General features: G+C 42.7%; 1 protein-coding gene across 1 annotated transcript; it reads right to left on the reverse strand.

Moving 5' to 3' along the window:
- Positions 1-1388: 1388 nt before the first annotated feature.
- Positions 1389-85088, reverse strand: tnc (tenascin C). Its single transcript, XM_039804414.1, is given in 24 exon segments — positions 1389-1507; positions 2965-3106; positions 3108-3126; positions 3788-3949; positions 4262-4358; positions 4991-5142; positions 6237-6369; positions 6464-6594; positions 6874-7017; positions 8673-8792; positions 9017-9160; positions 10347-10469; positions 11612-11884; positions 14961-15236; positions 21026-21289; positions 21788-21877; positions 23781-23966; positions 25395-25664; positions 30415-30568; positions 31089-31204; positions 31288-31551; positions 32652-33875; positions 34680-35249; positions 84966-85088. Coding segments are annotated over 23 exon segments (5082 nt in total). The 5' UTR covers positions 35167-35249; positions 84966-85088; the 3' UTR covers positions 1389-1396.
- Positions 85089-126804: the final 41716 nt, after the last annotated feature.

Raw genomic sequence — 126804 nt, forward strand, 5'->3', positions numbered from 1 at the left:
CCATGACTTCTTGTCAATGACAACTGAGCAAACGCTATACTGCGAGGAAGACCATGAGATGTGATTGAAAGTGGACCTTGAGTAGAAAATAAAAGGCCTGGACATGTTCCTTTGAAACAAAGTGTTTTATTGTAACACAGTTCACAGAGAAACACCGGTTGTTCACCCAGTTATAACAAACAAAGCATAAAAACAAACTTAATTTACACAGGCATTCTGCACAGGGTCAGTGGTTAGTGTGCTGCTGTGGCAGGGCTGGGGGGGCAGCAACTACTTCTCTAGTCTTGGCCTGTTCAAACACTATCGGCATCAACATAAGCATCGAAACCTTACTATGTCCAACAGAAACTCAACATTTTTTGACAACAATACTGAGCCTTGTCCTGTTCCACACATATGAACTGTTTTCACATTTTGCAAAAAGAAAGAAAATATCATCACCGCATATCATTATATACTGAGGAACAGGTCCTGCCTCGGATTCACAGCAGAAACCAAACACATGGAAACACACCAGCTTTTCTTTTCTCTGTTCTTTGTGCATGATGCCTTCAGGGGCTGACGTAATGAATGGAAACATTGCCATCCATGTGGACATGGGATGTGGCGGGGTAAAATACTTTTCCATATATTTTTTTTCTCTTTTCATTTCCATCTCTATCACATGAGATGTTGCGTGAGATGAGGGAACCTGGGGAGGATAAAGTGACACTGAGACAAGTTAAGCACAAACACAAACACAAACAAATGGCAAGTTAGACGGAGATATCTGACATCTGAGCAATGCCATCTGAGGAATATCCCTTTCCAAATCTTTCATTTAGATGAATACGTGTACAGTACTGTACAAGGAATAGACTGTAAGATGATCCAGTTGAATTGCTGAATCACTGTATTATCGGTTTTAGCAAAGAGGCCCTGAACCTAAACAAGACCACATTGTACTACTGCATAAACAGCCTGTCCTTTCTGTGATACCCCAAACGTGAAATAGGAACTGTATTAATTACTGTACACAACATAATGCCAAAGCCCCCCCACAAATGCTGCAACACCGGAGGATGGATCAGAATCAGGGGACATGGAGTTGTTTTTGCTATCTTTGGTGCGTGAGTAGAATCTGTGTGGGCTTGATTTAAGTCCAGTTTGTAACATGCACATTGATTTCCGCACTGGCAGCATTTCCACAACCGTGTCATCGGAGGGGGGGGGGGGTGTCATCTCATGGAGTCCATGCTGATCATGAGCAAATGAGGGGAGGGGAGGTGGAGGCAGCAGGGATCTCGGCAGTGGCTTTGGTTGCTGCAGGGTGTGTGGGTGTGGGAGTCCAGGTGGTCAATGGGGAGTCCAGACAGAGTCGTAGCAGTGTTGGTGGTGGTGGTGGTGGTGAGGGGGTTTATGATCGTTTCCTTCTTCCTTCCAGGTTCCTGAAGTTGGATGGCCTGATCTTCATCTCAGCAAACTCGATGGAGTGCTCGTGGCCTTTCCAGTGGAACCAGTTGACACCCTAGATAGGAGAGATGGACACATGAAACATCAGTACTGGACACTTCTGGGAACCCTAGATTACGTCCAATGCCAACACTTCTGAATCCTAACTTTCTGATAACTATGGTATGAATAAGGTAAGGAGAACATTTTGCCTTTCTGCAAATAAACTACGTTTAACTTGTGGTTAAGCAGGATTAATGAGGAGCTAATGGCAGAACCACTTTAGACACCCATAGCAGAGGTTTTGATTTGTAGTTCAGCCTCTCATTAATCAGATCGAAGTAAATCCTGGGAGAATAATAGTTTCTCTTTGGGGATATTTCAAAAATTAAATAAAACCAGTGGATCATTTTATTCTATAGTTCGTAGCTGACTTGCCCAGTGGACTTCTGTATTGGCTGGTGAAACAGGTGACAACCCTTACAATTTGTTTTGGGGCATTTTAGGCCTTTAATTCCACAGGACAGATGAAGACATGAAAGGGGAGACAGAGGGGGGAATGACATGCAGCAAAGGGCCGCAGGTCGGAGTCAAACCCGCGGCTGCTGCGTCGAGGAGTAAACCTCTATATATGTGCTCCTGCTCTACCAACTGAGCTAACCCGGCCACTCCATTACGTTCTTAAACCAGCCTCTGGAGACTCCACCAGCTGAGTTGCAGCGACGCCATCAGCTGGTTTTGAGTCGAGCTGAGACGGGCCGGTTCAGACCGCTGAAACTTTTCTCTGTGACGTTCTAAAACAAATCTTTGGTCTAAACTGGGCTTAATAGAACTCTATCAAGGACTCTCTAAACCAGTGGTTCCCAACCTTTTTTCCTTGGCACCCCCCCACTCATGTCTAGGAAAAGCTGAGCTCCCCCCCTCCGAAACCGAAGTTGAGGTAACTCTCGAGATAGAGCCTTACTTTCTTTTTTGATACAAAGGAGTTATCAGCGCTTGTTTTATGAATGTTTCATTCATAAAATAGTGATGCCGTGGCGGCAGGAAAAACGAGGATGATAGCAGCTAGCAGCTGACCTGATGACAGCAAGGCTCCCAGGTTAAGAGGTCCCAGAGGTTTGGCCTACTAATAGCCTGCCTACAATTTTAAGCGAGAACAAAAATGTATAGTTTTTATACAGACTTTTGTACACATTATATATTCTAGTGTATTATCATAATTTGTTTAACGTGCAAATATTTTTTTTTTTACCTCAACCTCAAACCAGATAAAGACTTGCGCACCCCCTGTGATCTTTGCCGCCCCCCTGAGGAGTGAATGGACCCCAGGTTGGGAACCACTGCTCTAAACCCTCCGAAAGGCTGACCCATGAACCCATTAAGGACCCCTAGGACCCCTTCCAAACCAGCTGTACCCTCTTGAGGAGTCCTAGAATACCCTCATATCTATCATCAAGACTAATGGAACACCATCAGGGAGAACTTCTTTAGGAACCACTGTTCATAGGGCAAACGGTAACCGAGATACTGCACCTTGCTGTGACTGTTGTCTCCATATCGTCCCATGAGGTTGACGCGGTGGCAGTTCTTATACCAGAACGCTCCCTTATAGGACAGGGCACAGTTGGTGACAGCGATGTCGTTGTCGTGGTCGTAAGTGGAGAATGGACGCCCGATGGTATGTCATAGAGTCACCTGCAAAGACACACAGCAGAGGGGCCGGATAAACGCTGGTACACTTTCTCTTACATTTATGTCACAGATGAGCACGTCACATGGCCAATACACGCACAGACAAGTCTGTTCAAGTCTGTTGGAATATATTGTGATTCAGATTGTATTATATATAAATAGAGAAGAAATTCAACGTAAATAAAAGAGTAACCCTAACCAAGAAGTGTCCCCACAAATGTATTAAATCTATATCATAACAAATTCAAAGTAAATTTGATACAAATGATGTAAAAATGGACAAATCACACCTCTTCACAGAACAATCATAGGAAAAAGAATGTATTAGCTAAGATAACAGTAGACCACATATACATACATACATACTTTACTCAGTTTACCATTTCATTTTGGCACACACACATTGCACCATGACATCCAACCCTACAGAACAAATCTTATGTACAGTCCCTGATGAACCCAGAAATATCACCGGGTGGTCAGGGGTCAGCCGGGAGCACAGGGAAAAAAACCAAATGTGGATTAATCTGTCGCTGAAAGTAATCACAAACAAAGTCACAATTTCCTCCTGTTTGAGTAACTTTTGATAAAAACTACAGCGAGCAGCTGTTTTAGGAAATGACTAGGCACCAATGGGTCTGCAGGCTGCAGAAGTCAGCGCTACCTGCTGTTCCACTGTATCCTCCTACGTGGACTTTGTAGCGGGTCCGGGGTTCAGAGATGGAGAACTTGTCATACTGGGCGTAGGCTGTTTCTCCCTTATCTCTCAGGTCCACTCGCAGCTCGTACTGACCTCCAGCTGTGATCTTATGCAGGTTGGAAAGACCTGAGTGACAGAGGACATTCTATATAAGCTGGACGGACAGCAATGACAACGATCCACTGATGGCTTTGATGAGATATTATTATTATCAGATAATACATTCTTTTACATGTTTCAAGGTTTATTTATTTCATTCCATTATTCAATATGTTTCATTCAAATTATAACATAACAATTATTATAATTAAGTGGATCACTGAACCAGAACTAGTCCGGTCCAAATCAAGCCATGGAATGCAATGCCACTGAAAACATTGGATACTGAACATGTTGATGTACTATATGTCCATATCCTTGCTCTGATGATTAAATTACCCAGCCAGAATTCATCGTTCATGTCACCAAAGCCAGCTGTGTAATTCTTCCAGTTGCGGAAAAACTCCAGTTTACCACTCTGTCGTCGAAGGAACACCTGAAAGAGAAAGAAAATAGGTCACCACATCAAGTGAGCTGTATGTGAAATATATCTGACATTATGTTACACTGTTATATATAGGTTCAAAACAAAATGAGAATGTCTAAGCCAAACAAGCTTAAAAATATCATGGATATTTGTTTGACAAAAATGCTTATACATCCAAACTGAAGGGAACACAGAGGCACAGCAGAGCATAGACTCAAACAGCAGCAGAGAAATGAATCACAATTGCTGTGGACGAAGTCCACACGGAGATATACTGGTAAGAGCCAATGAGGTTTAACCATGAATCAACTAATTTAAATAGCTCACGTTACTGTATTGTGTCAACAGTTAACTTCATTTATTACATATTGTATTTGGCGTCTTCTTTATTATTATGCGGGGTGAAAATGTTCCACCAAAACAAGTTCCTTCCTGAGACTATTTAGCAGAGCCACCGTCGCTGCGTCTGGAGCTTAGCGCCGCCCAAGACCGTTGGGATTGGTTTAAAGAAATGCAACAAAAAACAACCCAGAGCGGGTTTTTTTCTCCTATCTCCCAGAATGCATCTGTGGTGTAGCAAGACCTTACTCCACAGCACTGTGGAGATAGAGCTGGCTATGCAAGTATAGCCAGTGACTTACGATCCATCCACCTCCATCAGTGCTCATGTCGCAGTAGACCTGGAGGGGCTGGCTCTCATCCCCACCCAGATAGATGGTGTACAGGTCTGATGAGGTGTCTCCATTCAGAAGGGCCTGGGAGCAGTCCTTGGGGTGTCTGTACAGTACACCAGCTACAAACACAAGCACACAACACAGGATATGATGGAATAATCAACACAGTGGACTACACACGATCTGTAACGAGGGAGAGGGGATGGGGCTGCAAAATGATCCTCATACCGTAGTCTGACTGCCCTGTGTGCAGGGTGCACAGGGATTGGCGGATCACTTTGGCTACTGTTAAAGCTGCAGGCACAGACTCACCTGGGGCCACCCAGCATGCTTTGGGGGAGAGGCAGGGTACACCCTGGACACCAGTCCATCACAAGGATAACATCATAGATAAATGAACACAAATGTCTAAATCTCAAGTCTAAATGTCAATCTACAGCATACATCCAGGACATGGTCAAACCATATACCCCAACCCGCCCACTTCGCTCTGCATCAGCCAAACTGCTTGCTGCCCCCTCACAGCGAGGGAGAACTAATCACTCAACGAAATGTTCACTGTCCTGGCTCCCAAATGCTGGAACGAGCTCCCCATCGACATCAGGATGGCCGAAAGCCTACACATCTTCCTCCGAAGGCTAAAAACACATCTCTTCTGACAAAAAAACCCTGCACTTTCATGTCTCTTTGTAGCTTTGCTTATTTAAGCTAATGTACTGGCACTTCCTACTTGTTGTCTGGAGTTTGAACCTTCACAGTTGAAAGCACTTAATTGTAAGTCGCTTTGGATAAAAGCATCAGCTAAATGACATGTAATGTAATAATGTCTTTGGACTGTGGGAGGAAAGTGAACCACCACGAACCTCCCCAGCACTAACCCAGCACATACCCAGGATCTACCCAGCACCTAACCAGGATCTACCCAGCACCTAACCAGGATCTACCCAGCACCCACCCAGGACCTACCCAGCACCCACCCAGGATCTACCCAGCACCCACCCAGGATCTACCCAGGTCAGTTACTAAAATACTAAACTCAGATAAATGCCATTAGGTTTTTTTTGTCATAGTTCAGGAGTTATGAATTTGCCCTCCCACTGCATTGTTAATAGTATTAAAAATACAGCTACTGAAATATATTTGACATATGTTGTAAGAGACTCAGAGCCCAGCAGGGCTGAGACCTGTCCAGTGTGTTTCTGAGTCCACTCACTGGTGGTGAAGACAGTAGTGATGACTCGGCTTCTCTTGGGACCAGCGATGGCCTGCAGCTTGACTGAATACTCTGTGGAGGCGCTCAGCTGAGCCATGTTATAGGAGACAGCGTTGGGACTCAGGACCACCTCCTGAAGGAGGAAACATGGTCAGAAATTGGGTTCCTAAACACATTGTAAAGATTGAATGCATTCCTAAATGTGTGGAGGTCTGGTGTCCACTCACACGGACAACGCCGTCTGCCGACTCAAAGCTGAGGATGTATCCAGTGATGTCAGCGCGAGGTGGCTTCCATGTCAGCATACCGTTCTCTGTCTGAATGTTACTGGCTGCCAGGTCCTGGGGAGCGTCCACGTCTAAAAACACAACAGCCGTTTAAATCTGTTCATATTTTACCAACATCAGTTTCTCTATCAGCTGTTTCAGCGCCTCTTTGTGATGTCATTCATGATTTAATTAAGCTGTCATTCACATATTTCTACATGACATCACTTTGGCATCATGTACTTTTGGTTCAGATTAAAATACACCTTGTAGTTACAATAACAAAAAAGCCCACTGGACTGCTTTGGTTGTATTTTTGATTTGGTTTGAATCAGTGAAGCTCAAATCAACTTCTTAGCAGGAATTCTCACCAGTGGTGAACTCAGTGGTGGTGGCTGCACTCTTGGCCAGGTCCCTCACAGCATAGACCTTCACAGTGTAGTGCGTGGCAGGCGTCAGAGAGCTCATCTCAAACTCCACTACGTTTCCTGACACGCGCTCCATCACTGGAGCCACTGCAACGACACAGAGCGCGGAGAAGCCGACTGTTAGGGAGGGAGCCGCCTGGATTGGACTGATGTCTCTGACAGATAGCACTCTTTTATTTCAGTCTGCTCATTGGTCATGTTGTCTCACTCAGATATAAGGTAATCAACATTCCTTCCTTCTCATTAGATCTTCACTGAAAGGCAGTAAAGATCATCTAATGATCATTATTTTAGCATCTCCATCATGAATCCACATTTTTTTCAACTAGTACAGTGCCTGTTCAAAATATGCCAGTTTGGAACAGGCCGATTGCTCTGCCTGTGGTATTGCTGCTTGAAGCTTTCTCCAGAACCATAGTACCCCAAAATAGAAGAACCCCAAAGCACTTAGCAACCACACTATATATCCTACTACTGACTTACTGTGTACTCCTACTTCAGAGTTAAACTTTGTACTACCACATTTACCTGACAGACGTGGCAGATTCTGAATTTATTCACAAAATATCACAATTAAAATGTGGAGTAATCGCAGACATTTGCCTCATGGACTGATGGCAGTGCACCATGTGCCACCCAATCCGGCCCGTTATGAGAGCCAATCAGATCCAATATCTACGTTAATCAACCAAGTTGTTGTGTTTGTGTGTGTGTGTGTGTGTGTGTGTGTGTGTGTGTGTCTGTCTTTGAAATATCTCATGAACCGTCCATCCAATCTACTTCACACTTGGTTCCCTGGGTACCCATCAGTTTGGAATTTGGGGCAGTTTGGACAGCGTTTTAGTGTTGTCTTTTTCATCAACGACATCGCATGTTGATATCACCACAGTCAGCGTTTAATGAGGGCAGGTCTGTCTCGTCATATAGCCTATCGTTAACGAATTTAACACTTCAACAGAGGTGTTCATTTCCAAACAGGCTTAGTGGCTTGAACTTGAACAACCGGACCCAGGGTGAGCATAGAGGGTGAGTCTGCATGAGAAGAAAAAATGCCTTTTGATTGAGTTTCCTCTAAGCGAGTGAATTTAAACAGGGCTTTTATTGTGAAGGGTAGAACATGTTTGTTTTTTTTGTTATAATTTCTTTTGGGCATTGTAGGCCTTTATTTCCACAGGACAGCTGAAGACATGAAAGGGGAGAGAGGGGGAATGACATGCAGCAAAGGGACGTCGGTCGGAATCAAACCCGCGACCGCTGCGTCGAGGAGTAAACCTCTATATATGGGTACCTGCTCTACCAACTGAGCTAACCCCGCCACAGAACGTGTGTTTTATTGAGTTTCCTCTTAGTGAAATGCTGAGTGAATTTAAGATGGACCTTTATTGTGAAGGGTAGACACTGAAGAGCCAGTGTTATGGCAGCGTTTTTTCCTCAACCTTTTGTCCGCGATCTTTTAGTTTTATTCACAGTTTAATATCCAACACTGTTCAAACTGCTCCAAATCCCCAAGTTCATTGGGTACCCAGGAAACCAAGTGTGAAGTAGATTGGATGAACGGTTCATGAGATATTTCAAAGACAGACACACACACACACACACATACACACACACACACATACAGAGGCTTCCCGATTTATTAGAGAGATAAAATTGATTTTTTATGTACGTGTGTGTGTTTATACATATATCTATAAGTATTATCTGTGTTTGATGGTGTGTTCGCGTATGTGTGCACTACATACCTGAGTCTGCACTGTAAGTGATGACGTAGCCGTCTACAGTGGCGATGGCGGGCTGCCAGAGCAGCAGAGCCTCAGTGTCTGTGATATTGACTGCAGTCAGACCACGGGGTTTATCCAGAGCTGTGACACACACACACACACACACACGCACACACACACACACATTAATCCAGTATCACAAAACTGACAAATCTAGGCAAATATTCATGTTTGTATGGAGCTTTAAGAAGATGAATGAGTGTGTGCGTGTGTGTGTGTGTGTGTGTGTGTGTGTGTGTGTGTGTGTGTGTGTGTGTGTGTGTGTGTGTTTTTGTGTGTGTGTGTGTTTTCCACATCAGTCCTACCGGTGGTGACACTGTCTGATCCAGGCTCACTCTCCCGTTGACCCTTGACAGCGACCACGGTAACCTCATAGGTGACCCCGGGGGTCAGGTTGGGCAGCACAGTCTGAGACTCCGAGCCGTCCACTGTCAGAGTCTTAGCATTACCTGGAAGTCCAAACAACAACAAGTCAAGATATCAGACGTTTGGCTGGACTTTTTTTTTTACAGTGTACCCTGATGACCACCCCACAGAATCTTGGCAGAATCTTAACTTATTTTTGTGTTATATTCATGAGTAGGCCTACAACAAATGTTGAGTCATTTTAGCAGTTGGTCTCTATTTTTGTATTTTACAGGTTTACATGTATTTTTAAGGCCAGTTAGGGCTCACAGTCTATTTTGGTCACCATCAGGTTTATAGGTCAGGTTTATAGCTGTATATTCTAAAAGTAAAATATGATGGAATGTACTTGATAGATCAAGTATTAATATCATCTTAAATGATTACCTGTTATATAAGAAACGTTTTATAACTGAAAGGATTGTGTTAACTTCATAAACCATCAGATTAATGTTGAGCCAGCTGCCTTCTCATGGAACTGTGCTCGCCACATCTGCTAATGTACTTTTATTATGATGACTCCAGGATCTTCAGAGAGTGAGGTCTGCGTGGATATAAATTGATATTTAAAAGGTGAAAACAATTCTTCATCAACTTCCTGTTCCATCTGTGTGCCAGGCTTTTGAACTTTTGTGTCATATCTTTCTCTGTTACTTAGCAACTTATAAGGGAACTTGTCATGTATGGATTAAATAGAATAGTTCAATTCAAATCGTAGAACGGTAGGCTGCATTTTCATTCCAATGGATGCTGAAGTGAAGGGGCTGAATGACATCATTTGGAGATATCCATATATAGATAAGATAATGGTAGTCATAAACTTCAAATAAAAAAAATAACATTATATTTAATTTTCTTTGTTTGCATGATGTTCTAATGATTACTTTCATTTGCTCTCACGCCTCATTCAGAAGAAGTACCTTTAACCCGTCACTAGGGGGCAGAAGCAGTCCATCGTTGGAGAAAAGAGTTTGTCCTGCAGATGATGGAGGACTGAACTGATTGATAGTCATTGATCAGCAATAATACAGCAGGGGGAATGTCCATACTGGCGATGAAGTCATTCATAAACTGGAATATACTTCCCTGGTTGGAAGATAAAACTAATAGTGCTACAGGCTAAATCTTTATGTTGTAAATGCTTAGTTTCTTGACTTGTTTTACAGTTCTGTTCAGTCTTGTTAATCAAGTGACAGTGGCCAGATGGTCCCTGTTTTGCAGGACACTGACCTCCATGAGCAGGCACATAGGTGACCCTGTAGCTGTCCACCCGAGCTCTGGGAACCACCCAGTGAACGGTGGCCGACGTGTCGGTGACATCAGAGAAGCGGAAACCCTTGGGTGGACCCACATCTGGCACAAATAAGACAGACACAGCAAGGAAGGGGCAAACACAGAGAAAGTATAACTTTAGTTGATATGTTATGTGCTTTTTAAGACTGGCGAGGACAGGGAAACAGAACATACGGTATGTCTGTCACCTCGGCCAATACATTTACATTTATTAGTGGCTCTGCTTCAGAATTAACAGAAGACAAGAAAAGACACACATGAATAACATGTTATTGTAGCCAAGGCAGATCCACCACTGAAAGGCACGCGTTAAGAAGTGAAAGAGAGTATGTAAGAGAGAGCGAGGTAGACAGACAAAAGGGGCCTGGGGAGGCCCGGCTCACGGTGGGACCCTTCCTGGCTAACAGCGAGCCACAGTATCTCGCGTGACAGACCTGAGGAGATTAACTTGCCCCCATTTCATGGCAACACAAAAGTGAAACATGCGCCACGCAACCCAAGAGTAAAGCCTTACCCCCAGGGAGTACAGGGGACACACACCCGTTCTATGTGACACAGACAATCCCCACCCCCCCCAAAGCACACTTTACAAAGAGCGACCCGGACACATGGGGCCAGGCAGTCAAGGACAACATTTGGGAGGACAACCGGACAGAGACAACACAATCAAAGAAGCGGAGTAAAGAGCTTAAAGAGCTGAGTACATTTCCTTGAAATATGACATTTCAAAGCCTTTCTGATAGTTTTGGGTTGAAGCTGTTTGGCTCATATGTGCAGATATTCAGCATCTTTAAATTAGACCTTGTTATTTATCCACAATTATATTAATTTAAGGTTGGGTTAACATTCAGACCATCATGGGATACTTATGTGATCTCTGATATTGCTGTAAACCAATCAGAGTATCAAGGCTAATTCAAGGCATAACACGCTAACTATCATCATTAAAACGGCTTATTTTTAAATAAAACCCCTTTTTTTCAGCTTTAAGCTTGTTCTTAGAAATCAGAAAATACCACTGTTAACAGGTTAGTAGCCAAAACGTCAGAGCACAGGTGTTAATGATCATGTTTTCATGCTGTTACCATAGAAGACAAAAGTGACAAGATACGACATCACTACACATTGACCACGCTGACAAGACCAGTGCAGAGTTTCAGTTCACAGCTCTGATTTCTCTTTTCCCTCCCTTCACCGTGTACCTGTTCTCACCCACTCCATTACAGACTTGGAGCTTCTTCCCAAAATGAGCCCAAAGATTTCGATTTTGTACTCGGTGTCCTCGGTGAGATCTGTGATAGCTGTGCTCCGCTCCTCGCCACCCAGAACCAGCTCTCTTGGTTGGCCTGGGCCATCGGCCTGGCTGACCATTATGACAAAGGTGTCGAAGGCTTCCTCTTCAGCCGTCCAGGCCAGGCTAAAGCTCTCAGGGGTGAGGTCAGAGACGAGGAGAGCCTCCATCTCCGGTTCGGCCTCTGAGTGACAGGGGAAAGTCAGTGTGCTTTGACATTTGAGGAATATGGCAGCGAAAAAGAGTGTATCAGTGTAAATGCCAGTGTTGGTTACATAAAAAGCTCAGCATCAGAACTGGAGTTTGCACAGTGGAAAAAGAAGAGTTTTACAGCAATCTGGTGAAAAACACACAAGGGAGAAAAACTTCAGGTTGTTGAGCCTCAACTGGCCTTTCAAAGCCACGATGGTTAGTAAGATGGAAAACTGATAGAGATAAAATTGTTGTTAAACAATGCATTAGTGACCTAGGGCTGCCACTTTTTATTCCAAATTTAAACTACTGTTTGAACATGGGAAAAATATTCCCCATCCAATTTTTAACAGTCTCCTTGAATGAAAAGATCAGAGTGTTTAAGACAAGAAGGCTGAAGCTTGGACTCCAGCAGGGGCGTTCCTATGTCTGTCTAACTCAGCCCAGTGAACTGAGCTATTATTGTCCTCTACTCTAACTGTTCTTTATGGATAATCACCAAACCATCTGAGAAGTAACGTGAGCATTGAAGCATGAAATTGTAAGGCAGTGGAGGCACCACTGATAACGGTAACAACTTTAAAGGCACTGCGAAATAAATAGGTGTGTCTCTGCAAAATATTTTGTTCTAAAAGATCAACTACTACTATCACTCACCTTCTTCAAATTCATTCAAACTTAATTTTTTTGAAATAGTAACAGCCCTGGTCTGATGAATCTTATTCTAAGTAAAAAGGCTTTGTCAAACTACAGCTGCTTCTCTTAGAAAAGTGCAGTGCAGTAGCCTACAGTGCAAAAGCTAGTAGTTAAGTAGTCATTAACAGCAGCTAATAATGGCAGTGATAGGAAGAGAGGTTGCGAGACAACAGGAGTCTACAGCTGCTGGTGAAAAAGCTGTGTCTCTGCAGATCATGAGTCGGCCGAAGCTAATTAGCTGGAGAAACTTCCGGTAGCAGCACAGATGGATCCACGGACCAGACAGAGCTTTTAAAAGCAGCCGGGATGGAAGCAGATATAAGTGAGCTCAGGAAAGCCGCGATAAAGCCCAGCACCACTGATCATTAAAACACTAGACCAAATGCGAGGGTCTCAGGGGTCCTTGAACTAGCCTGAAACCCCTTTTTATTGTGAGGAAAAAGGCATGAGGCATTTGTTGCGAGAAGAAGTGGTGGAAATGAGAAGCAGAGCAGACAAATCCCAGGGAGCTGTCACTCTTCATTAGCCGCCGGGCGGCTTCAGCTGGTCAGTGGAAGAGAGGGAGGGCCACATCCATCAGCTAACATGTGCTAGCTTGCTACTGTTTTCCCCCTCGCACCACCACCCCTTCTACCCCTCAACTCCATATCCCTTCACACCCTCAAGACCTGAGGGAACACAATCCCCGCTCACAAAAGGCAGCCTGTTATTGGAGGAGGTCTGCGCCGGCGCCAGCTAACCTGCTGAAAAGGGGGTCTGCAAGCGAAAGCCCAGAGCTGGTTCCAGTCTCGCCTGATAACTTTACAAGAGCAGCTTGTGGTGTTACGAATCACAACCGAGCGGAGCTTGTTCTGGGAGCCTTCCACATCTCTTTGTGGTTCCATCAATCATTTGTTGTATAAAACCCAAGTTTCCTCACTCCCTTTTCAGAGGACTTTATTTCCCCCACAACGTCTACCTCCAGTCGACCAACGATGACCACCGTGCATCACATAATCAAATTAGTCAGCGCTTGTATTCACTAGTTGGAATGTTTTATGGATTAAGAGATGCTAATGAAAAATGTTAAGATGGTTTCACCAGCCATTAGCATGCAGACAATGGGCCGTGTTGAGCGCATGCCATATTCTGCGTGGCCCCAGAAGCCCCTGGCACCCTAGCACCAGAGCCCAGGGGCAGTGGCAGCATGAGAATGAAGACTTGAGGGAACTGGGGATGCATACAGAAGAGAGGCCTCACACAAAGTGACAAAAGCGCCTCAGGGTTTTTTTTGTCCTCTGTCAGTCCTCCCATCTTTCTTCCACTTGACTGATCCTCGTCAGTGAAATGCTGAAGGATATTGTCGGAATAGATGCCGACATAAAAAAAAAAGAAGCTTATTTTTGACATCTAAATAGTTTTATAGGGTGACGGTAAGGGTGTTTTGCTTTATTTGTGAAGGTGCTCAGAGGCCATTACAAGGCGTCATTAGCAGATTTTGGTTTCACTGTTTACAGCCCACTCTTTAGGCACATACTGTAATCCACAGCATGTTAACCATGGGTAATGACTGTGATTGGTGTGGTGGGTGGGGAACTAGAGCACCTGTTGTGCCCCAGTTTCACAGCACTCTGACCTTTTTTATAAGTTCCTGCCTGTTCACATGACAGACCAGGTGCTGCTGTAGGCTGGACTCGTCCCAACAGGCAGACTGACAGCTTAAAGGTGGGTCAAAAACGTATCTGCAGCTGGGCTCATATAGACTGAATGGGTTTTGTGTTGTTGAGTGTTAGCCCATTTTCCTGCATCAAAGGAAGGGATACGTGCATGATGGATGGCTGATGAGGCGGTGTTGTTAGGGGATTTGGATTGTGAACTTGGCTGAATGGATGTTAACCCAGTGAAGAATATCTTCCACCACAAAAACTGGAAGATTCTCTTTATACAAACAAAATTGGAGCAGAGTTAGATGGACAAAACCAGCCTCCATCCCTACAAGTGCACAAAGATTTGTCAAATTTAGATCTCTGGGATCACAAAAAAATGGCTCAGTTAATCCTTTTGCTTCCTGTTATTTCGCTGCATCACTTTTTCGAGAATATTCTTGAAATCATTTAATATCTGTTATAGCCAATGAAAGTCATTAAGACATGAAAATTGATAGCGCTAATTGAAGTCTGACAGTGTACAACCAAACATCAACAAGTGTTTCTGTAACACCTATTAGAGTCAATGTAATGTCAAAGAGAACCACACCAGAGCTGAATAGACAAACATCTTCAACGGCAAGTATCTGCTCCTTAGAAAGTCCACATGGAAAAACAGTGGTTAATGCACTGTTGGCAGAAGAAGAAGAAGGAAGCAAAGGAAAGAGCGAGCCCCAGCGTTGATACCTGTGATGGTGTCTGCAAAGACCGGGTCTAAGAGGGCCCCCCTGAACACCCCGTACAGACTGGCCCTGTACCAGGTGGTGGAGGAGAGGCCAGAGATGGCCAGGCTGCGAGCATCGGCGGGCACCGTGTGGTTTTGCCACTCAGCGCCCGTCTCTGCATCGGTAACCTCGATCAGAAAGGCCTCCAATGCCCCGTCCTCAGCAGACCAGGACAGGAGGAAGCTGTCCCACGATACGTCGCTGACGGTGACGTTGGTCACCACAGGCTTCTCCTCCTCTGGGTGATGACAAACACATCAACATAGAGTTACAGGACTGGGACAGACATACAGAATGAGGACAAAAGGTTAGACCAACACAGGTTTGTCACAGCCAATCCTGGACTGTTTTGGACTGAAACTATATTTAAACAGCAGATTTTAAATGTTCAAAAATCCAGAATTGGCTCCATATGTCGGTCTAACCTTACAACACACAAAGATACACATTCTTGTGTTCCATTTCTTGGTGACAGCAGTGTACTAACAAACAAGGACAGTGGATGAGCCCTCCTTGACAATATCAGCTGCAAAAAAGGGTCAGACATTGATGAAGAGCTCTCATTTGTATTTCAATCAATTAATTTTGCTGTCAAGACAAAAGGCCTTCACTTTGTCTGTAGTGGAAATAAGGGAAGGCCAGAGGGAAAACCCAGCCTCATTACCAGTGGCTGCCTATACCCATCTCCTCTGTATTACCATATAATGGGAAGACTTAAAGATAGAAAGCAGCAGGCAGACATGCTGATGCAGCTTGTTTGCATTAATGGCTGTGAATGAGCCATTAACATTTGAAGGTGCAGCGTAGCCCGACCGGTATGGCAGAAGCACGTGGCCCACGCACTACTACGTTACTGGGGCAAAGCACGGGGCGGCCAGCGCCCGCCTCTGGAAGGGGAGGGTGCAATCGCTCAGAGAGGAGAGTGGAAAGAGATGGTGCAGGTAAACATAAAGGCTGCCATTATCCTCTCCTCACTGTGTGGCAGAGTGTAGACAATAGTAGTGTGATGGGGGGATGGGGGGATGGGGGAGGGTGGGTTATAAGAGCTCATATGGAGAATGAGGTGCATTTACTGTGTGATAGTCTGATGAGTTCCTGGCCCTATAGTGTGGGGAGGATTTGAGTCAGCGTTGTGTTCACGGCTGCAGTAAAAAGACAGTGCTGTACAGCAACACTATAAACAATATATACACATGCGATACATGCTTTATAACACGCTATCATGTAGTTGTAAGCACATATAAGTGCATATGTATTTGTCACCTCATGTGCACACCCATAAGTGAAGGCTGCTGCAAAGACATAATCAACGACAATATAGGAAAACATTGTCTGCATATGAGAAGGTATATTTGCTCGCACATACTGTAAATTAATAAAGACTTAAAAACAACTACATTATACTGTGTTATAAACCATGTATTCATGTTTTTTACATATAAATGCTAAATAGGGTCTTTAGCCTTAAGACAAAAAACTATTTGGCTAAAAGGATTTTAAGAAGTTCTGAGCTACACATTGGGGAAAGTAAAGGGAGACATTCTTGTTAAAGAAGCTAGCTGAAATAATTTTAGCTAGCTAAAAGCAAGCAAAAGTTCCTTTTAGCTAGCTTTCCAATGCCTATATCAAGGCAGTATATCCTATTAATAGGAAACGCCGGAGGGGTCTGGGAGATAGGGCTAAAAAACGGGAGGAACCCGGGAAAAACGGGAGTGTTGGCAGGTATGAGCTAACCTGGCTGCCCTGTGGAAATCTGCCTACGAACACCTCTAAATCTGTTTAACTTGTAAATAAAGAGTACAAAAGTGGAGTAAACAGGTTGGTAGTACTGAATGAGCTCAGCAGTGAGCAGCACATAGAGCTGCAGTCCACCCTGAGTTGGTTAGTCAGTCACCATCTGGACTGATTCAAACACGCTAATGTTAGTCCTACAGTAGTCAAGTCCATTTCTAACACTGTTTAAGGTTTTAAAGCAACACTATGGCTGTGTCACAGATAACGCAAAAGTCAGTGCACTGAGAGTACCCGGATGACCCCAAAAACGGTCAAAAGTTCAGTGTGGAACGATGGGGCACTAAACGGGCGCATCTTGACTTTGCAGCGGAAAGGGGAGGGACCAGGGACGCCGACTGGCAGCTGATTGTGATGAACACGTCACATGGGTCTGGCTTCTCCCGGATTTCACAACAGAGCATAATGGCGACTCGTTCAGAATACGATCTCGTATTTTATGAAAATAGTTAACCGAAACGTGTTTCTGAAAACATTTTAAGCGAGAAATAGGCCGTGCAGTTGTTGAATCTGTCTTCATTTCAGATCAACAAAGGTCAGTTTAAGAGATTTTCGTCAGATTGTGAGAGGCAGCGGGGCAAGCCGACCGCTCGTCATTTCCAGAGTAAAGGGCCTGTCTTCTGTTTCTGGAAAGAGACGCTGCTGTTTGCATTTTTCAGTGCTGTGCAGCACCACAAACTAAATGTGATCCTTCTCCATTTGACTGAGCTGTGGCTTGACATCACCAAGGCTCATTTCAGAGTTTTGAGTAAACCAACCCTTAAAGCCCAACTTCACATGCAGATGAAGATGTGTGTAATGACTATATCAAATGTTCTCCTGAGATATCGCATTCTCATGCTGATATCTGCCATTTGATACACACTCATTCATATCATATATCACATACAGCACTACTAGTGTGTTTGTCTTCTCTAACCCAGGCGAAGTCGGTGCTGCACAGATCACGTCAGGGCATGCAGGACAATGATCTGGCTTTTTACATGCTCTATCATCTCTGTTTTTCTCCGCAGAGAATCAGCTGTCAATGCATTTTATAAAGTAAGACATCCCAACATAATTCCAAAAATGATGGCAATAGGTGTATAAATCGTCCGGCACTGGTGATCAAACATACAACATATCAAAGACTCTCTGCACAGCTGATAGCAGTTTAAGTACAACAGCAGTCAAGCATGTTAGTTCAATTTCTTCATTGGCACAAATATGGGCACTGGATGTTAGGACTACTGCTGAAGTCGTTATCATGTCCACGTCTGTTGTTCCCCGAGCTCAACTCTTCAGTCGGCTGATTACTGTACATTATGATTATCCTGGTTTTTGTCTCTTGATTAAAGAATTTGAATTACATCAGTTTGTTTCCTTTTTTCATTGAGTATCTTCATGTTTAGAAGCACATTTTGGCTTGGTATTGATTCTCAGCAGGTCACTTAACAGCTCTTCTTTCTGTGATTGGCAGGCACAACCCAAACCCCTCCCCTCTCCTTCACTCCCTCCTGTAAAGCGAGTACGATCAGTGTTTGTGCTACGTGTCTTGAGACGATAAAGGCTGCAGATCGGCCGGGCTGTGGATTAGAGGACTGCTGATTTTGGAGACAATGTTTTAACAGCATGTGGCCTTTTATCTGAGAGAGCCGCAGTTCATCGTGGTCAAATAGCACGAACCAGAGGGGAGCGGGGCTCACGCCAACAATTATCACATGAATGAACATTGTGCGGGCTGCACATATGTCCACACACACACACACACACACACACACACACACACACACACACACACACACACACACACACACACACACACACACACACACACACACACACACACACACACACACACACAGGTCTGTATTCTGTTGTTCTTGGCAGTGTGCAATCCAAAAAAATGCAAAAAAAGAGAGTTATTCTGAAGCTCACCAACTTTTCCCTTATGCCATATCGATTTTTGCCCGTGGCCGTGCATTTAATGGGCACTTGTTGCACAACTGGAAGATTTACTTTTGAAATGTTTGGCTTGGAGGCAGCCTGACCGCAGCACGAGAAATATGCCACTATCCCCTCATTTGTCTTTTCTTGTTTTGGTTTTTAAAAAAACATGGAAAAAAGAAAAATAATCCCACATGCTATATAACTAAGCCTGAGGGGGCAGGGGGGGCGGGAATTACATTGAGATGCTAACAATGAATTCAATTCATCGCCTCAGTTTGGCTGTAGTAATGAAGAATGAAAAAAATGCACCTATGGTTATTCTCTAAGCTCATGGAAACAGAGGAGCCTCTGTCTGTCTGTGGATACTAAATATCTCAGCAAAGCTACTTCTTCAGTCAAAGGCTCTGCTTGGTTTTCAGAGGTCAGCTCAGCCAAAGGATACTAAAATGCTCCCTTTCTTCCTTGTGGTTTTTGGCTATGCAGATCATTTAGTTTTTATCTGCCCAGATTTTGAGATATTTTTACATGACTGTCAGGATTGCAAAGAGTTGTGGAAGAGGCTTGGCCGAGATAAGCGACTCCAGGGTACAGGAGTGATGTTGTCTGAGTGCAGGCTCTGACCATGTCTTGGAGGAAGGAAAGAACAGGAGAGAGGCAGAATTCCATACTAGCTCAAACATCACATACGTTTGATTTTTGATAGCTGTATATATGTATTTGATACGACGCGTCAGCCAACATATCCAACAGACAGGAAGCAGCATGAATTCATTCAGAGTTTCTGAAAAGCTGACAAACATTAAGTCCAATATTCATTCTCCTGCTAGCTCTGTGCTGGTCAACCAGCTGGCTCTTTAGCTGTTGTCTGACTGTGTGCTGTTTGGTGCTGGACAGGTAGAGAACATTAGGTTTATCATCGCTTATCGCTGAAAAAACTAGCTGCTGTGGCTGGAAACAAGACGGAGCAGTGAGACTGAAACAACTAACAGTAACGGTGTTGGCTGTAGAACTGAAACAATTTAGCAGCAAGGTATTAAACTAGAGCTGGGAGGAGAACTGATCATTCTCAATGGGTTCGTCACTCTGAGTGACCCTGTCCATTATACATAGTCATTTGTTCCATATACTGTACTAAACATACTGGGGGTGGCAGTAGCTCAGTCTGTAGGGAGTTGGGTCCCCATCGAACCAAAGCATGGTGGTGGACTGGTAGCTGGAGAGGTGCCAGTTCACCTTAGGGGCACTGCCAAGATGCCCTTGAGCAAGGCACCAAACCCCCAACTGCTCGGAACGCCTTTCCATGAGCAGCTCACTCACTCTGAAATCTCTCCTTTAGTGCATGTATAGGTTCTGAGCATGTGCGTGTAATTCAGACGTGTGTAATAACAACATTGGAAATTCCCCTTGCGGGATTAATAAAGTATAAATTATTATTATTATTAAAGACATTAGTGCAGCATGCGGTCAAGCCAACGGCCTGCCCTGAGACGCCCCAATTACAACCATTTATCTAAAATGGGGCATGTTTGAGCGAAGACCTTACAGAAGAATGCCAATGAGGCGTTTTCGAAAACAACCAAGATGGCTACGGCTGATGAAGCCGCTAACCGGTCAGTAGTGAGCAAACTGGGCGGAACAAACAGCTGCACTTCAAGCTTTTATGGACCAGAAAGACGTGTTTGTCGTACTTCTGACAGGATTTGGCAAAGGGTTAATTTACCAACTGATGCCAGCTCATCTCTGCAGCTGTACTCTGTTAACATTTGTCCACCCGCTTTGTGCTGAGTCCTTCCCCCCTAATGTGCTGTGATTGGCTGGTACCACTGTGCTGTGATTGGCGGACCTGGTCACTGGTTGCTCAGTGCTACGTCACATGGTGATAATCCGTTGATAATGCTGCCTGGAAATGGAAAATAAAGTGAGAGGTTCCAGACCAACTGGTTTAACTGTTCTTGGTCTGACATGCTACAGGACAGTGTTTCTGGAAAGCCAAAACTATCTGTGGGGCTACCACTTGAGGTGCATGTAAAAATATGTGTTTTTTAGTTGGGATTAATCAATTCTTTAAAATTGTGCATAAATGTAGCCATTGTTAGAAATGGTGTCTGGGTAATGATACAGAGTAAAAAGTATCTGAAATGTCAGCGTATTCACGTTGGAATAACTGCCAAAGATCAACCTCCAGACATCTGGGTCAGAAAAACCTCCCCTGCCTCCCACTGTTTCCTCTCACACATGTCAGACACTGTAAGGTCAACCACTAGCGCTGAGTCAGGAGTCAGGAGGTGTGTTTCTGGCAGTGCTGACCTGTTGGTGCTGAGATGGTGCTGGGTGCACTGGTCCTGCGGCCCCTCTCGGCAATGATGCTGATGGTGTATAGCATGCCAGGTGTGAGGCCCCTAAGAGTGTGGGACTCCGAGCTGCCTGGGACCACCTCCTCAGCTCGGTGGCCGTCAGCAGACACGTAAACCAGTCTGAAGGAGTCCAGTTTGGCCAGCGGGCGTTTCCACTCCAGCATAATGGTGGTCTCCGTCACTTCTGCAACACGCAGGTCTTTGGGAGCATCCAGGGCTGGTCAAGGAAGCAGAGGACAGGTTGTCAAGGAAGTGTTAAGATTTGAGACTATAGAGCAATGGGTCTAGGACTAAACTTGACATTATGTTCAGATGAGTCTTATGAAGTACATTGCTGCGATGATTTGATGTGTGACTGTATTTTCGGGCACAATGTGCATTATTGCAGTTAGAAAGATGCAAATTTGCCCAAGGTGGCACAAACTTACACAAAGATGCGGCCGCCCCAGTTTAGAATTATTCAGCTTGAGCAAAAAATTTGTGTGAGTTTTATGAGCTTTATGAATTTACTTCATAAACTGATAAACACAAACACAGACGGCTAACGTGTGCACAGCTACAGTACACAATCAACACAAATGGTTGAGAGAATGACATACTGTCTGAACAAACATGAGCACACAATAAACTGAAGGAAAATGAAATAATAATTATCATTAGCATATAATATTGAAAGACAAGAGAAAAAAGCAGAACAGTAGTGAAAGCATGTTACCAGTCACTGCGTTGGTGGTCGTCGGCAGACTCTCCCGCTCATCTGTCACTGCCGTCACACCCATCCCATACTCGGTGCCCGGTCTCAGGCCTGCACAAAAGGGCAAAGTCAAAGCACTGGGATCCACAAATTAAAAGCAATGTCATGTTTTGTTTGTACAAATCCACTGAGGTGTCACCAAATAAACTATTGGGGAGGCTCTGTAGTCAAGTGGCCAGCTGTTTTGGCTAATGGCTCCAGTGCCTATGGCAAACACAAAACGCTCTCATGTGGCTTGGTTGAACAATAGATTGCAGCCTAATTGCATTTCACGGTAAGCCTGTGCTCACATCAGTGTTGTATTTGCATTGATGGATCTATAGGGCCCTTGTCGCGGAGCAGAAACACTACTTGCTATGATACAGCGGGCTCTGGAGGCCCTTTGGTCCCTACAATTAAGTCCCCTCTCGGCCTGATCGCCTCTTATTCCTTTATTAACTCCCACAGAGGTCATCGCACACAGTCTTGCAGCATGAAATTACACCTAATGGCCAGGAAACTCATTACCAATAAAATCACGAGCGTGAAGGCAATTACAGATAATAACTGTGTGAAAGAAGTGAGAGGCTGAGGTGTGTGTGGAGCGGAGTGGGACGTCGGCTGAATGGACACAGTGCTTTATTTCCATGGGATGGGCCTCCCAAGGACAAAGAATTGGGCCAGACAAAGACACTATTAGCCCCTTTTTGGAAGCTTTTTTTGTTTCTCATGGTGTCTAATCCTGCCATGCTGCAGCACACAGTGCAGAAACAAACACATCCACCTCAAAGCATGGCTTTCTACTGTCAGCGGTACAGACAGATGAAAACGCACCCGCTTCTCTTGTTTGAGCAAGATCTCACAGTGAAACAAGCGGCAGTGTTATTCCATTTACAGTCTGAATGCCAAACCCCCCTGGGTGCTTTTCTAATAAAGTGAGCCTTTTGTATGCAGGCAAACATTTCACCCATCTTTGAAATGAGCAGGCTAAATATAACATTGACCAATAAACAGGGAGCACCACAAACACTTGTTTAGGAACATAAACAAATCATTTCTTTTCCATGAGGCTTTTCAGCTGGGTCATTTAGAGGCAAAGTGGTAATGGGCTAACAGCAGACACAGGAATGAGAACAGTGAATATGCTTTCAACGCGCAGGACTTTTCACTGTAGCTGCCATCATCAGAAATATCATAAACAAATCAAACTCCTCCAACCCCTGAACTCTAGAACATGTCTGCCCACTGCCACTGCTTCTGTGTCTCATGCTAATGAAATGTGATGAGATCATATCAAATGTCGTCTGAATAGAGATTCAGTTCTTTAGTCTGCATTATAGACATTAGCATCGCCACAACCTGGCAACCCAGAAGTTGTCAAGTATTTTGTTACCAAGTCAAATATGCAAAGTTTTAGGCTAACTATATGTCTGTAAGTTAGGCTAACACACGTAACGTCGGACATATTTGAGTCGGCTTATAAAAACTGAAGCTCTGGGTTCTTAACATGGTTGGTAGTGAATAAATGCACACAGCAGCTTTTAGGGCTTTTTCTGTTGTTTGTTAGCAGACAGAATAAAGAGGAGGAAACCTTCACATAATACAAGTCAACGGAGAGAGGAGAGACGTTTCCCCCCTGGTGGGGGTGGGACTTAAACGTGCTCTGTCTCAGTATACACTCGGCAGCCACTTTATTAGGTACACCTGTACAACACCATAGATCTCTCTTCAATGACATGTTTACTGAGCTGAAAGTTAAAGGAGCTGTTGGACTATTCTACTACTAACCTTTTTAGTTTTCATACAAAATATTAGAAACACCTCTCAATATAACGCAGTCCAGTACAACACCATCACTAACTACGATCTCAATGCTAAACCTTCTTGACAGGGTTAACAAAAACAGACACCATAAATGTAAGTGTGTGTGTGTGTGTGTGTGTGTGTGTGTGTGTGTGTGTCTGGGCTCCAGTACCGGTGATCTTGGCCCGGGTAGTGTCCTTGGGTCCCGGGGGGAAGAGCAGCTCTCCGTGCTCCCCCCCTGACAGAGGTCCATACTTGATGCGGTAGTTGTCCACCGGAGCCTGGCTGTTCTTCCACTCCAGAGTGATGCTCTCGTCAGTCAGCTCCACTGTCTGCAGGTCTCTGGGGGCGTCCAGGTCTTCAACACAGAAAGGGACTTTAGAATGATGTAACCAAAAAATAAATAAAAACTATATTTCCTATTGTTGCCCACCCTTTCAACAGTTCCCTTTAAAGTGCTCATATTATGCTCATTTTCAGGTTAATAATTGTATTTTGAGGTTATATCAGAATAGGTTTACATGGTTTAATTTTCAAAAAACACCATATTTTTGTTGTACTGCACATTGCTGCAGCTCCTTTTTTCACCCTGTGTGTTGAGCTCTCTGTTTTAGCTACAGAGTGAGACATCTCACTTCTGTTCCATCTTTGTTGGGAGTCGCACATGCTCAGTACCTAGGTAAGGACTACTAGCCAGTCAGAAGCAGAGTATGAGGGCGTGCCCTGACAGTACCTAGGTAAGGACTACTAGCCAGTCAGAAGCAGAGTATGAGGGCGTGCCCTGACAGTACCTAGGTAAGGACTACTAGCCAGTCAGAAGCAGAGTATGAGGGCGTGCACTGACAGTACCTAGGTAAGGACTACTAGCCAGTCAGAAGCAGAGTATGAGGGCGTGCACTGACAGTACCTAGGTAAGGACTACTAGCCAGTCAGAATCAGAGTATGAGGGCGTGCCCTGACAGTACCTAGGTAAGGACTACTAGCCAGTCAGAAGCAGAGTATGAGGGCGTGCCCTGACAGTACCTAGGTAAGGACTACTAGCCAGTCAGAAGCAGAGTATGAGGGCGTGCCATGACAGTACCTCGGTAAGGACTACTAGCCAGTCAGAAGCAGAGTATGAGGGCGTGCACTGACAGTACCTAGGTAAGGACTACTAGCCAGTCAGAATCAGAGTATGAAGGCGTGCCACGCTAGTAGCTAGGCGAGCATTATAACGTGTGTTCCAAAGTGACCCACGTCTGTCTCTGAAGTAAAGGCTGGACTACAACAGAGCTGTTTGGAGCAGTTTGTGAACAGTGTTTTCTGTTGGAGATGGTAAGTCCCTTTGGGGTGGACTTTGGGCTTTTTCACTTTGTAAACCTCTAACGTGCACAAAAAGATATATAACACAATAGAGGAAAGGGAAAAAACCGACCGTCGGCAGAAAAGGCAGTCGGACTGATCCGCCGTCTCCCCTGCGCATGCGCAAGACATAATACGTCTCCATAACAGCAGGCGGCGCTAATCTGTATTGTTGCCCAAAAAATGAAAACCGGAAATGACGGAAGACTGACTGATGGCCGATAATCGTCAGGGCCTTTAGAAGCCAAGACATCGGGTCGTCTTCATTATGCTATACTTGGGAGGACATTTCTCCCTCTAGGCAGACACCCCAGCAGGATCTCCTCCCTCGTAAACATTCAACCATCAATGTGTGTGGTCCAACCCCCCAGGGAACAGCTGAAGGTAGCAGGTTCAGGAATCCATCTTGGTGTGTAAACACATAACAGTGTTATTTCAGCCTCACCTGTGAGGAAAGACTCGTAGACGGGAGCGCTGGTCCGTTCTCCCCTCCGAGCCGACAGCGACACCTCGTACTGGGTGTCGGGGGTGAGGCCCCCCAGGTGGTACTGGGTGTCAGTGGAGGACAGCTCCACCAGCTTGCGATCAGCGGGGTTGGAGCTGGGCCCGTAGGAGACGCTGACCCCGTCCACCTCCGCCACGGGTTGGAACCAGGTCACCAGCGCTGTGGTGTCTGTCACGTCACGCACGTCCACCTGGCTGGGGGCATCAATCACTGGAGGGGGGGTACAGAAATGTTGTTAAAATGTAATCTTTGGCATACATAATGCACAACAACAGGACTTTTGGATGTCTCTTTTCATTTGCTGTTTTCTTTTACTGTTACATAAAGCACTCTGAACTGCTTCTGTATAATATGGTGCCATACACATACATCTGAATCCAATTAAATTTTGTCTCCCACAGTGCATCAGGAGGAGATCTTTAAAGGGCTCTTTACTGTGGGAAGGTCTGAGGTCCTTTGACGAGGGAGCTTTGTATTTACACCCATGTGTCCTGTTAAGGGAAATCTTTTAAGTTCCACATATTTAATTGAATCATATTTCATTAACTCTCAGCCCACATTTACATGAACTTCATCGTTATAATATTACATTGTTAAAAAGAAAGAGAAAGGGAATAAACATTTATACCAAGTCCAACCATTAAGTCCTGCTTAGGTTTACACAGTGCACGTCTGTGCAATGCCGAGCAGATTTAAAAAAACATTTCCTACAGAACTCATACCATTTATATGACTCGTACACTATGTTGCACAATATTGAAGCTACATTGAAGATACACCAAGTGAAGCCGACTTAATAGCAGTATGTGGTTGCAGGGTTGTTAACAAAGCTCTACGTTACTGAAAAGAAGCAGAATCCCAGAGACTCTGAATGCTCTCCTCATGTAATGTCCCAGATGATATGTCTTCTAAATATGCATTGTTCCTTATCGTCAGTATTCAAACACAAATTGACCAACGTGTCATTGTTGTTTGTTTTATTACAATTCTATACAGAACTTTATTTATGGTTACATTTATGCCTGGATAAATATAAAGCCATACAATCCCAGAGGAACCCTCCTAACCATGGCAGTGTGGCTGCTTTGGTCTAACTACACTCTCTACAGACTTTACCTGACTATGTCCCTGTTGATTTTAAATGCATCTTTAAATTAATAAGCAGTCTGCTAACAGAATGTGGGTTGAGATTTGAGGACAGCAGTGTGTGCATGCATAAAGAAGGCAAATGACAAAGAACGTTAATTAACGCATAACTGCATGGAGGCGAATAGAGCCACTGGGTGGTTTTTGTTTTTGATTTTTCCGCTAGATGTGTTTGAGCAGAAGTAGACATTGTTCATCATGTTATATTGGGGTGCCGGAGCCTTGCTGTAACCATTGATTAATTGAAGCCTGACCATAGACCATGAAGCTACTGCAGGAAAAACACATGGATGGTTGGTGTGGGGAGGACTGATATGTGCACGGATACAGTCATTTCAGCAATGCAGGTGCTGTAATGAGACGGCCCGCTTGCATTTATGAGGTTATTCAGCCTATTTACAGATGAAATCCCTGCACCATGAAGGGCGCTGAAATTGATTTGTCACACGTAAGCAACTTTAGGAAAGTCAACCTTCTGCGCAGGGCTGATAAAGTGAAGAATCTGCATTTGAGCTTAACACAGATTTGTCTTCTGAGGAGGCTGCGAGTGTGTCGTTCGGGTGTCACGATACCATTCTCCTGGGAGGCCGCCATCCCTCTGAGCCTGACTGCTTGACTGACTGGTGCCTCCCACTCATGGTGGGTTGGGTGGGAGGGGCAGGGGGAGGGGGAGGGAGGGGAGACCGGAGCGACTCGCTTCACACAATTAGCCCCTCAGCATGCAAATCCCACAGTATACGCACCCGCAAGCTGGTGTAATGGGAGACATTAAGAGAGCCTGAGTGACACAGAGAACTCTGAACCTCATAATCCAAGTAGTGCTGACACGTGCACACACACACACACACACACACATGTGTGCGCCAGTGCACACATAAACAGTGTTATCAGAAACACTCATCCCCTTTGACTTTTTTTTGCATTACGAGGTTTGTTCAAAATCCATCAATGTCGATGTGGAAAAAATGTCCAAATCCTTTTTCACAAACACACAATGGCACACAGATTTTACACCACCTTATTGCTGCCACCATGACTAAAAAGATTAGCTTTTTATTTTTTTATGTCAGAATTTCATATTTATTGATTTCCTTTCCACGTTATTACAAGAGTTTTCATGTTATGACATTTTTCTTTCTATTACGAAATGATTTGGTTTTTCACATTTCTTGTTCCCATCTCACTTCATCTAGCTATCAGAAAACGTTCTCGTTATTACCCCAAATCAACATGTAAACAGAAAAAGACGAATCATCAACAATTGGAAGGTAGTTCTAACACTATGGTGGACGAGAGACACCTCCATGGAGACATGCTGCCAACGGTTTGACATTTTGGCATAATACACTTTTTCTCTTTGTTGCTCAGAGTTAAATCAAACCATATCATATCTGTCTGTTCGATTTGAAGCTGAAGACAGGAGGTGGTTAGCTTAGCTTAGCACAAAGACAGGAAACAGTGAAACAGCTAGCCTGGATTAAAACCCACAACCAGCACCTCGGAAGCTAATTTACATGTTTTGTTTTGTTCATTTATAGTTCTTTATTTGTGCGTATAAAAACTAAAGAAATACACAATAACATAATAGGTGGGATGAAAACCCCTGAGGGCTTGTAAATGGAACCTATCTAACAATAATATTAAAGAAAGCGGCACATGCTGCCAATTTATAATACAAGAAATACTACGGATGAAAAAGAAATAAAAAGGGGTAGGATTAAATAAGTTTGTACTTCATGCTACTCCTTTTCAGGCATGTCTATGCTGGATCCTGCATTGTATGTTATGGATAATGCTTTTCATTTCATTTTGCTTAGTTGCGAACTAATTTATACATTTTTGTGTTTTTGTTTTGTTTATTTCATTTCTTCAATAATTAATCTTCCAGGTTTTATTTATTATTTATTGTTTTATTATTTTTGATTTAAATCCATATAGAGCGAAGCACAGTGTGTGCTACTTCTAAGAATAAGGGAGCTGAACTACAGAGCAGGCATTATCAATGCACTTCCTTTTCTCTGGTTCCACTGTCGATCACACTGTAGAAAAAACACCTGAATGTGCTCTCGCTGTAATTTACCAGCCCAGCTCTTACTGCTGAGTGTACATATGCAAGGCTTATGATAGGCCTCTAATGGTCTTTCCATGCATACTTCTGTTTATCCTGGCACCGCGCAGACCATTTTCACACCATAAATAAGCAAAGAAGTGGCCTGACACACTGCTAGATGGAGCTGTCATTTATTGCACTCAGTGCTGAATATGGTGAACATTGCTGCGCCTGTTGAATCTGCTTTGTTGAAACAGAAGTCTCCCAGGGGTAACAGCCACTATGACTTGCTTTTAAAGAAAATACAAAATTCCCTGTTTTAACCCACCCCCAAGTCAACACCTACAAGAGCTAAATATAGCCTGGTGGTTGGTGGTTGATCTGGCAGGTGAAGTCACAAATGTACTGTAACCCTGTGTTCTCTTTTTATATTGATCCCCAGCTCTGAGTTCATCAGACTGTTACAAGCCACTGAGCTTTATAGCCTCATGAAACAATGGAGATATCTCACAAATTGGCAATAGAACTGGAAATCCATATCAGTTTTTACTACCCCCCTAAATTGCAACAATACAATGAAATCTAATGAGCTGATCACAGGGGGGTTGACATGTCGGGCTGTTTTTAATACTCTGTTGGGGGCTGCAAGATGGATTACCTAGATATAGAACCCAATGAACCTACGACAACCTGTTTTTGTATTTTACTTTGACAGCTCTAAGTGACAATTTATTCCACAATAACCTCTATTTCTGGAAAATCGAAGCTCCGCAATCTGCAGCACTGGGTCAGAGTTTAGGCGTATTATCCTGCAAATGTGTTTTAAATACAATGGTTAGGATTAATACAAAGAAATTAAGATTAAAAGTATTTGATGTAGCCTGTACCTTTAATTTTTAGTATTGGTATTCCATTTTTACTTGTCTTTATCAATCCACTCTATGAATGTTTCTGTGTTATTAGTGTCATGAAGGGCAAATGCATCAGCACTGATATTAATTCACAGTGTCCTGAAGATTTCCCCTACAAACTATGTCATATAACAGAACTAAACTCTCTACTATAATGGACATGAAGTCGTTTTTAACTTAATAAATATTAGATTTTTTTATGTGATAGCTGATGACATGTCTCTAAAGTGGTTATAATGTGGTTTCATTAGAGTACGACACATTTACTTACATATTTCACATCTTTAAGTAAAGCTACCATGTGCATAAATCTCATATTGGGTTCATTCATTAACGGTTTAAAGACATGTTTTATTTTTTACATTATCACATCTGGTTAGGTCAGACTATAAAAAATAATGGACGTAGCAGCAGTGTCGTCAACCATTGGTTTGTGTACTGACTTTTGAAGCCTTGAGTTTGCATTTTGGCTTTCGCCATCTTGTTGCATGTTTTTTTTAGTTGTTTTTTTTATACATACATTTTTCAATAATAAGCCAAGTACAAAAACTTGTTGTGATTTTTCAACTTCTTGAATTTCCTTCATTTCCCACTGTTTTACTGCGCAAACTCAAAATAGAATAGGTGGATGAAAAACCACTAATATGGGAGTAAAGAATAGAAGAGAATAACATTCAGCCATACAAATATACAGTATGTATTTCTTATGTGATGCCAATCTCCTTTTCATGAATGAAGGCCTGATAGTAGGTTAGAGAAGCCATTGCAAACCAAGTAACTCCTGCTGGAATGAAAGCATTCCAGTAAGTCTAAAACAAAGGACTGATAAGCCAGTGTGAATGTGTACACTCACTTGTAACGACGTTCTGGGAGGCAGGCGGTCCACGCTTGTTGTTCTTCACCACCTCCAGCTTGACCTCGTACTCCTGGCCGGGGCCCAGGCCCGACTGCTCAAAGGTGGTCTCTGGACGGCCGAGGGAGTTGAGAATCTCACCATCTTCCTCTTTCTGCCAGCACCAAAAAAAAAAAAAAGTCATCAACCACTACAAAGACTAGTCCTGGCATAATGTGTGGAGTGGGAGGAAAAAAACCAAATCATACATAATGGCGCTCTGGGTGGCGTTTGGACTCAAGAGTTGACAGGGGACTCAGTTTAATAGAGTGTGGCTTTGAGTTGATCCCAGTAGTTCTGCTTGGGAAAGTTTCTATGAGCACTCAAAAAAGGAAATAAGTAACGTTGGCTCTGTGCTCTTTGGTCATCGGAGCTGTCAGGAAATACTAACAATTTTAACTGCTGAGTTTTTGCATGCTGGCTCGGCTCCATATTCCACAGGATACCCATCATGATCCTCATGTATGCACTTTAGGCAATTACTGAATTTGAAGTTGGGGTCTGCAGTGGTTCTTATATGGTTTCTACCAGAGGAAAATGTGCATAATGATAGAGGCTGTGGTAAAGTAGGATCTAGAGTTCAACCACCTCCTAGAATACAGAAGGTCCTTTAACATATTGGGTAGCAGACTCACTGTGTTTCTGAAGATGAGGTTCCAGCCATCGAAAGAAATGTCCAACGGGTCCCACTGCACCTCCACTGACGTCTCCCGCACGGACTTGAACTTAAGTCCCTCAGGCTCTGGCAGATCTGGGAGGCATAGAACAAAACTCTAACTACATTTCATCTAGATTTATACACTTCATTTTGTGCCACAGAGGAGATTGACGTACGTGTAGCCACCCTGGCACTGACAGGAAGACTCCTCTTGTTGTTGAGCACAGCAAAGACGCTGATCAGGTACTCCACGCCAGGCTCAAGCTCCCGAATAGTAGTCGTCTTCTGGTCCCCAGGCACCCGCATGTCCATCTCCAGACCTCCAGGGGCCGTTGGCACGTAGGTGATCAGGTACTCGGTCACACGCATCTCATTCTCCCAGGACACGTCCACCGTCTCTGGGGTGACCTCCACCACTGTCAGGTCCTTGGGAGGTGAGACTTTGGAGAGACACTGGAAATCACTGATCTGTAGGGTTGTTAACTGTTTGGAACATGTCTGTCTGTCAATGTCTGTGTATAATTGCAAGCAGTGTGAATGTTTTGGAGTTATGATATGCTGCACTAATCAATATTTTGACGTGAGCAGCTCTGTGTAATTCGAAAGGAGTCACTCATAGTCACAGACCGACAGAGAATCCTGCAGTGACCCTCCGCTCTACAGAATGTTGTTTTTGCCTCTTTTAGCTAATTGTTCACTCCTACCACTCTCGCAAACCCTGTTGTAGCCGCAGCAGGCCGCCGTTTTCAGCAAAATAGAAAACTTTAAAAGAGACTGTACACTACCTGCCAGCAGCAAACAGCAGACAGACACAGTTGGAGAGCAGCTGGAGAACATAGTGGAGCGTTTAGCAGCTGAACACATCCCCTCCACCCCTCAGAGCGATGAATAAACCTGGCCCAAGAAAGAGATCTACAAGGGTTCTTTTATCCCAAAATGCAATTAAACTACAGTAAAATATGAAGGTGTAGGCTGTACAACATGGTTATGAATGCAATGTCTGTTGTACAGTTAAAAGATCTTTGTTCAATAATGTTATGTTTTTGTGTGTTATGTTGATATTTTCCTTGGTAAGATAAAAGACAATTTTCCTGCCTTGGCTGAACAATGAAGTTTATTCTATTTTATTCTAAAGAGGCTGATATATTTCCCTCAGGAGTTGGTGGAGACCAAAAAAGAGCTAAAACCGAGAAAGAATATTGGACTGGTACATTGAGGTCACCAGGCGCTAGACTCCAATTAGTCTCCTGACAATGTTGCTCCATGTTTGGTGGATGTGTAAACAGGTAATATTTTGCCAACACATCAGTTATATTAACGTTAAAGGGTGAGAATATGTCAAGCACATGCCATTTTAAGCTTGTTGTAATGTTGTGACCCCAATTGGCCAAAAGAAAGGATTCATTTGTAGAATAAAAAATGTATCTGACTTTTGCGGCACCCACTGCTAGTATAATGAACTAGACTGTGGACTGTGTGGTCTAAATAGCACAATGAACTTGTGGAAAGCTGTACAGCATGAATGCATGGTCTATCTTACCCCCAGAGCAGTCCTCCCCAATGAAGCCCTCGTCGCAAACACACACTCCGTTCTCACAGTGCCCCTGGTTTTGGCAGTCTTCTGGGCAGGTCAGCATTGAGCAGTCGGGCCCGGTGAAACCTTCATAACACATGCAGTTGCCATCGACGCAGTAACCTCTATCAAGACAGTTCTTGGGACACGTCTTCTCACTGCAGTCCTCACCAGTGAAACCCTTGTGACAAACACATTGTCCGTTCACACAGTGACCACGGTCCAGGCAGTCATTAGGGCAGGTCAGCTGGCCGCAGTCTTTCCCAGTGAAGCCGACAAAGCACACGCACTTGCCATCCACGCAATCTCCTCGTCCCATGCAGTCTTTTGGACAGGTCTTGATGCTGCAGTCCTCCCCAGCATAACCTTTGTTACACACGCACTGTCCGTTAACGCAGCGGCCACGGTCCTGGCAATTGTTAAGGCAGGAGAGCTCGCTACAGTCTTCGCCCTGGTATCCTATGTCACATACACATTCTCCGTTAATGCACTGGCCCCTGTTGCTACAGTTCTCAGGGCATGAGAGGATAGAGCAATCTTCACCCTCAAATCCTGGATCACAGATGCACTTCCCATTAAAGCAATGGCCTCTCTCGTTGCAGTTCTGGGGACAGGTGAGCTTCGAGCAATCCTCTCCAATGTAGCCGGTCTGGCACACACACTGGCCATTCACACACATGCCACGGTTGTTACAGTTGCCAGGACAAGTGAGCTCACTGCAGTCTTCTCCAGTGTATCCCTGTTCACAGTAGCAGGTGCCATTGATGCAGCGTCCACGGTCATAGCAGTCGTTTGGACAGATGAGTTCGGAGCAGTCGAAGCCCGTCCACGGCTCGTCGCAAACGCACTCATCATCTTCGCAGCGTCCACGGCCCAGGCAGTTGTTGAGGCAGTTGGTCTGGGTGCAGTCCTGACCAATGAAGCCCTCTTCACAGAGGCAGGACCCATCTACACAGTGGCCATAGTCACCGCAGTCCAGCAGGCAGAGCTCTATACCGCAGTCGTCCCCACCAAAGCCCTCAAAGCACTCACATTTGCCATCCACACAGCGGCCCTGGTCCTGGCAGTCGTTGGGGCACTCAGGTTCGGTGCAGTTGGGACCCTTCCATCCAGGCTCACATATGCAGCTGCAGGTGTCAGTGCTCCAATTCCCATGCCCATTACAGTAGGGCTTTGTGGACACTTCACCTGCTGGAAGGCAAAAAAGGAAAAGGAAGTATTGTAAAGCTATGTGATTCAAATCGTTCAGTAAAACATGTGCAATACATCCCCTAACCCCAGCCGCTACTGTATAAGGCAACTTGTCCTATTATTAATACATAGCATTTAATGGATATGAGGCTCTAGCTGCATTCCATATATGTTGTCTATGTATGTTGATATACCACCATTTTTCAGAAGTATAACATAGGTTTTTGACTGCATTCTCACTTCCAGGTGACCATTGGTTTCAGTCCATTTTAACAAACTGAAAATGTATTTACAGAGACTTGAAATGTTTTTAATAGATTGAATGTTTTCAAATGCATGCAAGGATGCTCTGACAACACATAACTGTCAGTCCGCTGCTAAGAACCTTTGCATTGACAATTCAAGTCATGACAGAAGACAATCAAAAGGCTAACTTAAAATGTTTGCTGGTCAATGTTGGAATGCAGAAACAGAGATTTTTCAAAAAGGTCTATGCTCACAACTCCAAATTTATGTATTTATGCATTCTTTAGAAGTGGGATGCCAATAATGTTAAATACAGCCAATGTGTGGTAAATGGGCTAAGAAGTGCAAAGCCTATGCTTAGGTTTTTGTTTAGAAAAAAGTTCAGCTTTTGAAATTGTGTGCTGCATTTCTTATTTTAAATCTATATTCATGACCTTTCTGCTCTCAAACACAATTTGCTGGAAGCACTTTAGAAATAGATTTAACTTGAGTTGACTTCATACATAGTTAGAAACACAGAACACAGATGAAATACAGTATAAGGTATGTAGAACCTACCGGTAACCTGAGCTCCACAGCAGCCTGCCCCACTGCTGCACTGCTCTCTCAGACTAGACAGCTCGGACTCCAGCATCTCCAGCCGGTTCAGGATGTCCTTTATATCGGGCACCTGGTTGTCACAGCCGCATGCCTGCTTGGGGATATTGATGCGATGGGTGAAAACGATCTGATTGTCACCGTCCACTGTGTGCTCCATGTGCTCGCTGTTCTGCATGTCCATCGGGACACTCTTGTGTTTGAGTTCAGTGTCACCGGGCGAGTCCAGGTCCACAGAGCAGAGAGACGTAGAGGGGACATTGATGTTGTAGACGTGGTTGAACACCACCGGCTGGTCGGGGTGGGGCACGGTCACATTCTCCTGGGTTTTCTTGGGCATCAGGGCCTCTCTACGGTGGCGGATGACCTTCTTGACCAGGCCGGCGGTGGAGAGCTGGAGGAGCAGGGCCACGGTCAGGCAGCGTAAGAGGAAGCCTTTCATTCCCATGATGACACCGTGAAACTGCGGCTTCTCAGAAAGTAGCAGCGGAGTGCAGACTAGAGTCTGTTCAGGTATCACGTGTTCTTGTCCTGAGTCAAAGAAGGACAGAAAGAAGGGAAAAATGAACAGGACTGCTTCTTCCAGACACTTGTCACATAGTTCTTCTTTATGTCTTTATTCTCAACACATACAACTCAGAGCAATCCTCACAGAGTTCTGTTTGTAGCTACCTTTATGGTTTGCCCTTTCCATTCAGGATAGAATCATTAACAAAGTCACACACACACACACACACACACACACACACACACACACACAAAGACGGCCATAGCCAGACTGAAATATTATAGTATCCCACTGAAAAGCAATTAACCTTCTTCTATTGCCCCTAACAAAAGTCCTATCCTGTTGCTGCATCTGACCCAATTTGGCCCCCCTTCTCTCAGAGGAGGAGACACACACTTAGCAGATGACATCGGGGCATTCTTCTTGCAATTCCTCCAAGGAGCTACTGCAGGGGTGGAATGTGACCGTGGCGATTCAAAGCTTTCTTTTTCTGACCACGTTGAGAAAGGTTGCCAGCAACACTTGCATGGTGGGGAGCCTCCTGTTTTCTCTGCAGTCCAGACCACTAGCCAAGCTGACAGATTAATACTGGTGTATCGTTGGACCATCTGTGGGCTTCCTGTAAAGCACAGAGGTCTGCACAAACTTCCCTGCTACCTGCAAACAGTCAGGTCAGCATTCCCGTACTCTCTGACGGCCACTGGGTTTTCTTTTATTTCTGTAACATGATTCTTTTTTGCTTTCACCAAATGCTTCGGAGACACGATGCTTTTAAAAGGTCTGCTGGAGAAATGTGATGCGATTGTGGCATTGAAGCCAACCTTAAAACCTGATGTTTTTTCTTGCAGTTTGATCTTAGCGTTAAATTAAATATACAGGTTGGTTAAAAGTATGTACTTGTTGCATACAAGTCTGGGTCTGTTACACCTAACCTTTGCTGTTATGTATGAAAACGAGGACTGACTAAAAGCATTTTGTTTCTCTAATAATCACTCTAGTTATTTACAACTCAACGATGATGAGAGTAATAAAATGAAATACTTGGCCTGTTCGTACTAGTACCAAAAGGGAGAACAAATTATGAAAACAGATTTCATCTGTTTCAAAGTGTGTTTGGCTCAACCTGAGTTTATATAATACACTTTTTACCTTATCAGCGAGATGCTGACACCAATCATTACCTACCTCTAATAATACCAATGTGTGCCTTGGCTGCTCTAAAGGTTAATAACAGCTGTTAGCAGCTAACATGAAAATGTCTGGATAAGCATAGAGCATATTCCAAGCCTGTGGTGGAATATGTATGAAGGGGTTTTATTTTGTGGATGCAGTCAAAGCACAGGGCGTCTTTGCTGATCATCGTCATGTGGAACAGTCAGCAGGTAATATTCCATGAAGAGGTGCTCGTTCTCCTCATCCCAGGCTGACGTGTGATTAGGCAAGCTGACAGATCAGCTTGGAGGGATCCCACGGTTTCAGCCCCCCCACACTCCCTGCACCCTCCCCAGTCCCATGATTAGACAGACAGGGATGAGCGCCTCCATGATGGGCAGACTGTAAAAGTGCTAATGTGGCTTGCTGATGGGAGCGCTGAGGATCTGGGCCCTCAGGGGTGTCCCCCCTCCCTCCCTACCCTCCGTCTCACCCTAACACACTATGTCACACATGCACATCCACACGCACGCCAATACAGTCACGCCGCTGTGCCCAAGCATCACAAACTAGGGATTAAATCAACAAAATAGCCAGAAAATTGCTTTGAGTCGCTGCTAAGGTTTTAGTTCTGGGCGGATGGTTGGCTTTCTCACTTTGAAGGCTGGCTGCTCTCCACATGGACCTCTGAGCAGGGCAACCCTGAGAGACCAAAGCGCACTTTGTTTAAGAATCTCTGGCTCTGGCAAAACTCTTTAGCTTTATTCAGAAATAGATGAAGAGTAGAAACTTCCAAAGACTCAGGGAAGAAATCTGATTTTAACCTTTCCCCTCTTAGCTGCAGTCTACCACTCTTTAATATGAAGCAGAACAATCACAATAAGAGAATCTGAGTGTGACCCTGAGAAACACAGAGCTGATCCTTCAGTTTGGACTTCCTTCATGAGCACCCTGTGGCCCTGGCATTATGCTAATGCAGCTGGTTGCTGGCACTGTAGACACAGACTTGATACAATCTGACTGCTGCTGCTTTCTTATTCCCCTACTTGGTTTTGCTGTATAGTTAGCTTCTCAAACAGCAACAAAGCTTGTTGCCTGCCTTGTGGTCGAATGTGAGGCAAATTTCTTCCAGGGGAAACCTGTTGGCACGCACACACACACACTTGGTTGTGAATGAGGGAAACACATGAAGTGTTATACCTCACACAGTGGAGATCTGGAAATGCTTTATAGATCCAGTTGGCATCCATTTCAAAAGTGATTATGTCTCTCGCTGTCAGGAATGTTAATTTCATTTTATAGTAATTTGTTTGGGATTAAAGTGACGGGGTGCGCCAATCAAAGAGCCAACCTAAAACCGTGACCTGGCCCTAAATGTAACCCACCCCTACCGTGAAAAAACTATGCATCCTTATCACAACCAAGTTCATTAAACATTTAACATTTAATTAACAAACTCACCATCTTTATTGTTAGACCAACGTGTTCCGGCATCTATGTACACGCGTGCAACATGCATGTCGGTGGTATGCACAACCCTTCCAACAAAAGTCGATACTCGTCAGCATTGAAACAGAGGTGAGTGGTTACATCCCTGATTTTCCCATCAATGTAATGTCAAAAACATTGCATCTCTAACCAGCTGAGGCAGCAGTAACTCCCTCCTTCCTCACAGGAACAAGTGTTTTCCAGCATGTCCCTTTTTTAATGCGTTATGCAAGTCTAAAACCTTGAACCCTGGCACATCAAGAGAATGCATTTATTTCACACAAAGAAGAACCAAGGAGATTGAGATGAGAGTAAAACCATGGCAGTCCAGTCAGCACAAATCCCCAGAAGGTACTGAATACCCCCAGTCTTAATGCAGTGCTCTACCACTTAGCCTTGATCTTGTTTGCATTTGAACAGTAGGGTTCGAATGGAAATAAATCAATCCTCGGTGGATGATTACTTTACCAGTGTTATTCTTTTCTCCTTTCAGACACAAGTTTTACTTTCAGTTGGTTGAGAGATTGATGAGCAGACTTTCTGTCTGGGGATGGTTGCAGACATCATAAGTTTCTTTCAAACTCAGCCAGAGCCCCATGCTGAATAACGTAGGTGGTTTTATAGTTCACCTTTGCAGAGACTGCCATACGGCAGGTCCAAGATCAATGAAAAAGAAAACTGTTACTCTGCAGGCAGCGGCTATCTGTACAGCCGCTCTGATGAGAAAATGCTATTTGTTTGGCACCACAGAAAGGCAAGTGTTATTAGCAGCCATGTGTGGTAGTCATTTAAAGCACATCAACGTGCAGTCAGTGCTTTAATGACAGGAAAAGAAAGATTTGCTAACCATCAGTAGATAATGGCAGCTGTGAGTGTGAACAGACAATGCAGCCGCTGTCTGATAACTCAACAACAAACAAACTGAATAATGAAGCGCCGTGCCCCCCTTGGTGTGTTAAAGCTGTAAATATTCAATGACTACCACTACAACGCAAGTCCCAGGACTGTATGTTAAACAGCTCTGATAGGATGCACACGCTTTCTTTTCATTTCTGAAGAATTTATCAAGCTTGCCTAGTTTTGTAGGTCACCCATGACAAAAATGCAGCTTGCCTTCTTTGGTACAGTATCCAAATGTGGGTCGTTGGTGTGAGGACTGAATGAAGGGTTATTGTCAGGGGCTCTTTTTACCTTGCGATACTGTCACACTGTAACAAGGGAAAGTAACCAGCAAATGGGCCTCTGTCACGGACACTCACTGCCATGGCCAGAATCATCAAATCCCACTTTTAAGAGCTCATATGCCAAAGAAGTGCAAATCTACAAGAATTGCAATGTGCTGATGAACATATTTATTGCAATCAACTTGCCTTCAAGGTGAAAGAAACCTCCCACAAAAGTCCTGAGCGAGAGCAGGTGAATATTGATTCGGAGCCTGTATTTGCACCAAGGTCAGCCACAGAGATAGAGAGTTGCTGAGGATAGCACTCTGGTTCTGAGTTATAATCATCAAACACAGAAATGAATTTCCAGGAAGAGACATAGCTTGAGGTGACTGCTCGACGCCCGATCGATGGACCGTTGTTGCTGCTTCTCAGAAAAGGTTTTTCAGATTTTATCACCTCACGCTCTGGAAGACACACACCGTCTTTCACTCTCAACCTTTTATAACCGACGTTATAAAAAAAAAACTGAACTGCTGTCCTTGTTGTGCTGAACTACATAAAACCCCGAAAGGCAGAATAAAGAAGTGAACTGCTCGCTCAATGGTTGAGGAGATGCAGTGTTAGAAAACAAGACTAAGAGGCAATCAGTTTTGACTCATTTTATGTGAGGGAAATGAGTCAGCAGGTAAGACAAGTGCAGGACTCGTTCAGATACGGCACTGATGTGGTCAGGCCATGGCACTGGGACACAGCTGATTGGGTGAAGACGAGCCTCCCCTCAAGTCTGCTGCTCGGGAAAATCCTCCAGCTTCGCTCCCGTGTGACTGATGCAGTTTTCCAAATCAAGTAAGGTTCAGCAGGTGAGACCAACATGAACGCCCATCACAAACATTACCTGAGCTCAAACATCTGTCATCTCTAAGGTCATGGAATACAATTCATACATAAAAGAATATCTTTTAAGTATTAAGCTTCATTGCAAAATATGTCTCATCAAATTTCTTTGTCTTCAATTGTGACTTTCACAGCATCATATTTTTATGTTTACAAAAATGACTGTGTGTAATGTGAAATGGGTCTTTGTTTGCTTCAGTCTCTGCTGTTGTTTAGTACCAGAGCGCACCTATGACATGCTAACGCTTCAGTTGTGGCTCAGGTTATGTAACCAATGGAAGTCTACATTATATTAGTCAACTCTTACTATAAAATGAAAGTCTGTTTTGCTGCCTTGTCAACTTTACTAGTTAACAGTTAGCTATAGCTTGATAAAAAAATAAATAAATTGAATTCACTGTGCTGCTCAAAGGCTACTGGCAACTTTTAAGGTGAGAGTTTTTCTTGGATGTTAACAAGGTCGCCGCTGTCGTAGACAAACATGTCATTCACAACACTTCATATGTCTTATTTAATATCTCCAGATCAATACAGTGTAACAGTTAGAGACTTACTTTTTTTTTGTTTGGAAGCAGAGAAAAGCGCCGTTTCATCAAGGTCCTCTGACAATTGTAGCCCATCCAGAAGCTTTTTTTTAATCCATCATGGAATTACAGTATTTTATAGTGTCTTTGTAACATAAATAAATGATTATGAATCAACTTGCACGTATGTTCCGTTTGTTTCGGACCGATCGTCTCACCGTAGCGCTACCTGAATGGCTGAGAGCTAGCCCTTTCCAGAGACCTCATCTGTGTCTTCATAGCCCTTCCAGAAGCTTAGAAAGTAAATTTGTGGAGGACAGTCTGAAGATGAAGTTGCCCAAATTTGGTTTCAATTGAAAAATGTGGGAGGAGATAGGTTTAAGAAGTTTTGCAGTTTTTGCAAAAAGTAGTGATGGACTTCAAAATTGCTACAAGATAACAGCAGAACAAAGTATTTGTCTATTGGGGCTACAGTTTTGCATAAGTTGCGACATTGTAGCATGTACTGCTGATTTGTTATGAATTTTTAAAGTTTAGTATTTAAGATGGCTGTTGTAGCGCCACCATCAGGACAATTAGTTTTGCTGCTCGGCCCTAATTATATTCAACTTCTAACAAAGCTTCTTTGCCTTTAAAAATAAAATATTTGTTATTTCCTCTCACGCCTAACAAATCTGACTGAAGGCACTAACGTGAAATCAATAAAGCATATCAATATTTTCACTACAACATTCATATCATTATGTCCCAGATGGTACAACATAAATAATAATTTGACTTGTTAAACAGATATGAAATGGGGAATACTCTCTTTTCGATGGATGAAAAGAAAGCTGTGCTGATTGGCTCTCCTCTGTGACCCCATTGGATCTGATGACACAGATAGCGGGGGATTGGGGGGGGTTAGTGTGTTCATGGCTGATAAGGCAGATGGGGAGGCTGGATCTGAGATACCGGCAGAAACACTTATCTGGAGACTCGGAGAGAGCGCCGTGCCAAGGCTGAGTCCTATCGCACTCACAGAACCGCCACAGTGCTTTGGAGCCAGAGCTGACATGTCTGATTGATACCGCCCCAAAAAAGTCTATTTCTTCGACCAAAACCAATTTCCGACTTTGACACTAAGATACGGAGAAAACTAATGTGGAGTGAACAAGAGTGCTCACTGGGTCAATCGCACAGCAGACAGTCAAATCTCAATTTGTTTTTTACTGCATTGTGATTTGACTCGCGGCTCGCCCTGAGGCCCATCCATATTCTTTATGGCTCTTTCCCTGCGGCGCTTCCGTCTAGTGCTGCTGTTCTCGCTGGGTCCAGATGGAGAGGTTGGAAGCTAGTCATTGTTCATGAGCTTTTGAACATGCTGGGTGCTGGTGACCCACTGTTTATTAGCTAACCCCTGTGTGGTGTGGAGACTTGGCAGCCTCATGTGCAGCCTTTACAGCACATCCACCTGCTGTTTTTCTCCAGGCACTTGTAATTGTGTAGCCCTCCGTTCTACCTATTTTCTCCCCTCAGCTTTCACACAAGACTGCAATTACTACAAAAATCTGGCTGGTACCGGGCTGCTGCCTGTGTCGTAATGCTACACAGAGGTATTGATGTCGACTTCTAGGACTCGTCTAAGCTTACCATGTAACAAACACCTTCCTCTCAGGTAATCAGCTGCAAGGAGAGAGCACCATCTCAAGAGAGTGTTTGGCTTGCTTATACAGTATAGCATGACTGTCACTTTTTGTGAACTTACTACTAACAAACAGTATTTGCTTTTTTGTACCAAACAAAACTATTTTCAATCATCTGGAGAACAGAAAATCCCCTTTTCCTATGTGAAATATTTTTGTAATTTGAGTCGTACAATGACTAGAATGGTAAATCCAGACATTGGAGGAAGAGATTTCCAAGAAAGTGCAAGGAAGGCTGAGTAAACGTGTAAGAGGACTTTGCAAGGCCTTCCACATACTGCATATTTCAGCACTTTACACTGGAGGTTTATTGGTTGATTCCATTCAAGCAGGATGGAAAGGAGTTTTTTCTCTCCACTATAAATGGAAGCGAGTATGTTGGCGGTGGTACCCGGACATCTGTTTGTCCTTGTTTGTGATGAAAGCCTGAAGCGTGTTGCATGTCCAAATTGGGAATGCCTTTCATTCAGACACTTGTATGAGCCTAATGACCCCGGTCCCCGGGGTCGGCTCTTCATTGGCTTCCCCGTTCTTTTACTATTTTCCCCAATTTAAATTGTCTGCCCCTCTCTAAAGGGCCTCCATCTTGTTCCAACAACATTATGGCTCATGCATTCCAATGTGGGAGGTCACTGGTGGAGGCAAAGTGTCAGAGCGAAGTGTCTACCACATGTGTTCATCTATTCGATGCCTCCAATGAAGGGGCGGCCAATACAAATGCTTTCTTTTTTTTTTTTTTTTTTTTTTTTTTTTTTTTTTAATAAAATATTTTTTTTTTTTTTTTAATTTTTTTTTTTTTTTTTTTTTTTTTTTCTCTTCATTTCATAATTTTTTTTCTCTTTTTTTCTTTTTTTTTTTTTTTTAAAATTTTTTGTGGTTTTTTTTAAAAAGGGGTTTTTTTTGGGGGGTTTTTTGCTAAGGGGAAAGGGGGGGGTTGTGTGATTGAGTAGTCAGACTAGGCCTGAGTGGGACACAGGGAAAGACTATGGTGACTGTTGTGGGGATATTGCCATAATTAGTGCCTGACAAACGTGTTTGAACAATATTGTGTGGAGAAAGAATCCTTCAAGTTCAACCAATAATCTCAGAATTTGAATCTTCCTTGATCAGATTTTCCTAAAATGTACGTCATGTAAAAAACGTGACACCTACTACACAACTATAGCTGAAGCTGATGGGAATGTCAGTAGTTTTATGGGTATTTGGTTTCAAAACAAAATCTTGAGTCTGAGCTGCTGGTGGCACTAGAGGAAAAGTCAGAAGGATTCATCCTCTGGGAACCATGAATCTCTGTAGAAAAATGCTTTTATTTTCTATACTTCAGGCAGTGATTTGTGTTTTACTGTTTGACTGTCCTCTCTTAACATTAGACCTTCAGTTTCACTGTGCTGAATGTGTCGTTTGGTTCACTAGATTCAAGGTATTGAGAACCATCTGGGCCACAGGTGGTCATAGAAACTGGGCAGCAAAGTCCAGGTGAAAACATCCAACGATGTACTCAAAAGTTATATAAAATCTGGCTAAATTGAATTGAACATCGCAATATCTAAAGATGGACTATCTAAAGATGGACTATCTAAACATTCCATCAGAAACCAGTGACAATGTTGAAGAAGAGAGACAGAGGGAAGGGCAGGAGAGGAGGTGACAATGTTCATTTAGTCCAACCAAAACATATCTGCATCCCTCCTGAGTCTAGTGTGGCTCATCTGAAAATACCCTCAATGAGCTAAGTGGGGTTAAAGACAGTCACCCTCTCAGAGCGCTTTGTGGGGCATGGAGCGTTGGGAACTAACAGCTGTCCAAACAAAGGCTTGTTTCCCACTCATCGTTATACCGAGTGTCACTGTCAGTGGCTACTCTTATGCATAACCAAAGCTTCATGAAACATTAATGCACCAAGCCTGCGCTGCCACCAACAATCAGACAGCAGATATGCATAAATAATCAGTATGTCAGCCGAATCTCATGTTCGATTATCCTTGAAATAAATCACAATAAGACAAGAGATATGTCCGATGGACTGAGTGAACCAGTGAACCTGAAGTGTTAGCTGCTGACACTCAGCCAGGCTCCTTCATTGTGTCCGCATCTCCGCATCAGACACAATCACCATCCAGCAGACGCTGCCCTGGTATCCTCTGGGTCTCCTCCATCACAGCCCACCACACACACCCACTGACCCCCCACCCTCCCCCCCATTAACTCTCTCTCTCGCTAAGATATACTTATGAGTTCCAACATCAGGCACCATGAGGATACAATTTTCCACAAATAGCTACAGGGGTATACAGTGTAAATCTGTGAACCCTGCAATAAATCCTGCCTTAGAGACCTGCTAACTTAGCTAAAGAATCCCATTAGCTTCCAGTGGAGAATCCCACTGTGGGCTGGATACAGATTTGGAGACTTGCTCACTCTGGCAAGATTAAGATTTGACGCTAAAAACTCTGACTGAATGTATAAATGAATGTAGAGACCATGTAAATATTGTAAGCAGAAACAGCCCATCCGTTCTCATAAAAATGAAAAGTTGAAATCATAAGCAGTAAAATGCACCCTTCTCAATGCAACACACTCCGGGGATGGTCTGGTATGACCAGGAGCTTATTGTGGCTAATGTTAGGAAACCTTATCCAGACATGGCTGTGTAACTGATACTCAGAAACATTACTAATGACTCTTCTTTACTTGTGCTGCTGTTACACTAAATTTTAGTATTTAGCCTTAACCCGTAATTGACACATATGGTCACAGAGGACGCTGTTAGGCAAAAGTTACATCAGCTCGTTTGAATCCTTACAATTTCTTTAACACAATTGATGGACGGTAAACATTGTGAGCACTTGACAGCATGCCAGAAAAGATATATTTACTGTCAAACAACCATATCAGTGAATACCATCTTATTTACTAATCCATCAAACATCCTTTATTTCATATTGTCTGTTTCTCTTTCTGCAATCTCAACTGACAAACACATGAAGCTGACCTAAAGATATGAGACTGGGAAGCACATGGAGAAAATGTGTCTGTGTGTGTGTGTGTGTGTGTGGTGTTGGAGATCTGGGAGAGGAACCAACCAGCAGCATCTAATACAGAGCAGCTGTCTGTCTCCTGGGTTACACAAGCCTACTGTCTGCTGGCAACCATAAAGTGTACAGCTGGAGCTACTCCGGCAAGCAACACACACATGCACACACACACACACACACACACATGGACAGGGGCACACACACACACACACACACACACACACACACACACACACACACACACACACTAACCCTACCCAGTTCTTCTCTGCTATCCTATCAGCATCAGCCCTAATGCCAGCAGAAGAATTAATCTGATCATCACAGACTTCCATCTCTGAACACATTACTCCTTTAACTGTAACTGCTCTGCTAATAAATAGGAAATAGCCAGCGAGAAGAAAACTTTGACAGTAAAAGATAATTGGCACCCAGGTGCAGTCAGTAAAGAGCCAAATGAAGCCGGTCTCTGAATTCCTCGCTTGTAAAACATGATGAATTACAGAAGATGCTTTGATGGATGGAAATAATGTTTTTTTTATTGCTAACATCACCCACATTCTTAACTGGCAATAATATTGATAATCAATTAATGGTCAATCATTTATCAAGCAAACATGTCAAATGTTTATTGCTTTTAGTTTTTCGAATGGGAGGATTTTATATAATTTTAAACTTAATTAATTAACTTCATTTTGGGCTATTGGACAAAAGTAATTTGAAAATGTTACAGCATTTTTTATTTTACTGTTTTAACGTTTTGTAAATTAAACAATTATAATCAACAGAAGAATCGCAAATATTCTCAGCCCCACAGGGCATTTCATCAAAATGACTAAAACAGAAAATAATTACTCCAGAAAGTTTAAATATCAACTTATATAAAAGTAGAAATAATCTGGGAGAATGTAGTTGAAGTTGTAAAGTTGCAAGCTTTGCATTTCATTTTTCTCAATGATGGTAATTAATAAAGCAATCAGCCCATTCATCCTGCTCATATTGGAACACAGCGGCTCCATGCAGGTAAGGAAGGTGACTTACCACACAATGCCCACAGCGTCTCCACTGACTAGAAAATGGAAGCAGAAACAGTGTTGAAGAGCGTCTTATCAGCCAGCCCCGATCCAAATGTTCTCAGCAGTGTGTATCTCTCAGAGCGCTGACAGCTCTGTCATCTTCCCTCTGCTCTCTGTTCTCTTACAGCGGTTACTCAAGTCTACCTAGAGAGCCGGCTGATGCTGTGCAGCCAGTGAGGAGAGAGAGAGAGAGAGAGAGAGAGAGAGAGAGAGAGAGAGAGAGAGAAATAGTTCCCTTTCTTCTGAACAGTAGCCCCTCTGCGGTCAGACTCCACTCCCACCTACTGCTCTCTTAAATGCCCCCCACCCATTCACCCTCCTCAGTATTGTGACTGAAAGCGAAGGAGCTGAAACAGGACGCCTCAAGGCTGGAGAGAAAGAGCGAGAGAGAGTAACTGAGAGAAAGAGAGTCGGAAAGGAAAAGGGGGGCGATGGAGGGGAGGGGGTGCTTGGACCATTAGCAGCAAATTGCAGCAGGCAAGCCAATAGAAAGCAAGATATGAGTGAATGCAGGGCCTGCATTTACATAGCATTTAAGAAGTTGAAAGCAGGGAGTGAACAGGGAGCGCCACAGCTCCATTTGTGACGCTGATGAGGACACAGAAAAACACTGTATAAAGTACAATAAAATCATCAATGCTGCTGTTTTTGGTTGTTCTGCATAAAAGCCCAGTCACACCAGAAAGGGGCACTGTGAAATCAGTCAAATGAACAAAATATTTGGTTCAAGAAGCTTGACGATATATACTACTGGCAGGTCTACTTGGTGAACTACTGTGGCTGGCGTGCTAATGGCTAACTTGCTAGTTAACTCGGGCGCTGAGTGGACAATAAGTTGTCTTTGTGCTTTCAACATGTCTCATATCTGTCTGCACACCATGACATTTTGGGATACACTCTATACTCTGACTGTGGAGGATTACATAAAAGTGCAGCTTATAAAGAAATGGTAGCTTTCTCCATTTTGGGCTCTCCATTCCCTCAGAGGTTAGCAATGTTGTGTTTTGGTCAATAGTGTAAATTTGCATGTCAATGTTTACTAAAGTTGAATTTGACACAAACTATTCAAGAAGATATATTACATTGAAATAAATAGATTCAGGAACTGTTTTAAATGTTGGTGTGACAGTGCCTTACCGTTACAATCCTTAAGATTTCAGTCCTGGTTGATTTGGTGATACGTCTGTGTGCAAATGCATTTCAATTATACAGTAGAGGTCAAATGTTTGCATGGATCCATTTGATTTTAGACACATTCTCACTCAGACACAAGCTTCACGCTAAGCTAGACCAAAAATAATGTGGATTTGAGTATTGGGTCCGATCTCGGGTTCTATGAACTGAGTGGACTCCTGAAGACCTTTATAATACAGTTTTGTTTCAAATGGCACGTGTATTGACCACCAGGGGCAGCGATCAGTGAGTCTATCAGCAATATAACAGAGGAAGAGCAACTCGTGCCGACATGGTTTACAGCACAGCCAAACCTACCATAGCAGCATCTCATGTTGCTTAAATTGCTTCCTCGAGTCGTCCACTTGCCTCCCTTCCTCTTAGTCCCTCCCACCGAGGAGGCACGAGAGAGACGCGAGGAAATTATCGGAGGAGAGAGGCAACGAGCAAATGTGTTTTAGAGGGACGAGACGTCCTTTCCTCTGAAGCGTCACGTGAATACGTCAGCTGTTTGGGCAGAGTTAACAACTCCTTCAGCTGCACGGCTTCTGGGAAGGCTGCTATCTGTTTCCTCACCTATAGCTCCTCGATGATCCCTCCTCGGTCCTCAGGGCAGAAATAAGAGCTTTGAGATGGCCTCACTGAGGAGGGACAGAACAACTTCTGGTTCAGCCGAGGACCGAGGAGTCGAGGAGCTATCAGATAAGCAACATGAGATGTACCCCATGTCTTTCCTAAATTCTTGCCTTGACAGAGAAGGCCAGACAGAAGACAGTCAGCAACCACAACACCCTAATTCAAATGTCCGGCACTAGCTGTGAATCCCTTGTGTGTGGGTATGCAGTTAATAAAGGTATATTCTGCCACTTACAATGAAAACTACTGCATAGAAAAGCAATTTCAGAAAGCAAATGTATAGACTGGTGATGGCTGACAAAAAGTTTGAAATATAAATGCTATCACAAATGGGTATAATGCAATTATTATGGATTAGTATGAGTCTGTGTTCTGGAAATTGCCTCGCCTAAAGGGTAGGTTCTTCTTTTTTGACTCTGACATTCATTCAACTGCCCAGGCAGCAATCACCATGTACAACCTGACACACTGGATCAGTAACCATCTCTTGATTAGAGTTTGCTTGGGGTACCAAAAGTACGCTGGTTGCAATTACCAGCCGTTCTGCACTCCAGACTGTGATGTAAACAGGCAGAACCGCCTCCAATAAACACAGGAACAAGGCGCTTAGGAGGATCCTACTCACACAGCTCCTATCGACCCCTCCTTCTGGGGGAAAATGCAGACTTCAAAGAGCAGAGAAATGAGCATCAAAAGATCTTCCATGAGAGCCAGTGTGGAGGATAGCGTGACATTCATTAAGTCAGAATATGACCCCTCAGACTGATCATACAGGGCCTGCGGGTGCTGATGATGGTGGGGAATGATAAAGACCTTCACATATATAACTTCTCTCTTATGTCTGATGTATAATTTCTTGAGAAAACTTTAAAAGGTGTCGGGTCCAGGGAAACAAGTCAGTTTCAAGCTAAATAAATATGTTTTTCTAACATATATGCAAAGGCCTTTGGGGAAGTATGCTTTTCAAATCTCAAATTCCCCAAGTGTTGATAATGATTGGTGGTATGTGAGTGAAGATCCATACCGAACATCAGTGGGGTGTGTGTGCTGAGGGTTTGGTGGAGTGTGGAGCTTTTCTTAGCAGGGGAAATGATCCTCATCTTGTTGCTGAGAGCCGGTAGCCAGTCAGGCAGAAAATATCCTCTCTAATCCTATATACAGCACAATGGCACATATGTAGCACGGCTATCGGGTGATAAAAAGCAAATTCAATGACTTGAGGGGCCCTAAATTCATTTTCATCCCCGCTCCCAAGAGAGAGGGAGGAAATCTATACAGTCTGGGGGCATAGATCTTTTTTAATGACTTCTGGCTTTAATGATATCATTTAGATGAGATGATGGGTTGAAAGCTTGGCTATGTATAGCACCTGGTTTAAATGACTGTAAATGTAGAGTCCCTGCATCTCTCCATCTGTTCCTGTTATCACCTTCCTGTCGCACTCTCTCTCTCTTTCTCTCTCCTTCCTTCACAGCCTCGCCAGGCTTCGCAGAGAATTGCTATGGGAGTTCTCCACCTCCCTGTTTGCGAAGGCGTACCTGTTCATCGACTTTCAGAGCAAGTGAACTGAGCGGGTTTGATTTCCCAGATGACACCTCGTACGTGCATCCTCGCCTGTCATCCATTCCTGCCGCTCCGGAACCAGGCGTCTGCATGAGGAAACCCATTTTATTTCCATTAGAGCACAACAATGTTCAGTTTTATCGGCTGTCATTTAACATATACACAGACGGAAAAATGCTACAATAACATGCAGAGTAAAGAGAGAACAACTATCTGCACTGCATGTTACAGCACTGATGTTGCCAGGGACTGCATAAGCACAGGCTGTTTCCAAAAACCAAAAAATCCAATTTATGACCTGCAAAGTGCAATGAAATCAATTATGAAAGAATATACAGTAACTTAATTGTGGAGCTGGTATTCAGTGTATAACTGTGTAAACTGGAAAACTTAATCTAGTGGCAGCAAGAGGAAAAGTGAGTCACAGGTTGCCTACAGCACTTATAATAAGGTCTTCTTGCCACTGTATAATTGGTGCCATCTAACTTGAAGGAAAGGAAAGGGACTCTGTGGGAAGTGAGACACGTTCTGTCAATGACAGTGAGACCTAATTATAATATGGAGCCCCTGCAGCCATGGAGGATGTCAACGCGGGCAGCAATAAGGCAGCAATGGGGAAGACACACCACCCGCCATGGGTGTGTGTGAGCTTGCAGGTGACCTGGAAAGACCTGTTTACCTCATTAAAAATGAATCACAAGGTAATAAGGCCCCACTCCCATTCCCTCCCTGCCTCCATGTCTGTCCTTCATCCATTATGCAGCAGCGAGGTGGGACGGTGTGGGTTAAGTCCTCAGGGAGGGTCACTTGGACAGAGACCCAGTCTGCCTCCTCCTCCCTAAGCTACTGAAGCCCCTGCCTCTGTAATGCAATAATGAGACAATAACACAGTGGTGGGAAGCTTAATGTAGGTGATGAGCACTGAGGTAGGGAGTCCAAGTAGAAGCAGTCATCATCAGCAACAAGCCTGTGGCCACGCCAAGTTAAACAAGGGAGAAACAGCCTATTAGCAGTGATCCATAATTCATAACGCAGGGAAAAGATGGGCCCCACCATAGCTTTCATGGGACATGCAGGCAGAGATGAACCAAGGGTTTCTGTTTTGCTTTTCTGCAGATGTTTGCATAGCTATTTGCATCATATATGTAAAAGTAATTGTCTACTCTAAGAGGGATTGTAGTTTAGAGGTCAAAGAAACAGGCTTAAGATGTGAAGAACTAGGAAGAACCTGACTGGAGGAACTAGAGAGAGGAACAAGCCAACAATTCTACAATTAAAGGAACATGTCAAAAATAATTACTTTTACTTTTAAGTGTACTGTAAGACCCGCTGTGTTTTAATGTGCTGGGTAATGTCATTTTTCCCGCCATGCACTACATTAAAATCAATGCGACACACCTTACAAACAGCGTGGAGGTTGTCGATATGACTAGGTAAGATGCATGTAAATTGTTGCGCCTAACACTGTTGAAATTTACAGCTATATTTTGATTTATTTGCGGGAACACTGCCTTCACCTGCCATTTTTATCGGCTCGTTTTCGGGATCAACTGCGCAACTGGGTTATAGGTTGCCAGGTTGAGGGTTATAGGTTGCCAGGTTGAGGTGACAAACAGGTTGAAAATTGTATACGGTGTGTGGATTGTGTGAATAGGATGCATTTCATACAAGATCTGGCAACTGGGCGGCTGTGGCTAAGTGGTAGAGAGGTCGCCTGCCAATCAGAAGGTTGGTGGTTCGATGGAGGAACTGCAGTTCCATGCCGGAGTGTCCTTGGGCAAGACCCTGAACCCCGAGTTGCCCCCGATGCCATCGGAGTGTAAATGTGTGTGAATGTTTACCTGATGAGCAGGTGGCACCTTGTATGGCAGCCTCGGCCACAGTGTATGAATGTGTGTGAATGGTGAATGGTTCCTGTACTGTGTTAAAGCACTTTGAGTAGTCATTAAGACTACTAATGGAACAGTCCATTTACATTAGACAAACATATTGGTCTGATTATTTATAAATGGAGTTTGGGCCATGCAAATTACGGGAGTTTCCCGAGAGAAATAACAAACCGGGAGGGGTCTGGGAGATAGGGCTAAAAAACGGGAGGAACCCGGGAAAAACGGGAGTGTTGGCAGGTATGAGCTAACCTGGCTGCCCTGTGGAAATCTGCCTACGAACACCTCTAAATCTGTTTAACTTGTAAATAAAGAGTACAAAAGTGGAGTAAACAGGTTGGTAGTACTGAATGAGCTCAGCAGTGAGCAGCACATAGAGCTGCAGTCCACCCTGAGTTGGTTAGTCAGTCACCATCTGGACTGATTCAAACACGCTAATGTTAGTCCTACAGTAGTCAAGTCCATTTCTAACACTGTTTAAGGTTTTAAAGCAACACTATGGCTGTGTCACAGATAACGCAAAAAGTCAGTGCACTGAGAGTACCCGGATGACCCCCTAAAAACGGTCAAAAAGTTCAGTGTGGAACGATGGGGCACTAAACGGGCGCCATCTTGACTTTGCAGCGGAAAGGGGAGGGACCAGGGACGCCGACTGGCAGCTGATTGGATGAACACGTCACATGGGTCTGGCTTCTCCCGGATTTCACAACAGAGCATAATGGCGACTCGTTCAGAATACGATCTCGTATTTTATGAAAATAGTTAACCGAAACGTGTTTCTGAAAACATTTTAAGCGAGAAATAGGCCGTGCAGTTGTTGAATCTGTCTTCATTTCAGATCAACAAAGGTCAGTTTAAGAGATTTTCGTCAGATTGTGAGAGGCAGCGGGGCAAGCCGACCGCTCGTCATTTCCGGTAAGTGTTTTAACATAAGTGTTCCGTTTGGGACAACACTAACCATCCAAAGTGGGCACTACGGCAGGAAGTGGTCAGTGTCCATTAGCAGTATACTGGCAGAAGTGTGCGGTTTGAGACACAGCCTATGTAACTTTTCCCGCTTCGGTCCCCCTACAGGTTGTCTCATTGGAACTACAGCTGCAGCTAAAAGTTACATAGTGTTGCTTTAATGCTTCCATTTTGATTGCTGGCAGTTAGTTAATTAAAAGGTGAAGATAAGAACACTGCAAGGCTCTTTCTATTTCCTGAACGCAGTATGTCTGTACCAGTGCAGCCCTTGTACTGAAAAAAGAATTAAAACCTGTGTGTGACGACCCTCTCCACCATGTCTGCCTGCTTTGTTTGTGTGGCTGCTTTCCTTGCAGGTCAGCAGGTGGGCGTGGCAGAGGGTCAGCAGGTGGGCGTGGCAGAGGGTCAGCAGGTGGGCGTGGCAGAGGGTCAACAGGTGGGCGTGGCAGAGGGTCAACAGGTGGGCGTGACAGAGGCACGTCAGTAGAGTGGCAGCTCTTGGGTTCATCAGGAACACTGGCTGCACCTGGCTCTGTGGGCCAGGCAACCTTTAAAAGCCTCTAGGATTCAGTTGTGCCCTTTCCTCTCTTTCCATCATCCTGGCTTTTGGATGCTCTTTTGATTTGTGTTGCTGCACCATACAACACTGCACATACATTCTTACTGATCACACACCCCAATGTTAGTTTACGTTTCATCTTATGTTCTTATTTAAACTCATAAGTCATTTGTTTATTGGCTTTGTTGTGTGTGACTGACCGGTGTGCAACTGACTATCTATAGCTTCCAAACCACGCTACAGCCAGAGATGCTGCAGAGACCTACTGATGGATACACTAAAACTACATGTTAAGGCAAAGGAGTTGTTTCAGGCCACACACAGTCCCCACTGCTGCACCCATCTGTATAAATGGCCAATAAATGTCTTCAACACAGCGTCAGGGCCTCGTATCTTTGCTGTGGTCCCTAACCTTTGACCTCATGAACCATTCACCTTTTGTGTTGATACAGTTAGCACCCTGTTCCCTCTGACTGCCGCCTGCGAGTGACAATGCTGACAGTGCACACACTTTAACTCTCACGATCTGTTTTATACACAAGACATTTGATGCTACAAAATGACAGAGAATATAAGCACCCTTTCAGACCGCAGACTGATTTACAGGCCACGTGTTACGCAATAAAAACTAACCCCTCATTATTCCTCTCTCACACAATTATGTTTTTTTATAATAAATGGCCCATTTTAACCACTGAACACCAACATCCTTACAAACAGAGGTCTAACAAAACATGTCAAGACAAGTAAACCATTCCCCCCTGGCTGGCTGTGCACAAAAGACTCTGGGTTTTAGGCTGAATGAGAACTTGATTACCAGGGACCTGACTAAGCTACAGGAAGCCAATGTTGAAAGTCATGTTTAGTTTGAACGGTTAGGTGAAGGAAGGCTGTTCAACTAGCGATGACAAATAAGACTTTAAATAAAATTAAATGTCAAATGTTCTTCAATCAAGTACTTTGATTTGGAAGAGAGAGGATCCATGATCTGCTTGGACTGTCCAAAAATTGCTGTCGTCCATTCCCAGACAGCACGGAGCAGAATGTAGTTAGCAAAAGGTGGGGACCTCCTGGGTGAACTGACCCCCTGTGACCTGACCTCATCCAGGAGTGACAGGGAGCAATGGCACACAAACCCACTGGGACACCCAAGTGAACACAGGTTACAAGTCTCAAAAATGTAAGTGGAAAGGGTGGAGAAGAGAGTGAACTGCATCATATGTACAGTACAGGCCAAAAGTTTGGACACACCTTCTCATTCAATGTGTTTCTTTATTTTCATGACTATTTACATTGTAGATTCTCACTGAAGGCATCAAAACTATGAATGAACACATATGGAATTATGTACTTAACAAAAAAGTGTGAAATAACTGAAAACATGTCTTATATTTTAGATTCTTCAAAGTAGCCACCCTTTGCTTTTTTTGATAACTCTGCAAACCCTTGGTGTTCTCTCAATGAGCTTCATGAGGTAGTCACCTGAAATGGTTTTCACTTCACTGGTGTGCTTTGTCAGGGTTAATTAGTGGAATTTGTTCCCTTATTAATAAAAAAACAAAGGGTGGCTACTTTGAAGAATCTAAAATATAAGACATGTTTTCAGTTATTTCACACTTTTTTGTTAAGTACATAATTCCATATGTGTTAATTCATAGTTTTGATGCCTTCAGTGAGAATCTACAATGTAAATAGTCATGAAAATAAAAAGGAAACGCATTGAATGAGAAGGTGTGTCCAAACTTTTGGCCTGTACTGTATCTTTAAGAGGGCTCTAGACAACCTAATGACTGTGTTCAGACATTGCAGAACATTATCAACATAGTATCACCGAACCAAGAGTGAAGCAGTGAATATTGAGGCCCTGAGAGGCTAAGAAGATGACAAAGAACTAGTGGCGACGAAGCCCGACTGGCGTTGCCTCAGGTCGCCTGTGACCTGCATGGTGTCTTGGCCAAAAAGTTGCACTTAAGCACGCTGCAAAAAACTATAGCCGACAGCCAACTACCACGTACGTTCTGCGCCTGAGTGTAAAAGGCAAAGTGTAAAGTGTTGCTATGATACAAACAACAGAACAGTGTTTCCCCATTTAGCTAGCAGCAGCACAGAGCCGACGGTCCCTCTGCTTCACTCCCCGTCCGGACGACAACTGACACCGGGAGATGGCTAACCAGACCGCCCGGGCCTTCGTCTGTTCTCTCGGCAAAGAAGTGGAGTGACCAAGCAGCCTGATTCAGCCGTTGGCTAACGTAAGTTGCCAAAGTTGCCAAACTCAAGGCTTCCAGTGTTGGTGATGGAGGAGAATTTACTTCACTTGTTTATAAAACAGCTTATTATTTCACTGCTGAGTTTATTATTTCCTGTGGGGAAACGTTTAGCCCCTTGTCATGCCTGACTCCACTGATAGTTCATTTTCTACACTGCTTATAGGTATATTTTCTTTCACATTACTTTGATATAAATAGGACACTGTGCATCATTAAAGGGCTACACTGGGATCTTATTTACTTGTTGTTGTTTTTTACTTTCATGCCAACATTATTTTGTATTAGCAGGCATTATCTTTAAAACCTTTCATTTTCAGTTTACAATTCTGTGTGCCTCATTTCTACGCAGAACACATATCAGCCCACACCATATTTTTTTGTGTAATAATATGTAACAGCATGGATTCCTCCCGAGACGTGGTCCTTATCTCTTCTATTTTAAGCCGTGCAGCCCCTATAGAACAGTATGGCAGATCCCACCCGTTGTCTCCTCGCTGAACCCAAGCTCATATTGAACATCACACAGGTGGAGACAGAAACACAGCTACAGTATATGTCAGACTTTATTGCTTTGTAGATTAACATGTCGGGGAGTTCAGAGTATTCCTACAAGCATATAAAGCCTGAGCTACAGTAATATAGCTTATGGTTTAAATATGATGTGATTTTTGCCGCAAACTAGAAGCGTAAGCTGCAGAATTCAATCTGACATCAAGGATCCAGAGCTGATATTTTACTATCAGGAACAAGTTGCACTGCGGTGAAAAGAAAAAAATCCTATATCCTGCTTCCTCAGCATACAAACACAGAGTGCACATACCGGCCACTGTTTGCTATGGTGGCCGTGAAAGATCAACTACTACTCAAATACAGACAATACAACCAAATACAAAAAGCACAACCATATACAGAAAACACAACCAAATACAGACAATACAATAAAATACAGACAACACAACCACATACAGAAAACACAACCAAATACAGACAATACAATAAAATACAGACAATACAATAAAATACAGACAACACAACCAAATACAGACAATACAATAAAATACAGACAACACAACCACATACAGAAAACACAACCAAATACAGACAATACAATAAAATACAGACAACACAACCATATACAGACAATACAATAAAATACAGAAAACACAACCAAATACAGACAATACAATAAAATACAGACAACACAACACATACAGACAATACAATAAAATACAGACAACACAAACACATACAGAAAACACAACCAAATACAGACAATACAATAAAATACAGACAACACAAACACATACAGAAAACACAACCACATACAGACAATACAATAAAATACAGACAACACAAACACATACAGAAAACACAACCAAATACAGACAATACAATAAAATACAGACAACACAAACACATACAGAAAACACAACCAAATACAGACAATACAATAAAATACAGTCAACACAAACACATACAGAAAACACAACCAAATACAGACAATACAATAAAATACAGACAATACAATAAAATACAGACAACACAACCAAATACAGACAATACAATAAAATACAGACAACACAACCACATACAGAAAACACAACCAAATACAGACAATACAATAAAATACAGACAACACAACCATATACAGACAATACAATAAAATACAGACAACACAACCAAATACAGACAATACAATAAAATACAGACAACACAACCATATACAGACAATACAATAAAATACAGACAACACAAACACATACAGAAAACACAATAAAATACAGACAATACAATAAAATACAGACAACACAACCATATACAGACAATACAATAAAATACAGACAACACAACCATATACAGACAATACAATAAAATACAGACAACACAAACACATACAGAAAACACAACCAAATACAGACAATACAATAAAATACAGACAACACAAACACATACAGAAAACACAACCAAATACAGACAATACAATAAAATACAGACAACACAACCACATACAGACAATACAATAAAATACAGACAACAAAACCAATAAGACAATACAATAAAATACAGACAACACAACCACATACAGACAATACAATAAAATACAGACAACACAAACACATACAGAAAACACAACCAAATACAGACAATACAAACACATACAGAAAACACAACCAAATACGGACAATACAATAAAATACAGACAACACAACCATATACAGAAAACACAACACAAACTTGTTTGTGGTGACTGCTCGTCAATAGTGTTGGAAAATGCTCTATCAAGTTTATTTCAATTTAAACATATGGATTGCACAGCAATTCAGGTATTGTTGCAGATATTTTCTAACAAATATACACTAGGTACACACACTATACAATACGCAGTATTGAACATGCTAACACAGCCTGTATAATCCTGAGTCCTGGAGTAAATAACTCCAGCCACACACCGTGACAACAACCTGTATGCCTGTGCGTGTTCGGAGTGAATAGAATAGAATAGAATAAATCTTTAATGTCCACCAAGGTGGACGTGTTTCTTTGGCTCACCACCCATACAAGACAGATAAACATAGAGACAACATCTCAGACATAATAAATGGAGTATAAAAAGATGAAATTAATGAAATATGCCTAAATACATTAAAATAGCATCTCAGTTGGATGTTGTCACTTGGTCTGGTTGAGGCTACTGATGGCATTTGGAATAAAGGATAAATACACTTTTTGCCAGAGGCACTCTGAAGCGTCTCCCAGACTTCAGGAGCTCGAACTGGCTGGAATGAGAGTGTGTACTATCTGCAGTGATTTTCCTAGCTTTCTTCCTCATTCTCTCAGTGTATATTTGGGTCAGGTGTTTGGTTTGGTTTGGTTTATTTATGGATATAGAAAGACAACAAGGGGATCCAAGGGATAACATGTAAAAGCGAGAAACACTTTTTTCCAACATGGTCCCTGATGTAAGAGAACAGGACATACAACACATGAAAACACATACAGTCCTAAGATTAAAACAATAAAAAATAAAACTACACATCAAAAAATCAGCTAAAACACCATGACCTACCAAACAATAAATTTCCCTGTCCCCAATCTAGATTTTATTTCCCCCTAATTATCTATTTTATTCCATAAGTAGGCCCTAACTTTATGTCTAAAATCCCTTTTCGTTACTGCCATTTTGATATGAAGTGGAAGACTATTCCATAAAATTATTCCTGTATAAAAAAAGGATATTCTGGCTTCGCTATTCACACATGGCACCTTACATGAACGGACACTGGCCCTAGTCTCATGGGCATGTTGAGTATGTACCATTAAAATCTGAAATCCCAAATACTTTGGTACTACACCATTAATTTGTGTTTTGGGGGTTTTCCCACTATTTTGCTAGCCATTGACAAAATTCTGTTAAGCTTGTTCTTGAGTTTGCAGCTTAAATGGCCAAACCAAGCAGAGTGAAAGGTTAAAACACAGTTTGTATTAAAAGATGGTGCACTGATGAGAGTTGCCCACTGGGCACATGTGCAGAAACAGCCTCATCATTCACTTTTGGAGCCATAGACCATGCTCATTACAGTCCTTCTCCAGGTGCCTAATTTCCTGTTGGCTCCCCACGCACATGAAAAATTATGTAATCATACACTTTTAAATGCTACTGGACATTACTGATCAAATTCTGATTATACAACAGTCATTTCCAAGGGTTTGTGATGCTGGGAAGCATGTATTCACCGTTTGTCAGCCACTCCACTTCCAATGATGTTCAAATGAATGATTGTGTATGGGCAAAATGCTTTTTGGGCCAGTGTGTGCGACGCGATGATCCCCCGCGATGCAATACCCTGTACAGCCACTACACCAAAATCACTTCACAGCACAGCATGGCTTCATCTCATGTTGCTTATCTGATAGCTCCTCCACTCCTCGGTCCTCGGCTGAACCAGAAGTTGTTCTGTCCCTCCTCGGTGAAGGCCGTCTCAAAGCTCTTATTTCTGCGCCGAGGACCGAGGAGGGATCATCCAGAAGGGATCATCGAGGAGCTATAGGCATTTCCTTCGTTGCTTCTCTCCTCCGATGATTTCCTCATGTCTCTGTTGTCTGTATTTGTCGTACAGTGTTTGCACTTCTGTGCACTTGGATGTCTATATAAATTGCAGCATGTTTTATTGTGCTGCATACTGTTTGTCTTGTCAAATCAAAGAAGATGTTTCCTTAATTTGATTGTGATTTGTCTTTTTTGTGGTTGTGTTTTCTTTAGGTGCAGTGCGTAAGATCTCAGGGCCATCGTAGTTTATGCTATAAGTTAAGGAAATAAAGATGCACTAACTGAAGCTTCCTTCAACACACATTGCAGATATAGACATGGGGGGGGGCATCCTCACAGAGAGAGCCCATAATTAAAGCTAGAGAGCTCCCCATCACAGCGCAGCTCCATTCAAGCCCAGCATCTCTTTATGGCCGCTTTACCACAGTCTGGCTGGGCAAAGGGTTCAGGCCTGTGTCTTTTCCTCTTTTGTCTGCTCTCCTGGGGGACATGAATGAGAGGTTGGGGCCCGAACAAAAGGCAGATCATGGGTCTATTGGGGGGGACAAATGAGCTTAGTTTGGGTAATGGCAACCAAAAGGAAAGGGAGGTCTGGGGAAGTATTGAGGCTCACCTAAGACCGGAACGGGAGGGGAGATGAGTTCTCCAGGATGAACAGCTGAGATCCTCCTTCCCACACTGCACATGCTCCGTCACTATCTGACAACAACAGGGCCCGTCTACAGGCGGAGAGTTATGGGGGGTGAAAGGGAGAGAAACACCAGCTGATTGCATGTTTCTCCATGGTAACTGTTAGCTCTGATCAATGATGTAGTCTAATAAAAACAGACGGTGAACTATGACCTCTGGCTGGTGATCATCACAACAGCTATTGTTTCTGCCATAATCTAATATATCATAACACTTACTGATCACTACTGTGTGATTATAGATACAAAGAGTTTATGTGGCAGTTTTTTCAGCTTAAAAAATACAAAAAATTTTATTGCAAAAAAAGTGGGGAAAGTGAATTCAAGTTTATATATGGCCTAAAAGCAGTATAATCAGTGTCTCTAAAATAGCTTAATTTGCCAATTAAAATGTCTGCTGTGCCGCTGTATATTCCTTTACCACTACAACTTGTATAGCAACAGCCAGGCCTTCTAGGATCAAGATAAGACCTTTGCTTTAAAAGGAGATGGAGTTGAGATTTCTCTAAATGTCACCTTATCACAAATGCCATTTGAATTGCACCCTTCCACCTGCCTTTGCTGCCTCACACTTTCATTTTTTTGTGTTGTATAAAACATTTCTTTGTGCACACCCTTCTCCTCCCGCACACCCACACCCACACGCTCACGCACACACACCCACACTCCCACGCTCACACACACACACACACACACACACACACACACACACACACACACACACACACACACACACACACACACACACACACACACACACACACACACACACACACACCACCGTCCTGATGTCATTCCCCCCAACTCCCTTGTGGCTTTCCTTGTCTGCTGCTGCCTCTTTACTAATCCTGCAGACAGCCACACAGAGAGCAAGTTTCACCGCAGACAGCAGAACATCAGCTGTGTATAACGTAAGAAGAGAAAGATGGAGAAAAAATGCTTGCCGTTGTTAAAGAGCAGCGAAACCTCAGACTGTGTTCAGTCGTGTTTCTCACAGATGCACTTCAATTCAGTTTTCACTCACCCTGTACTCTCATAACCACAACCCCAAACATATTTTTAAACTTCTAATCAATTTTCTTGTGTTTACGTCCATACCTACAGTGATTGTGTGCTGGCTAACAACACTGCTGCTGCTCTGCTAACATGCGTGCTCATGCTACGCCTTGTGTGCAGATGTGGTTAGGAGCTCGAGTGGATGTTTTAGCTTACCGTGTGCCTGACTCTCATCCCGCCTCTTAGCAACAGTCATTGTTTGTTTTGTTTGGCCGTAACCCTTTGGATAACTGAAACCAAGTAGTTTTAGTTGCCTAAACTTAGCTGAGCCTGAACATGGGGGTGCAGAGCCCAATAGTTTCTGTAATGGGAGTACAAGTAGTTATGGAACAGCCTTGACTTCACATCCCATCTCCCACTGTACCAACAGCCGAGGTTGGTCAACATTTGGTTTCTTTTCCCTTTGACCTAACCATCAAGGGGTAGTGACCCCACATCCCCCTCGTTAAAATCTACCTCAGTCCCTTTTCTGTAAAGTCTTTAGGAACCATACTGTGGAACAACATGAATCAGTCCTTGTCAGTGACTACGTTTACAAGCTGTCAATTTTCGGGTTATGGTCGGGTTAAGGTCACTATTCGGGTTTCTTAAACATTCGGAATAACCCGTTTACATGCGTGAGCAGAGAGAGTTACTCCTACATGGAATTTGTAATCAAATGGCGATATCCCGACGTAAACGGCGACGCACGGTTAGCGTCTGGACGTAGCCTACGGACAACCTTAAGACGCAATAACTTCTCGGTCCCCTTCTTATAAATCTCACTATCTCGGTACTTTCTGCCGTCAACAAAAGACATTATATTCATGGTTTTCACCACACTAATGAAGAAACTGGTTTCCTCCTCGCTCCAAAAGTGTGGTGCTGTGCTGCGTCTCGCCATGTTTACCTCTACTTCTTGTTTACTTCCGGTATACTGCGCGCAAGTTTTCTGCATTGACGTAAATATAACTATATTATTATAATATATAATTATTATTATAACTATGTTTTCTGGCGCATACAAGAAGTTCCTCTACTCAAAAAATCCTTGCGAATAGAACATGCGCAGAACACAAATCAATGTTCCTTGTGATGGGGATATGCCGATACGCGTTTACATGACCAAAATTTCGGGTTAGAAAAGGGGTAACCCAGGTAGCATATTCGGGTTTTTGCCGGTGTTTACATGGCCGTGCGCGACCGGGTTATTGCTGATATTCCGGTTTTGAACGGGTTATTGGCTGCATGTAAACGTAGTCAGTGTTTAAAAAATACAATCCCAGAACTGGTATATAGGTAAGGTTTAGTCTTTATTCTTCTATTTTTGTAACACAAGACGAGACTGATGTCATCATCAGGGTGTTAGGAGACTCCTCCAGGATCACAGAAGACTTAATACTACTGCTTCTACAGAGTATACTCCTCATGACCAGGAAACTGGTGTACAATCAGTGGACTCTTTTGGCCAAGTAGTTTTAGGTGCCTAAATATAACCAACCTGTAACCACAGACATGTTGGCCATTGTTCTATTTTATCATTTAAGAATGCAGGCTTGCTGAAGTGTCCCGCTGTCTAAATATGTTTTAAAAGAGTTCTGGTGTTTCAACAACATTATAAAAAGTAATGGGGTTTATCATGGGACATGAAGTCTTTTAGACATGAAGAAGCTTCTTTGTTGAGCCAGTAGGACCCCCGGCTGTCTCTGGTGCTAATTGATGCTCTCTTACTGTCTCCTGAGTGACATCTACTATCACCTTGTTAAACGGATGAAAACACAGTCTAGAGCCAGATGTAATGATGTCAGTGATGTGACTGATGACCGACGGCGACCCCTGGATACAAGGCCGGCCAACAGGCTGACAGGCGACGGAGATGAGCTGCTGAATAATGGGCCCCTGTCAAAGCCTGTTCCTCTGCTTTAGAAGAGCCCAACTCCCATGATTGATGCCCACCCCAGGACTGGGCTCTGATAGGCTGTTGGTGGTCCCTGAATGTCAATGAAATGTAAGTGTTGTTTCAGTCATGTCACAGTGCCACAGCCGTGCACAATATCTTAATTTGCTATAGTGGCGAAGGCATTAAAAAAAATGCCATGTTTTGCAAATCTATTTAAGCTCTGTGAGGGAATCTGTCAGAGAAACTGTGGTGCAATGAATTTTAATGAGGACGATTCTCTTAGAAACACAATGAAAGAGGTGTTTCTAATGGAAACCGAGTCATGGGGATGTTAACTTTTATGGCTTATCTCCACTGCTTATATTAGCCAGCAGTAGAGCCGGAGGCAGACACACAACCAGGAAGGCTTGTCTTTTTACTCTCCACCTCCTTCTCTTCTTTCTCCCATCCTTCCTTTCTCCTTATTACCATCTTTTCTCTCTCTTTGCTTTTGTCAAAAAGCCAGCACGAGTCAGGCTTCATAATATTTCAAAGCACTGTTATTTTCCACTATCCACCTCAAATAAATCACCTGTGAGCAAAAGAAGGGAGCCCTTGTCCATGATAACTGGGCAGCAGCTGTGATGGACAGAGGTGAGAGGCGAGGGCAAGAGGTCAGCGGCCGGCAGAGGCTCCACCGGAACATAGCGCGCTGGGCCAACACCATTCAGCAGCTGTGAAGAGGTTCGAGTGCTGCTCTGCTCCCCACATCCATTATATATTTCTCAATCAGCTTCAGGATGAGCAATTAGGGTGCTGTCCATGTGTGCTCATTGTGCAAGAACAGCAGTGATGCTCTCTGAATGCAGTAATTAGCCTCTCATGAGCCTCGAAATGCATATTCTGCCATCTTTGTCCTAAAGCGTGTTGACAAGTCGAACTAACAATAAAATTAATGTTTGCTAAGAAATTAGTGTTACCTGTGCATCCCTGGTGTATGTTTGGACCTGTGTGCAAATTTAGTTAAATTGTGTCTTACACATAAAAAAAAAATAGATTTTAGTTTTATTTATTGTTAGATGATAGCGCCCCCAACATTAGTGTTCTACAGTGGGCGTACATTGTTTGTACCAACTGCCAATGTTGTGGTTATTTGATTGGAGTCATATCTGTGTGGGCAGAAAAATGGTTTCTAATGTCTCTTCACTGCTAACGGCCACAATGGCAGGTAATCAGCGGTCAAATAGCTTCAGAAATCCCCTCCCCTGACACCTTTCCGACATTGGTGTGGGGGCTGTGTGCCCCTATCTCTGTATCTTTCCAAAACCCATCACATTCACACTCACTTCACTTTGGAACTGGCCGGCTGTGTGGAGCTGAGAAAGCAGGCAGAGTTTGAGCATTTCTGTCATTTTTCTTTGCGTGTAGTCTGACTCATCGCATGTAAATTGTGGTATCATCCTGCTACGCAAGACTTTTCATGTGCACAAATGAGTGCAACGCTACGAATGTCTTTCCATGAGAGCCTGTCTGAAAATGTGCACTGTTGATTATTGACATTGATTTGCATAGTGGTCGGACAACACCGCGGCCATTCTGTGATTTGAGCAGCCTCTACGTTGTTCTGACTCGTTACTCCATGTTGTAATGAAGAGAGAATGAGGAGGTCAAAGACTACTCCTTGCGCTGAATTTTTGACTGAATTTTTGTCTGCTCATTTGCCATCATCCTAGCTTTCTCTTTCACTTTTGGAGCGGGATACAGATTTAAACGTACAATATGCAATTTTCTGCCAGTAGGGGTCTCTCATTCAAAACAATGGATGTAAAAGCGGACTTTTGATGATGTCGTGAAGTGGCGTGGGATTATGGGAGTTGTATTTTTTATTGTTTAACACAATTGCCGATTAAAATATATCTGTACGCGGATGATTTTATCCATGTTACATTTAGTAATGTTTAGTAACGGTTATTCATGTCATTCTGATAAAATTGCTGCAGTTTCCTCCATATAATTACGTTTTCTTGATTCGATTTGTATTGGTAGTTGACCAGTTAACGAGCACCAACTTAACATTAGCCAGCAGCTAAAACCACAATATCACAATATATTTCACGCCAGTGAAAGAACATGAAGAGTTGCACCACCTTTGGTAACCCTTAAATCCACTGCACACGCACACATTTACTATTCCTTTCTCTGTTTTTATTTCTTTTAAAAGGTCTATAATGTTTTAGTTTGCTTTTCATGCTGTAGTTGTTTCTTATGTTAATACGTGATGTAAAGCACTTTGTGTATTAAGTTTGTACAAATACACTTTCCTTGCTGAAACAACTTGATATATTTGTGCAGATTATTATTAGTATCTTTATGGAAAGACAGTTGAAAAGACCCTGCAGTATCTCTTTTCTCTCTCAGCTTGTACAGTATGCATCTGTAAAAAACGCAGTCAGCCTAATGATTCCTCTTTTCCTGTGCAGGGATGGAGACATGGAGAAGCAGCGAGGGAAGGATGCAGGTAAATGGGGACTGCTAAGTGTTTATTAATGAAGAACTAGCTTCAGAGACTCCAGAGGGCTCAGTGATCTCCCGAGGTGTAGAGTCTGCTCTATTTATTCTCACAAACTGTCAGCCGTTTGAGACAAAGAGAAAATATATCTGGAGCCCTGCTGTGCTCACTTATGGAGCCATGCAAATGTCTCGCAAACATGAATTACTTCCAAATTTACCCCAGAGCTTTTCTTTAATGATGGCACGTTTGAATTCTAATGGATTCCAATTATGGATGGAAAAACAGAGGGAAGAAGAAGGGGGGTAACTGGCTGTAGAAATACACCCCGTTATTGGTCAAGGTAATAACAACAAAGTCCTTCATGTGTTCTCAGTAGACTGGATAATAGCAGCCAGAGTACCTGTGACTGTCTGTCCCAGCTTATCCTTTACATCCCAGCCATCAGCTGCTGATTACATAACTAGGATAAAACACAGCCAGAGACTGATATGAGTGATCCTGAGTAATGACACTGACCTTTCAGGAAATAAAAAGAGAAAGTGTTTATGTTTATGTGTTACTGCTGGCATAGCGTGACTTTGTTAAATCACAGTCTTGTGCCATATTAATTTATTAAAATGTTGAAATATTGCCTATTTACATCCGACAGACACAGATCAACATTATCATTCATTTGGTGTCCAATATTCACTCTCCTTTTTTTGGTCTTCACCGAATCCTGAAATATTTCGCCTTAAAAGGTAACCTCCGTTTTTTTCAACCTGGGCCCCATTTTCCTCATGCATTTGTGTCTAATAGACTGATGGGACCAAACATCTTTGAATGTGAGGTGTCAACAGGCATCCTGAACGCCTTTTTTTGCGATCTCGCTCAATACTGGACCAAATTCAAAGATTTTCGGTCACATCAGTCTATTAGACACAAATGCATGAGGAAAAAAAATGGTAAAAGCTCTGTAGTGCTGAGGCAAACTGAAGTCAGTGAACATTATAGTCATTAATCCACTGTTATGATCAAAATATTGGTTAGTGTAGCTTTAGTTACCTTAACCAAACCAGAGGGAGCAGATCAGGAAACGAATCAATGCATCAACAAAGACAGCGACGACAAGCTAGCTAACATGTAAACGATGCATGATTTTAAATATCTAAATAAGTGTTTCATGAGAACTGAAAAGCATTCAACACGTTTGTTAGACCTCTGGGACACACACATGTTCACGTTCTGATGACATCACATGATGGACTCCCAGCAAAACATTTCTCTAGTCTTAAACTTATAACATCTGTTTTCCTGTCACTCAGCATCAACAGTGTGCAGCTACACTCAGTAAGGCTAAGTTATGACAGACTGATAATGTGACAAATGAAGTGTTGACTGGAGATGAACTGAACTGCTGATGTGGATGCACGCGTTGTGCTGTCTGTCCCTCCAGAAAACATCCTACCTTCAGTTTGGTTCTACTTGATATGATATGTGCCTCCAATAAGTTGTGTTCCTGTATTCCTCTCACAGCTAACCTCTGTCTGACCTAGATCTCAGCATCTTCACTGCACATCTGTATGCCAGCAGCAGGGCTGAAACCCAGTGAGAGCAGGCTGCAGAACAGAGAGCATAGCTGAAGGTTTCAGTGCTTCCCGTTCAGGGGGATAATCACACACTGCTCTGTGGAACAGCAGCGGGGATGGAATGGCTTCCACGTGCATGTTTAACATGAGCCTCATCAGTCTCAGCCATGTTTTTCCTCCTGGATGTTCACACTTTTCACATTCCTCAGCTCTGTGTGTGTGTGTGTGTGTGTGTGTGTGTGTGTGTGTGTGTGTGTGTGTGTGTGTGTGTGTGTGTGTGTGTGTGTGTGTGTGTGTGTGTGTGTGTGTGTGTGTGTGTGTGTGTGTGTGTGTGAGAGAGAGAGAGAGCGAGAGGTGAAGCTATAGCGTCAGTACAGCAGCCCATAATTACAGCGGCAGCTTCAGTGTGAGAGCAAAGAGCCTGCTGGGTAATTGCTACTAAGAGCACCAGAGGAAGTATGGCTCCTTTACGTCCAGCACTTATTCAAATGGATCATCTAGAGCCATTGCAGAAAATGGGCAGAACCAAAAAACTGACAGGCCGGCAGCTCTGCAAGCCTGATTGCATCTGAGTGGCAGAAGAAAGTCAGCGAGAGTCGTGTGGAGACCTCTTCCTCGTCAATTAATTCCTGACAATGGACACCTCGAAGGACATTTACCCTCTTATACCATGGTCACTTGTCAAAGAGACCATTCATTTATATTTTACTGTGTTTTACAATGGAAATCTAAAGTTTTTTTTAACAAATAACTCTAAGTTAGAATTAGACTAATACCTGGAACAATTATTCCCATCCCATACGGTTCATATGCAATGCAAACATTCACTGCTCCAGTAAAAAGGACGGGCCTTAGATACGACTTGCCACCCTTAGCAACGGGAGAAATTAATAGTCCGCTCAGCTCAGAGAACCTTTGGGCTCAGCTACGAGCCAGGAAGCTAACGCTATGCTAGCAAAATTCAGAGTTAATAACATTGTGTACAGTTGGCAATCAGTACAAATAATATCACACTGTGTTTAACAACAACAAGCTAGCTATCAGCCATGTCATTGTCCCCAAAACAATATCCAGACTTTCAGGACCTGAAATGATCCTCCATGTGTAGCGTTACTGTCGGCAGCAGCCTGAAGTAGAGAGCTGAACGGTGAACGGGATGAGAGTATTCACTGAGAAACAAAGTCAGTTCAGTAGAGTGTAACTTACTTTTGTCTTTTACAACTTGTAAATACTTGTATTAGCTACAGTGATGGGTAGCCTGTACTGATATCAGATGGCAAACACTCTGTAGTTCATATGGAAAACAGTGAGGATGAATTCAAGTTTGACTTCCCTTTGTGTGAGTGACCAAGCATCACATATCAGCCTTCCTCTTCCTCTTCAAAGCATGCTGGACAGTTAATTACAGCACATACGCACACGCACGCCTCAGCAAGCCAGTAACATGGGAGACGCCCCTCAGGATCGCAGCAGCTGGCAGAGGGCTGCAGCCAGCAAAGTCTGTTCCTCAAATATATACAACCAGCTCTAACAGCCGACAGCGCATTGTGACAAACTGAGGCACTACCAGAGCAGAGCTGCTCATAAAGCAAAAACACAGCCATCTGTAACATGTTAGCTGGGTTTATGGAGGAGGACGAAATCTCTTCTGCCTCCTCTGGTACCCATACTTCCTCTCAACAATACTGCCTCAAAGATATCATGTATTGTATACTGGAAATATACTGTATGTATCTGCTATATAGTAGTATTTCATTTATATTATATTAAATGTTTTGGGCACCCCACCCAAAAAATGTTTTGTTATTATTATATCTTCTTTTCAAAATGCTGCTTTTAAAACATGTTGAAATTGCCAATTGATTAAAATGTCTGGCTGAACGGTGCTTTAAGCGCAGTGGTATTGATTGAAAATTAAGTCATTAAGTACATACAAGGGGCTTTATTTCTCCTGGCACTGTTCACAGTGACATGTTCACTCGTTGGGAACCACTGGACTAAACTAAATTATATACACAGTAGTTAAACTGCAGTGAAATGCTATAGGCACCAGGATGAATAGTACAAAATGCCATATAAACATGTAAGTCAGTCCCTTTCACTTTGAGTTCAGCAAGTAGAAGATGTGACCAGTGACCACCACTCATTCAAACTCCACAGCCCACTGTGTTACATGGCACCTTTTCACACACACACACACACACACACACACACACACACACACACACACACACACACACACACACACACACACACACACACACACACACACACACACACCGGTGTGGCATCAGGTGAACATACAAGGCCAGTCCGTGCCAATGGGAGAGATTTGCTCTATGACACTCCTACATATGGACATTGGAGGAGTGACCCTTTAAAGATATCTCGTTTCAGATGCATAACAAAAATAAACATCCTATTATTTAAAGTAAATGCTTCATGATATATCATCAACAGCACTGAGTTGGTTAAATGCAGGGCTTGAAATGAGGTGAAATCCCTTCATCGCAAGGCTGAAGTAAGATATTGGCTCATTTTCCCAGCATGGCTCCGTGTCGCAAATACAGGGCTATACAGGGTGTCTGACCCCCCAGAAGGAGCGATGGACTATTACTCCAAAGAGATTCTTCCCTCAATAAAGGATGGGCAAGTCCATAACGATACCTGATGTTTTTGACTGGACGGATTGAATAGGCAGAGCAGTAACGCTATGGAATGTTAACACACACGTTACTCCTGGTGATTACAACAGCAGTAATATAATAATAATAATAATAATAATAATAATAATAATAATAATAATAATATGTCCTAAACCTCACAAAAACTGAGACATTTCTAAAATAATGAATCACATGTCCTACTATAAAAAATGAAAGGAAATACAGAGCAAGTTCCATAAAACATGTAGAGAACACGTGTGAACACACATGCTTACATTGTACCAAATCACACACACACACACACACACACACACACACACACACACACACACAGTTGGAGGAAACCACTGCACCACTGTTAGGTTCCCATTTGCACTAACACACACCACTCAGCAGCTTTGTCTTGAGTTACAGCTGAAGCCTTTGAGCGGGGTGCTCCATTAAACAGACAGTGACCTCCATCCTTCCTGCTCTGACCCTGGACCATTTCAGCAACCCAAAGCACAAACTGCTCATACAGCCGGAGCCTCAGTATGGATGGTAGTAAATCCTATTCTTTGCTCTGGGAGGGCACTGATGCACAGATCCTCACAGGTGAGGCCAAAGCCCTGTGAGGTTGAAGCAGATCGGCATCAGCGCTGGTCTGAGGGGTTTATGAGACCCTGGTGTGGATGTAAAACTACGTGTCAGCTTTCAGCTTGAGCCCAGCTGCAGACACAACTCCCTGACTCTGCCCCACACTCTACAGAGGAGCCTCTATAGAGCTCTTTGGGATGAGTGGGTAAACAAATGGGAATAAATGAATGCAGATACATTTGGCTTGCTCCTCTGGTCATCACTACGACTGCTGCACCGGGACCGTGGACACAGGGCTTGGAAACCAGAACACTGCATCAGAATTGGGTCTAGCATGAAAGCAGCAGTGATTTGTTAAATCCAAATATTTTCAGGATTCAGTTTGGCAAAGTGAGCCTGTGATGGGCTTTGGAACCTCGCAGCATGATTACGCCCCTTTGCGCCACAGCAACAGTTGAAAGCAGAAACTTTTATAGAGAACTCTTGCAAAATCCCGCAGAGGCAAAACATAACTTCTTTCTCAACCTCAGCACATTAAAGATGATGCATATAGATCCTGGCTTTCAAACCGCTGCCTTTAGATGACCAAGCTTGTGCTAAAATCATCCCTTAATATGCATGTGTGTGTGCGTGCTTGCCTGCATGCTTGTGTGTGTGTGTGTGTGTGTGTGTGTGTGTGTGTGTGTGTGTGTGTGTGTGTGTGTGTGTGTGTGTGTGTGTGCCTGTGTGTGTGTCTGTGTGTGTGTGTGTGTGTGTGTGTGTGTGTGTGTGTGTGTGTGTGTGTGTGTGTGTGTGTGTGTGTGTGTGTGCACCATAGACTGTATAATATTAAGTATATGGTGTGCACGCGTGTGTGTGTGTGTGTGTGTGTGTGTGCGCGTGTGTGCGCGTGTGTGCCAATCAAGAAGCCCTCATTTTGTCATTTGAAACATTCATGAGACAAAATACAGCTCTTCAGAAACAGCCGACTTATCTTTGGACAGCCTCAGTCAGCGGCTGCTGCTCGAGGTGCCGCTGGCTCTGAAAGAAACGCTAAATTGCCTGTAATAAGTTCTCTCGCTCTCGCAGAAATGCAGCGATCATCTTACACCACATTGGCTTTAGGTTAAAAGGTGAGAACGACTCTGTAAGAAGTACAAGTGCAGTGAAGTGAAAGGATGTGTGTTACTTTGCTTCATGTAGTCACCTCTCAAACACTATATGACCATCAATAGGACAGGATCTATATTTGTCCTGACAAATTTGTACTTGACACAGAATCTCAATCCTCCATATGAAATATATACACTGGTGCTACAGCAGACAATATGTGTTAAACATCAACACCTTCTACTACTCACACTGTGGTTTCAGTCACCTTCATTACACTACACTGTTCAATGCAGAATGTTGCAAATGTATTTACATTATGTGTAACAGAAGAACTGTGTGCATCTGTATGTACTTACAGAAGACAATATGTGTTATATGCAGGAAAAAAGCAGCAGAGGGTTTTTTTTTTTTCGATCATGCACAACTAAACGAAACATGCAAGAATTACAGTTTTTCTCCATTGGTTTGGCTCATTTCTTGAAACAGAAATTACATTCTCAAAACTCTAAGATCAACTGGCAAAACAGTCTTACAGTTCAGCACAACACTATAGCTCACTTGCAAAAGCTCATATATCTCCCAAAACTGTTCACTCATGCTTCAAAACTAAATTCATTTCCCATATAAAGAGTCAGTTGGAGGAAAACCACTACATTGTGTGCGTGTGTGCGTGTGCGTGTGCGTGTGCGTGTGTGTGTATATGTGTTCCGAGGTAAACACTTTGACAAGTCTGTATATTTCACTGAGATGTGGAGAAACATGGTTTGCCTGTTGATCACTTAGAGCCGGAGAGTTGGGCATCGCTGCAGCTCAGGTCGTGTGATTGACAGGTGCTGCTGCTTCTGTAATCTCAGTGCATGGCTGACTGCTGCGATCTGTGGACTCACACAGAATAAGGCCTTTACATTGACATGCCAGGGGCGTCGCAGGACTGAAAGAACAGAGAGCAGTGGAGATCTCCTCTTTCTATACAGCCATGCTAGTGTTGGAGGGGAGTGATACAAATAGCTCAGTGTGTGAATGTGTAGGTGGCGAGCAGAGGGACAGGGATGATCTCTGTGTAAACAATCTGAACATCACAGACAGAGAGACAGAGAGACAGAGAGACAGCTTGTGAGCATCAAACATGTTTGAACTAAATGCACTGGTGTCAGCGGGATCAGGCACAGATCAGAGACCTGAACCTCAAGCTGACCTGAATCAGATGCTGCAGCTTTATAATAAGTAGCTCTATATTACGTAATGTAATGTGTAACGCAGTGATGAACTCACAGACAATGGTCAGCTGACTGCAGTTCCTATAATTCTCTGTTTACGTTAGTCCTTTATCAATTGTTAATGTGAGAATATTGATAAGTGCAGCTTTAAATCTTCTATATGTTTATGTAAAAGTATCCCAGTGAAATCCAAAGACACAGTCTTTGACTTTAGAGAGGCCCAGGTGGATCTCTGCTGCTATAGCGTGGCCTGATTGAGGGGCTCTTCACTCACTACGAGAAGGGCCTTTTTACAGGGACCCATTCTCTGGGATGACATGTCAAGCGGAGCCCAGATGGATCACATGGAACATCTCTTCAATGGTCATAACCATAGGACTGGATCATCTGTTGGAACCCCTGACCTCCAACGCTTATGCTGAAAGCATTTACAAGAGTTAGCACTCCGACCTGAGCCTCCTCCTCACACTCGTCTTATCCTTCATCACACTGAGCAGAAGAGAAGTGATAGAGGACCTGCCCTACACCCTCTCTCCTGACTCTCAGACTCATTTATACCACTGGAAGTCCCTGTGGACTGGCCCATGTAATATCTCGCCTGTCTGGAGCATTTCTGGACACATGAAGCCCTAAACGCTGAAGCATCCCTGAAGCTATTATTGCTGCTATAATCCAACTGAAATCAAATTAACAGCCTGACTCCAGCCCTGCAACTGCTGAACCAGCTGTTTGTGTTTTGTCCATGCTTGGTGTTGATCCAGTATGTGTTGTAATGACTGGTACAGCCAGCTGAGCTACAGGCCTATATCCCAACCCATTCCAGCAGGAACAGAAGAGAATAACAAAGGAATACTTAGCCTAGGGAATTTATATCAGCTATTACAGTTTTTCTCAGTCGCTTTGGTACATTTCTCAAATCAGAATTGAAATTCTCAAAACTACCTGTTCAATTTTCACATCATTGTGTGCACATCAAAAAAGCAGTTTCTCATTTCTTTGAACAAGTTGGAAATGCTTTGGTACATCCATGCAAATGATGATGTACAATTCTCTGCTGTTTCCTACATTATCAATTGCTTATGTCATGTTGATCAAAATGCATTATAAAGGGTCTCTGTTGAATAGTCTCACCCCCCACAACATTTAGGCATTAGTTCATAGCATAAGTCTTTACATGCAGAATGGTTGAACAAGTTTTCATAATATGTCAAGCATATTTCTATACATTTCAATTAGACTTTTTTTCTAAATCTGTCCTGAATTGGTAAATTCCACCCAGGTGAATCTTGACTTTCTCTAACGAAGGTGCATTTCATGAACCATCGATTGGCAAGTATATATATACACAACACAATGTTACAATGTCTGACAATGGAAGGACAAGGAATTGGATGGGGTCAACAGCCAGAGAGAAGAAGGAAGACTGCACTGTAATTCCTACAGCACTGCATGTACAGTTTTCCCTAAGGAGATTGTCCTATGTTCACATTTGTTTTTTTTCTTTGTGCTATGCAGTGCTCTCTTTTCCTTTCTGTATCGCAATGACATGGTCTGTCAACAAATGACAGTACAAACAGTAAAAAACGTAAATGGGAATCTTGTCCAGTCTCTTGCAGTCAAACTCCCACATACACTAAGGTGTAACCTACAATTTACAATAATTGTCATCAAAACGTTAGCCGTAGTTTACATCAGAACATCCCTCCAGAGTACACTGTTATATTGACAACATGACTAAGCAATTTGACTGTCTTATCCGTACACAATGACACAAGGACTTGTCATTCTGAAGGCACTGACGTGTTCATTGACACAGATATTTACTTTGGAGAGATGGAACTAAGGATTTTGAGCAAGAGACTGGCTTTTGCAGGTAATCCATGGTGTTTTGCTATTTGTACGAATTGTTTTGAGAAATGCACTTACTGTTTCGCAAATGTCAAGGATGATTCGAGAAATGTACCAAAGCAACTGAGAAAAACTGTAACATCCAACCTACTTGGCTTATATAATCCTCTTCTGATTATAAAAGGTAAAGTAAATACCAGTGATCCATCTAAGAGCCAAAGATTTAGCCAGTATCTGGTAGCGCTGAAATATTGACATATAGTTGTGATGCATATTATCAGTCTGAAGAGAGAAGAGGAAAGCCTCAGAAACTCTATAGGTTCAAATCGGTTCTGGGATGTAACCATGCCAATATGAACTGACAGGGATGTTCAGATGATACAAATAGATAGATAGATAGATAGATAGATAGATAGATAGATAGATAGATAGATAGATAGATAGATAGATAGATAGATAAATAGATAAATAGATAGATAGATAGATAGATAGATAGATAGATAGATAGATAGATAGATAGATAGATAGATAGAAGTATGTCTTCTTCTTTAGATGGAATCCATTAATATTATAACACATGTAATATAAAAATAATATAAAAGGTAAAAGTAAAAAGTAAAGAAAAAAAGCATCACCACACTCCTTCCTGCAGCCTCTGCTCCTCAGATGCCAACCTACTGTCGCCACCAATCATGACCAAGCACCAGACCTGGGGCGACAGACTACTCTAGAGCTGCTCTGTAGTTTCTACTGCACAAGAGGCGTGATCAACGGGCATAGTTCAAATGACCCTTACACAATTGGATAGTCCTTCAACCAATCAGACAGCTGCATCAACGGATTGCTGCGCTTCGGTGGCCGCCATGTTGAATGTAAACAAAAAGCTGCTTGCCGTCGCTTCTCTATCGTCATCGTGTTAAACCCGCCAATAGCGCGCCAGGTGGATAAGCCAGTTTGTGATTGGTCCCCGAAAATCCTACAGGTTTCCAGCCTGAGCTGCAGGGTTTACCCAGTCTAGCAGCGCTGCTCTCTGCTGAGGAGAATCTCTTCACATGTCTTCAAGTTCTTCCTCATGATGACATCAGAAGATATAATAGCAGTTTCGGATTGGGCTTCTCTGAGGTGATGAGTCATGTAGCTGCAGAACAGACAGTGTTATCATTATCAAACCAGCTTTGAGTTCACTCACTAGGTTTGGTTAATAAAATGAACACTTAAAAAATGTACAGTACAGTCGTGGACGGATTGGAGCGACACTGCTGTCTAGCCTTCCACATCATCAGTTGGCAATTAACCAGGCAGCCGCTCAGTGAGAGGGCCCTGCAGAGCTTTATTCCTGGATGTGTGCAGTGTGGACATGCTTAAATCTCCTTCTCTGGCCCACCTCTGCTGTTGGTGGTGAAGTGCATCAACACTTCACAGCAGCACTGGCTCATCACTGTCTCATAACTCAGCTCTGCTGGGGTTCAGGCCCTAATTCTGGTCTTCTGCTTTGCTTTCTGACACATTCCTTTGGGTTCGTGCAGTAAAGTAGTGCTTGGAATGGACTGTGCTGAAAAGAAACATCTTCCAACGCAAACAGTAAACATATCTGTTGGTAAATGTGCTGCCCAGCGGCCTGGCAGAGACATAGGCCGGAATAATGCAGCCCCTTGTTCTGTGTGAATGAAACAGAGTTGGCACTGGGGCAGCTCCACTGGCAGACGATTCAGAGGCAGAGGGCCTCCCGCTCTCAGGCAGAGGAGAGGAGAGGAGAGGAGAGGAGAGGAGAGGAGAGGAGAGGAGAGGAGAGGAGAGGAGAGGAGAGGAGAGGAGAGGAGAGGAGAGGAGAGGAGGAACCAGACCTGAGGGGGAATCACACATCCCAGCAGCAGTCTGCAGTTTGAAAAGTTTGCTGCTGATACAGAGATGTAATTGAGCTCAGAGGAGGTTACACTGTGCTGTAGCTACCTGTTAGGGTCTGAAATGCCCCCCCCCCCCCACAGAACTTGTGCCCATGGAAACAGGAGCCTGAGAAAATCATTGTGTAAGGTGCATTTTCCTACCCTTCTTTTCCCCTTTTGCTAACAGTAATTGGTTGCCAACAGCACTTGACTGTAGTGAGTTGAAGCCTCCCTCCCGGCAGGTCTTTAGCTCCGTCCAGAGAAGGGGGGGGGGGGGATTTTTTTTTTACCAGCTCCCTGCGCCAAGCCACCAGGGAGCTGGATGGTTTGGCCGTGATTAGAGAGCCGTTATGTGTCACACAAGCCTGAGCTGGGCCTGGCTCTACTCTTTCTGTGTGTTGTGTGTGGAAGGAAATGATTTTATCCGTTAGTCTCAGGCTGCTGATGACAAGGTGGGGGAGATCACCAGCTTCCTCCTAACTAGGTCACTGTGTTATTCAAGTCCAGCAGGAGACTGGAAGCAACAGAAGGCTGAATGTTTCAACTCCCCCTCACCCACCGCTGGAGATCGTGTTAAAAGATGGCAGAGAAAACTAAGAGAGGAAAAACACAGCAACCCTGATTTCATTTCTAGAACAAACAAGTATAACACACAAGAAACCTTTAAAACTGATTTAGCACTTTTCTGTTTGCCCTGATTTGGTTTATCCACTGGATCAGGTGCTGTAATGGGCCCAGTATGGATAATAAACTGTTAACTTCAACATTATACAAATCTCTAAAGCGAGATACCGATGAAGCTCTTTATACATTTTTAAGGTTTGTACTCTCTTGACACGCTGTCGTCAGTCTGAGGATCATTTTACAGAAATGTACCTGATGGCTGCCGCTGTTGATAGTCTCATCTGAAGTCGGGAGCCAGAAGCCATCATCATTAGCGGTCATCGACATGCCAATCAAGAAGCCCTCATTTTGTCATTTGAAACATTCATGAGACAAAATACAACTCTTCAGAAACAGCCGACTTATCTTTGGACAGCCTCAGTCAGCGGCTGCTGCTCGAGGTGCCGCTGGCTCTGAAAGAAACGCTAAATTGCCTGTAATAAGTTCTCTTCGCCTCTAAATGCAGCGCATCATCTTACACCACATTGGCTTTAGGTTAAAAGGTGAGAAACGACTCTGTAAGAAGTACAAGTGCAGTGAAGTGAAAGGATGTGTGTTACTTTGCTTCATGTAGTCACCTCTCAAACACTATATGACCATCAATAGGACAGGATCTATATTTGTCCTGACAAATTTGTACTTGACACAGAATCTCAATCCTCCATATGAAATATATACACTGGTGCTACAGCAGACAATATGTGTTAAACATCAACACCTTCTACTACTCACACTGTGGTTTCAGTCACCTTCATTACACTACACTGTTCAATGCAGAATGTTGCAAATGTATTTACATTATGTGTAACAGAAGAACTGTGTGCATCTGTATGTACTTACAGAAGACAATATGTGTTATATGCAGGAAAAAAGCAGCAGAGGGTTTTTTTTTTTCCGATCATGCACAACTAAACGAAACATGCAAGAATTAAAGTTTTTCTCCATTGGTTTGGCTCATTTCTTGAAACAGAAATTACATTCTCAAAACTCTAAGATCAACTGGCAAAACAGTCTTACAGTTCAGCACAACACTATAGCTCACTTGCAAAAGCTCATATATCTCCCAAAACTGTTCACTCATGCTTCAAAACTAAATTCATTTCCCATATAAAGAGTCAGTGCCACGAAAATGGCAAAGATCCTTCTCAATCGCTTTGGCTCATTTCTTGAAACAGACCGGACGTTCTCAACATGCTTGGTGCTTTTGCCAAAATAACCTGGATGGTTCGGCACAACACCATGGTTCACCTGCAAAAGCTCATATCTCTCCCAAAACAGTTCACTCATGTGTCAAAACTAAATTTCTTTCTCATTTAAATAGTCAGTGCCCCCAAAATGCTTCATCCCTTTGGCATTGTGTAAGCACTGCAAGTCAAAATGTTTGGATGTTTTGTCACTAGGGCAGAGGACCATTGAAATATCCCTCATGTCCACCTTTCAGTCTTAGCCCAGTGCTTCATTGACAATGGTTACTGTACTGTTTTTTGTCTAGCTAACAGAATACAATTGTGTATAAAACTGAAAAAAAAATAGGATTTTAGGGTAAGAGTAGCCTCCAAGGTTTGACATCACACATTGCACTCATACTGCCAAGGAAATTGTACCCATTTTTATTCACACACATAAAGTAACTTCCATACATCAGAGTAAAAAGAAAATGTATACAGCATAATATACTGTAATATAAACACACAAAACAAGGAAAATTATATGTAGCCTACAGTGCTGTAAATAAAGCTGGAGTTTCACAACTAACAGTTCTTCACTGGTCGCTGTCCTCACCCTCCCTCTCCTGGCCACCGTCCCCACCCTCCTGGCCATCCACACTCTGCTGTCTGTCTGGCCACAGATTCTCGTCCACATCACAGCATATATACTCCCTTGCAACGAGGGAAGAAACGGCGTGCATGTTGCAACCATCCCCTACACTGATCTCCTGTAATATCCTCACACGCAGCGTCCATTGCATGGAGCAGGGACCTCTGATCTTGAGCCCGATGCTCATACACTCTCCACCTCCAAGCGGAGAAATACTCCTCAACAGGATCGAGGAAAGGAGAGTAAGGTGGTAGGAACACCATGACCATCCTTGGATGAGTAGTGAACCAGGCCCTGATGAGCGGGTGCACGGTGGAAATTATCACATTTCCCATACAATGACATATTGTGGTAGGTGAGGCCCTACGAGACCTCTCTCATTTTCAGGGATCAAATCAAAATGAAGGCGGTCCAAGAAGATGAGGAGCTTCTGTGTATTGTATGGGCCAAGACTGGGGATGTGAGTGGCCACACCATTCTCAGAAATGGCAGCACACATAGTTATATTGCCTGGGACATCCACCGTGGCCCGGTGGCCAATAATATTACAGCCACGTCTTCGGCCCTTGGCCAGATTGAAGCCAGCTTCATCCACAAACACGAGGATGAGAGGGGTGTCGTTTCCTTCCAATGCCATTATTCTCTACAATAGAGTAAAAACTCAGTCATACACTACAGTTACAGACAATTACATAGGCAAAAACATAATACTCTCACCCAGGAAACGCTTGTTCGTTCCTCTGGAGTGTTTTTCAAAAGTTAACTAGTCGTTTTGGTGCCTAAACTTAAGTGTCATCGCAGTATGACGCTCACTTTTTCTGGCTAAACTCCACTACCACGGGCCCTGAAAGGAGTCTGGAGCCGGCTCACAGTCACCTATTGGCAGCTAAACAACTGCATCACATCACATATTCTGATCCTAGCAGCTGAGCTCTTTGGCTCTTCAGTTCATCAGATGCCTGGCTGTGATCCAAACTGAGCTTTAAGAGAACTTGTGTCCTATACTCCAAAGACTCTTTCTAAACACAATGTTAGATAAAGCTTTGTCGCCTCCCGAGCCAATACTGCCTCCCCCAAGGCCGCCCACCCTCGAAAGTGGAGTGCAGCCTGGAGGCATGCAAAGGTAATGTGGGGGGAATTTAACAATCAAATAGCTGTGAGGGGCTCGTGCTGCTGAGCGCCAAGGGCTTCCTCTGCCTGCAGCACCCTCCCCAGCTTTGTTCTGCCCGTTATCTTTGGCGGCAGATAATCCTGAATGTGCTGCGTGGATCACAGCTGCTTCGCCAGGAATCAACCACCAGCTCATCATGCATGTTAAACTCATTACATATTCAAAGGGAACTAAATCTCCTGCATATCTGCCCGCTGGAGGGCCCTGTGCATGTGTGTCTGCATGCATGCATCCGTGTGTGTATGTGTGTGCGTCAGCCTCCTTCTCCATCCTCAAAGAGGCTTTGCTAACGGCATTTTTCACCCCCCATTTAACCTTCCCCTTTCATCCCCCCCCCCTCCCCCCGTCCAAATCGAATCATGCTCAAAGACCTGAAAACAGTTTAACTTGTGGATTCTTTGGTGATGAGCTGAAACAAAGTATCTGTGGACACACACCTAACCGTGTTTGACATAGAAACAGAAAACAGGTCTATGCAGGGTTTCAGCATCCTGTCTTGGTTCACTCTCACCGCTATCATCAACTTGTTTTTCAGCTGCAGCAGGGAGATGTTTTCAGCTGAAAAGCTCTAAAAAGCATCTGTCCCCTACCTGCTCAGCAGCAGACAGCAGACAAACAGTCAGAGAGCAGCTGGTGAACTCAGTGCAGCATTCAGCAACTACAGAGACAGAGATCTCCATCAGGAGCTGGTGGAGACCAAAATAGAGCTAAAAGAAAGAACAATATTGGACTGACATTTGTCATTTTATTAGAAACTTGATACCAAATGAATGCTAATGTAGCAGCTTGTTAACATTACATATTGCTGAGATTGTCTTTAAATATCACAGAGAGAGCATTTTTGACTGCACGACCTGCCGAAGGTCTGCAGAGATAGCACAAAGAGCTCCAGACAACAGTCCATTAACTTATTTCAATTAATTAGTTACAAACCAGCTTTACAGATTTTCTGGCTATTGCCACAGAAACTCAATTAACAAAGATGGGATAAGGTGTATACTTGCTCAGTATCCCATCTAATTACACTATATCCCAGCCATCTTATTTGGATTTCTCATAAGCAGGTTGAGGGCTAATCTGGGCTGTTTAACAAACAAAATGTCAATGACATGGGCTTACTATGAAATGCAATAAGTGTCTGTTCTGAACAATAATAATAATAATGAACAAAATCTATTGAGCCAATCAGGAAAGTAGTTGAGTGTATCCCATTCAGTATAAACAAAATGTGGTTAGAGAGATAAAGGGAATCACTAGAGAATACAAAGAGGGAGCTCATCTGTCTGCTGCAGTGCATGACCTGTATGTTTCACCATAGCTCATTCATTTCATTTGTTTGCAGTACATCATATTCCTGGATCTGCATTGAGGGGATTAACAGCACATCGATCCACAGTGGACATGTGTTCAGCAATGTTAGGTAAATTAGTCCTGCTGCTAATGCGCTTGTTTGCATGCGTGGCTCAGTCAGTGGCCGTTGATCTATCTGCAAGTCCTCACCTCAACACTCCCCCCACTAATCCTGTCCCCAGACAGGCTGATGCCAGATCAGCACTGACTTCAGGCTGGAGGGACCCCCGTCTCTACAAATAAGCCCACTGGCCTGAGGATCAGCCTGCATAAGTCACCACTGTTTGTCAAGGCGAGGGTCAGACGCCTGAAGCTACAAACTACATTGTTTCTTTTAGCAAGCTAATTCATGATCGTTTTCTACAAGTCTGCACTTATTGAGCAGTATGTCATTCAAAAAAGGAAGCAAATTATCATTGTAAATCTAAATCTTCATATTAAATATGTAACTCCATGATTTACAATCACTTCTTAATAGTTTCCCAGCAGATTTCCTGGAAAGAATGATGCCATTTGGTGCTAACTATGGGTGAAATAGAATATGTGTGATGAAAACAGCACCATTTAGGGTAAACAGAGACACATTTCACATTTTGTGCATGTTCAGCTGACCAGCTGCCACTGACTAACAGACTGCCCCTACTTAATGGTATTAATTTATTGTAAGTGTATCCTTTTTCCCAAACAACATAGCTTTTCGTCTTGAAAATTATTTGGAAACAACAAATACCAATGATTGTTTTTTTAAAAGGATTGCACCCATACAGTGATGTACGCCGCTTTAGCAAAATCTGTTTTACTACTCCAGTGCTCAATGTACTGCATAAATATGACTATATGTTCAATGATCTGAGCTGGTTGAAACATGTGCTGCATTTTCTTTTTTTATATAAACTTGGAAGCCATGGAGCTGCAGTCTGATAACAGGGGACAGTGTACAATCAAACATTAACCTTGTATAAGAACAAAGGGAGATGCATTGCACCAGGTAGTAGCACAAGTGCTATTGTTCGCTGGGCAGGTATGGTAAAACAATAAATATCCAATGCAAGTGAAGTACAAAACATCAGTCACACACACACACACACACACACACACACACACACACACACACACACACACACACACACACACCCAAACACTATCATTCCTAAATGTGTACAAGTTTGTTGTGACAATATCCTGTTTTTTGACAAGATTTAAGGATGTGTACATGGAAAGAGCTGACTTTGGAGCGTATTCACGGACTTATGGCCACAAAAGAAAAGGATGATTTGCCCAACAAACTCTTGCGATTGAGGAGCAGACACACTCTTCCTCAGCGGTCTCTTCTGGAAGAGCAGTCTTTGCTAGTTTACAACTGATCGTGTGTGGGTGGCTTTTTGATGACTCGTGGTCCTTAATTGCTTCTTAATTGACTTTAAGTTTTCAGTCTCAATTACAAAATGATTTAACTTCTCTTTTTCTGAGCCATACACAGGACAGTCCCTACAGGACATTTGTTATGTACTGCTGTTTTAAATCAGCAACTCAGTTGTCGCCAACTGTCCATTTGGTATTACAGTAAAACTTCTTCTTTTACTTTGAATCCTCCTCATCTTTTTGTTGTTTGCTTGTTTAAGCCGCCACATTTTTTAGCTTCAATCCAAGGAAACGGCGGACGTGGCAGGTAGATTGGCAGTTTCACCTGCCAATGGCAAAGTTTACCAGCATTTGGAACATGGTCAGGTGTTGATTTCAGGCCCTTCATGTATTCATTATTGAGTGCCACAAAATAACCAGCAACATTCTGCCCATTTCACAGCTAAATCAGTTCATTATAATGGAATCGTCACAATCGGCGAGTTGAAGTAAATCTGCAAGTCTTTTAGATTGAGTTCAACTTTGACACGCAAATTCAAACGGTTTACCAACAGCAAGCTAACTGAAGGAACAGAGAGCTGAAGAAGCTATCACAGTTTATTAGCTCCTCTCATAACCCCTGCTCTGACAAAGTGTAAGCTGCTCCGTGGTTTGCAGACAGTTCGGAGACCGTACAAATAAATCTCTGTCTCACAGTTAGCGCGTCCCCTGGCTGTTGTTGTCTGTTACTGGAGTGAAGCGGTTAGCTTGCCAGCTACTGCCGTTCTTCAACTGGCCTTATGAGTTGTCACTATGTCACCGAGCTAACAGCCTCACGCCATCTTTCAAATCACATATTTTATTGTCAGATTTTAAATGCCTTGCTTAGAGCTGATTCACTAACCCACCTCCAGGGATTCAACCTTCCCAGAAACCAAACCTGCTTCTCTAATCTGCAGGCTCAGGGGACACCCTAAAAGACACCTGAATCTGTCAACATACACAAAGCTGTCTACAAGCCAGGATCAATTTCACCTCCTGACATTCGGATTTTACAGCCGCTTATTGGCTGCTCAGAGGTAAGCAGTGGCACTTTGTTGGTTAGGAAGACTGAGTGTGTGTGAGCAGAATAAAATGATGTCTTGAACAGAAGAGCAGAAGAGCAAGCTATTGAAAGAGAAAGGACAAACTGTACCAAACAGAAGTCAATACATTTCTATTGTGCACTGGGGTCATTAAAACCTCCAGACTCAGTAAATCTGAAGGAGCAGCAGAGATCAGAAATGCTGCACACTTATTCTTTATATAAATCAAACGGCCTTCTTCATCCAAGACGTCCCCTGTTCCCTCTGAGTTTTGAAATAGGTCAGATTACATTGAAAAGACGACATTTTTCACTTTTTTTTTTACACTTTCATTTACAGGACACATATGGACTGGGATTCACGCCACTCCAGTGCATGCTCAGAATTTCTATCAGGTACTCTTGTCAGCCCCCCCTTGTTCATCCTCAGTCAACATAAATCATCCTCCTGCCACCACCTCCACACTTTCCATCATATCGTTGTCCTAATATAATCCATTGTTTGAGGAGCGCACAGGAGAATCAATGTCCGATTATAGCAAACACACAGAGTAAGGCTGGGTGATGTGAAAGCCTGTCAGAGCGGTATGAACGCTGCAGGGAAATATATATATAGGCTACATCTGCTAAGCACAGGTCAAGGAGTCCAGAAAGCCTTTGATTACACTGCAAAGTCTTTAAAAATGCACAGGGGTCAATGGACCCAAACTTCAACGATCAATAGTGTGTCTGAATCAACAGCCTGGTGGGTTTGTCATGCCAGCTTGATTAGATTCAGGAGGAAAGTGGGTTGATGAGTAAACATGACAGCATCAATATTGCATGAGAGCGAACATCCAACGATTTCTTCCTTTAATGTCTGTAAGAGATCTGGGTCGAATCCTCGTGATACTCTGACATGAAAACGTTTTTTTTTTGTTTATGGATTAAAGTGCCACATTGAAAATGAACGTGGGACATAGAAAGTGTCAAAAGCAAGAAATAGTAATAAAGGAAAGCCAAACCGCAGAATATGAAATGTGCAGTCCCCAGTGTAAAGTCATGTGCTGTTGCTTTGCTGATACAACTGCACAAGTTCACCGTCAGAAACTAAATAAAACTAAATTACAACTTTTTAAAGAATCAACCAACCAAAAACACTAATCCATAACCAAATCCTGCAAAGAATTGAGGCTTCACCCCTCTGCCTGAATAACCCAGAGCCATAAGAAGAAGTGGAAGAGGTCTACCTTGTTTAAATGGAGCCGGGGCGATTCAGTGGCATTGTGAGTGCTGTAGCTGCAGGGTGCTTGTGTTTCCCCAGTGAACTGAAGCAGATGTCAGCAGAGACACCTGCTCTGGCTCAGCCTCCTCCTCCGCTGTGAGCCGGCCGGGTGTCGGGGGTCGCCGCCTGCCCCAAAATAAACCCATCGCTCAGCCCCCTGGCATGCTATTGTCTTAAGCACAGTCGCGGATCTATGAACTCATTAAGACATTTTCACACATTCTCATCAGTTAGATGAACACTCAATGTTATGAATAAAGGTAATGATAGCTGTTAACTCATAAGCTAAACTGCCGTTATAAGTGTCTTTATTGGTGCAAAAATATATTTATATTTGATAAATATATTTGATAAAAAAATACCTAAATTAGTGATAAGCATGAAAAGCATTCTAAGGAGCTTATAGTCTCTTATCCAGGGCTAGGTCCGGGTTAGGGCTGGGTGGGGGTGCAGGCCTGTGGTAGTGGCCGGCCATCTGTTTGGGATGTTTCATGGTGGGCTTGCATCAGCAGCAGCCATATGATTGATTGACAGTTGGGTAATCCAATCTCAGCTGTTCTAAGTGGGAGTTGGGGCAAGGATTTTCAGCGAGGAAGGATATCGAATCACGCAGCCTTCACAACTGCAAAAAAGAGTCCAATGTTGTGTTGGCAGTGGCGGCTGGGCACAGATCTCAGGCCATAGGTTGCTGCTTTAATCAGGCCCTAACCAACACTGACCTACATCCATCCTCATCTGAATGACAGATGTCCCCAGTGTCTTTGCTGCGGAGTAGTAGTATGTGCTCATTCTTTAGTGATTACTGCTGCACGCCACACAGCTCAGGCATCCACAGCGTCTACAGCAGAACAGACTTTTGGGACTCTGTGATGTAATGCTGCTATGAGCCGGATGATCATACTGCATACACTGAAACAGCATCACTACACAATAAGATGCTCTTATATCAAGGCCGCTCAATTTGGGGCCCACGGGCAAAGTACTTAATCTGATTTTTTACAGCATTGTAAAGCACAGTGCTGGTAAACTTCCCTATTAAATTATGTACATAAGTTTTATCTACAAAGAATTACAAGACTTACGGTTTTCTCTCTCTCTCTCATTTGCGTGCTGCAAGCTGTGTTAACGTCACTGGCTGACCCAAGTCAGGATGGAGCGATGGAGGCAAAAGAAAATCTAGTAAATCAGCTGGAGCCTAAAGTTGAAAGTTCATGTCTCCCACCGAAATTGCAAGTGCTAAATGACTTCAAAAGGCATTGAAGAATGTAATACAAGGTCTGTAATATCAGAGAAAGAGTATATTCAGATTTAAGAGCAGTTATTATTTTTTAAGTTTTATTTTAGACTTGGAATGTTAATTTTATATAAAATAAAATAAATTTTCACGTAACATCAACATTTATTTTTGGCCCATCCGGATACATGTTTGGCCCTTCATATGAAAGAATGTGGGCACCATATGGACTATGATTTCAGTCTTTACAGAAAGTAGATCCCACCTCTCATTTCTCTTTTGCCAGACTGGAGTAGCAGCTGGACAGAGTGGCCCTGGACCCCCATGGGGCCCACAGGTTCCAGGTTTGCCTTGTAGCAATGAGGTCGGCTCAAACGTCTTTACTAACAGTAGTTTGACCAAAACTATCTGAACTCAAGCTCCACTTTTCAAGCTTTTAACTGCATTGTGTGCTCTTCTCATGAAAAACATTAGTAAGTGGACCTTGAGTTCAGATTGTTTGAGAAAAATGTGCACTTTTTTTCTAAATAAGCTTCATACTGCAAGCATCTAATGATCATCAACCATTAATTGATTAGTCTGATCAACAGATTAATCGGGTCCGTGTAATGCTTTTCAGTTCATTTTTCAATGTAAAAAATAAAAAGTAGAACATTGTAAAATTGAATTCAATTATCTAAAATAGTATTTTTTATTCATCAGATCATAATATTATATATATATATAATTATAAAATGAATGATAAAATATATAATTAAGAAGTTGAAAACGTTATTTTTTTTCTATTTCTGTAATGTTGAATAGAAAATTACAAAATAGAAAAATACAAAACCAGAGAGTTTTTATTTCTATTTGTGCCTGAGAGGGCGGGCTCTACGCGTCTGAATCAATTCACTGTACGTCTGATTGGCTGGCCGGGGCTACTTGTCTTGCCTATGGTCACGCCTGTATTTAAGGATTACATCCAGTGTCATGGCCACCACAGGTCTGGTGTTGTAGCTCTAGTTGTAGTCTCGAGTTTTTTCACTCTAAATGCACATTTGTCAGAGGCGCTGACTCCTGGGGAGACTCTGTGTTTATGTAAATATATAACATATAGCTAGGCAAAATATGCGCCATTTGCATCATCTAATGTTACATACACAATGCACATAGAGTGGGAGTAACCGGGGAGCAGTAGGGGGATACAGGTCATCATCTTGCCACTGGGCCCCCAGGGGCCTCACACGAACGTCCAGCTAGGTTTAGCACGGTGGTATAGGGAGTCCATCCCTGAACCAGGTCAGCACCACCTGATGGGAGTACAGCTAGTTTACTGGGTTGTCTGTGTGCTAACTTTTTAAATCATTCATTTTACTTGGGTTTAAGCTTTACCAAAGAAAAATATGCTTGTATGCTCCCGTCTGTGCTAACAATTCTGACTCCAGCTCTGTCGGTCCTCTTACTCTATATAACAAATCATTTTCAAAAGCTTCTTTCAGGTCTATAAAGAGAAGAAGTATGGTGGGTAACAAAGTTAGAAATGAAAAAAATTGTAAGACAATACGTCTGACTTTGACTTGGCTGTGGTTGAGCTTCTGTTGCCTTTCACCCAGCTGTAACTCTGCTTTGCTTTCTTTGCTGTGACAAATGTTCATTCATCATTCCAACAGAAATCTGGCTCATCGGGGGGGGGTGAGGGGATCGCATCTAACACATCACACACCTGTGCTGTTGTTCTGCACCATAAAGGCAAGGTCAAATTTCACTCTGGTATTTTCAGACTGTGCACACAATCCATTGGAGGCCAGGGCAGAAATAAACTACAGAGGTGCAGTTTTTTAAACTTACAGTTTTTTACAATCACTTTGGCACTAATTTCAGAACCTTGACGTCATTTTTCAAATCTCTAGACACAAAACTCACAACCAATGATCAAAATACACATTTTTCAAAACTCTACCACTTTTTTCAATTGCTTGGATACAATACACATAAACCTAAGATCATATGTTCATTTAACAAAGATGAGCTGTTCAATATGACACAATTTAACATCAAAGTACTAGTATTTCTAAAAGTAATTCACACATTACATTTCAGATGATTGTCTATTCATTTCATTACAATCATCCAACTATCAATCCATACAGCTGCTCTAAATGATAAGTAACTGTTGCATTACTCTTACAGTTTTTCTTGATTGCTTTGATGCAGCAGTCAACTCACACTCCACATTTAACAGTTAACACACAGGCCGAAACAGTGGCACTCGTGGTCTAAATGACACATTTTGTTTGCAAAAGGCTCTAACCGTGCCAAAACATTTAAAATATGCAACAAAAGGTAATTTTGCCTTCAAAGAACAGAACTTGCAAACAAGTGTATGAGCTCTTCCAACCAACCATTACACAATGGACAACAAAACACAAAATACAGCAATCAGTGCAAATCACTGCACCATTGCTTGCCATTGTAGCTTATTACTTTAAGTAGCTTTCATGCCAGTGCCATTTTTTGTTTTTGATTCTTATTTTCAAACTGTGGCTGAAAACTGAAATACTGTAAATATTACACATAATACATGTAAATGAGTATAAGAAATTAAGAAAATAAAAATAAAATCTATTACAGTAAAGTATAAACATCTATTACTGTAGAGTATAAGAAATAGCCACTATTGATACTCTGTCTCTTGTGTCTTGGCGATGGGGCCACATAGTCTAACCCTGCAGACTGATCTATGGGGCCACATGGCCTAACCCTGCAGACTGATCTATGGGGCCACATGGCCTAACCCTGCACACTGATCTATGGGGTCACATGGTCTAACCCTGCAGACTGATCTATGGGGCCACATGGCCAAACCTTGCTAATTGAAGATTTGTGTGAAGGAGTGTCAAACAGGTGCTTCAGTGATTTCATACTGATGTAGGTAGTTTCTAATAGTTAGGAACAGATGGTTTCTGTTTGGTTACCATAGCTAAAAAAATGGAGTTTGGACTGCTTGAATGACATCCGTGTTAACTGTTCTGCAAAAGCGTGGGGAAATGTGCCAATCCAATGAGAAAGGGTTAACACATTTGCAAGAGGTGTCTTCTGCTCTGCTGAGACACTGATGATGAAAACCGAGTGGATCCCAGTTTCTTTAAAGTGATGGTTCGGAGCTAACGCTAGCTAACATTAGCTATTTTTAAAAGTTGTCTGATGCAGAATCCAAAAGCATGATGGACACTAACCATCATGTTAACGAGTAACAGTATTTGATTTAGTACAATTCATTCATATCCAACATTACATATTAAGCAAGCTTACCTGATCGTATTTGCCCCAAGAGTCCAGAAATGATATGTGTTCGGTGCAGTACGTTGGTCTACCACCCGATGATCTCCCGGTCAACCAAAAATCAATGGCTTTTCAATCATATTTCCCGGTCATTTGGATGGCTTTTCAACAACAGGTCGTTTCCCGGTCAACTCTAAATCAATGACTTTTCAACACATTGGCAATATCGCCCAGTAAACCAAATATCAATGCTTAATCAATCATAAAGATAACTACAGATCAATGTTGTTCCAATGTTGTTGCCATCAACATTAATAACGTCAGGTTTCATCGATATTGTAATGGTGATTCAACATTTATTTTGCATTGAAATTTCAATATCAACCATAATGATGATTCCGATAGAAAATCAATATTTATTCAATGTTGGGTTGCTGTTGGGATCAAGCATAGTATATTATAGGTTTGGCTCATATAACGATGGGGTTGTAAAGTTTGTAGTACACGAAGGTTATGTAAATATCCTTACTGCAAGCGCTTCTTGCTCTCTGCTGTTGTTGTTGCTGTGGGAGAGTAGTGCTTAGGGACATCTACAAATTACAACACCGAAAAGAGATGCAACAAAAATATTTTTTAATTTAACTTATTTTTTAAAGTAAGTGCTGTAGTATAACTAGCAGGAGACAAGTAATAATTGAGGTAAGTTTGGAGACATTACCTTATTTAATCATTAAATTAATAAATATTTTGGTTGCATCTCTTTTCGGTGTTGTAATTTGTAGATGTCCCTAAGCACTCTTACTGCCCGGTAGTAACAGCAGCAGCAGCAGCAGAGAGCAGAAGCCAGCAGGCAAGTGTTATTTACATAACCTTCTGGTGTACTTACAAACTTTACAATCCATCGTTTTATGAGTGCATAACCTATATATACTAGTGTAGACCTTTGGTATCATTTCGGGCATTATTAGTGGGGTAATGTTAAGAGACACTTCGGATCCATTAGCCTCTGCGCTAAGCTATTCAGCTGATAACGCTACGCTACGCTAACGCTCCCAATGTTCGACCCAGGTGAAAAAAGCTTCTGGGGGGGTGTTTGGCTCGAGATCATGGTGCAAAGGACCCTAGGGTGAAATTACTCCGAACCATCACTTTAAGCAGGAGTCAAGAAAAACTGTAATGCATAGTTGTATGGAAACAGACAAACAATATTCCATGTTTAGATCATGAAAGTTTCAAGATAACGAGATTTATTGTCACCAGTTAGCGTGGAGCATGAAGCAGACTACATGATCTATGGATGTAATATTTCATCATCCTTCTTTACTGTAATGTATTACTGTTTACCAGACACTGTTTCTATGGTCCCATGTACTACCTTTGAGACTATTTACAGTATTGACAGTACTGCACTGTATGCATGCAGGCCCTTGGAATTGCTTGTCCAATTCTGCCAACTCGTTACTGATGATTGAGATATATATATATATATATATACTGCTCAGTGGCCAGCAGACCAGACTGTGGTTGTACCGGGCAGCTTCCAGGTATGAATGTGGAACTGTGTGAACTGTGTCGTCGTTGCAAATGAGAATTTGTTCTCAATCGACTTACCTGGATACTGTAAATAAAGGGTAAATACAGTAAATATATATATATATATATATATATATATATATATATATATATATATATATATGTATATATGTGTAAATATATAATATTATATACTCGTATTGGTCTGTAGTATTCTCTCTACTACTGCAGTACTTTAACAGGGATGTATTTAGTTGTAGTACCATAATGAAACATGTATCACCTATTTTGTACTACAATATTCAAGGTTCTGAAATTAGTAGCAAAGTGATCGTAAAAAACTGTAATCCTTCACAAATACTCGGTGCTTGGTTGTAGACCAGTTTAACCTGATCAATCAATCACACATGCCAAGACTTCGCCACATATGAGGTCAATCTCATTTTTTACCTTAAAGGACCTGTACTCATTTAGAACATTAATATAGCAGCAAACAAATATTTGCTGAGTAGAGATAAAGTGGAGCAATGAATTAAGTCACACTCCCTCTGTGTGTGTGTGTGTGTGTGTGTGTGTGTGTGTGTGTGTGTGTGTGTGTGTGTGTGTTGTAATCTGACCTTCTCTGTTCTTTGTTCTGATAGCCAGTCTGGCTGCACGTGCCTGTTAGTGCATGTGGTTGGGTATGAAACTCTTGGCCTCTCTCTTCAGAAGGATCGCACCGGATACACATGTCGACGTCACCATTCAACAGGCGGTTATTTGAACCCGGCTACAACGCGACCCTGGTACTATCCGTCAGCAGGGCACTGACTGTGACGGAGTATATAGTCCCAGTAGTTTTCCACTCACTGCTGGTTATATATTTGCCCATAAATTGAACCATTTATGGCATATGTTCTTTAACAACCAAATGAATGTTAACCTCAGTTGTATGAAGGTGTCTATATTGGGTTATGGGAGTTTTGCACATACAACACCAAGACACACGGTTTCCTCCTGGGGGGTGCTTTTGTGTCTTTTCTCCTACATCTTGAAATCGTCAGAGCATTGTGGCAATCGGGTGCACTGCTTTAACTGGGAGGGAGAAGAGGGGATTTGATCAATCATGACTTCACCACCTAGTGAAAATGTATTCCTCCCATGTTCATCTGCACCACACATGCACCGCACGCCTCTGGCAATAAACCTAAAAGCCAGACACTATGCCCTTGTGCTGGGTGCCTTTGAGTTCTGCACCATTAATTCACATAAATAAAGCCCTCGAAGCCAAACCCTCTAAAGATGTATGGAACAAGATTACTTTTATAAAACTAAATGTGGGATAATTTTAGTCATATTCAATTGCAGTCATAAGATGAGAAATCCAGAAATATCATCCACTAAAGACCCAGCAGGCTTTGCTGCTCAACCTTAGGACTGTAGGTCATTGATGTACTCACCCAAACTGGCCAAGCAGATGGTCATTTGTTTAAAAATGACCCACCATGCATCTCCCATACTGGGATGGTGTAAATAGGAGGGAGAGAATTTGTCACGCGAGAGGTGTGCTGTTCTGTTCATGAGCCTGTTTGAAATGCTTGACAGAAAACATTGAGTTAGAGTTTACTCAGTTTTTATTCAAGCAAAGTCAAAGTGTCCGTCACATCCCTTACACATTAAGGCAGCTACACACCGGGCCGATAATCGGCCTTCATTTTGGCCGACCTGACATGTTCAGTCGGAGACAGGGCAGTCGGGACTCACCCGGAAATGGGGAGCGGAATGAGCGTGACTAGAGGCTCTCAAAATCTGATGAAAAACTTTCAGATTCAGCAACTGCATGGCCTATTTCTCGCTTAAAATGTTTTCAGAAACATGTTTCAGTGAACTATTTTAGTACAATATGAGATCGGATTCTGAACGAGCCGCCATGACAGTCTGTCTTTGAATTTCCGGAGAAAACAAACCCACGTGACGCGTTCGTCCAATCAGCTGCCGGTTTTCATTTTTGGGGCGACAATACAGATTAGCGCCGCCTGCTGTTATGGAGACGTATTACATCTCGTCTCTTCGGTGTGTTCCGAGGCACTTTTCGGTCCAACTCAGGGAGACCGATCAGTCCGACTGGCTTTTCTGCCGACGGTTGGCCGACTGGTTGGTGTGTAACTGCCATTACTCACACAGCTTGGTTTATGAATTATTAGTTGTCATTGTTATCAATGTTAGCTGTTTTCAAGTCACACAGATTGTGTTGACAGAGACCTATTATACAGTATACTGTTTTCATGTTCATACTTTATGTATTTTGTGTTTCTACAGGAATATGTGTAAATGCTTTAATGTGTTCTCATACTGCCCATGGCTGCTGCTCCTCTGTCTGAGCCGCTCTGTTGGAGCGCCTGTCTCTTTAAGCTCCCCCTCCCAAAAAACCCAGTCTGCTCTGATTGGTCAGTGTTTCCGGGTCTCCACTGCTCCCTGCTCCATGTCTGTACAGTCCAAGTGGCTAAGCTTCTCCTCGGAACCCGTACCTCCTATGGCGCCATTTTGATGCCAACAAGCCATCACCTCCCGTTAGCATCTCATTGACTGCCATTAATTTTGACATCACTTTGACAGCGAATAACTTTACATCTGAAGAGTTTAAAGACTCTATTTGTCCATTGTTTATTTCTAAAGAAACACGACAATGTATAAAAGGCTCCATTACCTTGTACCTCACATTATGGCTCCGTAGCAGACGTTTGTATGAAAATAGGCTAACGATTGGGTCATAACCACGAGACTTACTGTCGCACAGTAGAGGAATTACCGTATAGTACAGGAGAAGCTCGCAAGCAGTTTGGACTTACATTAGCTGTTTAAGTTTAATAATGTTAACTAGCAAGTTAGTGATCAATAATTAGCCTGTGCCTATTTTATCTCCTTACATATACCTACACTCTCCGTCTCTGTAAGATTGGGAATGATTGAGATTACTAGTAGCTCAGTAACACTGGCCAGGTGTTCCACGTTACCTCATTAGCACCTGCATGTACACACACACACAGCACACACACACACAGACACACGCACACGCACGCACGCAGACACACACACACACACACACACACACACACACACACACAGAACCAAGGCAATTGATTATTTTGTTTTATTCTAAACCCACCAGACTCCATTTAAAAAAAAAACACTACTTTTAGCGTGTATAGAACCAACATATTTTCACATGTTAATCGGTAAACTATGTGTTCATTTCAACCAAAACTAGAGATGTGATGGTTGGAAAAGTGGAAAGACGACCCAAAATGGCTTTTAATAGTTTTATTTTGATTCTGTCTACTTTGAATGAAGTGTATTTTACGATGCTAAAATTACTGTTTATTTACATGGCGTCTGTTGAAAGCACCATGTAGACACTGTTCATTAGAGAGAGACAGTGAACGCACCATATAGACACTGTTCATTAGAGAGAGACAGTGAACGCACCATATAGACACTGTTTATTAGAGAGAGACAGTGAACGCACCACGAAGGCACATTAACTTACTGTAATGAGCCGTTAACAGCTAACGATAACATCTTGCTTGCATTAACTTGTAAGCTGTGCCATAGTGTTTGTTTGGCAGAACATTTCTCTTCATGATGGTTAGCCTCAGCTGATGGCATGCTGAACATTCTTCTCCATCGGTTTTGCTATATAGTTGTGAAATGTAAGCGCAAAGGCTACCACAACACAAAATAATTCAAGCAAGCCAGTAGCAGTTATCTGTCAAATGTTACATGAGCAACAGTGGGGTGGCTCAGAACGAGTTAGCATCCCTGATAGATGCTTTTGTTTTGAACCAAAACACCAAGCGCATGTTCTGTCCTTTAGTTGAATAGTTTAAATCTGTTAACACTCTATCTGTTGTGATGATAATAACAATATACACAATATGCAATATGCTGCTTGTGCTCAGGTCATTCATACACATTACTACTAGGCCATGTTTTGTTCATTTATTTTGAAAATGAATAAACAACTCTGCACAATCCTTTAGCAAGTACTAAGCTTCTGCAGTGAAAAGTTCCTATGTTCATGGATTTTTCTTTTTTCACGTCGCCTGGCCCAGGGTTTGAGCACGTGCATTGAAACAGCAGCAACATCAACCGCGTGGTGGATCAGCTGATTTGATTGGCGATCGACCAATGGTGTAACTTCATCACTCTGTGACTCAGCACAGACTTTGGCATTAACAGACGTTTTATGACAGTTTTAGTTTTACAGAAATTACAACATGCTGCACATTATCGCAGTTACATTTTACAGCGAGACAGAAAATCTCTGTTCAGATATATTCAGATGTATCAGCTGGCACCAGAATACGTCTAGAAGAAGAAGAAGAAGAAGAAACTTTATTAATCGTCACATACAATTGTGATTTCATTTTATTTGACACTAATTTACAAAGCCTGTACACACAGTGATATTCTTTTACTTGCCCTAAATGTTTTAAATGTATGCAACATTGTATGTTTGGTATTTTTATGTATGTTGTGATTTTTATGTGGCCAGGAAGAGTAGCTGCTACATTGTTCGCAGATAATGGGGATTCGAATAAAGGAATAAAGGAATCGTAAAGTACAACGTAGTGAAATTCAATTACTGCATCTAACCCATCCCAGTATTAGGATCAGTGGACAGCTACATACAGCGTCCAAGAAGCAACTTGGGGTTCAGTGTTCAAGGACACTTTGACGTGTGGCATATGCATCACACTAGGTCTTCTCTTTGGTGGCAAACTGCAACTACAGCTAATCATACATAATACCCCTCCGTGCTGAGAAGACCACTGAGGTTTTATCTCCAGTTGAGAACAGCCTCTGTCCAACTTGTTTGACGTATCAGCCGAGGATTAGCAATGCAGCACTCAACAACTAGCTGATCCTTTAATGTAGTCTAGAGTGCATTTGCACTTGCATTTAACTACAAACCTGTGAATATGACTTGTGTGATTGGATCCAAATACATCCTCAAAGTGTTACAGGTGCCTTCACACCTGGATTTAGACCTTAATATACACTTGGGTGGCAAGTGTGAACACAGCCATTGTATATCAATACCGTGTGTGAGAACAGTTATAGCTCAAATATAAAACTTCAAAGAATCTACATAGCATGAATCTACAAAGCAACTATAAAAGATTTTTACAATCAGTAGCCTACTGTTCAGGTTATAAGGAACTTTGAAGACTAACACCAATGCCAGTATGTCTGGATGTAAACTGCTGATGGCTGACGTTTTATGCCAGCACGTACAGTATTTTGTTCAACCTTCAAAAGTATTAGGACCGTTAAGTACAACGTGGGTGTTTTAGAGAGATACAGAGATACAGTACAGGCCAAAAGTTTGGAAATACCTTCTTATTCAATGCGTTTCCTTTATTTTCATGACTATTTACATTGGAGACTCTCACTGAAGGCAAAACTATGAATGAACACATATGGAATTATGTACTTAACAAAAAAGTGTGAAATAACTGAAAACATGTCTTATATTCTAGTTTCTTCAAAGTAGCCACCCTTTGCTCTGATTACTGTTTTGCACACTCTTGGCATTCTCTTGATGAGCTTCAAGAGGTAGTCACCTGAAATGGTTTTCCAACAGTCTTGAAGGAGTTCCCAGAGATGCTTAGCACTTGTTGGCCCTTTTGCCTTCACTCTGTGGTCCAGCTCACCCCAAACCATCTCGATTGGGTTCAGGTCCGGTGTCTGTGGAGGCCAGGTCATCTGGCGCAGCACTCCATCACTCTCCTTCTTGGTCAAATAGCCCTTACACACCCTGGAGGTGTGTTTGGGGTCATTGTCCTGTTGAAAAATAAATGATGGTCCAACTAACTTACTTAGCTGATTGGTTCTTGCCATAATATGAATTCTAACAGTTTATTTTTATATATATATATATATATATATATATATATATATATATATATATATATATATATAAATCAACCAAATAAATGTATATCAATCTGACTTCTGCACAACACAACTGATGGTCCCAACCCCATTAATAAGGGAAACAATTCCACTAATTAACCCTGACAAGGCACACCTGTGAAGTGAAAACCATTTCAGGTGACTACCTCATGAAGCTCATTGAGAGAACACCAAGGGTTTGCAGTGCTATCAAAAAAGCAAAGGGTGGCTACTTTGAGGAATCTAAAATATAAGACATGTTTTCAGTTATTTTACACTTTTTTGTTAAGTACATAATTCCATATGTGTTCATTCATAGAAAATAAAGAAACACATTGAATGAGAAGGTGTGTCCAAACTTTTGGCCTGTTCTGTAGGTCAGACATAGGTCCAGCATGAAATGGGAGCAGTCAGACCTTTTTCAAAAGTATTGTGGCGTTCTGAGACCTCAGCAATTACTTTGGTACAAATACATTGTTACCACCAATGATAGAGCGGATGTCCAGAGCTATTAAACCCGAGTTCTGGTGTGATGGTCAATGACTGTACGTAGTCAGTTTAAAACCATATCTATTAAATAACTTTGACTTATCATTATTATTTTTTATTAATATTATTATTAGGACAGACTTTGTCTGACATGAGGGATGATGTTTGTTTACTTTTCCTGGCATTTACATATTATTTAGTGCAGAGTCAGATAGATTACAACTTTCAGGAAGTTTCCCACTCATAATTAGGGCACGATATTTACCAGTCAGAAACAGGTCATTATGGCAACTCTCACATGAAATAAATACAGCATGAATCATACTGATTCAAAGTGTTTTTTCAGCCAGGTTGAAGGCTTGTCAGACAGCGTCGTTTTGATCAATCTTAAAGCTGTATTTATCAGGTTTTATGGCCACTTACCTCTGGCTCTGTAGAGAGTCAAAGTTCCACTATGTTTACCAGCTAGTTTTTCATTGTATCTGTCCGATTGGTGTTTATCAGAGCTTTTTAGAGAGTTGTAAGACTGAACCAATCATTCAGGTTGTGAGCCGTAGCTGAACGAGGCTAAACGGCTCTATAGAACCCAAAGAGTAGGGACACTGCAGAGTCGGTGATATTTCTTTGAGGCTTTGACAGCGAGCCCTTTGACATTACACATAGCAATTTGACCCACAGTTTTACGATGAATATGAACACCCTGAGAAAAAAAACAATGTAAGTTAAATTGATAAAACCTGAGTATCATAATATGGGGACCAATTAAAATATCTAAAGCATGAATCAGCATCTGGAGTTCCTTTAAATGTAACCCTCCTTTGCAAAGCGAATGTGCTTCATAGCCATCGTAAGATCCAGGCCAACACGCAGCTCGGCTCTGAAAGGGAAGGGTGCAATAAAACATCAAAACTCTTACCCCCACCCCACCCTATTTTAATGGAGCTATCAGACCTGCTAATAGAAATATTGTAAAATAAACCCACAATAAATGGGATTGGTTTTCCTATTGCCTTCCAGGGGAGATAGAATTGTATTGAAAAAAGCATGTGGCTGCCGACAGATGCTCACAGAAGAGTATCTTTTCAGAAACTCATTAAAATGAATGAGGAACACTAGATGGGGTCAAATGGTTTTTTTCAGTAGCCAATGGGAATATGAAATTGATTGAACATGCTCAGAGAACGGGAGGTTCTAATGAAAATTATTGGCATTTTGTGTCTTTGATGGACAGCTCACTGCTGGTTTTGCTGACATTAGAAATTTAATTTGACTTCACAGATATTAAGCCCTTTGTTGCTTATTTTTAAAATGAAACTAAAAAAGCAGAATTCAATTATGGTCTGCTGAAAAACCAGGATTCATAAAAGTTGGTCTATTCCTCAGCACCCACAGGACAAAACGGGGCTTCAAAGACCAATGATGGGATTAATAAAAAATGGACTGCATTTTTTCCCTTTGTCCATCCCTGTCAGGTTATACATGTTGCATCATCGTTGACCCCTGATAGACCACACAGCTTCTACAACTCATCCTCTTAAGATTTAGAGCTGTTTTTCAATATGACTAATTAGACCATTCGACCAGCTATACTATACTTGCTATGCTGTCCATCACACTGCATAATGGCCTCTGTGAGCATGACATTCACCCAAAATGTGCACACTAGATACGAACATTCTCCGTTTCAGACTTACTGTGAAGCAATGGAGCTAGAGTTCCACATGCTATATACTGTACTCAAACAAAGAAAACCTACCTGGAGAGGATTGTTGTGATGTGGGGTGTTGATCCATGCATTAACATTGCAAATTAATTTGAATACACTCTAAATATAGTAAGATTTTTCTTCTTCCAAATTGAGGTTACTGGGACACAGGAAACAGTCCTGTCTTCAGCTGTAGTCCCTTGGGGGTTGTATGCTCAGCATCAAAGCACTGCAATTCGGAGCTACACAAGAATAGGCACAGTTTTTCTTAAACACACACTTGATTGGTTTGCTTCATTGTCAAGAATACCAGCCAGCAGGCACATTGAGCAAGTTGCCAATGCTAATGCTATAAAATGTTTAAGGAATAGTTGGCGTAAAATATTAATGAAAGAAACTGTAATACTACTACACAGTTTTCGGTTCAGAAAATGTATGTTCCAAATGTAGTTTTATTACAAACTTCCCTGTTTGCTGACACAAACAGACTGAAACATGAGGGAGGGAGGGCTTCTTCCCGGCAGGTGCATGCAGATTGTTTGCAGGGACTCAACACCTGCAGTTATTCAGGTAGTCCACTACTTTTCGGACTGAAATGTCTTAGCAAATATGGAATGGATTTCCATTAAATATTTGATGTGTTTGATGATGTACCCTGATGAAGTTTATGATCCCCTTACTTTCCTTCTTCACCACCAGTTGGTTCACATTTGTGGTTTTAAGGGAAATGTCTGACAACTATTGGATGGATTGTCCTGAAATTTGGTTCATCACTTTCGTCAAGTGCTGTCCCTAGCACCAATAGTAAGCATCATGTTGCAGCGCGGCAACAGTATTTTTACATTGTGTTATTACTACTTTTACTAAAGTAAACAATCTGGGTACTTCTTCCACCTCTGTGTTAGCTTAAAATCATGTGTGGACAGTACCAGCATGAGTACAGTACTTACACATGATGTCTCATCTGAAGAGCCAAAGCTATGGCTCGCCATGTATATCTTTTTTTTTTTTGCCATAGTCTTCATATTGACAGGATTGTGGGTTGTATTGCGCAGGATATTTTTGGACCTCAACAATAGTCTCTCTGCAGCAGAAGGTTAGGAGTGGAAGTCAAGCTGCCAAGGGAGCAGAGAGGAAGTGCTGCCATGTTAAAGGGGACTTAAAGGAACACACCGACTAACATCTCCATGTGTGTCCTAACTCTGTTTGATGCCCCCACCACTAGCCTAGCTTAGCACAGATCCTGGAGGTAACTGGCTCCATCTAGCCTAGCTTAGCACAGATCCTGGAGGTAACCGGCACCAACTAGCCATCTGGATTACCCTGTAAAAGGAGACTGTGAGATTTTGTGAACAATTAAACTCAAACTCAAAGGCCTCACAGGCAGACCTCCATCAAATGAAGTCCATCAAAACACAGAAAAACTAAAATTTCAGTGTCATGGAGACGGTGTAAGACTGGGCAGTTAGGTTGAAATGATAAATCCATGTGGGCTTCCTATTTTCCTCTATTCAATCTTTCAACAGGTAATATGATGCTCAAGCTTCCCACCGTTTGGTTAAAGTTGCGTGATACACTCGCCGCAGCGAGATAGATGTATGACTGCATAGTCTGACTCACACACAGTAGACATGCCCAACCTCCAACCACAGCTCATATTTCAAAATCATTCATGCTTTTTCCAACAGAGACCATGAGACCATTGAATCTGTCCTAAAGACAGATTGACTATAGGCCTTTGCCTAAAAATACATTTGCATGTCAGGAATTTGTACAGAGTGAAATGTTTCTCCCTGAAGTTTAACAAATAGAATTTATGTCTTCCAGCTTTTCCAGCCTTGGTGTTCCACCACACTGCACAATGCTCTGAATTTCTTATTTTATTAATAGAAAATGTTTAAACATGTAATGAGCATCTGAATGTGCATCAAAATACATAGTGATACACAATTATCATGACTGATTATTAACCATAATTTTTGGAGAACACCTATATCCTGTCCAGTAATATATTATAACGTTGTACAAGGATTAATTGTTTAAACTTGGAAGAGAGTCAGCATTTCTACAGCTATATTTAAAAGTATCCTTTTCTGAAACTGCAACAGAGGATGTTCTTCCTTAGAAAGCTGAATCTTTAGAATAAAGAATAATTTAGAATAGACAGTTGCATTCTTCAAATGTTTATATTTCTGTTCCGCAGAGTGTTCTCTTGTTTTGGCTCAAGCTGCACTTTTAGAAACATGCGTGTTCAAGATCACAAAGAAATTACAGCATATGATCCAGACAGCCAGCAGGTGTCTGCAGCTCGGCTGTACAATGAGCTGATTTAAAAAAAAAAAGACTGATCAGATCCTCAATGATCACTGAATGAGCACTTTAATTCTCTCTTTTTATTGCTGTGAATATTGCACTTTAGATACTATTTTTATTGTTAGTTTCTTCAGGTTATTAATTGCTTATTGTTGTAGTGTTTTATGTACAAATGTATGTGTTGTACATTGTTGTTGTATGTGGTGTATATTATAAGATCTAATGTCCATGTGTTTGTGATTAGCTTTCCCAGCAAAAGGGTGTGTTGTCTGATGCGGAAAACTCTTCACTTTGATTAATAGTAGAACAAACTGGATGAGCCTCAGTAGGCCTTACTTGAATGTATGTTTATTGCAACACACATCTACTGTAACATCAGAGAAGATCTTTGCATGTGTGTGCATGGACACAGATATACCAAAGACTTAAGATTACATTTGCTTAGCTTTACACCATTATGTCCCACATCATACAGAATCACCTATAATCACGGCAAAAGGGAGGAGGCTAAATTGTGCAATCCTACATTCCTTCATGTCTAATACATCTGTACCACATGGACCACAACAAAACCAAATCAGTTTCTTGGTCCTTTCAACAAATGTCAAACAAATGTTTTTAGATATCCTCCGAACTTACACAAACAAAGCAACAAACAGGACAGGAAACATGACTACCTGGTAGAAATGATAATATAGAGACTGTCGTCCCCCAAAAAACGAACCCATAGGTCATCTGTACAAGCAGTAATTACGACCCATACATTTAATTGTTAGGTTGCACCTTCTAGCGCTAGCGATGTAATCGACACAGGAAGTCGTGTAACGCGGTATTAAGACCAAAAGAGTCGGTTAAGAGTGGGTGGGAGGGGTGTTGGTTATAGGTTAGACAAACACAGGACTTTCACCAAAGAGACTGGTGTCCCATTTGAAAATAAAAGTAAACGAAGTGGAAGTTTTTTTTTTTTTTACTTTAGGGAGCAAACAGAGTCACGTTCTCCGTCACGTGAGTAATGACGTCATGTATGGATGCACGGAAGTGAAACCATTTCAAGAAATCTACAAATTTGAGCCCAGACCACCATCTTTTTCTAAACCTAAGCAAGAAGTCTTTGTGCCTAAAGGTAACCAAACTGCGACCGTTTCACAATGTTAACGTGTTTAAAACTGCAACCGTCACCTTTAGATGTGAGGAGAGAAAACGCTACTGTGTCATATCTTCAGCCACAACTGTGGCCGCTAATATAGGAAACGCGACTGTGGGTTGCATTAGAGGGTCATATGGTTTTGAGGACTTGATGATAATATATCAACCTCAAATTCAACAGGATGATCCCCTACAGCTCACACAACATCTGCTGTAGTCATTATTAATGACGTAACTCTTTATTGTAGTTAAGTGCTATTAGTCATACATAAAAGTAAGCATAACTTTTTGCTTAATCGAGTCTATCCTCCCTTGTTTAAACCCCATGTCAGCATTTTCCTGCCCACCTAATGTCTGTTTCTGTGTCAGATGGTTTTCTCATTTACTGCGCCCACCTGCCAGAGAGCGCAAAAAGAAGACTGCACCCATCAAGCCAGAGCGGAAAGCCCAAGGAAGAAGTAGTGAGGCCCCGGGGAGACCGTCATCCTCAGGTTACGAAGCTGAACATAACTCTCAGTTTGGACACACAGGGGCTGATTAAAGCCAGAGGTAGAGGAAGCTGGGGGGGAGCAGGCGGAGGCTGGAGAACTGACAGGAAAAGAAAAAGACTTAAGGCAAACTATTAAACAGTAAAACTAGTAGCAATAAATAAAATGTGTATCATTGTGTCAGTCACATGCTATCTAAGCCAACACAAACCAAATCAAGATGCTTCCTCCTGTTACACATAGGAAAATAACACAGTTACGGAACATTGGCACTAAACTACATGCTCGACAGAATGCTGAGAAACGTTAGAGGCAACATTTGTCTCAAAATATATTGAAAAGTAAACCAGATTAGAAAAAGAATCCCAAGACCTCTCAGCTCTGCTCATAGTGGAGGCCGTGGGAAATCTTCAGCCCTGATCATAGCTGCGTACCAACCAATGGGTTTCAAATGGAAGAAAGACAGAAAACACAACATCAAGCTCACTACAGTTACTGAGACATGTTCTTTTTTAAAGATTGTTTTGTCTTTAATTGATAGCACAGCTGAAGACAGGAATGGGGGGAGAAAGAGGGGGGACTACATGCAGCAAAGGCCGCGGGTCAGACTGGAACCCGGGCCACTGCGGTAAGGACTGAGCCTTAGTATACGGGGGGGAACGCTCAACCAGGTGAGCTACCAGAGTCCCCGCCAGACATGTTCTACGATATGAATGGTTTCAGCTGTAATGCAGTCTTCTCAGCGTGGGTCATAGCTCTGCATGCTGCCTCATAGAACAGAAACTCACTCATCTCTCTGTCTTTTCATCTTTTTTTGTCTCACCCCTCCTTTTGAGTAGACGACTACATGTTTCCTGAAGACGGAGCGGAGGTTTCCATTCTGAGCTGGTAATCCCTGCAGACCAGACCTTTTACAACTGGTGTCTCACCTCACTATTCATCTAACATGTGTGACTGTAACTAAAGTGAGAGGATGTAGATCGGTTATTTGAGCCTTACAGAACTACGGGTTTCTCCATTGTGAGGTCAATGACAGGAGTTGTGTTTAACATCTGGCAGGAGGACAAGGAACTGGGGAGAACTGGAGGAACTGGGCTGAATAAACTGTGTTCATCACCAGATGGTTGGGCTTCACAGGAAAATGACTTTCCTGTTGTTGGATAGATACATTTCCAGCACTTAGACTGTGTCAAACCCAGGCTAAAATCCAGAGGTGTATAGTCCAGGTGCCAGAAAGTAAAAATCCTGCCATGTTTTTGGATCTGCCTCTACATCTAGAACAGGTGTTTTCACTAACGAGCTCATCTACCTGGTAGAGGAGCTGGTTTAGTGATGGTTGGGACAGCTGCTGGACAGGATTTCTACTTTCTGGCACCTGGACTATACACCTCTGCTAAAATCCCTCTGCATGCATGAAACATCAAGAGACTGTAACAGTGTGTTGCTGCTGCTTTCTCTGATCAACATGTCCCGCCTTCTCCTCAGCCATGATGCTGTAACATCTGCTGGGTTTCACTGGGATACAGTGTCATCTGATCTATATTTAGTCATTTAGTCATAAACGTATGTGGTTTAAGAAAAAAGGTGCAACCTCTAGCTGAATATAGAAGAAATGAATGTAAAATGGATGACACATTCAACTTCTTGCATAAAATGCAAATCGAAGAAGTTTGACATTTTGAGAAATATGCTTATTAACTTTCTTGCAAAGAGTTAGATGAGAAAAGACCTTCATGTCTGTATGCTAGTACTATAGCTCTGCAACCAGTCGTTATGCTAAGTGTGCAATAGAGCCATACTAATCAGAACCCCCCACCTACTTCTACGGCATGGATCCATCCATCCTCACCTGACTTCACTCTCTCCTAATCAACGGTCTCCTCCATAAGTCCCACCCATTTCCTTTGTCCTGGCTGGCAGCAACATGAAGCAGCCTGTGAGGGCCCTCTGTCCCCATGATTCAGAGACACACCTATGGTTGTACATCATGAATAAAGCCATATTCATCAAGCCTCATCATCTCTATTTAGAGCAATATTGCTCTAAATGCATGCATAGTGACAATAAATGGTTGAAACGGAAACATCAGTTGTCCCTGCTACATTCTTATCGCTGTACCATGGTGATGCTTAATCTTCTGTCAACCAATCTAGAGAGATTCTACACTAAGCTAGTACTTGCTTGTGCTATCTTCATATTTAACTCACAGACCTGAGAGTGGTCTGAGAGTCAATCTTCTCATCTAACTCTTGGGGGAAAACTATTATTTCTAGTCATAGACTATTCTATTATCTAATATTCTATTATCTTTATTGTTTTTATAAGTGCCACAGCACACCATACCAACTGCGACACAGACCCTAACCCTCATACCAATAGACGACACAGAACACTGATAATAAAATCCATCCTGTAAATCTGGTAACACTTTTTAAGGATGTATGTGGTACAGCAAGATATGTGTTGTGTGGTTAAATATGAAATAACCTTGAATGTCATTGCACACATATAGGCCTATTTTTACTTCTCCTGCATGTAAAACCAGACTGTCTCACTGTGGAATGAACTGTCAGGTCAATACAGAAAGTTGCATTATAGGCACATACAGAATGATAGGAGATCCCTTGGGAGAGCAGTTTGAGTTTCTATTCTAGTGATTCTCTCCATAGATCCTCACGCAGTATTTCAGAGCAGCTCACAGTGCTGCTAGTCATTAGAGGAAACCATTTCATGGATCCTCCACCTCTCAAAGTCAGCAGAAGATAAAACATTTTTTTGTCTTTGCTCCCCGTTTTTCCATCCATTGTCCCCTGGTAACTCTTTTACATGAGTCGGTTGTTGGTTGGCCTACCGAGTTAATAGATTCAGTCACCAAGACACCACAGAAGACTCGAGCGGTTGCGGTCACGTTTGGACTGTTTTTTTATATGGCTTTTTTTGTATAGCGCATATCTAGTCTTAACAACTACTCAAAGCGCATAGTACAGGAACCATTCACAGGCTGCCATACAGGGTGATAAACTGTTTGAGGGGTAACTCGGGGTTCAGTGTCTTGCCCAAGGACACTTCGGCATGGAACTGCAGGGCCAGGGATCGAACCACCAACCTTCCGATTGGCAGGCGACTTCTCTACCACTTAGCCACAGCCGCCCCGTTTGGTCTTGACTAGGGTTGGGTATCGTTTGGTTTTTTTTTCGATTCCGGTGCTAAATCGATACTTTTAAAACGGTGCCGGTGCCTAAACGGTGCCTGAACCGGTACTTTTCAATAAAGTAAAAAAAAAAGAAGAAGAAGAAAAAAAATAAGGGTAGTAAACAACAGTCAGTGACTTGTTTATTGCTAAGGCCATGGTCAAAATTAAAGATTTAATAATAATGTAATAACTATAACAATAACAATAACAATAACTTATTTCACCAGTAAATTGCTGTTGAACCCCAGAAGGGAAAAGGGTATTTTACAACTACTGTGAATGCACCACGAGGTTACCTGTTTTAAGTGAATGCACCGTCTGTGTTGTTTAATTCCGACAACGGCAGCTGCAAGTGAACGCACCGTCTGTGTTGTTTAATTCCAACAACGGCAGCTGCAAGTGAACGCACCGTCTGTGTTGTTTAATTCCGACAACGGCAGCTGCAAGTGAACGCACCGTCTGTGTTGTTTAATTCCGACAACGGCAGCTGCAAGTGAACGCACCGTCTGTGTTGTTGAATTCCGACCATATAAACATAGTACTACTAGTACTACTAGTACTACTACTGTATATCTATGAATTGCGACAACGGCAGCTGCTGCTGCGCTGCAGAGCAGACTGTTGCATCCCGCTGTTGAAGTCCTCCACAGTGAAATACAGTCACACTTTACACTGTTTAACGTTAGCTGTCAGCATTTTACCGGTGTTTAATCCAGCTGCTAGCTAAAGGTAGGCTAACGTTACATGCTGTCAGGTGTAGTGTAAAGTCAAGCACCGAAATGAGGCACCAAAACTTTCGTTCTTATTCAGTCTCGTTACTACCGTTTACGTCGGCACCGGTTCCCTATTGGTACCGAGTTTCGGTACCCAACCCTAGTCTTGACATTTGATTTGATTTGATTTGATTTGATTTGATTTGATTTGATTTAATTGTAAGAGAGTGCCTTACACATGATAAAAGGACATCAAATACAATCGAGGATAAAAACACAATAAAGTCCAAGACTTATTTCCATTGTGGTCCTCAACACACATTAGGACAAGACAAGATACTCAATGACATAACATAAAAACATTTTTCTTAAATAAATAAAAATAGTAACTTGCCCTTTAATCTATTCCGCAACCCTCTCTAGTAACCAGACCTTGATGCTCTTTTTAAAAGAGTTCAGGCTGGAAATGACTTTAATATGACGATCTAACTTGTTCCACTGAACTGCCCCCATATAGGCAAATGTTCCTTTCCCTAACACTGTCTTAAATTTAGGACACAGGTCAGATATGCTGCCACGAGTATTAATATTGTGTGTCCTTTTCCTTAGTTATAAGACACGACAAAAAAATTGGGACACTACCAAACAATAATTTCTGAATCATGGTCAGTCTTAACATACTAACACGAGACTCCACAGGGAGCCAGTTGAGCTCAACAAATTGTGACCTACCTATGTGAGACCTATGGCCCAAATTCAGAATTACTCTTATTAATTTATTCTGTGCTGTTTGCAGCCTCCCTTTGAGTCTATTTGATAGGCCTTCAAACCAAGAGGTACATGCAAATTCAAAGTGATTTAAAATTAAGGCATTAGCTAAGATGATCATTGTTGACCGTTCTAAAAATTTTGAATTTCTGGCTAAAAACTTTGTGAGCCCCGTGACTTTACTCAAAACCTTATTGGCCATATTCCTGCCATCCAAGTTGTTTTCTAGGATGCAACCCAGGTATTTTACTGACGTTTTTGCACTGACCACAACTTTATTCAAAATTACCCTAAATTCCGAGCATCTGTTCAATCTGTATTTTGAACCGAACAAGATGGCCTCCGTCTTACGAAAATGTAGTGACAGCATATTGTCAATCAGCCAGTTGTTTACAGAAGACAGCTACTACTTACACACATACTACATACTATTTACACACATCATACTGACCGACACTAGACTCACGCACTGGCCACAGTTACATTCGGTAGCCTGGTGGGCGGTCTCCTCATGACAGTCTAACTACCATGTAGCAACATTCACTTCTAACATTTTACATTATTACTATTATTATTACTATTACATTTTACTTAAAGTGATGGTTCGGAGTAATTTCACCCTAGGGTCCTTTGCACCATGATCTCGAGCCAAACACCCCCCCAGAAGCTTTTTTCACCTGGGTCGAACATTGGGAGCGTTAGCGTAGCGTAGTGTTATCAGCTGAATAGCTTAGCGCAGAGGCTAATGGATCCGAAGTGTCTCTTAACATTACCCCACTAATAATGCCCGAAATGATACCAAACGTCTACAGTAGTACAAATAGGTTATGCACTCATAAAACGATGGATTGTAAAATTTGTAAGTACACCAGAAGTTTATGTAAATAACACTTGCCTGCTGGCTTCTGCTCTCTGCTGCTGCTGCTGTTACTACCGGGCAGTAAGAGTGCTTAGGGACATCTACAAATTACAACACCGAAAAGAGATGCAACAAAAATATTTATTAATTTAATGATTAAATAAGGTAATGTCTCCAAACTTACCTCAATTATTACTTGTCTCCTGCTAGTTATACTACAGCACTTACTTTAAAAAATAAGTTAAATTAAAAAATATTTTTGTTGCATCTCTTTTCGGTTGTAATTTGTTAAGATGTCTCTAAGCACTCGTCTTACAGCAGCAACAACAACAGCAGAGAGCAGAAGCCAGCAGGCAAGTGTTATTTACATAACCTTCTGGTGTAACAAACTTTACAATCCATCGTTTTGAAGTGCACATATATATATATACTAGTGTAGACCTTTGGTATCATTTCGGTATGAGGGTAATGTAAGTATGTTCGGATCAACTTAGCTCCAGCGAAAGCTACTCAGCGCGCTATCTCTGCCTAACATGTTATTACAGTGAAATTACTCCGAACCATCACTTTAACATAACTACCAAGATAACATTACGTGTATTTGTATGTGATATAATACTTTCCCCTTGGTAATGTAGCCTATGAATTTCCATGAACACAATTCTAAAATGCACGAGACATAAAGGTTTCTGCTATCGGTTGATAACTCAAACTTGCCGAGAACCCAGACACCCGTTTGATTACATAGAATCATGCATTAGGCACGGTTACGGTCTCGTTCAGTAGCCTGGTGACGTGAATTTGTATGTGATATCCATCGACAATGTAGTCTATGAATTTGTATGTACACAATCATCTAAGATGCACGAGAAATAAAGGCTTCTGGGATCGGCTGATAACTCAAACTTGCTGAGAACCTAGACACCTGTATGAATATAGACTCATGCAGTAGCCTTGGTTACGGTCTTTACGGTCTCGTTCAGTAGCCTGGTCCGCGGTCTCCTCGTGACATCCTACCTACCATGTAGCAACATTCACTCCTCTAACATTTAACTTAACATAACTACCAAGATAACATGACGTGTATTTGTACTTCCCCATCGATAATGCAACCCGGTCTCACTCGAAGGCGTACAAATAACACGGGTTTCTACCTGTGAAATACGTGCAATGTGTACGCGAAAGTGAAATTCTACGTGCATTACATACGCGGAGCGCTCCAATTGAAGTAATGGGGACCGGTGCGTTTTATATGCACGCAGCTCGCGTCACCACGTTGTGTGTTATCGCGAGAACAGCATCACACACAAAAACATAGATATGGTTGGGTTTAGAAAAATAATGCAGGGAAAGGCTTTAGTAACACAAGAAAGTCACAAAAACACAATAAACGGTTGGGTTTAGGGAAGAAACATTGGGGAAGGCTTAACAAAAAAACACTACAAAGTCGCAAAAACGCGCCACATAAACACGCTAATAAACGGCCAAACAACAACAAAAAAAACACATGCTGAAAATCACCAAACACGGGACGCAAACCCCGGTCTCCTGGGTGAAAGTCCTGTGTTTTACCCATCCACCACCACAACCAGCCTCCTTATGCGGTCCCACGTCCCTTTATACTATAAGCGCAGTGGGTTCCATTACTGTAATTGGAGCGCTCCACGTATCTACTGTACGCACAATTTCACTTTCGCGTACACATTGCACGTATTTCACAGGTAGAAACCCGTGGTATTTGTACGCTTTTCAGTGAGACTGGGATCAATAATGTGTGAATTGCCATGAACACAATCATCTACAATGCACCAGAAACAAGGATTGGTTAATAACTCAAACTTGCCAAGAACCAAGACACCGCTTGATTACATGACTCAAGGGGGCCAGCCGGTTATACGGTTACATTTGGTCTCGTTCAGTAGCTTTGTGCACGGTCTAGGTAGCTCATTTCCTGATTGATTCTACCACCACCACTCCAGTGGAGGCGCTAATGAGGTAGATTACTACACACACAGTAGCAGAAGAATACCAGCTACACACAGCGGCATGAATGCATGCACAGATGAGGTAAAAGAAAAAAACAGGAGTGAGTCGGTTCATTGACGTATGGCACTCGATTCTCCCGGTTCAGTGACAGGAGTCGGGTTAATTAACCGGCTCTTCGGTCAGTTCGTCAACACTATTACAAATTATGATAGTCCTTAACGTTAGATGTGAGATGATTGTCTTTAGATGTGAGATGGTGTCAGACTTTAGTCTTTACAAAGTGTGTTCAAAGTCTTCTAGTGTCTGGTAGGCATAAGATGATATCCATATTTTCAGATAACCCTGAACTCAAAATGTCTGATTCTTGAAAGTCATCTAATCCTTCAGATTTGTGAATTTCAAAGCTTTGTCGTTCAACTAAGCTTTCATTTAGCATTCTGATACACTGGCGAAGGCACGGATTAGAGTAACCCGATTACCGGCCTGCTCTGCATCTGTGAGAGGTTTTTATAATGTACACGAGACAAAGATTCTAATTAGTAAATCTTCATTCCCCAGAGGAGCAAAGGTTAAAGCTCTTCTGTGATGATACTCTTATACGAAAACGTGGCTAAATCACATTAAATGTAAAGGCAAGCAACCCTTCATTTAAACACAGGAAGTGCTGGTGCTACTGAAAGACATAAATATGTCCCAAAGTCCTCCACACTGTCAGTGGAAATCAGACAAGGAGCTGCAACCAAATGTTCCCTGACCATTATCAGAGTGTGGATGTGGAGCTAATATTTGGTATGTTGTGGTATTAAGGATGGCGTCTGTCAGCCATCTAAATCTTCCCCGTGGTGCCCATTATATGAGTTTATATATGAGCTCATATAAGCTTAGTTTAGCATAACGATTGGACTCCTCTTAACTAGTGATGCTTTATTCTTTAATCTGTACACAAACACATGTCAATAGGACGAGTTGTGCTTTGGTAGAACTATTTCAATTCAATTCAATTAGTTTTATTGGCAGTGTTGTTCCTGTTGGCTCCCTGTCACACTGCCATACTGGGACAGCAATAATGATATTGGTAGCACCTGTGCTTTTCCTATAACTAACTATACTAACAATAGCCACATGAGTAAAACTACTTCCTAAAACTAAATCAAAACTAGCTGCCAAAAGTAATATTAGTAAGTCCAGTGATGTGAGAAACAATGCAATGCAGCTCATAATGCTTTGGATACTCACTGTGTACCAATGTGCTGTGACTTGGGGTGGCTGTAGTATTTGTTAGCCATGCTGAAATTCTTTATGAGGTTTCCAAGGAAAAACTATCACAGCACCAGGTCAGAGTGTACAGAGAGGGGACGCACAGAATGGTTCTGATGATCAGACAGGAAGTGCTTTGTACTGCGTGCTACCAAGATGTGCCTCCTCACCCCCACTCAAACCAGAGTCAAGAGAATATATCGCAGATGTGGTGAAACACATAAGTGCAGGAGCAGCTGGCCTGTCTAAGTGTTGTTACATTGAAGAATCCATGGTGATGAGCAGATGGAGACTCATTTATCAGGAAAGTACGACTGCAGGTATCTCAACCTGACCGCTCATTGAGATGCACCGCTGACTGCTGGGAGGAAGAAAATGGTCCACACTCTCATCCTGCTCCGACACCTAAGAAAGGCGACACAGTCAAGACTGTTGCTATAGAAAACCAGTCTGGCTTTAGAAAGGAGTTTGAGTAGTTATAGTCTCGCATTGCCAGACCTTCCTTCACAGCACTGCGGGGAAAGGTCTGGCTACTCCACACAGCATTCCTGGATGGGAGAAAAACATGCTCTGGTTTATTGGCATTTCTTTAAACCAATCACAATCGTCTTGGGTGGAGCTAAGCACAGGGAAAAGCCCCGGTGCCTCTGCAAAATAGCCTCAGGAAGGAACTTGTTTTGGTGGAACATGTGTACATTCAAAAGTAGTTTTAGTCGTGCAACAGAAAACTCAGATTGGACAGATAGTCTAGCTAGCTGTCTGGATTTATCCTGCAGAGATCTGAGGAGCAGTTAACCATAGTCCTTAGAAATCCACCAGTGGTTAGAACGCCAACACAAAGAAAGAGGAAGGGGACGGACATCTGGCCGAAAAAGAGGGACATCCAGCAGCACCAGAGCAATCCCCTAAGTGAATCATCGTCATTATAGACTAAAGTAGTTATGATAGTTGTGATAAATGAGCACAAAAGGTTTGTAATTGCCTTTGGGCTCTGACTTGTTGGACAGCTGAAAATATGAGTCCCACTCAGCAGGGACCATTAGAGGCGTGAGTCTTGAGTACATTCACAGTGGTAGCATCAGGGAAACAGGGGGCGGGCCCACTCTTTAGCATTTCTTACTAATCATCTATTGAACTTGCCCCGGGTAATGACCTAATTCTCATTGAGCCTCCCAGTGTGCCACTGTGCCTCCATCTCCACCGCTGCCTCCCGCTTCCCTTCACTCATCGCTGCAGTCATTCAAGAAGCAAAGGGACGGACATGGAGCAAGCAGGAGGACAACGGCAGCATGAGAAGACTGACGTGAGAGAGGAGTCCTTGGAAGGTCGTCACGCCTGGCTTCATCATCAGAGGGCTGCCCAGCTCAAACGGAGGGGGCTGGGGAAATCAAGTCTCTGTACAGTGAGAAGAACAGGGGGAAATACCCAACAACAGAACAGAACTTAACATGCTACATCAATATACAGTATATATTTATATTATTATATGTTTTTCGGGGGGACGATGAATGATAATACTCATTTTGACCTTCTTGTAGTGTAAGTTAAAGGACATTGTGTGATTGAGTACCACTCACACACACTCACACATTGTCATCATATCTAACAGCAGCTGTCATGAGATTTAATATGAACTGATTTACTGAAGAAAAAAAGGCTGCGTTCAAGTGAAGCGTGTGAGCTCCTTTCTTGGTTTGACAGCCTCATCATTCCTCCGGCTTGCTGCACTGGAGTCTGGAGGGTAATCACAAATAAATTGTCCAGACTGCAGGCGACCCCCTGCCTGTCCCACTGCCTGTCATTTGGACTAATCCCCCATCATCTTTGGGAAGTGTAATGGACGGCAAACCTCTGAAGCATCCCACAAAGTAATATTCTCAGTGATGAGACGATCTTCAAAGAGCAGAAACAACTCTGACACCTTAAATCTCCTTACTTTCATCACCATTAATCATATTATGTTCCTTATACTGTAGTTTAGATTTTCCTTTTTTTTAGGGGGGTTGGGGAGGCACATTATCAACTGCTGCTGACAAAGAGTGTGTGTGTCAAATTGATAAATAATGTATATAAAATGGCAGAGCTGGTGTATAAAAGGGAGCTAGGTCATCATAATCTTCTGATAAATGGAATCCCATTAGCCACGGGTCCATGATTCACAATAAGAAGGGTCAGCTTATTGCTGCCATCCAGCATCATAGGCTGCACTACCTACACCAGTGTGGAAATCTCCAACAGATCCCAGCACATTTTTGTCAGATTCCTCTGAGCCTTTATTCTGATCAACATGTGATACGTACGTACATGAGTGGCAGAGCCTCACAGCTGGCTGAGTGAAACAGCAACAGAAATGAACACTTTATATTATAGTACATGTCCATGTGCATGACAGCACCACTGTGTCCATGAGAAACTGAAGTTAGGTCAATTAAACTGGAGGTTTGCTTTTTGTTCATTGACACTGACATGTTTTAAAGGTCCAATATGTAATATTTGTACTGTAATAAATCTAAAAATGACACCAATGCCTCATCAGATATTAAGGAAACATGTTAAGCTGAAATACTATCTTTTCTGACAACAATGCTAATGACAGTATTTTTTTTTTTTGAAATTTACATTCCGTGACGGAATTTCTGTTTATGTTTTGATCTGTGTGTTGTTATCAACGGCCCAGTTTGACAGCCAGGCCGGGTTGCCAGATATACCTGTAAAAACGTAAACCCAACACGCTACAGCTGTAACGGTAGTACAGCCATGAAAGCAGCACACAAACGAACAGGATAAATGGAGATAGATTCTACCCGACCTAAAAAAACAGTTGCGTGACCAGAGACGTAACAACCCCCTGGTAAATATTGGAGATGTATTTGAAAGATGGAGACAGCTTAGATCCCAAAAGGACGCAGAATTGGCTTATTTCCTCCTGAACAGGTAAGCATAGCTTCAGGCTAATTTATCACAGCCACTAGGGACGGGCATTTTAGGTAATTTCAACATTTGTGTACTCACATTGAATTATATAGCTAGAGTACCCGAGTTGGTTACTCGCAAAAACAATTGAGACATAGCCAGTAAAGTGATCCCGACTGGTCCTGGCTAACGCCGCCATGCTAACCCTGCTAACGTTACCGGGAGGACCAGGCAAGCGGGCCATGGCTGTTTACAACGTGTAGTTCCAACCCGGTCTCACGGCAGTTCATGTAAATATCAACGTTATTCGTAATCTATTGATACGTGTTCACGGAGACGGTTTTCTCGTTTTTTACGTGTAAATGTCACGTTATTTTCTCGGGGAAAGGACGCCGAATGTCACGTTATTTTCTCGGGGAAAGGACGCCGGGAGGCGGCCGAAAAGGAAGCTCCATAAGCCGGGAGGCGCCCGCGAGGCGGCCCGCTGGGGACGCGCTGGATGAGGCGGCCGATTCGTGTTGTCCGCCACGTAAAAACCGATAAAAACGTCTCCGTGAACACGTATCAATAGATTAAAATAACGTCACATTTACACGAACTGCCATGAGACCGGGCTGTTCAGTCGACATGGTGGTGGTACTTTTAGCGGTTCCTATTGTAATTCTAAGCCGAGGAAGTGTGCCTGACTGGCGTGTGGAGAGGACGGTGAGGCTGTTGTGTTTTTAGCGGTTCATACTGTAAAAATACCGAAAAAGTGTGTCTGTCAGTTGCTTACAGAGCTCCGCGTGAGCACGGGCTTTTATGACTGTCAATATAGCCAGCATCTAACGTTAGCTACTCCGCTGTGCTGTGGAGTAATGTCTGGCTATGTGAGACTAGCATCTAACGTTAGCTACTCCGCTGTGCTGTGGAGTAATGTCTGGCTATGTGAGACTAGCATCTAACGTTAGCTACTCTGCTGTGCTGTGAAGTAATGTCTGGCTATGTGAGACTAGCATCTAATGTTAGCTACTCTGCTGTGCTGTGGAGTAATGTCTGGCTATGTGAGACTAGCATCTAACGTTAGCTACTCTGCTGTGCTGTGAAGTAATGTCTGGCTATGTGAGACTAGCATCTAATGTTAGCTACTCTGCTGTGCTGTGAAGTAATGTCTGGCTATGTGAGACTAGCATCTAATGTTAGCTACTCTGCTGTGCTGTGAAGTAACTGAAGTGCGCAGAACAACTCTACCTCTGCCTCCCCCCTCCCCTCCATGAAGTAGGCTACATACTGCTATGTACTGCACAGCGAACTATATAGGCACTAAATCACATGCCAATCACTACTGGTCAAAAGATTCCTTTGCAGCGGCCCGGTTTAAATCCGACCTGCGGCCCTTTGCTGCGTGTCATTCCCTCTCTCTCTCCCCCGTTCCTGTCTATACACTGTCACTATCGAATAAAAAATAATAAAAAGATGAATGACTAGTCCAGCTGAGCAGGCATCAAGTATGCCTTTCCAGTTCAATAAACCAAGTACTGCCATCTGACTCACACATCACAAGACAGTGTTACAATTAATTAAATCATACCAAAGCGTTGTATGGTTCAAGACTATGGCGATATAGTACTCACTAAAAATCACCCAAGCAGAAAGCACAATAGTAATTCTGAAACGTGATTGACTGAAGATACAACAATGCCATCACACAACACAGCTGAGCGCAGGTTGTTAAATAACAGTCACTTAGTCAGCTGCAACTTCACAAACTGCAAAAGCCAACATATATACTGTACTTGACAACTAAGTCTCACACAGGCCTATAGCAGCATCACAAAATTATGATGCAATAAGTCTGATATGCATGGCATTTCAATAAACTAAACAAAATATGTACATTATCTGGTCACACGGTCACAACAGATTATATTAACCTACTCAATTTACAGATAGCATAATAGCTCTTACCTTTAGAAGTTCTAATTTCTTGTCTTTTTCTTTGCAAAGTCGCAGATCAAATCCTCAAAGTCCAGCTCCCTCAGCAGCTCGCTAAACCCTACTACAGATGCGTTGCTGTGTGTTGGTAGAACTTCACAGGCAACGCAACAAATGTCTCCGGTGGACCGTGAATATAGAATCCACTCCCGTGGTACCGTTTCACCGTGGTGAAGGTGTCGGGTCAGTGCCTCGTTAGTGAGAGAGCGGGTCTTTCTACCGCCAGCCTCGTCCCCCCTCCGAGATGCTGGACATTTAGCCGCCGATTCTGAAAGGCTAATATCCCTCTGGGTATAACTTCCTCCCGGACGGTCTCTGTAATCGGTCCCCGTAGTGCAGGGTCTTCAGAGATGATGGTACCTGAGGTGCTATTACCTTGTTCTGTAATGCTGATGACCGGCCTCATCTCTGTTTTTTTCCACAACAACTTTGCTAAAGTTAACGTTAGCCACCGTTAGCTGTGGCTGAGTGTAGCTGGTAGAAGGCAGCGATTCTTCCAAGCTAACGTTAGCTAGCTCCTCGACATCCTCCTCTTCGTCATTCCCAGCTCTTTATTCGCGGGACATTTTTTATAGCAGCCGCTTTCTCTCCCTTTTCCACACTTTCACTCGCTGATACAACCCAATCTGACCGGGGATCAGTTACAAATAATTCCACTCTTTCAATCTCAACTCGTTCTTAGAAAGCTGATCTTGGATCAGTGCGATGTAAACAACCTGCTCTATGCCCACCCACCTTTATCTTTAGCCAATCTACACAATGCATGCGGCCTTCTCCCAATCATTACATTAAACAACTTTTATTTTATTCTGATTGGATAATTATCACCATAATGATTAATGCCCATTGGGTAATACGGGCTTGATCGCAGTTTGCCAACAAGGGGTGCTGCCGCCAACAAGGGGTGCTGCCGCACCCCCAGCACCCCTACTTCCCGCGCCTATGGTCCGGGCAGCAGTAGTACAGAGTGTAGACTGGTAGCTGGGCACTGCCCAGGTGCTGCTGAGCAAGACACAGAACCCCCGACTGCTCGGGCATTTGTCCAGCCTGTTGTCACCCAGAAAACGACTGTATGGGACGATTGTGTGAACAGTTTATAACGACCCACAATTCTGTTTCTTATTAGGCGTCGACGTCTCCTCTACCCCTCTCTCGCTGTGGTAATTATTGTTATAGCAACCGAGGCAGTGAGCTGACAAAGTAAAGGAGCGCCAAATACGGCATAAGGAGGAAGGTTGGTGCAGTTGACGGGTCACACAAACACAGGACTTCCGGGGTTCATGTCCCATGCGGAACCAACAATCAACTGTCTTTTTAAAATGAATCGAAGTGTAACAGAACTCACTCACAACTCACACTGACATCCTCATATTAGTATTTTTTGTGACTCATTTTAAGCCAATCCCTGATGTTTTACAAACCCTAACTAAGTATTTCCTTTGCCTGCGGCAGTAAATAGAACGGTTTTATGTTTCGTTTTGGTAGTCTTTGGCAATCGACTTATAATGTGGTTTAGGTATGAAGACATGTTGGCCTGTCCATGGGCAGCCCCCCTCACTCTCACATCTCTCTGGTAATTAATGTCTGTTATCTGCCAAATGTTTTACTGTTGGTGGAAAGTAACTACATACTGTACATTCACTCAAGTACTAGGACAAGTCAGTGGATCATCAAAATCACTTGTGCTGCATCCTTCATCATGAATATCTGCTGTTCAAAACTTGATGGCAATCCATCTGATAGTTCCGGACCAAAGTGGTGGAATGAAAGATCAACTTCTTTCAATACTTCAAGTACATTTTGCTATTAAAATGAGTGTATTTTAAATTTTAAAATATATCACTTAACATAACTTAAATTTGTAGGGGTACAACATCAACACATTGCTATATAAACGTATGATTAATGAGAACAGGGTGACAACATAGACAAAAAAGAGTGTTTGAAGCCAGACAAAAGCAAAGATAACGTTATCTTCAGTGGACTGTGGTTACATATAAGTAGGGTTGAGTACCGAAACGTGGTGCCAATAGAGCACCGGTTCCAAAATAAACAGTAATAACGAGACCGAATAAGAACGAAAATTCCAGTGCCTCATTTCGGTGCCTGACAGATATTTTTTTAGAAGCATCGCTACGTTACCGTTAGCTAGTAGCTGGATTAAACCCAGTGGTTAAAATACTTACAGTTTACGTTAAGTGGTGTAAAGTGTGACTGTATTTCCCTTTAGAGGATTCCAACAAAGTCTGACTGCAGCTGCTGTTGTTGGAAAAACTCAGACGGTGCATTCACTTGAAACTCGCCAGCCTTGTGGTGCATTCAGAGTTGTTGTAAAATACCCTTTTCCCATCTGGTGCTTGTTTTTGTCATTTACCAGCAATTTACTGGTGAAATAAATTATTGTAAGTTATTGCCATTACATTAGTAATCAATCATTTAATTTTGACCATATGGCCTTAGAAATAAACATGCCGTTCTTTAATGTCTCCAACTGTCGTGTTTTTTTTATATTTTATATTATATACATTATAAATATATTATATATATTTCAGATTAGGCACCAGTTCAGGCACCGTTTAGGCACCGGCACCATTTTAAAAGTATCGTTTTAGCACCGGTATCGGAAAAAACCCAAACTATACCCAACCCTACATAAAATTGTGCACATCTCCACAGTTCAGAGCAATCTGAAGCAAAGCCATAAAGTGTTGCAGAATATCAAATGATACATTGATACATATGCCAGATATTCAGAAAACTTGCATTGAAACATTTTATATAATTTCCACGTGAATACTACAGCAGAAGTCCAACCTGTAACTCATTATTCCCAAAGGTGGACTGCACAGCTGGACAATTACATCTCTGAAAGGATGTTTCTAATTGTGTTGTTGCCCACACGTTGCCATCTGTGCAGTGCAGCATGATGCCAATTCTATGTCTGCAGGTACAAAGTGCATAACCATCTGTTTAATGGGAATTTACAATTACCTTTCAGGCAAGGAGCTCTTACATAACAGTCGCCAGTCCCCTGACGGCTGTCCCACACTTTTGTCTCTTCCGCAGCCCAGACATGCATGGAAAACTGTATGTACGGTAGCAGGAACTGGCGTCTGGAGGCGAGACAGGGGAAATGATTTACAGCGCTCTGTTCTCTCTGCCGGGATAATAACTGGACCAGACCTCTGGCAGGACACATGCCAACAACTTCCCACTAGGCCGGGCCCACAGCCAGAGGCTGGAGGCTTAGGGGCGCTGGTGTACATAGAGCCAGATCAAGTACTGTTGGGTCACAGATAGGAAGTATCAGGCATGGATACAAAGACAAGACTGAGACAGGTACATCTTATAGATACTGTAGCAAAAAAACAAGGACAGTATGTTAGACAAACAAAAAGGGGGGGAAGGCAAGTGGGAGGAGGTGTGTCCTGAAATTTAGCACAGTATTAAAAAGATCCAGAATCTCAGTTAATCCCAAAGATGTGTGCTATTGTGCAAATCCCTACACAATATACCTTTAATCTCATGATGACTGGTTTTGAAGACCTAGAACAAGGAAGTGAGCAGAAAGTCTCCTTCATCGCCACAGTCAGTGTGTGAGAGGTTCAACAGGATGCTGAATCTCCGAGACACCACACTCAGTGATCCTGTTCATGCTGGCGAGGCCGAGGGGCTGAGAGCAGGTCTGGGTACAGTGGCACGGAGACAATAGTGGCACTGTGAGGCAGGCCCCCTCCCTTCTCCCCACCAGCCCCCACCCACGTGGCTTTGTTCCACTGGCTTAGACCGCGGCAGACCCAGGGCATCCCCTAACCCTCTGACATCACTGCCCAGCTGATAGGAAGCACAAAGGATCCTGCAAAAAAAGGATCCAGCCATCTATTTATAAATCATGAATGTGTGCTCCACTGCCTCCGTCATTTGTGCTGGACCTTCTGGCCAAACACTGTATTAACAACCATAAAAAGATGAGAAAAAGAGCCAAAAACACTTTGCTGATATCTACAGTAATGGGAAAACAGCCTAACAGGCTTCTATGTTTTCCAAAGAATGTGTCTGTAACATGCATCTAGTAGGGCTGTAGTGAAGGGTCCATGCATATACATGCTGTTTACTACCTGTCAAATAGGGTTTACACAGACCAGGAGCTAGGTGACGGGGGAGACGTGCAACGTTTCAAAGTCTGAGAAGACAGAACTGTTCTAATTTTATTCATTTATACATTCAAAACCCAAGATTGTAGCCTGCTATACAATGGACTTACATTTTTACATGCCACACGCACATCCACACACCGATGGCACAGCCTTCGGGAGCAATTAGGGCATTCAGTATGTTGCTCAAGGATACTCGGATATGCTGACTGGTCGGACTCGGACTGCAAATCTTTCGATTAATGGACGACCCACTCTACCTCCTGAGCCTTTGGTTTTAATACGGACTTTATATCTTTTACTTGTGTTTCCCCTTATACTCAGCAGAGTGTCAGTGTTTTCAATCACACCCAGAAGTCTACTCAAGCATAACCGCACACGCATTTGCAGACTGGTTCTTCCTCTGCTAACTGGAATAAGGCCTCTTCGGACAGTTTGAATGATGTTGGGTGACATGATTCTGTGAGGTAAGACTCTGTTTTTTCTGTCAAGGCCAGAAGACACACAACAAACTGAGGCAGCTGAAGGGCTGTGTGTGCTCCACATTGGAGAGCTTGTATGGAAGAGTGTGCTTCGAGGTATTCATCCCTCTCCAACATACAGTTTCAGAGAGTTCAATACAAGGCTAGCTGCTCACCACGAGGAGAGAAGGGAGGTGAAGTATAATCAATAAATCTCATATCCTACTTTCTCAATGCTGGGAAGAGTTAGAGAGGCACGACGAGCAGATACTCTAATGATCTATCCTGGGATTCCACCAACTTGGTTCTCAGTCAGCGTTCCTCCACATCCATTCTGATATTGAACATATCCCATTGAGCCCGTTACACGTGTTTGATGAAGCTGGAGGTCAGTACATGTCATCTAAATATGGACCTGCATAATTATAAAATAAAATCTGAGATGCATGTTTGTTGCTTTCATATTTCAACATCGTTGGCTTGGGGAAGTAATTTAGCTGTTGGGCCGCAGACTTACAGAAAATCCATTAATAAGCAGCCAGCTGTATATTTATCTCAATTTCCCAATATCTTAAAAATCCATTGCAGATGTGGGGAGACAGGGCCAGAGCATTGGATTGTATGCCCCCCCTCTCACCCCTTTGGCTTGACCTCTGGAGAAAAAGAAAACATATGACTTCACCCTCTGGAGCCACGTTTGAACACTTACCTGATCATTAGCAACTCCTGTTGAATCCGGTGGGAACAATTAAATTAAAGCACTGTAGGCCACTGTAGGTGAGTTGAGACTGTACCCAGTGATGCGGGGAGGGAGGGGGGGGTGATTAATGGTGGCAATTAAGCTGAAACTGCTGCCAGTGCCTGACGCTCCTCATTTGATAGCATAAATCACAGCGAAGCCAGGCTTTAGTCCTGTTAAACCCTATTCAACTCTAATGGCCAACGCAGAATGACATCAGACCTCCCCAATTAGCCCGGCCGATTGGAGATACTAATCTATGATAATTGCCATATGTTGACTTAATTGAGCCTGATGAGCACTCAATTTGTGTGCAAAGAAAAGTCTGTTAAATGGCTGACAATACATGATATCATAGGAAAAGTACACAATAGATGCAGTGTTTAACTGAACTAGCAATAACACAGTGGCTCTTTGAACTGAGAAGTAGAGGAAGCAGAAAAAAACAGCCGGGTCAGTCTTCAGAGAGGATTAACCCTTTCCCCAGGGGCTCATGATGCAATGAGAAAATATCCCTCCATTAAGAGGACTGTGTCAGTCATCGTGTTGCTCTGTGTGTCTGCTTTTACTGCATGGGATCTCTTCTCCAGACAGACCCTGGGCCAGCCACAGGTCACCACACATGGCTTCAAGCAAGATGCCAGAAGTTACGTCAGCTCCTTCTGAGTCCACCCACAGGGAGCGCCTCATTACGGTCAACAGCATAGTTCAACAGTGATGTCAGCTAACAGCTACTAGATTAAATACAATGGCATATGGTACTCAACAGAAGATCATTTCTTTGTTACTCAGTGTTTGTTTGTTTAATCTTTATGTGTATAGGGAAAAGTATATTGCATAGACCTATGCCACACACCACAGCATTTATAGCCTAAGCTAATTTACAATACACGTCCTTAGATGGGCCCCTATTTTTTTTAAATAATAAAAAAATAACTGAACATAAAAGACAATGAAGAGACCGAGGTTCTCCTCATTGGCCTCCATCCACCACATCACTCCTGTCCTCCAACAGCTCCACTGGCTCCCGGTCCAGTCCCGGTCCAGTCCCGGTCCAGTCCCGGTCCATCCACAACCTCGCCCCCCAATATTTGTCTGATCTCCTCCAGGTTTCCCACTCCCTCCCGCTCCCTCAGATCCTCTAGCTCCATACACCTGTCTGTCCCCTCTGCCCGTCTCACCACCATGGGGAGCAGAGCATTCAGATCCTCTTCCTCCATACACCTGTCTGTCCCCTCTTCCCGTCTCACCACCATGGGTCTCTGGAATTCATTACCCCCAACTCAGAAACATTGATTCATTCCCCCATTTCAAATTGCAACTCCAAACACATCTGTTTAAAACTGCCTATGCCACTTGATGTCAATTGCTCTGACTCTTTCTGTTGTTTCTATTGTTGTTTTATTTTTTATTTTCATTTTTATTTAGATTTTGCTGCTTTTACATGTCTTATGTATCTCCTGTCCTTGAGTGCAGCTAAAGGCACCTTTAAATAAAATGTATTATTATTATTATTATTATTATTATTAAGAATTAAAAATCAACAATAGGTACATACCTTTAAAATACAACTCACACGGAAATACAGACAAAACAATACACAACACAAGGTAATACAATAAATTACAGTACAACTGGAGCACCCTATTAATCATGACTACATGACTGCTCCCTCTTCAAAAACAGTTTCAGATGAAGATTAAAATGATTCCAGTCAGTTGATTTCTATATAAACTATAAACAATAAAATGAGCTAATAAGATAGCTTCCCCCGTGTTGGACTCTATGGTTCTTTCCCTTCTCTCAAAGTTCAGCACTGTTAAGAAGGTTGGAGGTGTTCAATGGCGCAACTTTGTTGATTTTACATTACATTACATGTCATTTAGGTGACGCTTTCATCCATTTTTTGAGGTGTAGATTTGCCAAAGTTTGTCAAAGTTGAACCCTCTGCAAAAGAATCGTGCAAATGGACTTAGTTCTGACATTTCACCATTGAAATACATACAGTATATAGTATTCACTTACACACAGATTTGGTTTGTGGTGCCCAAGAAAATGACATATTTGGATTATGAGCATGAGCCAAACACTGTGGCTGACCAGAGACAGGAAACTCAAACTCAATCAAAAGAAAGTGATGTCATGAGAACAGACACTGTGGCAGTGTGCTCCGACACATGGAGACAAAACTGAATTTAAGAAAAAAAGAATCACTTGGATTTCATGCTTCATACTCACATTTCCACAGCTTTCCACGACAACCTTCTGCTCGTGGGCTCTGAGCAGCCGTCAGAGAGTTAAAGGGTTAAGTTACTTGCTTAAGCGTACCTCAACAGTAGTCATTGAGAGAACGGAAATCATTACTCACATTCCTCATCCATATTTTCCAGTTGGATTTTAGAAGACTCGCCTGCGCAAACCCTCCAGTGGCCTGGTCCATGCCTCCCCTCTGAACTGCATGCCTCTCTTTGGACAGTTCATTATTAGGACTACCTCCCACACCTCATAGATTTTGCCCTCTAGGTCTCAAAAGGAGCATTGTGTCAGGAAGGCAATGTGTCTCTGAGGGGTGCTTACTGAGTGTTGTGTCATAGTTTATGCTTAAAGGCTCCAGTAGCAAATGTGACATCTAGAAAAGTGTCTCTCTCTGACACATAGACCCCCATCAGGCCGAGCGGGAGGACCCCTGAGATCCCTGCAGCAGGCAGAGTCTGGGCCCTGGACAAGCTGTTGTCGGTCCACAGGACACAAGATCTCAGAGAACAGAGCGCCTTTGTGCTCCCACCTCACCTCTGACCTCTTGGTTCTATGGTGTGCCGCAGAAATGCAGGAAATCATGTTGCATTGACACAAAGTGAGTTCACCCCCGCCGCCACTCACTGTATGTTTATGGAGAGCAATGTGCCATGTCACCGCTGTAGTTCCACTCTAACCATAAATCATCTATCGACCAATATTTTTCTCATCTCTGAAGATGTGTACATCAAAACCGATGGCGGCACTTCTGGACATTTTCTGCCCATAGCTGCATGTTTTCCATCCACCACAACTGATGTATTTAGAGTGTGTACCCAGTTATATTCTTGGTATGGAGGAAAAGCTGAAACGGCATTTAGGCAAACATCTAGCACTTTCCATTAAAACACTAATTCAATCCTTTTATCATTTGGGCAAGGTAAACCAAAACAAGGTAAAAAATGGGAAGATGGATTTATATCTTCAAATAAAGAGTTCATTTATAGAAATAGCAGGTTGTTAGAAGTTTTTTATGTTGTTGTAGTTAAAGCTGCTATATTTTTATATTAACAAAGGATTAAATCCCCATGTGTAATGTGAAAGGTCAAGCTCAATTTTAATGGATCAAACCTCATTCCCTGCTCGGCGATGCAGCCTTGCTATTATGTCTCTGTGCTTTTGCTAAATTGTTTTCTGTTTCTCCTCCCACCGGTGTCGGGGCCCCATCTATGGCCCCCAGGGGACCTCTTGACCAATTTAAAGGGTCTCACCCCTATAAATTGATTTTACTGATGGTGTCAAAGATCTTTTAATTACTGGAATAAACTTGCATGGTGACTGAATCTGTGCACGGGTTACACTAGTTACACTGCTTAGATAGGTTACACTGGTTACACTGCTTAGATAGGTCACAATGGTTACACTGGTTAGATAGGTTACACTGGTTACACTGCTTAGATAGGTCACAATGGTTACACTGGTTAGATAGGTTACACTGGTTACACTGGTTACACTGGTTAGATAGGTTACACTGGTTACACTAGCTAGATAGGTTACACTGGTTACATAGGTTACACTGGTTACACTGGTTAGATAGGTTACACTGGTTAGGTTACACTGGTTACACTGGTTAGATAGGTTACACTGGTTACATAGGTTACACTGGTTAGATAGGTTACACTGGTTACATAGGTTACACTGGTTAGATAGGTTACACTGGTTACACTGTTTACATAGGTTACACTGGTTACACTGGTTACATAGGTTACACTGGTTACACTGGTTACACTGGTTACATAGGTTACACTGGTTACACTGGTTACATAGGTTACACTGGTTACACTGGTTACATAGGTTACACTGGTTACACGTGTAAAGCTGCAACAACTTTACAGAGGTAATAAAAAGCATCCAGAGGGGCCGTACTGTAACGTCAGATAGAGAAAAATAACTTTTAACTTGGTCCACTCCCAGAGTCTGTGCCAGTAGTTTGTTCAACACAACTTGAAATTCCTCAGTCTTTTCATCAGGCATGTGCACTGAGAGAGTTCGGCCAAGTCGCAAGGTCGTTCCATTTAAATACAGAAAAAGGCAGGAAGCCAGCGTGGTGCTGCTAACGCTCTCTGACTACCTGAGCTGCCAGCATTTGATTAGTCAGAGCTGCCATAGCCATTGAGCCCCAAACTGACGGGACTCAAACATACAGGAAAACAGGTAGAATGAGACAGCCAGTTTGTGTAAATAGCAGGAGGTTTAACAGTAGCAGAGTCCCCTGTCTCCTCAGGTCACAGGTTTGATAGCAGACACATCAACTGCCAGGTAGGTGCTGACATTCATTAGCAGATGATAGCTAAAATGCTATGTAAATAAAGAGTTTATACAATGGTTCACCTCACCTTTTTCTCTGGTGAATCCTCTTCACCATTTCTCTTTTGCAACTTAA

Source organism: Perca fluviatilis, chromosome 6 (genome assembly GCF_010015445.1).
Source record: "Perca fluviatilis chromosome 6, GENO_Pfluv_1.0, whole genome shotgun sequence".
Taxonomy (NCBI): Eukaryota; Metazoa; Chordata; class Actinopteri; order Perciformes; family Percidae; genus Perca; species Perca fluviatilis.